Here is a 111,412-nt window from a genome sequence, read left to right on the forward strand (position 1 = left end):
GCCATTTAGTCAGCAGCAGCAGAAGTCCTGTGCCTGGACGCTCCAACAGGGGCCAGACACAAGCAGAAGCAGAAGCAGCAGAAGCAGCAGCAGCACCACCTTTTGTTTTTTGGCTGCAGCAGCAGCAAGGCCCACAGGGCTGGCTAGCTGGCTAGCCAGCAAGCAGGTAGCAATGAAAGTAGGAATCTTTCTTTTTAACCCTGTAAGGGGGTGGTGCACTGTACCCGAAGATACTGCCATATCGGGTCAATGCATAGGGCGACGGAAGCAAGCTTCGAAATCGGCCCCCGTTCTCAAAAATCCATTTAATATATGGTCCCCAGATAGGGGACGTATCAGATATTAAACTGATAAGAACAGATACTACACTTGATCTTAGCCAAAAGGCCGAGAAGCGATAACCGTGAAAGGGGCGGGCCCAACAAGGTCCCCTTCATGGGCACTATCACTGCTTGCTGTCAGGGAGGCTGCCAGACAATTTTCCATGCACACTCTGGGCTGGGGGGCAGTCAACCACCAGTACACACAGCAGAACCTAAACCCATACCATTATTGCTAAGCAGCAAGACAGGGGCCCATTGCACTCCCACGGGGCCTTTTTAAATGCAATCCATAACCCGGATTTGCCAGGAACCCTTCTTACTCCTCCTACTTGCATGTGACACTGGGCTTAGGATCTGCATAGGAAACACACACACAAGCACACACCTACCTTTGTTGCCTGCAGATGCCTCCTTGGCTGTCCCCAAACGGTATCAAACCAACACCCACGGGAAGCTGTAAGCATAGAGGACATGCCTGCACCCCATTGGACTTACCTGTGTGGGTTAAATCCGGGTTATTTGACAACCTATGGCGGTGATGGTTCTGCTCAGGCAGAGCAGTGCTGATGCTCCTCATAAAGCTGTCGCTGCTGTGAAGGTTCTAGGTGACATCACAAATCCCTTTGGTTACATACACAACAAAGCTGGGTTGTTGTTGTTTACACTCTGCAAGGCCTGTGGAAGTGAGTGACATCATAGCACTGTAGTTCTGAGGGTTCAAGATGGATGCAACAATCTCCTGTTGCTTCTATGAAGGCCGTAATAGACGACATCACCAAACAGCTCCATAGTCACATACACAGCAAAGGAGAGATGTTGTTTACACCTAGTGATGTCAGTGGTATTGAGTGACATCACAGCACAGTGCTAAGGCTCCTGGGCCTGGACACAGCAGCGGCTGCAATATCTCAACGGAGAATACGTTTATATCTATGTGTGTGTGTGCGCATATATATATATATATATATATATATATATATATATATATATATTTCTCCGCCGAAATCACTTTTAAACCCATTTCCACCTTTTTTTCCCTTCTCTTCCTCTTACTTTTTTTTCACGTTTTTTTACGTTTTTCTCCTTTTCGCCTCTTTTCTGGGCGTATTATTCTTCTTTTTCTTCTTTTTTTTCGTCTAATGCATACCCCATCAGTGCAGCAATGCTTATTCAATACCGCCAGCAGATGGAGACACTGGGGGATAATTTTCTAAGGATTTATACTGATTTTTCCTGTCTGAATTTGTCGCACAGAAAGTTGCAGGCCAAATATGTGTGACATTTCTGCGACTTTAGCTTCTAGAGCATTTTTACAACATTATACATAGGTGCTGAATACATAAAAAGCGACTGTTCAGCGACAGACAAGTCGCATCGGCTGAAAGTAGGCCAGAATGTCAGTCCATGTTGGAGCAGGTTTAGATACAGTCTAAAGCATAGATCTCAAAGTCTGTGCACAGAATTTAGCAAGGGCCTCGCACCTTCTGATGCATCAGGTAGGTGCACAATAGCATAGCCTAACCCTCTGTACTTTGGTCTATATTGATGCGGGACATAGACAGCCAGCTGATGACCAATCCATTAGTGCAATGGATGGCTGGAAGCATTTGTCTTTGCCTTTGCAATACCACAGAAGCAATGCATGGTCAATGTACAGCAATGACACACCTGTGTGAACAGCCAGGAGACCCCCCCCCCCCCCCCCATGTTATGTTACATAGTTACATAGTTAGTACGGTCGAAAAAAGACATATGTCCATCACGTTCAACCAGGGAATTAAGGGGTAGGGGTGTGGCGCGATATTGGGGAAGGGATGAGATTTTATATTTCTTCATAAGCATTAATCTTATTTTGTCAATTAGGAACATTCAGCACCCACCCGCTATCAAGGCAGCTGCCTATCATGTCATGCCCTACCTGCACAGGTGTGCTGGCTACTCAAATGATCCAATTAAGGAGGCCATTTAGTCAGCAGCAGCAGAAGTCCTGTGCCTGGACGCTCCAACAGGGGCCAGACACAAGCAGAAGCAGAAGCAGCAGAAGCAGCAGCAGCACCACCTTTTGTTTTTTGGCTGCAGCAGCAGCAAGGCCCACAGGGCTGGCTAGCTGGCTAGCCAGCAAGCAGGTAGCAATGAAAGTAGGAATCTTTCTTTTTAACCCTGTAAGGGGGTGGTGCACTGTACCCGAAGATACTGCCATATCGGGTCAATGCATAGGGCGACGGAAGCAAGCTTCGAAATCGGCCCCCGTTCTCAAAAATCCATTTAATATATGGTCCCCAGATAGGGGACGTATCAGATATTAAACTGATAAGAACAGATACTACACTTGATCTTAGCCAAAAGGCCGAGAAGCGATAACCGTGAAAGGGGCGGGCCCAACAAGGTCCCCTTCATGGGCACTATCACTGCTTGCTGTCAGGGAGGCTGCCAGACAATTTTCCATGCACACTCTGGGCTGGGGGGCAGTCAACCACCAGTACACACAGCAGAACCTAAACCCATACCATTATTGCTAAGCAGCAAGACAGGGGCCCATTGCACTCCCACGGGGCCTTTTTAAATGCAATCCATAACCCGGATTTGCCAGGAACCCTTCTTACTCCTCCTACTTGCATGTGACACTGGGCTTAGGATCTGCATAGGAAACACACACACAAGCACACACCTACCTTTGTTGCCTGCAGATGCCTCCTTGGCTGTCCCCAAACGGTATCAAACCAACACCCACGGGAAGCTGTAAGCATAGAGGACATGCCTGCACCCCATTGGACTTACCTGTGTGGGTTAAATCCGGGTTATTTGACAACCTATGGCGGTGATGGTTCTGCTCAGGCAGAGCAGTGCTGATGCTCCTCATAAAGCTGTCGCTGCTGTGAAGGTTCTAGGTGACATCACAAATCCCTTTGGTTACATACACAACAAAGCTGGGTTGTTGTTGTTTACACTCTGCAAGGCCTGTGGAAGTGAGTGACATCATAGCACTGTAGTTCTGAGGGTTCAAGATGGATGCAACAATCTCCTGTTGCTTCTATGAAGGCCGTAATAGACGACATCACCAAACAGCTCCATAGTCACATACACAGCAAAGGAGAGATGTTGTTTACACCTAGTGATGTCAGTGGTATTGAGTGACATCACAGCACAGTGCTAAGGCTCCTGGGCCTGGACACAGCAGCGGCTGCAATATCTCAACGGAGAATACGTTTATATCTATGTGTGTGTGTGCGCATATATATATATATATATATATATATATATATATATATATATATATTTCTCCGCCGAAATCACTTTTAAACCCATTTCCACCTTTTTTTCCCTTCTCTTCCTCTTACTTTTTTTTCACGTTTTTTTACGTTTTTCTCCTTTTCGCCTCTTTTCTGGGCGTATTATTCTTCTTTTTCTTCTTTTTTTTCGTCTAATGCATACCCCATCAGTGCAGCAATGCTTATTCAATACCGCCAGCAGATGGAGACACTGGGGGATAATTTTCTAAGGATTTATACTGATTTTTCCTGTCTGAATTTGTCGCACAGAAAGTTGCAGGCCAAATATGTGTGACATTTCTGCGACTTTAGCTTCTAGAGCATTTTTACAACATTATACATAGGTGCTGAATACATAAAAAGCGACTGTTCAGCGACAGACAAGTCGCATCGGCTGAAAGTAGGCCAGAATGTCAGTCCATGTTGGAGCAGGTTTAGATACAGTCTAAAGCATAGATCTCAAAGTCTGTGCACAGAATTTAGCAAGGGCCTCGCACCTTCTGATGCATCAGGTAGGTGCACAATAGCATAGCCTAACCCTCTGTACTTTGGTCTATATTGATGCGGGACATAGACAGCCAGCTGATGACCAATCCATTAGTGCAATGGATGGCTGGAAGCATTTGTCTTTGCCTTTGCAATACCACAGAAGCAATGCATGGTCAATGTACAGCAATGACACACCTGTGTGAACAGCCAGGAGACCCCCCCCCCCCCCCCCATGTTATGTTACATAGTTACATAGTTAGTACGGTCGAAAAAAGACATATGTCCATCACGTTCAACCAGGGAATTAAGGGGTAGGGGTGTGGCGCGATATTGGGGAAGGGATGAGATTTTATATTTCTTCATAAGCATTAATCTTATTTTGTCAATTAGGAACATTCAGCACCCACCCGCTATCAAGGCAGCTGCCTATCATGTCATGCCCTACCTGCACAGGTGTGCTGGCTACTCAAATGATCCAATTAAGGAGGCCATTTAGTCAGCAGCAGCAGAAGTCCTGTGCCTGGACGCTCCAACAGGGGCCAGACACAAGCAGAAGCAGAAGCAGCAGAAGCAGCAGCAGCACCACCTTTTGTTTTTTGGCTGCAGCAGCAGCAAGGCCCACAGGGCTGGCTAGCTGGCTAGCCAGCAAGCAGGTAGCAATGAAAGTAGGAATCTTTCTTTTTAACCCTGTAAGGGGGTGGTGCACTGTACCCGAAGATACTGCCATATCGGGTCAATGCATAGGGCGACGGAAGCAAGCTTCGAAATCGGCCCCCGTTCTCAAAAATCCATTTAATATATGGTCCCCAGATAGGGGACGTATCAGATATTAAACTGATAAGAACAGATACTACACTTGATCTTAGCCAAAAGGCCGAGAAGCGATAACCGTGAAAGGGGCGGGCCCAACAAGGTCCCCTTCATGGGCACTATCACTGCTTGCTGTCAGGGAGGCTGCCAGACAATTTTCCATGCACACTCTGGGCTGGGGGGCAGTCAACCACCAGTACACACAGCAGAACCTAAACCCATACCATTATTGCTAAGCAGCAAGACAGGGGCCCATTGCACTCCCACGGGGCCTTTTTAAATGCAATCCATAACCCGGATTTGCCAGGAACCCTTCTTACTCCTCCTACTTGCATGTGACACTGGGCTTAGGATCTGCATAGGAAACACACACACAAGCACACACCTACCTTTGTTGCCTGCAGATGCCTCCTTGGCTGTCCCCAAACGGTATCAAACCAACACCCACGGGAAGCTGTAAGCATAGAGGACATGCCTGCACCCCATTGGACTTACCTGTGTGGGTTAAATCCGGGTTATTTGACAACCTATGGCGGTGATGGTTCTGCTCAGGCAGAGCAGTGCTGATGCTCCTCATAAAGCTGTCGCTGCTGTGAAGGTTCTAGGTGACATCACAAATCCCTTTGGTTACATACACAACAAAGCTGGGTTGTTGTTGTTTACACTCTGCAAGGCCTGTGGAAGTGAGTGACATCATAGCACTGTAGTTCTGAGGGTTCAAGATGGATGCAACAATCTCCTGTTGCTTCTATGAAGGCCGTAATAGACGACATCACCAAACAGCTCCATAGTCACATACACAGCAAAGGAGAGATGTTGTTTACACCTAGTGATGTCAGTGGTATTGAGTGACATCACAGCACAGTGCTAAGGCTCCTGGGCCTGGACACAGCAGCGGCTGCAATATCTCAACGGAGAATACGTTTATATCTATGTGTGTGTGTGCGCATATATATATATATATATATATATATATATATATATATATATATATTTCTCCGCCGAAATCACTTTTAAACCCATTTCCACCTTTTTTTCCCTTCTCTTCCTCTTACTTTTTTTTCACGTTTTTTTACGTTTTTCTCCTTTTCGCCTCTTTTCTGGGCGTATTATTCTTCTTTTTCTTCTTTTTTTTCGTCTAATGCATACCCCATCAGTGCAGCAATGCTTATTCAATACCGCCAGCAGATGGAGACACTGGGGGATAATTTTCTAAGGATTTATACTGATTTTTCCTGTCTGAATTTGTCGCACAGAAAGTTGCAGGCCAAATATGTGTGACATTTCTGCGACTTTAGCTTCTAGAGCATTTTTACAACATTATACATAGGTGCTGAATACATAAAAAGCGACTGTTCAGCGACAGACAAGTCGCATCGGCTGAAAGTAGGCCAGAATGTCAGTCCATGTTGGAGCAGGTTTAGATACAGTCTAAAGCATAGATCTCAAAGTCTGTGCACAGAATTTAGCAAGGGCCTCGCACCTTCTGATGCATCAGGTAGGTGCACAATAGCATAGCCTAACCCTCTGTACTTTGGTCTATATTGATGCGGGACATAGACAGCCAGCTGATGACCAATCCATTAGTGCAATGGATGGCTGGAAGCATTTGTCTTTGCCTTTGCAATACCACAGAAGCAATGCATGGTCAATGTACAGCAATGACACACCTGTGTGAACAGCCAGGAGACCCCCCCCCCCCCCCCCATGTTATGTTACATAGTTACATAGTTAGTACGGTCGAAAAAAGACATATGTCCATCACGTTCAACCAGGGAATTAAGGGGTAGGGGTGTGGCGCGATATTGGGGAAGGGATGAGATTTTATATTTCTTCATAAGCATTAATCTTATTTTGTCAATTAGGAACATTCAGCACCCACCCGCTATCAAGGCAGCTGCCTATCATGTCATGCCCTACCTGCACAGGTGTGCTGGCTACTCAAATGATCCAATTAAGGAGGCCATTTAGTCAGCAGCAGCAGAAGTCCTGTGCCTGGACGCTCCAACAGGGGCCAGACACAAGCAGAAGCAGAAGCAGCAGAAGCAGCAGCAGCACCACCTTTTGTTTTTTGGCTGCAGCAGCAGCAAGGCCCACAGGGCTGGCTAGCTGGCTAGCCAGCAAGCAGGTAGCAATGAAAGTAGGAATCTTTCTTTTTAACCCTGTAAGGGGGTGGTGCACTGTACCCGAAGATACTGCCATATCGGGTCAATGCATAGGGCGACGGAAGCAAGCTTCGAAATCGGCCCCCGTTCTCAAAAATCCATTTAATATATGGTCCCCAGATAGGGGACGTATCAGATATTAAACTGATAAGAACAGATACTACACTTGATCTTAGCCAAAAGGCCGAGAAGCGATAACCGTGAAAGGGGCGGGCCCAACAAGGTCCCCTTCATGGGCACTATCACTGCTTGCTGTCAGGGAGGCTGCCAGACAATTTTCCATGCACACTCTGGGCTGGGGGGCAGTCAACCACCAGTACACACAGCAGAACCTAAACCCATACCATTATTGCTAAGCAGCAAGACAGGGGCCCATTGCACTCCCACGGGGCCTTTTTAAATGCAATCCATAACCCGGATTTGCCAGGAACCCTTCTTACTCCTCCTACTTGCATGTGACACTGGGCTTAGGATCTGCATAGGAAACACACACACAAGCACACACCTACCTTTGTTGCCTGCAGATGCCTCCTTGGCTGTCCCCAAACGGTATCAAACCAACACCCACGGGAAGCTGTAAGCATAGAGGACATGCCTGCACCCCATTGGACTTACCTGTGTGGGTTAAATCCGGGTTATTTGACAACCTATGGCGGTGATGGTTCTGCTCAGGCAGAGCAGTGCTGATGCTCCTCATAAAGCTGTCGCTGCTGTGAAGGTTCTAGGTGACATCACAAATCCCTTTGGTTACATACACAACAAAGCTGGGTTGTTGTTGTTTACACTCTGCAAGGCCTGTGGAAGTGAGTGACATCATAGCACTGTAGTTCTGAGGGTTCAAGATGGATGCAACAATCTCCTGTTGCTTCTATGAAGGCCGTAATAGACGACATCACCAAACAGCTCCATAGTCACATACACAGCAAAGGAGAGATGTTGTTTACACCTAGTGATGTCAGTGGTATTGAGTGACATCACAGCACAGTGCTAAGGCTCCTGGGCCTGGACACAGCAGCGGCTGCAATATCTCAACGGAGAATACGTTTATATCTATGTGTGTGTGTGCGCATATATATATATATATATATATATATATATATATATATATATATTTCTCCGCCGAAATCACTTTTAAACCCATTTCCACCTTTTTTTCCCTTCTCTTCCTCTTACTTTTTTTTCACGTTTTTTTACGTTTTTCTCCTTTTCGCCTCTTTTCTGGGCGTATTATTCTTCTTTTTCTTCTTTTTTTTCGTCTAATGCATACCCCATCAGTGCAGCAATGCTTATTCAATACCGCCAGCAGATGGAGACACTGGGGGATAATTTTCTAAGGATTTATACTGATTTTTCCTGTCTGAATTTGTCGCACAGAAAGTTGCAGGCCAAATATGTGTGACATTTCTGCGACTTTAGCTTCTAGAGCATTTTTACAACATTATACATAGGTGCTGAATACATAAAAAGCGACTGTTCAGCGACAGACAAGTCGCATCGGCTGAAAGTAGGCCAGAATGTCAGTCCATGTTGGAGCAGGTTTAGATACAGTCTAAAGCATAGATCTCAAAGTCTGTGCACAGAATTTAGCAAGGGCCTCGCACCTTCTGATGCATCAGGTAGGTGCACAATAGCATAGCCTAACCCTCTGTACTTTGGTCTATATTGATGCGGGACATAGACAGCCAGCTGATGACCAATCCATTAGTGCAATGGATGGCTGGAAGCATTTGTCTTTGCCTTTGCAATACCACAGAAGCAATGCATGGTCAATGTACAGCAATGACACACCTGTGTGAACAGCCAGGAGACCCCCCCCCCCCCCCATGTTATGTTACATAGTTACATAGTTAGTACGGTCGAAAAAAGACATATGTCCATCACGTTCAACCAGGGAATTAAGGGGTAGGGGTGTGGCGCGATATTGGGGAAGGGATGAGATTTTATATTTCTTCATAAGCATTAATCTTATTTTGTCAATTAGGAACATTCAGCACCCACCCGCTATCAAGGCAGCTGCCTATCATGTCATGCCCTACCTGCACAGGTGTGCTGGCTACTCAAATGATCCAATTAAGGAGGCCATTTAGTCAGCAGCAGCAGAAGTCCTGTGCCTGGACGCTCCAACAGGGGCCAGACACAAGCAGAAGCAGAAGCAGCAGAAGCAGCACCACCTTTTGTTTTTTGGCTGCAGCAGCAGCAAGGCCCACAGGGCTGGCTAGCTGGCTAGCCAGCAAGCAGGTAGCAATGAAAGTAGGAATCTTTCTTTTTAACCCTGTAAGGGGGTGGTGCACTGTACCCGAAGATACTGCCATATCGGGTCAATGCATAGGGCGACGGAAGCAAGCTTCGAAATCGGCCCCCGTTCTCAAAAATCCATTTAATATATGGTCCCCAGATAGGGGACGTATCAGATATTAAACTGATAAGAACAGATACTACACTTGATCTTAGCCAAAAGGCCGAGAAGCGATAACCGTGAAAGGGGCGGGCCCAACAAGGTCCCCTTCATGGGCACTATCACTGCTTGCTGTCAGGGAGGCTGCCAGACAATTTTCCATGCACACTCTGGGCTGGGGGGCAGTCAACCACCAGTACACACAGCAGAACCTAAACCCATACCATTATTGCTAAGCAGCAAGACAGGGGCCCATTGCACTCCCACGGGGCCTTTTTAAATGCAATCCATAACCCGGATTTGCCAGGAACCCTTCTTACTCCTCCTACTTGCATGTGACACTGGGCTTAGGATCTGCATAGGAAACACACACACAAGCACACACCTACCTTTGTTGCCTGCAGATGCCTCCTTGGCTGTCCCCAAACGGTATCAAACCAACACCCACGGGAAGCTGTAAGCATAGAGGACATGCCTGCACCCCATTGGACTTACCTGTGTGGGTTAAATCCGGGTTATTTGACAACCTATGGCGGTGATGGTTCTGCTCAGGCAGAGCAGTGCTGATGCTCCTCATAAAGCTGTCGCTGCTGTGAAGGTTCTAGGTGACATCACAAATCCCTTTGGTTACATACACAACAAAGCTGGGTTGTTGTTGTTTACACTCTGCAAGGCCTGTGGAAGTGAGTGACATCATAGCACTGTAGTTCTGAGGGTTCAAGATGGATGCAACAATCTCCTGTTGCTTCTATGAAGGCCGTAATAGACGACATCACCAAACAGCTCCATAGTCACATACACAGCAAAGGAGAGATGTTGTTTACACCTAGTGATGTCAGTGGTATTGAGTGACATCACAGCACAGTGCTAAGGCTCCTGGGCCTGGACACAGCAGCGGCTGCAATATCTCAACGGAGAATACGTTTATATCTATGTGTGTGTGTGCGCATATATATATATATATATATATATATATATATATATATATATATATTTCTCCGCCGAAATCACTTTTAAACCCATTTCCACCTTTTTTTCCCTTCTCTTCCTCTTACTTTTTTTTCACGTTTTTTTACGTTTTTCTCCTTTTCGCCTCTTTTCTGGGCGTATTATTCTTCTTTTTCTTCTTTTTTTTCGTCTAATGCATACCCCATCAGTGCAGCAATGCTTATTCAATACCGCCAGCAGATGGAGACACTGGGGGATAATTTTCTAAGGATTTATACTGATTTTTCCTGTCTGAATTTGTCGCACAGAAAGTTGCAGGCCAAATATGTGTGACATTTCTGCGACTTTAGCTTCTAGAGCATTTTTACAACATTATACATAGGTGCTGAATACATAAAAAGCGACTGTTCAGCGACAGACAAGTCGCATCGGCTGAAAGTAGGCCAGAATGTCAGTCCATGTTGGAGCAGGTTTAGATACAGTCTAAAGCATAGATCTCAAAGTCTGTGCACAGAATTTAGCAAGGGCCTCGCACCTTCTGATGCATCAGGTAGGTGCACAATAGCATAGCCTAACCCTCTGTACTTTGGTCTATATTGATGCGGGACATAGACAGCCAGCTGATGACCAATCCATTAGTGCAATGGATGGCTGGAAGCATTTGTCTTTGCCTTTGCAATACCACAGAAGCAATGCATGGTCAATGTACAGCAATGACACACCTGTGTGAACAGCCAGGAGACCCCCCCCCCCCCCCCCCATGTTATGTTACATAGTTACATAGTTAGTACGGTCGAAAAAAGACATATGTCCATCACGTTCAACCAGGGAATTAAGGGGTAGGGGTGTGGCGCGATATTGGGGAAGGGATGAGATTTTATATTTCTTCATAAGCATTAATCTTATTTTGTCAATTAGGAACATTCAGCACCCACCCGCTATCAAGGCAGCTGCCTATCATGTCATGCCCTACCTGCACAGGTGTGCTGGCTACTCAAATGATCCAATTAAGGAGGCCATTTAGTCAGCAGCAGCAGAAGTCCTGTGCCTGGACGCTCCAACAGGGGCCAGACACAAGCAGAAGCAGAAGCAGCAGAAGCAGCAGCAGCACCACCTTTTGTTTTTTGGCTGCAGCAGCAGCAAGGCCCACAGGGCTGGCTAGCTGGCTAGCCAGCAAGCAGGTAGCAATGAAAGTAGGAATCTTTCTTTTTAACCCTGTAAGGGGGTGGTGCACTGTACCCGAAGATACTGCCATATCGGGTCAATGCATAGGGCGACGGAAGCAAGCTTCGAAATCGGCCCCCGTTCTCAAAAATCCATTTAATATATGGTCCCCAGATAGGGGACGTATCAGATATTAAACTGATAAGAACAGATACTACACTTGATCTTAGCCAAAAGGCCGAGAAGCGATAACCGTGAAAGGGGCGGGCCCAACAAGGTCCCCTTCATGGGCACTATCACTGCTTGCTGTCAGGGAGGCTGCCAGACAATTTTCCATGCACACTCTGGGCTGGGGGGCAGTCAACCACCAGTACACACAGCAGAACCTAAACCCATACCATTATTGCTAAGCAGCAAGACAGGGGCCCATTGCACTCCCACGGGGCCTTTTTAAATGCAATCCATAACCCGGATTTGCCAGGAACCCTTCTTACTCCTCCTACTTGCATGTGACACTGGGCTTAGGATCTGCATAGGAAACACACACACAAGCACACACCTACCTTTGTTGCCTGCAGATGCCTCCTTGGCTGTCCCCAAACGGTATCAAACCAACACCCACGGGAAGCTGTAAGCATAGAGGACATGCCTGCACCCCATTGGACTTACCTGTGTGGGTTAAATCCGGGTTATTTGACAACCTATGGCGGTGATGGTTCTGCTCAGGCAGAGCAGTGCTGATGCTCCTCATAAAGCTGTCGCTGCTGTGAAGGTTCTAGGTGACATCACAAATCCCTTTGGTTACATACACAACAAAGCTGGGTTGTTGTTGTTTACACTCTGCAAGGCCTGTGGAAGTGAGTGACATCATAGCACTGTAGTTCTGAGGGTTCAAGATGGATGCAACAATCTCCTGTTGCTTCTATGAAGGCCGTAATAGACGACATCACCAAACAGCTCCATAGTCACATACACAGCAAAGGAGAGATGTTGTTTACACCTAGTGATGTCAGTGGTATTGAGTGACATCACAGCACAGTGCTAAGGCTCCTGGGCCTGGACACAGCAGCGGCTGCAATATCTCAACGGAGAATACGTTTATATCTATGTGTGTGTGTGCGCATATATATATATATATATATATATATATATATTTCTCCGCCGAAATCACTTTTAAACCCATTTCCACCTTTTTTTCCCTTCTCTTCCTCTTACTTTTTTTTCACGTTTTTTTACGTTTTTCTCCTTTTCGCCTCTTTTCTGGGCGTATTATTCTTCTTTTTCTTCTTTTTTTTCGTCTAATGCATACCCCATCAGTGCAGCAATGCTTATTCAATACCGCCAGCAGATGGAGACACTGGGGGATAATTTTCTAAGGATTTATACTGATTTTTCCTGTCTGAATTTGTCGCACAGAAAGTTGCAGGCCAAATATGTGTGACATTTCTGCGACTTTAGCTTCTAGAGCATTTTTACAACATTATACATAGGTGCTGAATACATAAAAAGCGACTGTTCAGCGACAGACAAGTCGCATCGGCTGAAAGTAGGCCAGAATGTCAGTCCATGTTGGAGCAGGTTTAGATACAGTCTAAAGCATAGATCTCAAAGTCTGTGCACAGAATTTAGCAAGGGCCTCGCACCTTCTGATGCATCAGGTAGGTGCACAATAGCATAGCCTAACCCTCTGTACTTTGGTCTATATTGATGCGGGACATAGACAGCCAGCTGATGACCAATCCATTAGTGCAATGGATGGCTGGAAGCATTTGTCTTTGCCTTTGCAATACCACAGAAGCAATGCATGGTCAATGTACAGCAATGACACACCTGTGTGAACAGCCAGGAGACCCCCCCCCCATGTTATGTTACATAGTTACATAGTTAGTACGGTCGAAAAAAGACATATGTCCATCACGTTCAACCAGGGAATTAAGGGGTAGGGGTGTGGCGCGATATTGGGGAAGGGATGAGATTTTATATTTCTTCATAAGCATTAATCTTATTTTGTCAATTAGGAACATTCAGCACCCACCCGCTATCAAGGCAGCTGCCTATCATGTCATGCCCTACCTGCACAGGTGTGCTGGCTACTCAAATGATCCAATTAAGGAGGCCATTTAGTCAGCAGCAGCAGAAGTCCTGTGCCTGGACGCTCCAACAGGGGCCAGACACAAGCAGAAGCAGAAGCAGCAGAAGCAGCAGCAGCACCACCTTTTGTTTTTTGGCTGCAGCAGCAGCAAGGCCCACAGGGCTGGCTAGCTGGCTAGCCAGCAAGCAGGTAGCAATGAAAGTAGGAATCTTTCTTTTTAACCCTGTAAGGGGGTGGTGCACTGTACCCGAAGATACTGCCATATCGGGTCAATGCATAGGGCGACGGAAGCAAGCTTCGAAATCGGCCCCCGTTCTCAAAAATCCATTTAATATATGGTCCCCAGATAGGGGACGTATCAGATATTAAACTGATAAGAACAGATACTACACTTGATCTTAGCCAAAAGGCCGAGAAGCGATAACCGTGAAAGGGGCGGGCCCAACAAGGTCCCCTTCATGGGCACTATCACTGCTTGCTGTCAGGGAGGCTGCCAGACAATTTTCCATGCACACTCTGGGCTGGGGGGCAGTCAACCACCAGTACACACAGCAGAACCTAAACCCATACCATTATTGCTAAGCAGCAAGACAGGGGCCCATTGCACTCCCACGGGGCCTTTTTAAATGCAATCCATAACCCGGATTTGCCAGGAACCCTTCTTACTCCTCCTACTTGCATGTGACACTGGGCTTAGGATCTGCATAGGAAACACACACACAAGCACACACCTACCTTTGTTGCCTGCAGATGCCTCCTTGGCTGTCCCCAAACGGTATCAAACCAACACCCACGGGAAGCTGTAAGCATAGAGGACATGCCTGCACCCCATTGGACTTACCTGTGTGGGTTAAATCCGGGTTATTTGACAACCTATGGCGGTGATGGTTCTGCTCAGGCAGAGCAGTGCTGATGCTCCTCATAAAGCTGTCGCTGCTGTGAAGGTTCTAGGTGACATCACAAATCCCTTTGGTTACATACACAACAAAGCTGGGTTGTTGTTGTTTACACTCTGCAAGGCCTGTGGAAGTGAGTGACATCATAGCACTGTAGTTCTGAGGGTTCAAGATGGATGCAACAATCTCCTGTTGCTTCTATGAAGGCCGTAATAGACGACATCACCAAACAGCTCCATAGTCACATACACAGCAAAGGAGAGATGTTGTTTACACCTAGTGATGTCAGTGGTATTGAGTGACATCACAGCACAGTGCTAAGGCTCCTGGGCCTGGACACAGCAGCGGCTGCAATATCTCAACGGAGAATACGTTTATATCTATGTGTGTGTGTGCGCATATATATATATATATATATATATATATATATATATATATATATTTCTCCGCCGAAATCACTTTTAAACCCATTTCCACCTTTTTTTCCCTTCTCTTCCTCTTACTTTTTTTTCACGTTTTTTTACGTTTTTCTCCTTTTCGCCTCTTTTCTGGGCGTATTATTCTTCTTTTTCTTCTTTTTTTTCGTCTAATGCATACCCCATCAGTGCAGCAATGCTTATTCAATACCGCCAGCAGATGGAGACACTGGGGGATAATTTTCTAAGGATTTATACTGATTTTTCCTGTCTGAATTTGTCGCACAGAAAGTTGCAGGCCAAATATGTGTGACATTTCTGCGACTTTAGCTTCTAGAGCATTTTTACAACATTATACATAGGTGCTGAATACATAAAAAGCGACTGTTCAGCGACAGACAAGTCGCATCGGCTGAAAGTAGGCCAGAATGTCAGTCCATGTTGGAGCAGGTTTAGATACAGTCTAAAGCATAGATCTCAAAGTCTGTGCACAGAATTTAGCAAGGGCCTCGCACCTTCTGATGCATCAGGTAGGTGCACAATAGCATAGCCTAACCCTCTGTACTTTGGTCTATATTGATGCGGGACATAGACAGCCAGCTGATGACTAATCCATTAGTGCAATGGATGGCTGGAAGCATTTGTCTTTGCCTTTGCAATACCACAGAAGCAATGCATGGTCAATGTACAGCAATGACACACCTGTGTGAACAGCCAGGAGACCTCCCCCATGTTATGTTACATAGTTACATAGTTAGTACGGTCGAAAAAAGACATATGTCCATCACGTTCAACCAGGGAATTAAGGGGTAGGGGTGTGGCGCGATATTGGGGAAGGGATGAGATTTTATATTTCTTCATAAGCATTAATCTTATTTTGTCAATTAGGAACATTCAGCACCCACCCGCTATCAAGGCAGCTGCCTATCATGTCATGCCCTACCTGCACAGGTGTGCTGGCTACTCAAATGATCCAATTAAGGAGGCCATTTAGTCAGCAGCAGCAGAAGTCCTGTGCCTGGACGCTCCAACAGGGGCCAGACACAAGCAGAAGCAGAAGCAGCAGAAGCAGCAGCAGCACCACCTTTTGTTTTTTGGCTGCAGCAGCAGCAAGGCCCACAGGGCTGGCTAGCTGGCTAGCCAGCAAGCAGGTAGCAATGAAAGTAGGAATCTTTCTTTTTAACCCTGTAAGGGGGTGGTGCACTGTACCCGAAGATACTGCCATATCGGGTCAATGCATAGGGCGACGGAAGCAAGCTTCGAAATCGGCCCCCGTTCTCAAAAATCCATTTAATATATGGTCCCCAGATAGGGGACGTATCAGATATTAAACTGATAAGAACAGATACTACACTTGATCTTAGCCAAAAGGCCGAGAAGCGATAACCGTGAAAGGGGCGGGCCCAACAAGGTCCCCTTCATGGGCACTATCACTGCTTGCTGTCAGGGAGGCTGCCAGACAATTTTCCATGCACACTCTGGGCTGGGGGGCAGTCAACCACCAGTACACACAGCAGAACCTAAACCCATACCATTATTGCTAAGCAGCAAGACAGGGGCCCATTGCACTCCCACGGGGCCTTTTTAAATGCAATCCATAACCCGGATTTGCCAGGAACCCTTCTTACTCCTCCTACTTGCATGTGACACTGGGCTTAGGATCTGCATAGGAAACACACACACAAGCACACACCTACCTTTGTTGCCTGCAGATGCCTCCTTGGCTGTCCCCAAACGGTATCAAACCAACACCCATGGGAAGCTGTAAGCATAGAGGACATGCCTGCACCCCATTGGACTTACCTGTGTGGGTTAAATCCGGGTTATTTGACAACCTATGGCGGTGATGGTTCTGCTCAGGCAGAGCAGTGCTGATGCTCCTCATAAAGCTGTCGCTGCTGTGAAGGTTCTAGGTGACATCACAAATCCCTTTGGTTACATACACAACAAAGCTGGGTTGTTGTTGTTTACACTCTGCAAGGCCTGTGGAAGTGAGTGACATCATAGCACTGTAGTTCTGAGGGTTCAAGATGGATGCAACAATCTCCTGTTGCTTCTATGAAGGCCGTAATAGACGACATCACCAAACAGCTCCATAGTCACATACACAGCAAAGGAGAGATGTTGTTTACACCTAGTGATGTCAGTGGTATTGAGTGACATCACAGCACAGTGCTAAGGCTCCTGGGCCTGGACACAGCAGCGGCTGCAATATCTCAACGGAGAATACGTTTATATCTATGTGTGTGTGTGCGCATATATATATATATATATATATATATATATATATATATATTTCTCCGCCGAAATCACTTTTAAACCCATTTCCACCTTTTTTTCCCTTCTCTTCCTCTTACTTTTTTTTCACGTTTTTTTACGTTTTTCTCCTTTTCGCCTCTTTTCTGGGCGTATTATTCTTCTTTTTCTTCTTTTTTTTCGTCTAATGCATACCCCATCAGTGCAGCAATGCTTATTCAATACCGCCAGCAGATGGAGACACTGGGGGATAATTTTCTAAGGATTTATACTGATTTTTCCTGTCTGAATTTGTCGCACAGAAAGTTGCAGGCCAAATATGTGTGACATTTCTGCGACTTTAGCTTCTAGAGCATTTTTACAACATTATACATAGGTGCTGAATACATAAAAAGCGACTGTTCAGCGACAGACAAGTCGCATCGGCTGAAAGTAGGCCAGAATGTCAGTCCATGTTGGAGCAGGTTTAGATACAGTCTAAAGCATAGATCTCAAAGTCTGTGCACAGAATTTAGCAAGGGCCTCGCACCTTCTGATGCATCAGGTAGGTGCACAATAGCATAGCCTAACCCTCTGTACTTTGGTCTATATTGATGCGGGACATAGACAGCCAGCTGATGACCAATCCATTAGTGCAATGGATGGCTGGAAGCATTTGTCTTTGCCTTTGCAATACCACAGAAGCAATGCATGGTCAATGTACAGCAATGACACACCTGTGTGAACAGCCAGGAGACCCCCCCCCCCCCCCCCCCCATGTTATGTTACATAGTTACATAGTTAGTACGGTCGAAAAAAGACATATGTCCATCACGTTCAACCAGGGAATTAAGGGGTAGGGGTGTGGCGCGATATTGGGGAAGGGATGAGATTTTATATTTCTTCATAAGCATTAATCTTATTTTGTCAATTAGGAACATTCAGCACCCACCCGCTATCAAGGCAGCTGCCTATCATGTCATGCCCTACCTGCACAGGTGTGCTGGCTACTCAAATGATCCAATTAAGGAGGCCATTTAGTCAGCAGCAGCAGAAGTCCTGTGCCTGGACGCTCCAACAGGGGCCAGGCACAAGCAGAAGCAGAAGCAGCAGAAGCAGCAGCAGCACCACCTTTTGTTTTTTGGCTGCAGCAGCAGCAAGGCCCACAGGGCTGGCTAGCTGGCTAGCCAGCAAGCAGGTAGCAATGAAAGTAGGAATCTTTCTTTTTAACCCTGTAAGGGGGTGGTGCACTGTACCCGAAGATACTGCCATATCGGGTCAATGCATAGGGCGACGGAAGCAAGCTTCGAAATCGGCCCCCGTTCTCAAAAATCCATTTAATATATGGTCCCCAGATAGGGGACGTATCAGATATTAAACTGATAAGAACAGATACTACACTTGATCTTAGCCAAAAGGCCGAGAAGCGATAACCGTGAAAGGGGCGGGCCCAACAAGGTCCCCTTCATGGGCACTATCACTGCTTGCTGTCAGGGAGGCTGCCAGACAATTTTCCATGCACACTCTGGGCTGGGGGGCAGTCAACCACCAGTACACACAGCAGAACCTAAACCCATACCATTATTGCTAAGCAGCAAGACAGGGGCCCATTGCACTCCCACGGGGCCTTTTTAAATGCAATCCATAACCCGGATTTGCCAGGAACCCTTCTTACTCCTCCTACTTGCATGTGACACTGGGCTTAGGATCTGCATAGGAAACACACACACAAGCACACACCTACCTTTGTTGCCTGCAGATGCCTCCTTGGCTGTCCCCAAACGGTATCAAACCAACACCCACGGGAAGCTGTAAGCATAGAGGACATGCCTGCACCCCATTGGACTTACCTGTGTGGGTTAAATCCGGGTTATTTGACAACCTATGGCGGTGATGGTTCTGCTCAGGCAGAGCAGTGCTGATGCTCCTCATAAAGCTGTCGCTGCTGTGAAGGTTCTAGGTGACATCACAAATCCCTTTGGTTACATACACAACAAAGCTGGGTTGTTGTTGTTTACACTCTGCAAGGCCTGTGGAAGTGAGTGACATCATAGCACTGTAGTTCTGAGGGTTCAAGATGGATGCAACAATCTCCTGTTGCTTCTATGAAGGCCGTAATAGACAACATCACCAAACAGCTCCATAGTCACATACACAGCAAAGGAGAGATGTTGTTTACACCTAGTGATGTCAGTGGTATTGAGTGACATCACAGCACAGTGCTAAGGCTCCTGGGCCTGGACACAGCAGCGGCTGCAATATCTCAACGGAGAATACGTTTATATCTATGTGTGTGTGTGCGCATATATATATATATATATATATATATATATATATATATATATATATATATATATATATTTCTCCGCCGAAATCACTTTTAAACCCATTTCCACCTTTTTTTCCCTTCTCTTCCTCTTACTTTTTTTTCACGTTTTTTTACGTTTTTCTCCTTTTCGCCTCTTTTCTGGGCGTATTATTCTTCTTTTTCTTCTTTTTTTTCGTCTAATGCATACCCCATCAGTGCAGCAATGCTTATTCAATACCGCCAGCAGATGGAGACACTGGGGGATAATTTTCTAAGGATTTATACTGATTTTTCCTGTCTGAATTTGTCGCACAGAAAGTTGCAGGCCAAATATGTGTGACATTTCTGCGACTTTAGCTTCTAGAGCATTTTTACAACATTATACATAGGTGCTGAATACATAAAAAGCGACTGTTCAGCGACAGACAAGTCGCATCGGCTGAAAGTAGGCCAGAATGTCAGTCCATGTTGGAGCAGGTTTAGATACAGTCTAAAGCATAGATCTCAAAGTCTGTGCACAGAATTTAGCAAGGGCCTCGCACCTTCTGATGCATCAGGTAGGTGCACAATAGCATAGCCTAACCCTCTGTACTTTGGTCTATATTGATGCGGGACATAGACAGCCAGCTGATGACCAATCCATTAGTGCAATGGATGGCTGGAAGCATTTGTCTTTGCCTTTGCAATACCACAGAAGCAATGCATGGTCAATGTACAGCAATGACACACCTGTGTGAACAGCCAGGAGACCCCCCCCCCCCCCCATGTTATGTTACATAGTTACATAGTTAGTACGGTCGAAAAAAGACATATGTCCATCACGTTCAACCAGGGAATTAAGGGGTAGGGGTGTGGCGCGATATTGGGGAAGGGATGAGATTTTATATTTCTTCATAAGCATTAATCTTATTTTGTCAATTAGGAACATTCAGCACCCACCCGCTATCAAGGCAGCTGCCTATCATGTCATGCCCTACCTGCACAGGTGTGCTGGCTACTCAAATGATCCAATTAAGGAGGCCATTTAGTCAGCAGCAGCAGAAGTCCTGTGCCTGGACGCTCCAACAGGGGCCAGACACAAGCAGAAGCAGAAGCAGCAGAAGCAGCAGCAGCACCACCTTTTGTTTTTTGGCTGCAGCAGCAGCAAGGCCCACAGGGCTGGCTAGCTGGCTAGCCAGCAAGCAGGTAGCAATGAAAGTAGGAATCTTTCTTTTTAACCCTGTAAGGGGGTGGTGCACTGTACCCGAAGATACTGCCATATCGGGTCAATGCATAGGGCGACGGAAGCAAGCTTCGAAATCGGCCCCCGTTCTCAAAAATCCATTTAATATATGGTCCCCAGATAGGGGACGTATCAGATATTAAACTGATAAGAACAGATACTACACTTGATCTTAGCCAAAAGGCCGAGAAGCGATAACCGTGAAAGGGGCGGGCCCAACAAGGTCCCCTTCATGGGCACTATCACTGCTTGCTGTCAGGGAGGCTGCCAGACAATTTTCCATGCACACTCTGGGCTGGGGGGCAGTCAACCACCAGTACACACAGCAGAACCTAAACCCATACCATTATTGCTAAGCAGCAAGACAGGGGCCCATTGCACTCCCACGGGGCCTTTTTAAATGCAATCCATAACCCGGATTTGCCAGGAACCCTTCTTACTCCTCCTACTTGCATGTGACACTGGGCTTAGGATCTGCATAGGAAACACACACACAAGCACACACCTACCTTTGTTGCCTGCAGATGCCTCCTTGGCTGTCCCCAAACGGTATCAAACCAACACCCACGGGAAGCTGTAAGCATAGAGGACATGCCTGCACCCCATTGGACTTACCTGTGTGGGTTAAATCCGGGTTATTTGACAACCTATGGCGGTGATGGTTCTGCTCAGGCAGAGCAGTGCTGATGCTCCTCATAAAGCTGTCGCTGCTGTGAAGGTTCTAGGTGACATCACAAATCCCTTTGGTTACATACACAACAAAGCTGGGTTGTTGTTGTTTACACTCTGCAAGGCCTGTGGAAGTGAGTGACATCATAGCACTGTAGTTCTGAGGGTTCAAGATGGATGCAACAATCTCCTGTTGCTTCTATGAAGGCCGTAATAGACGACATCACCAAACAGCTCCATAGTCACATACACAGCAAAGGAGAGATGTTGTTTACACCTAGTGATGTCAGTGGTATTGAGTGACATCACAGCACAGTGCTAAGGCTCCTGGGCCTGGACACAGCAGCGGCTGCAATATCTCAACGGAGAATACGTTTATATCTATGTGTGTGTGTGCGCATATATATATATATATATATATATATATATATATATATATATATATATTTCTCCGCCGAAATCACTTTTAAACCCATTTCCACCTTTTTTTCCCTTCTCTTCCTCTTACTTTTTTTTCACGTTTTTTTACGTTTTTCTCCTTTTCGCCTCTTTTCTGGGCGTATTATTCTTCTTTTTCTTCTTTTTTTTCGTCTAATGCATACCCCATCAGTGCAGCAATGCTTATTCAATACCGCCAGCAGATGGAGACACTGGGGGATAATTTTCTAAGGATTTATACTGATTTTTCCTGTCTGAATTTGTCGCACAGAAAGTTGCAGGCCAAATATGTGTGACATTTCTGCGACTTTAGCTTCTAGAGCATTTTTACAACATTATACATAGGTGCTGAATACATAAAAAGCGACTGTTCAGCGACAGACAAGTCGCATCGGCTGAAAGTAGGCCAGAATGTCAGTCCATGTTGGAGCAGGTTTAGATACAGTCTAAAGCATAGATCTCAAAGTCTGTGCACAGAATTTAGCAAGGGCCTCGCACCTTCTGATGCATCAGGTAGGTGCACAATAGCATAGCCTAACCCTCTGTACTTTGGTCTATATTGATGCGGGACATAGACAGCCAGCTGATGACCAATCCATTAGTGCAATGGATGGCTGGAAGCATTTGTCTTTGCCTTTGCAATACCACAGAAGCAATGCATGGTCAATGTACAGCAATGACACACCTGTGTGAACAGCCAGGAGACCCCCCCCCCCCCCCCCCATGTTATGTTACATAGTTACATAGTTAGTACGGTCGAAAAAAGACATATGTCCATCACGTTCAACCAGGGAATTAAGGGGTAGGGGTGTGGCGCGATATTGGGGAAGGGATGAGATTTTATATTTCTTCATAAGCATTAATCTTATTTTGTCAATTAGGAACATTCAGCACCCACCCGCTATCAAGGCAGCTGCCTATCATGTCATGCCCTACCTGCACAGGTGTGCTGGCTACTCAAATGATCCAATTAAGGAGGCCATTTAGTCAGCAGCAGCAGAAGTCCTGTGCCTGGACGCTCCAACAGGGGCCAGACACAAGCAGAAGCAGAAGCAGCAGAAGCAGCAGCAGCACCACCTTTTGTTTTTTGGCTGCAGCAGCAGCAAGGCCCACAGGGCTGGCTAGCTGGCTAGCCAGCAAGCAGGTAGCAATGAAAGTAGGAATCTTTCTTTTTAACCCTGTAAGGGGGTGGTGCACTGTACCCGAAGATACTGCCATATCGGGTCAATGCATAGGGCGACGGAAGCAAGCTTCGAAATCGGCCCCCGTTCTCAAAAATCCATTTAATATATGGTCCCCAGATAGGGGACGTATCAGATATTAAACTGATAAGAACAGATACTACACTTGATCTTAGCCAAAAGGCCGAGAAGCGATAACCGTGAAAGGGGCGGGCCCAACAAGGTCCCCTTCATGGGCACTATCACTGCTTGCTGTCAGGGAGGCTGCCAGACAATTTTCCATGCACACTCTGGGCTGGGGGGCAGTCAACCACCAGTACACACAGCAGAACCTAAACCCATACCATTATTGCTAAGCAGCAAGACAGGGGCCCATTGCACTCCCACGGGGCCTTTTTAAATGCAATCCATAACCCGGATTTGCCAGGAACCCTTCTTACTCCTCCTACTTGCATGTGACACTGGGCTTAGGATCTGCATAGGAAACACACACACAAGCACACACCTACCTTTGTTGCCTGCAGATGCCTCCTTGGCTGTCCCCAAACGGTATCAAACCAACACCCACGGGAAGCTGTAAGCATAGAGGACATGCCTGCACCCCATTGGACTTACCTGTGTGGGTTAAATCCGGGTTATTTGACAACCTATGGCGGTGATGGTTCTGCTCAGGCAGAGCAGTGCTGATGCTCCTCATAAAGCTGTCGCTGCTGTGAAGGTTCTAGGTGACATCACAAATCCCTTTGGTTACATACACAACAAAGCTGGGTTGTTGTTGTTTACACTCTGCAAGGCCTGTGGAAGTGAGTGACATCATAGCACTGTAGTTCTGAGGGTTCAAGATGGATGCAACAATCTCCTGTTGCTTCTATGAAGGCCGTAATAGACGACATCACCAAACAGCTCCATAGTCACATACACAGCAAAGGAGAGATGTTGTTTACACCTAGTGATGTCAGTGGTATTGAGTGACATCACAGCACAGTGCTAAGGCTCCTGGGCCTGGACACAGCAGCGGCTGCAATATCTCAACGGAGAATACGTTTATATCTATGTGTGTGTGTGCGCATATATATATATATATATATATATATATATATATATATATATATATATATATTTCTCCGCCGAAATCACTTTTAAACCCATTTCCACCTTTTTTTCCCTTCTCTTCCTCTTACTTTTTTTTCACGTTTTTTTACGTTTTTCTCCTTTTCGCCTCTTTTCTGGGCGTATTATTCTTCTTTTTCTTCTTTTTTTCGTCTAATGCATACCCCATCAGTGCAGCAATGCTTATTCAATACCGCCAGCAGATGGAGACACTGGGGGATAATTTTCTAAGGATTTATACTGATTTTTCCTGTCTGAATTTGTCGCACAGAAAGTTGCAGGCCAAATATGTGTGACATTTCTGCGACTTTAGCTTCTAGAGCATTTTTACAACATTATACATAGGTGCTGAATACATAAAAAGCGACTGTTCAGCGACAGACAAGTCGCATCGGCTGAAAGTAGGCCAGAATGTCAGTCCATGTTGGAGCAGGTTTAGATACAGTCTAAAGCATAGATCTCAAAGTCTGTGCACAGAATTTAGCAAGGGCCTCGCACCTTCTGATGCATCAGGTAGGTGCACAATAGCATAGCCTAACCCTCTGTACTTTGGTCTATATTGATGCGGGACATAGACAGCCAGCTGATGACCAATCCATTAGTGCAATGGATGGCTGGAAGCATTTGTCTTTGCCTTTGCAATACCACAGAAGCAATGCATGGTCAATGTACAGCAATGACACACCTGTGTGAACAGCCAGGAGACCCCCCCCCCCCCCCCCCATGTTATGTTACATAGTTACATAGTTAGTACGGTCGAAAAAAGACATATGTCCATCACGTTCAACCAGGGAATTAAGGGGTAGGGGTGTGGCGCGATATTGGGGAAGGGATGAGATTTTATATTTCTTCATAAGCATTAATCTTATTTTGTCAATTAGGAACATTCAGCACCCACCCGCTATCAAGGCAGCTGCCTATCATGTCATGCCCTACCTGCACAGGTGTGCTGGCTACTCAAATGATCCAATTAAGGAGGCCATTTAGTCAGCAGCAGCAGAAGTCCTGTGCCTGGACGCTCCAACAGGGGCCAGACACAAGCAGAAGCAGAAGCAGCAGCAGCACCACCTTTTGTTTTTTGGCTGCAGCAGCAGCAAGGCCCACAGGGCTGGCTAGCTGGCTAGCCAGCAAGCAGGTAGCAATGAAAGTAGGAATCTTTCTTTTTAACCCTGTAAGGGGGTGGTGCACTGTACCCGAAGATACTGCCATATCGGGTCAATGCATAGGGCGACGGAAGCAAGCTTCGAAATCGGCCCCCGTTCTCAAAAATCCATTTAATATATGGTCCCCAGATAGGGGACGTATCAGATATTAAACTGATAAGAACAGATTTTTTTTTTTTTTTCTATCTAAAGCCGAGGAACGTGCTTTCGATTCACCCAAAGTGCAAGAAAAAGTGCAAACGTGTTACACTAAAAAAACGTGCACAAAGGATGCGGTCTATCGCAAGCCCTTCTCCGATAGGAGAGAGGCCCCCCAACAAACCTTACCCTTCGCCTCCGGACCAAAAGGTACCTGCGAGGTTCCAGGTTCGATGTCCCTTTTCGCCGAAGCTACTAGGAGACCACAAATGCTCCCGGCATCCCCCTTGGCGTTAGCCAAGGTATCTGCCCGCAGAGCCGATTACGGTAGGTACCCTGCGAAGCAGGAGTACCCGGGGTGTTTGCAGGGAGGTGCGGAACCTAATGGCCACACACACCTCCCCTAGACCGCCAGGAGGGACACCCAGAAGGGCTACCGCATCCTGACAAATCCTGTGAACACACAACACGCAAAAAGTGACACAGTGAGACAAAAAATAAATAAATAAGTGAATGTGTGCAGATATACTGCCCGGACATCCGGCCGGATCTATAAAAATTTCTCTGATCCTAGCCAGAAGGCCGGGAATCAAGAGGTGAGTGCCACAAGGTGAAGAGATTATGGTGCCCGTGCTTCAACTCAGTGAGCCTATTCTCCCAGTGAGTTTCGGCACCTCGGGGTCACCACTCCCCGAGGCACAAAAGTACCTCGGCTCTAGACCCTCTCAGCCTCATGGCGAGACCCGGAGGGAACAGGTCACATCGGGGCAGCCGTCGAGCTGATTCCTCAGAACCAGCCCCGGAAAGCCCTGGTACACCTGCATCCTCCATGCAGCACCCATCCCCACCAGCATGAAAACTGATAAGAACAGATACTACACTTGATCTTAGCCAAAAGGCCGAGAAGCGATAACCGTGAAAGGGGCGGGCCCAACAAGGTCCCCTTCATGGGCACTATCACTGCTTGCTGTCAGGGAGGCTGCCAGACAATTTTCCATGCACACTCTGGGCTGGGGGGCAGTCAACCACCAGTACACACAGCAGAACCTAAACCCATACCATTATTGCTAAGCAGCAAGACAGGGGCCCATTGCACTCCCACGGGGCCTTTTTAAATGCAATCCATAACCCGGATTTGCCAGGAACCCTTCTTACTCCTCCTACTTGCATGTGACACTGGGCTTAGGATCTGCATAGGAAACACACACACAAGCACACACCTACCTTTGTTGCCTGCAGATGCCTCCTTGGCTGTCCCCAAACGGTATCAAACCAACACCCACGGGAAGCTGTAAGCATAGAGGACATGCCTGCACCCCATTGGACTTACCTGTGTGGGTTAAATCCGGGTTATTTGACAACCTATGGCGGTGATGGTTCTGCTCAGGCAGAGCAGTGCTGATGCTCCTCATAAAGCTGTCGCTGCTGTGAAGGTTCTAGGTGACATCACAAATCCCTTTGGTTACATACACAACAAAGCTGGGTTGTTGTTGTTTACACTCTGCAAGGCCTGTGGAAGTGAGTGACATCATAGCACTGTAGTTCTGAGGGTTCAAGATGGATGCAACAATCTCCTGTTGCTTCTATGAAGGCCGTAATAGACGACATCACCAAACAGCTCCATAGTCACATACACAGCAAAGGAGAGATGTTGTTTACACCTAGTGATGTCAGTGGTATTGAGTGACATCACAGCACAGTGCTAAGGCTCCTGGGCCTGGACACAGCAGCGGCTGCAATATCTCAACGGAGAATACGTTTATATCTATGTGTGTGTGTGCGCATATATATATATATATATATATATATATATATATATATATATATATATATATATTTCTCCGCCGAAATCACTTTTAAACCCATTTCCACCTTTTTTTCCCTTCTCTTCCTCTTACTTTTTTTTCACGTTTTTTTACGTTTTTCTCCTTTTCGCCTCTTTTCTGGGCGTATTATTCTTCTTTTTCTTCTTTTTTTTCGTCTAATGCATACCCCATCAGTGCAGCAATGCTTATTCAATACCGCCAGCAGATGGAGACACTGGGGGATAATTTTCTAAGGATTTATACTGATTTTTCCTGTCTGAATTTGTCGCACAGAAAGTTGCAGGCCAAATATGTGTGACATTTCTGCGACTTTAGCTTCTAGAGCATTTTTACAACATTATACATAGGTGCTGAATACATAAAAAGCGACTGTTCAGCGACAGACAAGTCGCATCGGCTGAAAGTAGGCCAGAATGTCAGTCCATGTTGGAGCAGGTTTAGATACAGTCTAAAGCATAGATCTCAAAGTCTGTGCACAGAATTTAGCAAGGGCCTCGCACCTTCTGATGCATCAGGTAGGTGCACAATAGCATAGCCTAACCCTCTGTACTTTGGTCTATATTGATGCGGGACATAGACAGCCAGCTGATGACCAATCCATTAGTGCAATGGATGGCTGGAAGCATTTGTCTTTGCCTTTGCAATACCACAGAAGCAATGCATGGTCAATGTACAGCAATGACACACCTGTGTGAACAGCCAGGAGACCCCCCCCCCCCCCCCCCCCCATGTTATGTTACATAGTTACATAGTTAGTACGGTCGAAAAAAGACATATGTCCATCACGTTCAACCAGGGAATTAAGGGGTAGGGGTGTGGCGCGATATTGGGGAAGGGATGAGATTTTATATTTCTTCATAAGCATTAATCTTATTTTGTCAATTAGGAACATTCAGCACCCACCCGCTATCAAGGCAGCTGCCTATCATGTCATGCCCTACCTGCACAGGTGTGCTGGCTACTCAAATGATCCAATTAAGGAGGCCATTTAGTCAGCAGCAGCAGAAGTCCTGTGCCTGGACGCTCCAACAGGGGCCAGACACAAGCAGAAGCAGAAGCAGCAGAAGCAGCAGCAGCACCACCTTTTGTTTTTTGGCTGCAGCAGCAGCAAGGCCCACAGGGCTGGCTAGCTGGCTAGCCAGCAAGCAGGTAGCAATGAAAGTAGGAATCTTTCTTTTTAACCCTGTAAGGGGGTGGTGCACTGTACCCGAAGATACTGCCATATCGGGTCAATGCATAGGGCGACGGAAGCAAGCTTCGAAATCGGCCCCCGTTCTCAAAAATCCATTTAATATATGGTCCCCAGATAGGGGACGTATCAGATATTAAACTGATAAGAACAGATACTACACTTGATCTTAGCCAAAAGGCCGAGAAGCGATAACCGTGAAAGGGGCGGGCCCAACAAGGTCCCCTTCATGGGCACTATCACTGCTTGCTGTCAGGGAGGCTGCCAGACAATTTTCCATGCACACTCTGGGCTGGGGGGCAGTCAACCACCAGTACACACAGCAGAACCTAAACCCATACCATTATTGCTAAGCAGCAAGACAGGGGCCCATTGCACTCCCACGGGGCCTTTTTAAATGCAATCCATAACCCGGATTTGCCAGGAACCCTTCTTACTCCTCCTACTTGCATGTGACACTGGGCTTAGGATCTGCATAGGAAACACACACACAAGCACACACCTACCTTTGTTGCCTGCAGATGCCTCCTTGGCTGTCCCCAAACGGTATCAAACCAACACCCACGGGAAGCTGTAAGCATAGAGGACATGCCTGCACCCCATTGGACTTACCTGTGTGGGTTAAATCCGGGTTATTTGACAACCTATGGCGGTGATGGTTCTGCTCAGGCAGAGCAGTGCTGATGCTCCTCATAAAGCTGTCGCTGCTGTGAAGGTTCTAGGTGACATCACAAATCCCTTTGGTTACATACACAACAAAGCTGGGTTGTTGTTGTTTACACTCTGCAAGGCCTGTGGAAGTGAGTGACATCATAGCACTGTAGTTCTGAGGGTTCAAGATGGATGCAACAATCTCCTGTTGCTTCTATGAAGGCCGTAATAGACGACATCACCAAACAGCTCCATAGTCACATACACAGCAAAGGAGAGATGTTGTTTACACCTAGTGATGTCAGTGGTATTGAGTGACATCACAGCACAGTGCTAAGGCTCCTGGGCCTGGACACAGCAGCGGCTGCAATATCTCAACGGAGAATACGTTTATATCTATGTGTGTGTGTGCGCATATATATATATATATATATATATATATATATATATATATATATATATTTCTCCGACGAAACCACTTTTAAACCCATTTCCACCTTTTTTTCCCTTCTCTTCCTCTTACTTTTTTTTCACGTTTTTTTACGTTTTTCTCCTTTTCGCCTCTTTTCTGGGCGTATTATTCTTCTTTTTCTTCTTTTTTTTCGTCTAATGCATACCCCATCAGTGCAGCAATGCTTATTCAATACCGCCAGCAGATGGAGACACTGGGGGATAATTTTCTAAGGATTTATACTGATTTTTCCTGTCTGAATTTGTCGCACAGAAAGTTGCAGGCCAAATATGTGTGACATTTCTGCGACTTTAGCTTCTAGAGCATTTTTACAACATTATACATAGGTGCTGAATACATAAAAAGCGACTGTTCAGCGACAGACAAGTCGCATCGGCTGAAAGTAGGCCAGAATGTCAGTCCATGTTGGAGCAGGTTTAGATACAGTCTAAAGCATAGATCTCAAAGTCTGTGCACAGAATTTAGCAAGGGCCTCGCACCTTCTGATGCATCAGGTAGGTGCACAATAGCATAGCCTAACCCTCTGTACTTTGGTCTATATTGATGCGGGACATAGACAGCCAGCTGATGACCAATCCATTAGTGCAATGGATGGCTGGAAGCATTTGTCTTTGCCTTTGCAATACCACAGAAGCAATGCATGGTCAATGTACAGCAATGACACACCTGTGTGAACAGCCAGGAGACCCCCCCCCCCCCCCCCCCATGTTATGTTACATAGTTACATAGTTAGTACGGTCGAAAAAAGACATATGTCCATCACGTTCAACCAGGGAATTAAGGGGTAGGGGTGTGGCGCGATATTGGGGAAGGGATGAGATTTTATATTTCTTCATAAGCATTAATCTTATTTTGTCAATTAGGAACATTCAGCACCCACCCGCTATCAAGGCAGCTGCCTATCATGTCATGCCCTACCTGCACAGGTGTGCTGGCTACTCAAATGATCCAATTAAGGAGGCCATTTAGTCAGCAGCAGCAGAAGTCCTGTGCCTGGACGCTCCAACAGGGGCCAGACACAAGCAGAAGCAGAAGCAGCAGAAGCAGCAGCAGCAGCACCACCTTTTGTTTTTTGGCTGCAGCAGCAGCAAGGCCCACAGGGCTGGCTAGCTGGCTAGCCAGCAAGCAGGTAGCAATGAAAGTAGGAATCTTTCTTTTTAACCCTGTAAGGGGGTGGTGCACTGTACCCGAAGATACTGCCATATCGGGTCAATGCATAGGGCGACGGAAGCAAGCTTCGAAATCGGCCCCCGTTCTCAAAAATCCATTTAATATATGGTCCCCAGATAGGGGACGTATCAGATATTAAACTGATAAGAACAGATACTACACTTGATCTTAGCCAAAAGGCCGAGAAGCGATAACCGTGAAAGGGGCGGGCCCAACAAGGTCCCCTTCATGGGCACTATCACTGCTTGCTGTCAGGGAGGCTGCCAGACAATTTTCCATGCACACTCTGGGCTGGGGGGCAGTCAACCACCAGTACACACAGCAGAACCTAAACCCATACCATTATTGCTAAGCAGCAAGACAGGGGCCCATTGCACTCCCACGGGGCCTTTTTAAATGCAATCCATAACCCGGATTTGCCAGGAACCCTTCTTACTCCTCCTACTTGCATGTGACACTGGGCTTAGGATCTGCATAGGAAACACACACACAAGCACACACCTACCTTTGTTGCCTGCAGATGCCTCCTTGGCTGTCCCCAAACGGTATCAAACCAACACCCACGGGAAGCTGTAAGCATAGAGGACATGCCTGCACCCCATTGGACTTACCTGTGTGGGTTAAATCCGGGTTATTTGACAACCTATGGCGGTGATGGTTCTGCTCAGGCAGAGCAGTGCTGATGCTCCTCATAAAGCTGTCGCTGCTGTGAAGGTTCTAGGTGACATCACAAATCCCTTTGGTTACATACACAACAAAGCTGGGTTGTTGTTGTTTACACTCTGCAAGGCCTGTGGAAGTGAGTGACATCATAGCACTGTAGTTCTGAGGGTTCAAGATGGATGCAACAATCTCCTGTTGCTTCTATGAAGGCCGTAATAGACGACATCACCAAACAGCTCCATAGTCACATACACAGCAAAGGAGAGATGTTGTTTACACCTAGTGATGTCAGTGGTATTGAGTGACATCACAGCACAGTGCTAAGGCTCCTGGGCCTGGACACAGCAGCGGCTGCAATATCTCAACGGAGAATACGTTTATATCTATGTGTGTGTGTGCGCATATATATATATATATATATATATATATATATATATATATATTTCTCCGCCGAAATCACTTTTAAACCCATTTCCACCTTTTTTTCCCTTCTCTTCCTCTTACTTTTTTTTCACGTTTTTTTACGTTTTTCTCCTTTTCGCCTCTTTTCTGGGCGTATTATTCTTCTTTTTCTTCTTTTTTTTCGTCTAATGCATACCCCATCAGTGCAGCAATGCTTATTCAATACCGCCAGCAGATGGAGACACTGGGGGATAATTTTCTAAGGATTTATACTGATTTTTCCTGTCTGAATTTGTCGCACAGAAAGTTGCAGGCCAAATATGTGTGACATTTCTGCGACTTTAGCTTCTAGAGCATTTTTACAACATTATACATAGGTGCTGAATACATAAAAAGCGACTGTTCAGCGACAGACAAGTCGCATCGGCTGAAAGTAGGCCAGAATGTCAGTCCATGTTGGAGCAGGTTTAGATACAGTCTAAAGCATAGATCTCAAAGTCTGTGCACAGAATTTAGCAAGGGCCTCGCACCTTCTGATGCATCAGGTAGGTGCACAATAGCATAGCCTAACCCTCTGTACTTTGGTCTATATTGATGCGGGACATAGACAGCCAGCTGATGACCAATCCATTAGTGCAATGGATGGCTGGAAGCATTTGTCTTTGCCTTTGCAATACCACAGAAGCAATGCATGGTCAATGTACAGCAATGACACACCTGTGTGAACAGCCAGGAGACCCCCCCCCCCCCCCCCCCATGTTATGTTACATAGTTACATAGTTAGTACGGTCGAAAAAAGACATATGTCCATCACTTTCAACCAGGGAATTAAGGGGTAGGGGTGTGGCGCGATATTGGGGAAGGGATGAGATTTTATATTTCTTCATAAGCATTAATCTTATTTTGTCAATTAGGAACATTCAGCACCCACCCGCTATCAAGGCAGCTGCCTATCATGTCATGCCCTACCTGCACAGGTGTGCTGGCTACTCAAATGATCCAATTAAGGAGGCCATTTAGTCAGCAGCAGCAGAAGTCCTGTGCCTGGACGCTCCAACAGGGGCCAGACACAAGCAGAAGCAGAAGCAGCAGAAGCAGCAGCAGCACCACCTTTTGTTTTTTGGCTGCAGCAGCAGCAAGGCCCACAGGGCTGGCTAGCTGGCTAGCCAGCAAGCAGGTAGCAATGAAAGTAGGAATCTTTCTTTTTAACCCTGTAAGGGGGTGGTGCACTGTACCCGAAGATACTGCCATATCGGGTCAATGCATAGGGCGACGGAAGCAAGCTTCGAAATCGGCCCCCGTTCTCAAAAATCCATTTAATATATGGTCCCCAGATAGGGGACGTATCAGATATTAAACTGATAAGAACAGATACTACACTTGATCTTAGCCAAAAGGCCGAGAAGCGATAACCGTGAAAGGGGCGGGCCCAACAAGGTCCCCTTCATGGGCACTATCACTGCTTGCTGTCAGGGAGGCTGCCAGACAATTTTCCATGCACACTCTGGGCTGGGGGGCAGTCAACCACCAGTACACACAGCAGAACCTAAACCCATACCATTATTGCTAAGCAGCAAGACAGGGGCCCATTGCACTCCCACGGGGCCTTTTTAAATGCAATCCATAACCCGGATTTGCCAGGAACCCTTCTTACTCCTCCTACTTGCATGTGACACTGGGCTTAGGATCTGCATAGGAAACACACACACAAGCACACACCTACCTTTGTTGCCTGCAGATGCCTCCTTGGCTGTCCCCAAACGGTATCAAACCAACACCCACGGGAAGCTGTAAGCATAGAGGACATGCCTGCACCCCATTGGACTTACCTGTGTGGGTTAAATCCGGGTTATTTGACAACCTATGGCGGTGATGGTTCTGCTCAGGCAGAGCAGTGCTGATGCTCCTCATAAAGCTGTCGCTGCTGTGAAGGTTCTAGGTGACATCACAAATCCCTTTGGTTACATACACAACAAAGCTGGGTTGTTGTTGTTTACACTCTGCAAGGCCTGTGGAAGTGAGTGACATCATAGCACTGTAGTTCTGAGGGTTCAAGATGGATGCAACAATCTCCTGTTGCTTCTATGAAGGCCGTAATAGACGACATCACCAAACAGCTCCATAGTCACATACACAGCAAAGGAGAGATGTTGTTTACACCTAGTGATGTCAGTGGTATTGAGTGACATCACAGCACAGTGCTAAGGCTCCTGGGCCTGGACACAGCAGCGGCTGCAATATCTCAACGGAGAATACGTTTATATCTATGTGTGTGTGTGCGCATATATATATATATATATATATATATATATATATATATTTCTCCGCCGAAATCACTTTTAAACCCATTTCCACCTTTTTTTCCCTTCTCTTCCTCTTACTTTTTTTTCACGTTTTTTTACGTTTTTCTCCTTTTCGCCTCTTTTCTGGGCGTATTATTCTTCTTTTTCTTCTTTTTTTTCGTCTAATGCATACCCCATCAGTGCAGCAATGCTTATTCAATACCGCCAGCAGATGGAGACACTGGGGGATAATTTTCTAAGGATTTATACTGATTTTTCCTGTCTGAATTTGTCGCACAGAAAGTTGCAGGCCAAATATGTGTGACATTTCTGCGACTTTAGCTTCTAGAGCATTTTTACAACATTATACATAGGTGCTGAATACATAAAAAGCGACTGTTCAGCGACAGACAAGTCGCATCGGCTGAAAGTAGGCCAGAATGTCAGTCCATGTTGGAGCAGGTTTAGATACAGTCTAAAGCATAGATCTCAAAGTCTGTGCACAGAATTTAGCAAGGGCCTCGCACCTTCTGATGCATCAGGTAGGTGCACAATAGCATAGCCTAACCCTCTGTACTTTGGTCTATATTGATGCGGGACATAGACAGCCAGCTGATGACCAATCCATTAGTGCAATGGATGGCTGGAAGCATTTGTCTTTGCCTTTGCAATACCACAGAAGCAATGCATGGTCAATGTACAGCAATGACACACCTGTGTGAACAGCCAGGAGACCCCCCCCCCCCCCCCCCCCATGTTATGTTACATAGTTACATAGTTAGTACGGTCGAAAAAAGACATATGTCCATCACGTTCAACCAGGGAATTAAGGGGTAGGGGTGTGGCGCGATATTGGGGAAGGGATGAGATTTTATATTTCTTCATAAGCATTAATCTTATTTTGTCAATTAGGAACATTCAGCACCCACCCGCTATCAAGGCAGCTGCCTATCATGTCATGCCCTACCTGCACAGGTGTGCTGGCTACTCAAATGATCCAATTAAGGAGGCCATTTAGTCAGCAGCAGCAGAAGTCCTGTGCCTGGACGCTCCAACAGGGGCCAGACACAAGCAGAAGCAGAAGCAGCAGAAGCAGCAGCAGCACCACCTTTTGTTTTTTGGCTGCAGCAGCAGCAAGGCCCACAGGGCTGGCTAGCTGGCTAGCCAGCAAGCAGGTAGCAATGAAAGTAGGAATCTTTCTTTTTAACCCTGTAAGGGGGTGGTGCACTGTACCCGAAGATACTGCCATATCGGGTCAATGCATAGGGCGACGGAAGCAAGCTTCGAAATCGGCCCCCGTTCTCAAAAATCCATTTAATATATGGTCCCCAGATAGGGGACGTATCAGATATTAAACTGATAAGAACAGATACTACACTTGATCTTAGCCAAAAGGCCGAGAAGCGATAACCGTGAAAGGGGCGGGCCCAACAAGGTCCCCTTCATGGGCACTATCACTGCTTGCTGTCAGGGAGGCTGCCAGACAATTTTCCATGCACACTCTGGGCTGGGGGGCAGTCAACCACCAGTACACACAGCAGAACCTAAACCCATACCATTATTGCTAAGCAGCAAGACAGGGGCCCATTGCACTCCCACGGGGCCTTTTTAAATGCAATCCATAACCCGGATTTGCCAGGAACCCTTCTTACTCCTCCTACTTGCATGTGACACTGGGCTTAGGATCTGCATAGGAAACACACACACAAGCACACACCTACCTTTGTTGCCTGCAGATGCCTCCTTGGCTGTCCCCAAACGGTATCAAACCAACACCCACGGGAAGCTGTAAGCATAGAGGACATGCCTGCACCCCATTGGACTTACCTGTGTGGGTTAAATCCGGGTTATTTGACAACCTATGGCGGTGATGGTTCTGCTCAGGCAGAGCAGTGCTGATGCTCCTCATAAAGCTGTCGCTGCTGTGAAGGTTCTAGGTGACATCACAAATCCCTTTGGTTACATACACAACAAAGCTGGGTTGTTGTTGTTTACACTCTGCAAGGCCTGTGGAAGTGAGTGACATCATAGCACTGTAGTTCTGAGGGTTCAAGATGGATGCAACAATCTCCTGTTGCTTCTATGAAGGCCGTAATAGACGACATCACCAAACAGCTCCATAGTCACATACACAGCAAAGGAGAGATGTTGTTTACACCTAGTGATGTCAGTGGTATTGAGTGACATCACAGCACAGTGCTAAGGCTCCTGGGCCTGGACACAGCAGCGGCTGCAATATCTCAACGGAGAATACGTTTATATCTATGTGTGTGTGTGCGCATATATATATATATATATATATATATATATATATATATATATATTTCTCCGCCGAAATCACTTTTAAACCCATTTCCACCTTTTTTTCCCTTCTCTTCCTCTTACTTTTTTTTCACGTTTTTTTACGTTTTTCTCCTTTTCGCCTCTTTTCTGGGCGTATTATTCTTCTTTTTCTTCTTTTTTTTCGTCTAATGCATACCCCATCAGTGCAGCAATGCTTATTCAATACCGCCAGCAGATGGAGACACTGGGGGATAATTTTCTAAGGATTTATACTGATTTTTCCTGTCTGAATTTGTCGCACAGAAAGTTGCAGGCCAAATATGTGTGACATTTCTGCGACTTTAGCTTCTAGAGCATTTTTACAACATTATACATAGGTGCTGAATACATAAAAACCGACTGTTCAGCGACAGACAAGTCGCATCGGCTGAAAGTAGGCCAGAATGTCAGTCCATGTTGGAGCAGGTTTAGATACAGTCTAAAGCATAGATCTCAAAGTCTGTGCACAGAATTTAGCAAGGGCCTCGCACCTTCTGATGCATCAGGTAGGTGCACAATAGCATAGCCTAACCCTCTGTACTTTGGTCTATATTGATGCGGGACATAGACAGCCAGCTGATGACCAATCCATTAGTGCAATGGATGGCTGGAAGCATTTGTCTTTGCCTTTGCAATACCACAGAAGCAATGCATGGTCAATGTACAGCAATGACACACCTGTGTGAACAGCCAGGAGACCCCCCCCCCCCCCATGTTATGTTACATAGTTACATAGTTAGTACGGTCGAAAAAAGACATATGTCCATCACGTTCAACCAGGGAATTAAGGGGTAGGGGTGTGGCACGATATTGGGGAAGGGATGAGATTTTATATTTCTTCATAAGCATTAATCTTATTTTGTCAATTAGGAACATTCAGCACCCACCCGCTATCAAGGCAGCTGCCTATCATGTCATGCCCTACCTGCACAGGTGTGCTGGCTACTCAAATGATCCAATTAAGGAGGCCATTTAGTCAGCAGCAGCAGAAGTCCTGTGCCTGGACGCTCCAACAGGGGCCAGACACAAGCAGAAGCAGAAGCAGCAGAAGCAGCAGCAGCACCACCTTTTGTTTTTTGGCTGCAGCAGCAGCAAGGCCCACAGGGCTGGCTAGCTGGCTAGCCAGCAAGCAGGTAGCAATGAAAGTAGGAATCTTTCTTTTTAACCCTGTAAGGGGGTGGTGCACTGTACCCGAAGATACTGCCATATCGGGTCAATGCATAGGGCGACGGAAGCAAGCTTCGAAATCGGCCCCCGTTCTCAAAAATCCATTTAATATATGGTCCCCAGATAGGGGACGTATCAGATATTAAACTGATAAGAACAGATAAGGTTTCAACAAAATTTTATTGAATAAATAAGAAACCATACAAAATTTAAAATGCAAAATAATAAAAGGTTCACAAAAGTTTTAAAATACAAATAATAAAACCAGTAATAAAAGGAGAAAAAATAAAAATGGCAGGATAAAACATTATACAAATGTCATAAAAACTGATTATACTGTTATTTCGTTCCATAGAGGCAGACACCACATGGATGCTGCCTCGCTGGCCCCCAACTGTTTCTTGTCTCTTAGGTAATAGATGTACATCTCACTCAGGGCCAGCTTTATACAGTTTTTAACATCAATAAAATCATGTTTAAAAAGTAAGATGTTCCTAACTTTCCAGATGGCATTTTTAAAACAATTAATAATCATCCAGCAGATCATCTGCTGTTTAAAATTGGGGCAGTTAAAAAGACCGTAAAAGACACATTCGTGATTAAAATCTTTTAGGCCGCAGGCCCACTTCAAAAGTGGGCCTACCTTCCTCCAAAGCTCCCGTGCAAAAGGGCAGTTCCAAAATATGTGCAGCACCGTTTCGTCCACTCCGCAGCCATCTCTCGGGCACTTGGCTCTCGCCACCAGTCCTCGCCTGTGCTGAAACTCACGAGTAGGGAGGCACTGGTGGACGATTGCCCAGGCAAGATCCCTGTGTACATTTGCCAGAAACTTCCCGTACACGTTCCGCCATACCTTTTTGGATCTTGCCTGTGTGAAATTGGACACTGCCAGGGTAACCTCACTCCGCCTGAGGACCTTTGATACCTTTCTCTGGTCCCCCAGTATGTCAGGCTCCAAATCTTGGAGACCTAGGAGCCTGACTGTCTTTTCCAACACCACATAATGTTTTGGGGGACACAGAAGCACCGGAGCGTTCAGAGGGATGCGCAACCATCTTTTAAAAACCATGCCCGCAGCGTACCTTAAAAAGCAGCTAAAAATGCCATCGGATTTAATAATTTTAAAACAGAAACAGAAATACTTTATGTAAAAGAAAGTAAAAAGGTTAGGAACATCTTTCCCGCCATTATCTTTACTTTTGTACATAAAATCACGCTTTAATTTCTCCATTTTTGAACCCCATAAAAAAGTAAAAACAATTCTAGTTACTTTTTTAATGTATAAAATAGATGGAGGAAATACCATGGCAATGTATAGCATAATAGGGAGTAAAACCATCTTTATTATTAAAATCTTCCCCTCCATGGTAAGGTTTCTAAGATTCCACATTAAAATCTTCTTCTCCATCTTAGCTATAGCTGAATCCCAGTTAGGGCTCCCATCATTGACCTGGTTAAAAACAATACCTAAAACTTTAATTTGATCCTGTTGCATTGTGACTCCTGGGGTGATGGATGAATCCCAGGAGCCAATATAAAAACAGTCACATTTATCTGTGTTTAGCTTAAAACCAGAGACCTCGCAGAAATAGCTGGTGTTCCTCAATGCCCCCCTCATGGATGGAGAGTCCGGGCACAGTATGGTGACATCATCCATGTACCCCAACACCTTTAGATGGGTCCCTCCTCCACCAGGTATCGGTACGCCTCTTACTACCCGGTCTTTTCTGAGGAGGGCCATCAGTGGTTCGATTGCGCAAATAAAAAGGAGTGGGGACAGGGGGCAGCCCTGTTTGACACCTGATAAAAGAGGAACACCGCTGGTTAAAAAGCCATTAACAGAGACTTGACTAAAACAGGATCGGTATAAAAGCATGATTCGGCTTAAAATCGTTTCAGGCACTGCCATCTTTTTAAGAACTAAAAACAGGTATTCATGGGAGACCCTATCAAAGGCTTTTTCAAAGTCTAAGGATAAAATTGCTACAGTTTGATTTCTATCCTTAAAATACCATAAAACATCTCTTAAAATATTTAGGGATTCAGCTATAGACCTTCCAGGTACCCCACAAACCTGATTTGGGTGAATTAATTTATGAATAAAAGGTTTAAAACGGACAGCTAATAACTTGGCTAAAACTTTATAATCAACATTTAAAAGTGTGATGGGGCGCCAATTTTTTAGCATATCCTTTTCACCCTTTTTAAAAAGTAATGATACAATCCCCCTCCTCCAGGAAGGGGGAAGTTCATTAACAATAAAAGTTTCTTTATACAATAAAACCATATCATCCTTTAAAATATCCCAAAAAGCTAAATAAAATTCGATGGGTAAACCATCTTCCCCAGGGGCCTTCCCACTAGAAAAACTTTTAAAAACAAATAAAAGTTCATCTAAGTTAAGATCACGGGATAAAACCTCCTGGTCTAAAACATCTAGCTTAAAATCAAGGGAATTAAGAACATGTTCTAAAAAGGATGGATTAAGATCTTTCTTATTAAAAAGAAGCTGGTAGAAGTTAAAAACTGCATCTAACATGCCTTTTGGAGTGGATTCACCCTCAAGGTTTTGGATGATATCCCTCCTATTCATCACTTTTTTAAAAAAGAAACGGGAACATTTCTCGCCCTCCTCCAGGTGCTGCACATGTGAGTTAAAAATGATTTGTTTCCCTTTCTTTTCTATGGCATGTTTTATTTCAGTTTTAAGGTTTAAAATATCATTTTCTACATCCATACCAGCTTCTTTCAATTTAAAAAGTACATTTAAACGCATGTTAAGAACATAAAACCACTGTTTTTCCATTTTTGCCTTCTTCTTACCTGCTTTGATAAAAAAAAATCTGATTTTAGATTTGGTGCCCTCCCACCAGTGCAGCATAGGCTCGTGGGGTTTTCTTTGTGATTGCCAGCATTGGTAGGTCCGCACAAACTCCTCTTTTATCTCAGGGTCCTCTAGGAGTGTGGTGTTTAATCTCCAGAGGCCACTTTTTGCTTTTTGCTCCCCCTCTAGCTCCAGGCCCACCAAGAGGAGCTTATGATCAGAGAAGATATTCTGCTCGAGCGTGCATTTCAGGGGTTTAAAAGCTCTAGAGGAAAAAATAAAATCGATTCTGGAGCTCACTCTTCCATTGGACCATGTGGCGCCTGGGTCCTCCGGCAAGAGATCCTTCCAGCAATCTTTCAAATTAAAATCATCAATAAAATTTTTAAGCAGGTAAGAAGTGCGGTCTTTACGATTAATATCCCCACCCTGCCGGTGTTCCCCATCACGTATGCAGTTAAAATCACCTCCCACCAGCAGGGGGGAAGACCCAACACAAAACAGTGGTAAAATTTCAAATAGTTCTGCCCGCTCCTGTTTATCAGGAGGGGCATACACATTTAAAACACGAATTAAAAGTCCATTAAAATATAGATGAATTAAAAGAGCTCTGCCAGGCACAATCTCAGTTACTGTATGAATAGAAAAGGACTGGCCTCGGCAGAGCAGCCCAACACCCACAGAACGACAGTCATTTGCACCGGACCATATGGATGGGCCCAGCTTCCAGTCTTCTTTTAAGTCTTTATAGTCCATTTTACTAGGGATTCCACATTCTTGTAGCAGGCAAAGGTCAAAGTCACATGTCTCTAGATAAGAAAATAAAGCAGCCCTGCGATCAGGGCTCTTTAAGGACCTCACATTGAGTGAGGCAATTTTTACAGGGATAGGCATAGTTTATGGAGAGTCCGTGCTTGGAGAATCAAAGTCAATAATAAGCTGCGTACCGTCATCCCCCGCCTGCGGGGTCATCAGCTCCTTGATGTTCTGAGGGTCGGAGCTTGAGATCGATGATGCCCCGACCCTGAGCTCGCTCTCGTCCGAACTACGGCACGCCGCTTTCCTTTGAATGTCTTCCTCTTCTTCTTCTCTTTGTCTTTTAAATGTCACACTGCTGTCCATATCCTCTGTGTTGCTCTCACTCGATGTAATCTCTGGCCCCCGGCTGATGGATCTGCGTCTTCTTTCATCATTTGACGACTGGAACTGCTGCACAGGGGCCTGTGAGGCCTCTTTTCCGGAACCTTTGCCGCTACCTTGGGAAGTTTTCATCGCTTGTTCCCCAGCAAGCGTTGCTGAGGACTGTTGCTCCAACTTCCCCATCGATCGACGATGGCCAGTTTTACCCACCGGGTCCACTGCTGGCGGGGCAGCAAACCCTGGTTTGGCGCCACTTGTCTTCTTGGCCCTGTCCTGTATAGGCGGAGTAACAGGACCGGGCTCAGACCTGGCCACCTGGCTCCCCTTCCGGCGGGCTTTCACCGGGGCCTCTTCGTCCGGAGCAGGGCGACCCTGGGCCAAGCCAGTACCTGGCTTATGCTGCAATTTTGGGTCCACTTTTGCCCCCACCGAGGCCCGTCGGCTGCCACCCGCCACAGGTGAGCCCCCTTCAGAAGTTTCGGCGGGCTCTTGAGCCAGGTAGGAAGTCGATCGACGTCTTTCAATTTCCCGGGCAGTAAACTCGATCACCCGCCCGGGCTTCGTGGAATCCCCATGGCCTCCCCCTAGCACTACCACCGGTGGGCCCCCCGATGGAGCACCAGAGGTCTTGGGCCTGGACCCATCAGAACCTGCCATCTGGGGTTTGGGCATCTTAAAAAAGGACGTCTTTTGTCCTGTCCCCTCTTTGGGTGGGCCCAGCCTTGACCCACCCATCGTAGTTTTTGCTTTATGGGGACAGGAATTAAAATCGTGATTTTCCTCTCCGCAGAGGTTGCACCTTATCGTATGGCTACATCTTGAGGCTATGTGACCTTCTTGGCCACACCTATTGCAGCGAATCACACGCTCCGCGCCGCAGGTCTCCTGGGTGTGGCCAAACCTCAAGCAATTTCGGCAATACATAGGCATTTGAGGATAGAACAGGAAGCCCCGAACTCTCCCGATGGCAAAATTTGGGGGCGGATGGCAAAGACCCCCAATACCACCGGGATCCTTACGGAGCTTGACCCAGAACTTCCTCTTGCCGTTCCAGAACCGCACGGAGTTCAAGATTTTGTTTGCGAATCGCACCTCTTCGCAGTATCGCCGAAGAAAAGTGGCTATATCCTCCGTGGTCACATGAGGGCTGTGCATAGCCACCACCAACGGTATATGTTCCTCACCATAGAGGAACTGGAACGAAAGACCGTCGAGTCGATCGTCCCTCTGGTCCGCACCAGACAAGGTTGCATAGATGTTATCGCAACACGCCGTGGCCGTGAAGGTGACGGTATACAGGCCACGGCTTTCCTGGTCATTTAGACACAGGATGTCCTCCCTATTGAGGCGGAAGTAGTCAAGAAGAATCACCTCCGCAATGAAGCGGAGGTTCTTCAACTGACGATGGCTCTCCGACACCTCTATGCGGATGGTATTTCGCATCGACATTTCCCCAGAGGGGAAAGCCCAGGAGAACGGCATCTTCCACACCCAGGGACTAAGCCCCTTCCCCAATAGCAGCAGGGGCTCGGAATCCCGCTATAAAAGCGGAACCCTTACCCAAGGCAGAGGTCGGGGGTACCCTAGGTGCTTCCGAAGCTACAGGTAACGCTCAACGTACCGAAAATGCCTTCTGAGACACAAGGTCCCAGAGACAGGGGGATCGCAACCCGTTGTCCGTGGACTAAGCCCGCTCCCCAATAGCAGCAAGGGGGGTGAAGTCCCTCCGTAAGGAGAGACAATCCCCCAAGGCCGAGAAGCGGGGTACCACAGACACCTTCCGACCAGACCAAATGCAGATACTACACTTGATCTTAGCCAAAAGGCCGAGAAGCGATAACCGTGAAAGGGGCGGGCCCAACAAGGTCCCCTTCATGGGCACTATCACTGCTTGCTGTCAGGGAGGCTGCCAGACAATTTTCCATGCACACTCTGGGCTGGGGGGCAGTCAACCACCAGTACACACAGCAGAACCTAAACCCATACCATTATTGCTAAGCAGCAAGACAGGGGCCCATTGCACTCCCACGGGGCCTTTTTAAATGCAATCCATAACCCGGATTTGCCAGGAACCCTTCTTACTCCTCCTACTTGCATGTGACACTGGGCTTAGGATCTGCATAGGAAACACACACACAAGCACACACCTACCTTTGTTGCCTGCAGATGCCTCCTTGGCTGTCCCCAAACGGTATCAAACCAACACCCACGGGAAGCTGTAAGCATAGAGGACATGCCTGCACCCCATTGGACTTACCTGTGTGGGTTAAATCCGGGTTATTTGACAACCTATGGCGGTGATGGTTCTGCTCAGGCAGAGCAGTGCTGATGCTCCTCATAAAGCTGTCGCTGCTGTGAAGGTTCTAGGTGACATCACAAATCCCTTTGGTTACATACACAACAAAGCTGGGTTGTTGTTGTTTACACTCTGCAAGGCCTGTGGAAGTGAGTGACATCATAGCACTGTAGTTCTGAGGGTTCAAGATGGATGCAACAATCTCCTGTTGCTTCTATGAAGGCCGTAATAGACGACATCACCAAACAGCTCCATAGTCACATACACAGCAAAGGAGAGATGTTGTTTACACCTAGTGATGTCAGTGGTATTGAGTGACATCACAGCACAGTGCTAAGGCTCCTGGGCCTGGACACAGCAGCGGCTGCAATATCTCAACGGAGAATACGTTTATATCTATGTGTGTGTGTGCGCATATATATATATATATATATATATATATATATATATATATATATATTTCTCCGCCGAAATCACTTTTAAACCCATTTCCACCTTTTTTTCCCTTCTCTTCCTCTTACTTTTTTTTCACGTTTTTTTAAGTTTTTCTCCTTTTCGCCTCTTTTCTGGGCGTATTATTCTTCTTTTTCTTCTTTTTTTTCGTCTAATGCATACCCCATCAGTGCAGCAATGCTTATTCAATACCGCCAGCAGATGGAGACACTGGGGGATAATTTTCTAAGGATTTATACTGATTTTTCCTGTCTGAATTTGTCGCACAGAAAGTTGCAGGCCAAATATGTGTGACATTTCTGCGACTTTAGCTTCTAGAGCATTTTTACAACATTATACATAGGTGCTGAATACATAAAAAGCGACTGTTCAGCGACAGACAAGTCGCATCGGCTGAAAGTAGGCCAGAATGTCAGTCCATGTTGGAGCAGGTTTAGATACAGTCTAAAGCATAGATCTCAAAGTCTGTGCACAGAATTTAGCAAGGGCCTCGCACCTTCTGATGCATCAGGTAGGTGCACAATAGCATAGCCTAACCCTCTGTACTTTGGTCTATATTGATGCGGGACATAGACAGCCAGCTGATGACCAATCCATTAGTGCAATGGATGGCTGGAAGCATTTGTCTTTGCCTTTGCAATACCACAGAAGCAATGCATGGTCAATGTACAGCAATGACACACCTGTGTGAACAGCCAGGAGACCCCCCCCCCCCCCCCCCCATGTTATGTTACATAGTTACATAGTTAGTACGGTCGAAAAAAGACATATGTCCATCACGTTCAACCAGGGAATTAAGGGGTAGGGGTGTGGCGCGATATTGGGGAAGGGATGAGATTTTATATTTCTTCATAAGCATTAATCTTATTTTGTCAATTAGGAACATTCAGCACCCACCCACTATCAAGGCAGCTGCCTATCATGTCATGCCCTACCTGCACAGGTGTGCTGGCTAGTCAAATGATCCAATTAAGGAGGCCATTTAGTCAGCAGCAGCAGAAGTCCTGTGCCTGGACGCTCCAACAGGGGCCAGACACAAGCAGAAGCAGAAGCAGCAGAAGCAGCAGCAGCACCACCTTTTGTTTTTTGGCTGCAGCAGCAGCAAGGCCCACAGGGCTGGCTAGCTGGCTAGCCAGCAAGCAGGTAGCAATGAAAGTAGGAATCTTTCTTTTTAACCCTGTAAGGGGGTGGTGCACTGTACCCGAAGATACTGCCATATCGGGTCAATGCATAGGGCGACGGAAGCAAGCTTCGAAATCGGCCCCCGTTCTCAAAAATCCATTTAATATATGGTCCCCAGATAGGGGACGTATCAGATATTAAACTGATAAGAACAGATACTACACTTGATCTTAGCCAAAAGGCCGAGAAGCGATAACCGTGAAAGGGGCGGGCCCAACAAGGTCCCCTTCATGGGCACTATCACTGCTTGCTGTCAGGGAGGCTGCCAGACAATTTTCCATGCACACTCTGGGCTGGGGGGCAGTCAACCACCAGTACACACAGCAGAACCTAAACCCATACCATTATTGCTAAGCAGCAAGACAGGGGCCCATTGCACTCCCACGGGGCCTTTTTAAATGCAATCCATAACCCGGATTTGCCAGGAACCCTTCTTACTCCTCCTACTTGCATGTGACACTGGGCTTAGGATCTGCATAGGAAACACACACACAAGCACACACCTACCTTTGTTGCCTGCAGATGCCTCCTTGGCTGTCCCCAAACGGTATCAAACCAACACCCACGGGAAGCTGTAAGCATAGAGGACATGCCTGCACCCCATTGGACTTACCTGTGTGGGTTAAATCCGGGTTATTTGACAACCTATGGCGGTGATGGTTCTGCTCAGGCAGAGCAGTGCTGATGCTCCTCATAAAGCTGTCGCTGCTGTGAAGGTTCTAGGTGACATCACAAATCCCTTTGGTTACATACACAACAAAGCTGGGTTGTTGTTGTTTACACTCTGCAAGGCCTGTGGAAGTGAGTGACATCATAGCACTGTAGTTCTGAGGGTTCAAGATGGATGCAACAATCTCCTGTTGCTTCTATGAAGGCCGTAATAGACGACATCACCAAACAGCTCCATAGTCACATACACAGCAAAGGAGAGATGTTGTTTACACCTAGTGATGTCAGTGGTATTGAGTGACATCACAGCACAGTGCTAAGGCTCCTGGGCCTGGACACAGCAGCGGCTGCAATATCTCAACGGAGAATACGTTTATATCTATGTGTGTGTGTGCGCATATATATATATATATATATATATATATATATATATATTTCTCCGCCGAAATCACTTTTAAACCCATTTCCACCTTTTTTTCCCTTCTCTTCCTCTTACTTTTTTTTCACGTTTTTTTACGTTTTTCTCCTTTTCGCCTCTTTTCTGGGCGTATTATTCTTCTTTTTCTTCTTTTTTTTCGTCTAATGCATACCCCATCAGTGCAGCAATGCTTATTCAATACCGCCAGCAGATGGAGACACTGGGGGATAATTTTCTAAGGATTTATACTGATTTTTCCTGTCTGAATTTGTCGCACAGAAAGTTGCAGGCCAAATATGTGTGACATTTCTGCGACTTTAGCTTCTAGAGCATTTTTACAACATTATACATAGGTGCTGAATACATAAAAAGCGACTGTTCAGCGACAGACAAGTCGCATCGGCTGAAAGTAGGCCAGAATGTCAGTCCATGTTGGAGCAGGTTTAGATACAGTCTAAAGCATAGATCTCAAAGTCTGTGCACAGAATTTAGCAAGGGCCTCGCACCTTCTGATGCATCAGGTAGGTGCACAATAGCATAGCCTAACCCTCTGTACTTTGGTCTATATTGATGCGGGACATAGACAGCCAGCTGATGACCAATCCATTAGTGCAATGGATGGCTGGAAGCATTTGTCTTTGCCTTTGCAATACCACAGAAGCAATGCATGGTCAATGTACAGCAATGACACACCTGTGTGAACAGCCAGGAGACCCCCCCCCCCCCCCCATGTTATGTTACATAGTTACATAGTTAGTACGGTCGAAAAAAGACATATGTCCATCACGTTCAACCAGGGAATTAAGGGGTAGGGGTGTGGCGCGATATTGGGGAAGGGATGAGATTTTATATTTCTTCATAAGCATTAATCTTATTTTGTCAATTAGGAACATTCAGCACCCACCCGCTATCAAGGCAGCTGCCTATCATGTCATGCCCTACCTGCACAGGTGTGCTGGCTACTCAAATGATCCAATTAAGGAGGCCATTTAGTCAGCAGCAGCAGAAGTCCTGTGCCTGGACGCTCCAACAGGGGCCAGACACAAGCAGAAGCAGAAGCAGCAGAAGCAGCAGCAGCACCACCTTTTGTTTTTTGGCTGCAGCAGCAGCAAGGCCCACAGGGCTGGCTAGCTGGCTAGCCAGCAAGCAGGTAGCAATGAAAGTAGGAATCTTTCTTTTTAACCCTGTAAGGGGGTGGTGCACTGTACCCGAAGATACTGCCATATCGGGTCAATGCATAGGGCGACGGAAGCAAGCTTCGAAATCGGCCCCCGTTCTCAAAAATCCATTTAATATATGGTCCCCAGATAGGGGACGTATCAGATATTAAACTGATAAGAACAGATACTACACTTGATCTTAGCCAAAAGGCCGAGAAGCGATAACCGTGAAAGGGGCGGGCCCAACAAGGTCCCCTTCATGGGCACTATCACTGCTTGCTGTCAGGGAGGCTGCCAGACAATTTTCCATGCACACTCTGGGCTGGGGGGCAGTCAACCACCAGTACACACAGCAGAACCTAAACCCATACCATTATTGCTAAGCAGCAAGACAGGGGCCCATTGCACTCCCACGGGGCCTTTTTAAATGCAATCCATAACCCGGATTTGCCAGGAACCCTTCTTACTCCTCCTACTTGCATGTGACACTGGGCTTAGGATCTGCATAGGAAACACACACACAAGCACACACCTACCTTTGTTGCCTGCAGATGCCTCCTTGGCTGTCCCCAAACGGTATCAAACCAACACCCACGGGAAGCTGTAAGCATAGAGGACATGCCTGCACCCCATTGGACTTACCTGTGTGGGTTAAATCCGGGTTATTTGACAACCTATGGCGGTGATGGTTCTGCTCAGGCAGAGCAGTGCTGATGCTCCTCATAAAGCTGTCGCTGCTGTGAAGGTTCTAGGTGACATCACAAATCCCTTTGGTTACATACACAACAAAGCTGGGTTGTTGTTGTTTACACTCTGCAAGGCCTGTGGAAGTGAGTGACATCATAGCACTGTAGTTCTGAGGGTTCAAGATGGATGCAACAATCTCCTGTTGCTTCTATGAAGGCCGTAATAGACGACATCACCAAACAGCTCCATAGTCACATACACAGCAAAGGAGAGATGTTGTTTACACCTAGTGATGTCAGTGGTATTGAGTGACATCACAGCACAGTGCTAAGGCTCCTGGGCCTGGACACAGCAGCGGCTGCAATATCTCAACGGAGAATACGTTTATATCTATGTGTGTGTGTGCGCATATATATATATATATATATATATATATATATATATATATATATTTCTCCGCCGAAATCACTTTTAAACCCATTTCCACCTTTTTTTCCCTTCTCTTCCTCTTACTTTTTTTTCACGTTTTTTTACGTTTTTCTCCTTTTCGCCTCTTTTCTGGGCGTATTATTCTTCTTTTTCTTCTTTTTTTTCGTCTAATGCATACCCCATCAGTGCAGCAATGCTTATTCAATACCGCCAGCAGATGGAGACACTGGGGGATAATTTTCTAAGGATTTATACTGATTTTTCCTGTCTGAATTTGTCGCACAGAAAGTTGCAGGCCAAATATGTGTGACATTTCTGCGACTTTAGCTTCTAGAGCATTTTTACAACATTATACATAGGTGCTGAATACATAAAAAGCGACTGTTCAGCGACAGACAAGTCGCATCGGCTGAAAGTAGGCCAGAATGTCAGTCCATGTTGGAGCAGGTTTAGATACAGTCTAAAGCATAGATCTCAAAGTCTGTGCACAGAATTTAGCAAGGGCCTCGCACCTTCTGATGCATCAGGTAGGTGCACAATAGCATAGCCTAACCCTCTGTACTTTGGTCTATATTGATGCGGGACATAGACAGCCAGCTGATGACCAATCCATTAGTGCAATGGATGGCTGGAAGCATTTGTCTTTGCCTTTGCAATACCACAGAAGCAATGCATGGTCAATGTACAGCAATGACACACCTGTGTGAACAGCCAGGAGACCCCCCCCCCCCCCCCCCCATGTTATGTTACATAGTTACATAGTTAGTACGGTCGAAAAAAGACATATGTCCATCACGTTCAACCAGGGAATTAAGGGGTAGGGGTGTGGCGCGATATTGGGGAAGGGATGAGATTTTATATTTCTTCATAAGCATTAATCTTATTTTGTCAATTAGGAACATTCAGCACCCACCCGCTATCAAGGCAGCTGCCTATCATGTCATGCCCTACCTGCACAGGTGTGCTGGCTACTCAAATGATCCAATTAAGGAGGCCATTTAGTCAGCAGCAGCAGAAGTCCTGTGCCTGGACGCTCCAACAGGGGCCAGACACAAGCAGAAGCAGAAGCAGCAGAAGCAGCAGCAGCACCACCTTTTGTTTTTTGGCTGCAGCAGCAGCAAGGCCCACAGGGCTGGCTAGCTGGCTAGCCAGCAAGCAGGTAGCAATGAAAGTAGGAATCTTTCTTTTTAACCCTGTAAGGGGGTGGTGCACTGTACCCGAAGATACTGCCATATCGGGTCAATGCATAGGGCGACGGAAGCAAGCTTCGAAATCGGCCCCCGTTCTCAAAAATCCATTTAATATATGGTCCCCAGATAGGGGACGTATCAGATATTAAACTGATAAGAACAGATTTTTTTTTTTTTTTTAGTTAACCCTCAGAACTCCATCAGAGCTCTAAGATCTTATTTGAGCTTGATTTTTTGTTCATCATCAGGAAAACCCATTTTTCTTTATTTCTTTATCTCTTTTTTTTTTTTTTAAACAATAAAAGAAACCATATTTAAAACATAAAAAAATTATCAAACCAAAACTAACCATACTATAATTCTATAATTTCTTAAAGAAAAATTACCCAAATGTCATTCCTCTTCTCCATGCAAAGACCATCAAGAAGTCTAAGAAACCACAAGTTATAGATCCACTCAGCATCTCACTTTTGGCTGGAATCGCCAGCCACGCTGGAACCTTGTATGTTTCCACAAATCTATCTATATCTGCGTGAAAGGAACAATAGACTTTATCCCTTGCTTCATTGACTTTGATTCCCAATCTTTCTTTCAGATTTCCCAAATCCTCGTCAAAGGCTTTTTTCTCTTTTTTTGACACACTCTTGAAGACAACATCAAGAGAGCCTCCATACTCTACCGGTACATATTCTTCTTCATTTTCTTTCCTTTTCTTCTCCTCCATCACTTTCCTGGTTGGAGTTTCCTCCTCTTCAGGTTCTTCCCTCACATCAGTTTCCTCCTCCCTACTTCGTTTCATAACCTCCTTTTTCTTCTTCTTCTTCTTAGGACACATTACTGCCAGGTGTCCCTCATCACCACATAGATGACACTTTTTCTTCACCTTACATGCTTCTGGCTCATGGCCTTCTTCTTGGCATTTATAGCACCAAACAATATCACAAAAATCTTTCCTATGGCCATACCTTTTACACTTTCGACAAAAGTCGTCCATGCCTGAAAAGAACAGGTCCCCATTTACTGGGCCAATCTTAAAACGCCCTGGGGGATAAATTAGCTTTCCATCAGGTGTTTTCTGAAACTTCACTTGAAATTTCCACTTTGTCGTCCAAAGTCCATATTGATTATAGATCTTGCCTTTTGGCTTCACCTCCTCACAGAATCTAGAAAGGAACAGAACAATCTCTTCTTCTGTGATATACGGACTGTACATCCTCACAGTTATAAGTCTTTCCCGAGTCGGGAAATGGGGAGTAATCTCTACCCCTCCCAACTTAGGGTGCGACTTCCACAGCAATGCTTTATTGCAGAACACACCATAGTCCTCCTCCGAAACCAGAACCACATCATAGACTCCACTTCTTGGAAATTCCAGCATCGATAATATCTGGTCCTTCCTCAGCTCAAAAAGCTGGAACAAAATCTCCTCCACCACGAAGAATAAACCTCTCTCCTTCTTTCCAGCATCCAAAAGAGTAATTCGGACTCCATTTCGTAGTCTGGCGTAGCTAGGTACACCTCCAGCAGGCTCTTCTTTCTTGCCAGCCTCCTCCATCGCAGAAAAAACACCTCCCCTACTGCAGGCAGGTAGGTAGGTGGTGATCGCTCCTCGTTGCCCGGGGACTAAGCCGCCACCCTGATGTCAGCAAGGGGGTTTAGTCCCACCATATAGATGGGACGATCCCCCAGGGAAAAGGAGCGGGTACCCCGGGCACCTTCCAGCCAGATCAAGCAAGCAGATACTACACTTGATCTTAGCCAAAAGGCCGAGAAGCGATAACCGTGAAAGGGGCGGGCCCAACAAGGTCCCCTTCATGGGCACTATCACTGCTTGCTGTCAGGGAGGCTGCCAGACAATTTTCCATGCACACTCTGGGCTGGGGGGCAGTCAACCACCAGTACACACAGCAGAACCTAAACCCATACCATTATTGCTAAGCAGCAAGACAGGGGCCCATTGCACTCCCACGGGGCCTTTTTAAATGCAATCCATAACCCGGATTTGCCAGGAACCCTTCTTACTCCTCCTACTTGCATGTGACACTGGGCTTAGGATCTGCATAGGAAACACACACACAAGCACACACCTACCTTTGTTGCCTGCAGATGCCTCCTTGGCTGTCCCCAAACGGTATCAAACCAACACCCACGGGAAGCTGTAAGCATAGAGGACATGCCTGCACCCCATTGGACTTACCTGTGTGGGTTAAATCCGGGTTATTTGACAACCTATGGCGGTGATGGTTCTGCTCAGGCAGAGCAGTGCTGATGCTCCTCATAAAGCTGTCGCTGCTGTGAAGGTTCTAGGTGACATCACAAATCCCTTTGGTTACATACACAACAAAGCTGGGTTGTTGTTGTTTACACTCTGCAAGGCCTGTGGAAGTGAGTGACATCATAGCACTGTAGTTCTGAGGGTTCAAGATGGATGCAACAATCTCCTGTTGCTTCTATGAAGGCCGTAATAGACGACATCACCAAACAGCTCCATAGTCACATACACAGCAAAGGAGAGATGTTGTTTACACCTAGTGATGTCAGTGGTATTGAGTGACATCACAGCACAGTGCTAAGGCTCCTGGGCCTGGACACAGCAGCGGCTGCAATATCTCAACGGAGAATACGTTTATATCTATGTGTGTGTGTGCGCATATATATATATATATATATATATATATATATATATATATATTTCTCCGCCGAAATCACTTTTAAACCCATTTCCACCTTTTTTTCCCTTCTCTTCCTCTTACTTTTTTTTCACGTTTTTTTACGTTTTTCTCCTTTTCGCCTCTTTTCTGGGCGTATTATTCTTCTTTTTCTTCTTTTTTTTCGTCTAATGCATACCCCATCAGTGCAGCAATGCTTATTCAATACCGCCAGCAGATGGAGACACTGGGGGATAATTTTCTAAGGATTTATACTGATTTTTCCTGTCTGAATTTGTCGCACAGAAAGTTGCAGGCCAAATATGTGTGACATTTCTGCGACTTTAGCTTCTAGAGCATTTTTACAACATTATACATAGGTGCTGAATACATAAAAAGCGACTGTTCAGCGACAGACAAGTCGCATCGGCTGAAAGTAGGCCAGAATGTCAGTCCATGTTGGAGCAGGTTTAGATACAGTCTAAAGCATAGATCTCAAAGTCTGTGCACAGAATTTAGCAAGGGCCTCGCACCTTCTGATGCATCAGGTAGGTGCACAATAGCATAGCCTAACCCTCTGTACTTTGGTCTATATTGATGCGGGACATAGACAGCCAGCTGATGACCAATCCATTAGTGCAATGGATGGCTGGAAGCATTTGTCTTTGCCTTTGCAATACCACAGAAGCAATGCATGGTCAATGTACAGCAATGACACACCTGTGTGAACAGCCAGGAGACCCCCCCCCCCCCCCCCCATGTTATGTTACATAGTTACATAGTTAGTACGGTCGAAAAAAGACATATGTCCATCACGTTCAACCAGGGAATTAAGGGGTAGGGGTGTGGCGCGATATTGGGGAAGGGATGAGATTTTATATTTCTTCATAAGCATTAATCTTATTTTGTCAATTAGGAACATTCAGCACCCACCCGCTATCAAGGCAGCTGCCTATCATGTCATGCCCTACCTGCACAGGTGTGCTGGCTACTCAAATGATCCAATTAAGGAGGCCATTTAGTCAGCAGCAGCAGAAGTCCTGTGCCTGGACGCTCCAACAGGGGCCAGACACAAGCAGAAGCAGAAGCAGCAGAAGCAGCAGCAGCACCACCTTTTGTTTTTTGGCTGCAGCAGCAGCAAGGCCCACAGGGCTGGCTAGCTGGCTAGCCAGCAAGCAGGTAGCAATGAAAGTAGGAATCTTTCTTTTTAACCCTGTAAGGGGGTGGTGCACTGTACCCGAAGATACTGCCATATCGGGTCAATGCATAGGGCGACGGAAGCAAGCTTCGAAATCGGCCCCCGTTCTCAAAAATCCATTTAATATATGGTCCCCAGATAGGGGACGTATCAGATATTAAACTGATAAGAACAGATTTTTTTTTTCTATCTAAAGCCGAGGAACGTGCTTTCGATTCACCCAAAGTGCAAGAAAAAGTGCAAACGTGTTACACTAAAAAAACGTGCACAAAGGATGCGGTCTATCGCTCTCCGATAGGAGAGAGGCCCCCCAACAAACCTTACCCTTCGCCTCCGGACCAAAAGGTACCTGCGAGGTTCCAGGTTCGATGTCCCTTTTCGCCGAAGCTACTAGGAGACCACAAATGCTCCCGGCATCCCCCTTGGCGTTAGCCAAGGTATCTGCCCGCAGAGCCGATTACGGTAGGTACCCTGCTAAGCAGGAGTACCCGGGGTGTTTGCAGGGAGGTGCGGAACCTAATGGCCACACACACCTCCCCTAGACCGCCAGGAGGGACACCCAGAAGGGCTACCGCATCCTGACAAATCCTGTGAACACACAACACGCAAAAAGTGACACAGTGAGACAAAAAATAAATAAATAAGTGAATGTGTGCAGATATACTGCCCGGACATCCGGCCGGATCTATAAAAATTTCTCTGATCCTAGCCAGAAGGCCGGGAATCAAGAGGTGAGTGCCACAAGGTGAAGAGATTATGGTGCCCGTGCTTCAACTCAGTGAGCCTATTCTCCCAGTGAGTTTCGGCACCTCGGGGTCACCACTCCCCGAGGCACAAAAGTACCTCGGCTCTAGACCCTCTCAGCCTCATGGCGAGACCCGGAGGGAACAGGTCACATCGGGGCAGCCGTCGAGCTGATTCCTCAGAACCAGCCCCGGAAAGCCCTGGTACACCTGCATCCTCCATGCAGCACCCATCCCCACCAGCATGAAAACTGATAAGAACAGATACTACACTTGATCTTAGCCAAAAGGCCGAGAAGCGATAACCGTGAAAGGGGCGGGCCCAACAAGGTCCCCTTCATGGGCACTATCACTGCTTGCTGTCAGGGAGGCTGCCAGACAATTTTCCATGCACACTCTGGGCTGGGGGGCAGTCAACCACCAGTACACACAGCAGAACCTAAACCCATACCATTATTGCTAAGCAGCAAGACAGGGGCCCATTGCACTCCCACGGGGCCTTTTTAAATGCAATCCATAACCCGGATTTGCCAGGAACCCTTCTTACTCCTCCTACTTGCATGTGACACTGGGCTTAGGATCTGCATAGGAAACACACACACAAGCACACACCTACCTTTGTTGCCTGCAGATGCCTCCTTGGCTGTCCCCAAACGGTATCAAACCAACACCCACGGGAAGCTGTAAGCATAGAGGACATGCCTGCACCCCATTGGACTTACCTGTGTGGGTTAAATCCGGGTTATTTGACAACCTATGGCGGTGATGGTTCTGCTCAGGCAGAGCAGTGCTGATGCTCCTCATAAAGCTGTCGCTGCTGTGAAGGTTCTAGGTGACATCACAAATCCCTTTGGTTACATACACAACAAAGCTGGGTTGTTGTTGTTTACACTCTGCAAGGCCTGTGGAAGTGAGTGACATCATAGCACTGTAGTTCTGAGGGTTCAAGATGGATGCAACAATCTCCTGTTGCTTCTATGAAGGCCGTAATAGACGACATCACCAAACAGCTCCATAGTCACATACACAGCAAAGGAGAGATGTTGTTTACACCTAGTGATGTCAGTGGTATTGAGTGACATCACAGCACAGTGCTAAGGCTCCTGGGCCTGGACACAGCAGCGGCTGCAATATCTCAACGGAGAATACGTTTATATCTATGTGTGTGTGTGCGCATATATATATATATATATATATATATATATATATATATATATATTTCTCCGCCGAAATCACTTTTAAACCCATTTCCACCTTTTTTTCCCTTCTCTTCCTCTTACTTTTTTTTCACGTTTTTTTACGTTTTTCTCCTTTTCGCCTCTTTTCTGGGCGTATTATTCTTCTTTTTCTTCTTTTTTTTCGTCTAATGCATACCCCATCAGTGCAGCAATGCTTATTCAATACCGCCAGCAGATGGAGACACTGGGGGATAATTTTCTAAGGATTTATACTGATTTTTCCTGTCTGAATTTGTCGCACAGAAAGTTGCAGGCCAAATATGTGTGACATTTCTGCGACTTTAGCTTCTAGAGCATTTTTACAACATTATACATAGGTGCTGAATACATAAAAAGCGACTGTTCAGCGACAGACAAGTCGCATCGGCTGAAAGTAGGCCAGAATGTCAGTCCATGTTGGAGCAGGTTTAGATACAGTCTAAAGCATAGATCTCAAAGTCTGTGCACAGAATTTAGCAAGGGCCTCGCACCTTCTGATGCATCAGGTAGGTGCACAATAGCATAGCCTAACCCTCTGTACTTTGGTCTATATTGATGCGGGACATAGACAGCCAGCTGATGACCAATCCATTAGTGCAATGGATGGCTGGAAGCATTTGTCTTTGCCTTTGCAATACCACAGAAGCAATGCATGGTCAATGTACAGCAATGACACACCTGTGTGAACAGCCAGGAGACCCCCCCCCCCCATGTTATGTTACATAGTTACATAGTTAGTACGGTCGAAAAAAGACATATGTCCATCACGTTCAACCAGGGAATTAAGGGGTAGGGGTGTGGCGCGATATTGGGGAAGGGATGAGATTTTATATTTCTTCATAAGCATTAATCTTATTTTGTCAATTAGGAACATTCAGCACCCACCCGCTATCAAGGCAGCTGCCTATCATGTCATGCCCTACCTGCACAGGTGTGCTGGCTACTCAAATGATCCAATTAAGGAGGCCATTTAGTCAGCAGCAGCAGAAGTCCTGTGCCTGGACGCTCCAACAGGGGCCAGACACAAGCAGAAGCAGAAGCAGCAGAAGCAGCAGCAGCACCACCTTTTGTTTTTTGGCTGCAGCAGCAGCAAGGCCCACAGGGCTGGCTAGCTGGCTAGCCAGCAAGCAGGTAGCAATGAAAGTAGGAATCTTTCTTTTTAACCCTGTAAGGGGGTGGTGCACTGTACCCGAAGATACTGCCATATCGGGTCAATGCATAGGGCGACGGAAGCAAGCTTCGAAATCGGCCCCCGTTCTCAAAAATCCATTTAATATATGGTCCCCAGATAGGGGACGTATCAGATATTAAACTGATAAGAACAGATACTACACTTGATCTTAGCCAAAAGGCCGAGAAGCGATAACCGTGAAAGGGGCGGGCCCAACAAGGTCCCCTTCATGGGCACTATCACTGCTTGCTGTCAGGGAGGCTGCCAGACAATTTTCCATGCACACTCTGGGCTGGGGGGCAGTCAACCACCAGTACACACAGCAGAACCTAAACCCATACCATTATTGCTAAGCAGCAAGACAGGGGCCCATTGCACTCCCACGGGGCCTTTTTAAATGCAATCCATAACCCGGATTTGCCAGGAACCCTTCTTACTCCTCCTACTTGCATGTGACACTGGGCTTAGGATCTGCATAGGAAACACACACACAAGCACACACCTACCTTTGTTGCCTGCAGATGCCTCCTTGGCTGTCCCCAAACGGTATCAAACCAACACCCACGGGAAGCTGTAAGCATAGAGGACATGCCTGCACCCCATTGGACTTACCTGTGTGGGTTAAATCCGGGTTATTTGACAACCTATGGCGGTGATGGTTCTGCTCAGGCAGAGCAGTGCTGATGCTCCTCATAAAGCTGTCGCTGCTGTGAAGGTTCTAGGTGACATCACAAATCCCTTTGGTTACATACACAACAAAGCTGGGTTGTTGTTGTTTACACTCTGCAAGGCCTGTGGAAGTGAGTGACATCATAGCACTGTAGTTCTGAGGGTTCAAGATGGATGCAACAATCTCCTGTTGCTTCTATGAAGGCCGTAATAGACGACATCACCAAACAGCTCCATAGTCACATACACAGCAAAGGAGAGATGTTGTTTACACCTAGTGATGTCAGTGGTATTGAGTGACATCACAGCACAGTGCTAAGGCTCCTGGGCCTGGACACAGCAGCGGCTGCAATATCTCAACGGAGAATACGTTTATATCTATGTGTGTGTGTGCGCATATATATATATATATATATATATATATATATATATATATATATATTTCTCCGCCGAAATCACTTTTAAACCCATTTCCACCTTTTTTTCCCTTCTCTTCCTCTTACTTTTTTTTCACGTTTTTTTACGTTTTTCTCCTTTTCGCCTCTTTTCTGGGCGTATTATTCTTCTTTTTCTTCTTTTTTTTCGTCTAATGCATACCCCATCAGTGCAGCAATGCTTATTCAATACCGCCAGCAGATGGAGACACTGGGGGATAATTTTCTAAGGATTTATACTGATTTTTCCTGTCTGAATTTGTCGCACAGAAAGTTGCAGGCCAAATATGTGTGACATTTCTGCGACTTTAGCTTCTAGAGCATTTTTACAACATTATACATAGGTGCTGAATACATAAAAAGCGACTGTTCAGCGACAGACAAGTCGCATCGGCTGAAAGTAGGCCAGAATGTCAGTCCATGTTGGAGCAGGTTTAGATACAGTCTAAAGCATAGATCTCAAAGTCTGTGCACAGAATTTAGCAAGGGCCTCGCACCTTCTGATGCATCAGGTAGGTGCACAATAGCATAGCCTAACCCTCTGTACTTTGGTCTATATTGATGCGGGACATAGACAGCCAGCTGATGACCAATCCATTAGTGCAATGGATGGCTGGAAGCATTTGTCTTTGCCTTTGCAATACCACAGAAGCAATGCATGGTCAATGTACAGCAATGACACACCTGTGTGAACAGCCAGGAGACCCCCCCCCCCCATGTTATGTTACATAGTTACATAGTTAGTACGGTCGAAAAAAGACATATGTCCATCACGTTCAACCAGGGAATTAAGGGGTAGGGGTGTGGCGCGATATTGGGGAAGGGATGAGATTTTATATTTCTTCATAAGCATTAATCTTATTTTGTCAATTAGGAACATTCAGCACCCACCCGCTATCAAGGCAGCTGCCTATCATGTCATGCCCTACCTGCACAGGTGTGCTGGCTACTCAAATGATCCAATTAAGGAGGCCATTTAGTCAGCAGCAGCAGAAGTCCTGTGCCTGGACGCTCCAACAGGGGCCAGACACAAGCAGAAGCAGAAGCAGCAGAAGCAGCAGCAGCACCACCTTTTGTTTTTTGGCTGCAGCAGCAGCAAGGCCCACAGGGCTGGCTAGCTGGCTAGCCAGCAAGCAGGTAGCAATGAAAGTAGGAATCTTTCTTTTTAACCCTGTAAGGGGGTGGTGCACTGTACCCGAAGATACTGCCATATCGGGTCAATGCATAGGGCGACGGAAGCAAGCTTCGAAATCGGCCCCCGTTCTCAAAAATCCATTTAATATATGGTCCCCAGATAGGGGACGTATCAGATATTAAACTGATAAGAACAGATACTACACTTGATCTTAGCCAAAAGGCCGAGAAGCGATAACCGTGAAAGGGGCGGGCCCAACAAGGTCCCCTTCATGGGCACTATCACTGCTTGCTGTCAGGGAGGCTGCCAGACAATTTTCCATGCACACTCTGGGCTGGGGGGCAGTCAACCACCAGTACACACAGCAGAACCTAAACCCATACCATTATTGCTAAGCAGCAAGACAGGGGCCCATTGCACTCCCACGGGGCCTTTTTAAATGCAATCCATAACCCGGATTTGCCAGGAACCCTTCTTACTCCTCCTACTTGCATGTGACACTGGGCTTAGGATCTGCATAGGAAACACACACACAAGCACACACCTACCTTTGTTGCCTGCAGATGCCTCCTTGGCTGTCCCCAAACGGTATCAAACCAACACCCACGGGAAGCTGTAAGCATAGAGGACATGCCTGCACCCCATTGGACTTACCTGTGTGGGTTAAATCCGGGTTATTTGACAACCTATGGCGGTGATGGTTCTGCTCAGGCAGAGCAGTGCTGATGCTCCTCATAAAGCTGTCGCTGCTGTGAAGGTTCTAGGTGACATCACAAATCCCTTTGGTTACATACACAACAAAGCTGGGTTGTTGTTGTTTACACTCTGCAAGGCCTGTGGAAGTGAGTGACATCATAGCACTGTAGTTCTGAGGGTTCAAGATGGATGCAACAATCTCCTGTTGCTTCTATGAAGGCCGTAATAGACGACATCACCAAACAGCTCCATAGTCACATACACAGCAAAGGAGAGATGTTGTTTACACCTAGTGATGTCAGTGGTATTGAGTGACATCACAGCACAGTGCTAAGGCTCCTGGGCCTGGACACAGCAGCGGCTGCAATATCTCAACGGAGAATACGTTTATATCTATGTGTGTGTGTGCGCATATATATATATATATATATATATATATATATATATATATATATTTCTCCGCCGAAATCACTTTTAAACCCATTTCCACCTTTTTTTCCCTTCTCTTCCTCTTACTTTTTTTTTCACGTTTTTTTACGTTTTTCTCCTTTTCGCCTCTTTTCTGGGCGTATTATTCTTCTTTTTCTTCTTTTTTTTCGTCTAATGCATACCCCATCAGTGCAGCAATGCTTATTCAATACCGCCAGCAGATGGAGACACTGGGGGATAATTTTCTAAGGATTTATACTGATTTTTCCTGTCTGAATTTGTCGCACAGAAAGTTGCAGGCCAAATATGTGTGACATTTCTGCGACTTTAGCTTCTAGAGCATTTTTACAACATTATACATAGGTGCTGAATACATAAAAAGCGACTGTTCAGCGACAGACAAGTCGCATCGGCTGAAAGTAGGCCAGAATGTCAGTCCATGTTGGAGCAGGTTTAGATACAGTCTAAAGCATAGATCTCAAAGTCTGTGCACAGAATTTAGCAAGGGCCTCGCACCTTCTGATGCATCAGGTAGGTGCACAATAGCATAGCCTAACCCTCTGTACTTTGGTCTATATTGATGCGGGACATAGACAGCCAGCTGATGACCAATCCATTAGTGCAATGGATGGCTGGAAGCATTTGTCTTTGCCTTTGCAATACCACAGAAGCAATGCATGGTCAATGTACAGCAATGACACACCTGTGTGAACAGCCAGGAGACCCCCCCCCCCATGTTATGTTACATAGTTACATAGTTAGTACGGTCGAAAAAAGACATATGTCCATCACGTTCAACCAGGGAATTAAGGGGTAGGGGTGTGGCGCGATATTGGGGAAGGGATGAGATTTTATATTTCTTCATAAGCATTAATCTTATTTTGTCAATTAGGAACATTCAGCACCCACCCGCTATCAAGGCAGCTGCCTATCATGTCATGCCCTACCTGCACAGGTGTGCTGGCTACTCAAATGATCCAATTAAGGAGGCCATTTAGTCAGCAGCAGCAGAAGTCCTGTGCCTGGACGCTCCAACAGGGGCCAGACACAAGCAGAAGCAGAAGCAGCAGAAGCAGCAGCAGCACCACCTTTTGTTTTTTGGCTGCAGCAGCAGCAAGGCCCACAGGGCTGGCTAGCTGGCTAGCCAGCAAGCAGGTAGCAATGAAAGTAGGAATCTTTCTTTTTAACCCTGTAAGGGGGTGGTGCACTGTACCCGAAGATACTGCCATATCGGGTCAATGCATAGGGCGACGGAAGCAAGCTTCGAAATCGGCCCCCGTTCTCAAAAATCCATTTAATATATGGTCCCCAGATAGGGGACGTATCAGATATTAAACTGATAAGAACAGATACTACACTTGATCTTAGCCAAAAGGCCGAGAAGCGATAACCGTGAAAGGGGCGGGCCCAACAAGGTCCCCTTCATGGGCACTATCACTGCTTGCTGTCAGGGAGGCTGCCAGACAATTTTCCATGCACACTCTGGGCTGGGGGGCAGTCAACCACCAGTACACACAGCAGAACCTAAACCCATACCATTATTGCTAAGCAGCAAGACAGGGGCCCATTGCACTCCCACGGGCCCTTTTTAAATGCAATCCATAACCCGGATTTGCCAGGAACCCTTCTTACTCCTCCTACTTGCATGTGACACTGGGCTTAGGATCTGCATAGGAAACACACACACAAGCACACACCTACCTTTGTTGCCTGCAGATGCCTCCTTGGCTGTCCCCAAACGGTATCAAACCAACACCCACGGGAAGCTGTAAGCATAGAGGACATGCCTGCACCCCATTGGACTTACCTGTGTGGGTTAAATCCGGGTTATTTGACAACCTATGGCGGTGATGGTTCTGCTCAGGCAGAGCAGTGCTGATGCTCCTCATAAAGCTGTCGCTGCTGTGAAGGTTCTAGGTGACATCACAAATCCCTTTGGTTACATACACAACAAAGCTGGGTTGTTGTTGTTTACACTCTGCAAGGCCTGTGGAAGTGAGTGACATCATAGCACTGTAGTTCTGAGGGTTCAAGATGGATGCAACAATCTCCTGTTGCTTCTATGAAGGCCGTAATAGACGACATCACCAAACAGCTCCATAGTCACATACACAGCAAAGGAGAGATGTTGTTTACACCTAGTGATGTCAGTGGTATTGAGTGACATCACAGCACAGTGCTAAGGCTCCTGGGCCTGGACACAGCAGCGGCTGCAATATCTCAACGGAGAATACGTTTATATCTATGTGTGTGTGTGCGCATATATATATATATATATATATATATATATATATATATATATATATATTTCTCCGCCGAAATCACTTTTAAACCCATTTCCACCTTTTTTTCCCTTCTCTTCCTCTTACTTTTTTTTCACGTTTTTTTACGTTTTTCTCCTTTTCGCCTCTTTTCTGGGCGTATTATTCTTCTTTTTCTTCTTTTTTTTCGTCTAATGCATACCCCATCAGTGCAGCAATGCTTATTCAATACCGCCAGCAGATGGAGACACTGGGGGATAATTTTCTAAGGATTTATACTGATTTTTCCTGTCTGAATTTGTCGCACAGAAAGTTGCAGGCCAAATATGTGTGACATTTCTGCGACTTTAGCTTCTAGAGCATTTTTACAACATTATACATAGGTGCTGAATACATAAAAAGCGACTGTTCAGCGACAGACAAGTCGCATCGGCTGAAAGTAGGCCAGAATGTCAGTCCATGTTGGAGCAGGTTTAGATACAGTCTAAAGCATAGATCTCAAAGTCTGTGCACAGAATTTAGCAAGGGCCTCGCACCTTCTGATGCATCAGGTAGGTGCACAATAGCATAGCCTAACCCTCTGTACTTTGGTCTATATTGATGCGGGACATAGACAGCCAGCTGATGACCAATCCATTAGTGCAATGGATGGCTGGAAGCATTTGTCTTTGCCTTTGCAATACCACAGAAGCAATGCATGGTCAATGTACAGCAATGACACACCTGTGTGAACAGCCAGGAGACCCCCCCCCCCATGTTATGTTACATAGTTACATAGTTAGTACGGTCGAAAAAAGACATATGTCCATCACGTTCAACCAGGGAATTAAGGGGTAGGGGTGTGGCGCGATATTGGGGAAGGGATGAGATTTTATATTTCTTCATAAGCATTAATCTTATTTTGTCAATTAGGAACATTCAGCACCCACCCGCTATCAAGGCAGCTGCCTATCATGTCATGCCCTACCTGCACAGGTGTGCTGGCTACTCAAATGATCCAATTAAGGAGGCCATTTAGTCAGCAGCAGCAGAAGTCCTGTGCCTGGACGCTCCAACAGGGGCCAGACACAAGCAGAAGCAGAAGCAGCAGCAGCACCACCTTTTGTTTTTTGGCTGCAGCAGCAGCAAGGCCCACAGGGCTGGCTAGCTGGCTAGCCAGCAAGCAGGTAGCAATGAAAGTAGGAATCTTTCTTTTTAACCCTGTAAGGGGGTGGTGCACTGTACCCGAAGATACTGCCATATCGGGTCAATGCATAGGGCGACGGAAGCAAGCTTCGAAATCGGCCCCCGTTCTCAAAAATCCATTTAATATATGGTCCCCAGATAGGGGACGTATCAGATATTAAACTGATAAGAACAGATAAGGTTTCAACAAAATTTTATTGAATAAATAAGAAACCATACAAAATTTAAAATGCAAAATAATAAAAGGTTCACAAAAGTTTTAAAATACAAATAATAAAACCAGTAATAAAAGGAGAAAAAATAAAAATGGCAGGATAAAACATTATACAAATGTCATAAAAACTGATTATACTGTTATTTCGTTCCATAGAGGCAGACACCACATGGATGCTGCCTCGCTGGCCCCCAACTGTTTCTTGTCTCTTAGGTAATAGATGTACATCTCACTCAGGGCCAGCTTTATACAGTTTTTAACATCAATAAAATCATGTTTAAAAAGTAAGATGTTCCTAACTTTCCAGATGGCATTTTTAAAACAATTAATAATCATCCAGCAGATCATCTGCTGTTTAAAATTGGGGCAGTTAAAAAGACCGTAAAAGACACATTCGTGATTAAAATCTTTTAGGCCGCAGGCCCACTTCAAAAGTGGGCCTACCTTCCTCCAAAGCTCCCGTGCAAAAGGGCAGTTCCAAAATATGTGCAGCACCGTTTCGTCCACTCCGCAGCCATCTCTCGGGCACTTGGCTCTCGCCACCAGTCCTCGCCTGTGCTGAAACTCACGAGTAGGGAGGCACTGGTGGACGATTGCCCAGGCAAGATCCCTGTGTACATTCGCCAGAAACTTCCCGTACACGTTCCGCCATACCTTTTTGGATCTTGCCTGTGTGAAATTGGACACTGCCAGGGTAACCTCACTCCGCCTGAGGACCTTTGATACCTTTCTCTGGTCCCCCAGTATGTCAGGCTCCAAATCTTGGAGACCTAGGAGCCTGACTGTCTTTTCCAACACCACATAATGTTTTGGGGGACACAGAAGCACCGGAGCGTTCAGAGGGATGCGCAACCATCTTTTAAAAACCATGCCCGCAGCGTACCTTAAAAAGCAGCTAAAAATGCCATCGGATTTAATAATTTTAAAACAGAAACAGAAATACTTTATGTAAAAGAAAGTAAAAAGGTTAGGAACATCTTTCCCGCCATTATCTTTACTTTTGTACATAAAATCACGCTTTAATTTCTCCATTTTTGAACCCCATAAAAAAGTAAAAACAATTCTAGTTACTTTTTTAATGTATAAAATAGATGGAGGAAATACCATGGCAATGTATAGCATAATAGGGAGTAAAACCATCTTTATTATTAAAATCTTCCCCTCCATGGTAAGGTTTCTAAGATTCCACATTAAAATCTTCTTCTCCATCTTAGCTATAGCTGAATCCCAGTTAGGGCTCCCATCATTGACCTGGTTAAAAACAATACCTAAAACTTTAATTTGATCCTGTTGCATTGTGACTCCTGGGGTGATGGATGAATCCCAGGAGCCAATATAAAAACAGTCACATTTATCTGTGTTTAGCTTAAAACCAGAGACCTCGCAGAAATAGCTGGTGTTCCTCAATGCCCCCCTCATGGATGGAGAGTCCGGGCACAGTATGGTGACATCATCCATGTACCCCAACACCTTTAGATGGGTCCCTCCTCCACCAGGTATCGGTACGCCTCTTACTACCCGGTCTTTTCTGAGGAGGGCCATCAGTGGTTCGATTGCGCAAATAAAAAGGAGTGGGGACAGGGGGCAGCCCTGTTTGACACCTGATAAAAGAGGAACACCGCTGGTTAAAAAGCCATTAACAGAGACTTGACTAAAACAGGATCGGTATAAAAGCATGATTCGGCTTAAAATCGTTTCAGGCACTGCCATCTTTTTAAGAACTAAAAACAGGTATTCATGGGAGACCCTATCAAAGGCTTTTTCAAAGTCTAAGGATAAAATTGCTACAGTTTGATTTCTATCCTTAAAATACCATAAAACATCTCTTAAAATATTTAGGGATTCAGCTATAGACCTTCCAGGTACCCCACAAACCTGATTTGGGTGAATTAATTTATGAATAAAAGGTTTAAAACGGACAGCTAATAACTTGGCTAAAACTTTATAATCAACATTTAAAAGTGTGATGGGGCGCCAATTTTTTAGCATATCCTTTTCACCCTTTTTAAAAAGTAATGATACAATCCCCCTCCTCCAGGAAGGGGGAAGTTCATTAACAATAAAAGTTTCTTTATACAATAAAACCATATCATCCTTTAAAATATCCCAAAAAGCTAAATAAAATTCGATGGGTAAACCATCTTCCCCAGGGGCCTTCCCACTAGAAAAACTTTTAAAAACAAATAAAAGTTCATCTAAGTTAAGATCACGGGATAAAACCTCCTGGTCTAAAACATCTAGCTTAAAATCAAGGGAATTAAGAACATGTTCTAAAAAGGATGGATTAAGATCTTTCTTATTAAAAAGGAGCTGGTAGAAGTTAAAAACTGCATCTAACATGCCTTTTGGAGTGGATTCACCCTCAAGGTTTTGGATGATATCCCTCCTATTCATCACTTTTTTAAAAAAGAAACGGGAACATTTCTCGCCCTCCTCCAGGTGCTGCACATGTGAGTTAAAAATGATTTGTTTCCCTTTCTTTTCTATGGCATGTTTTATTCCAGTTTTAAGGTTTAAAATATCATTTTCTACATCCATACCAGCTTCTTTCAATTTAAAAAGTACATTTAAACGCATGTTAAGAACATAAAACCACTGTTTTTCCATTTTTGCCTTCTTCTTACCTGCTTTGATAAAAAAAAATCTGATTTTAGATTTGGTGCCCTCCCACCAGTGCAGCATAGGCTCGTGGGGTTTTCTTTGTGATTGCCAGCATTGGTAGGTCCGCACAAACTCCTCTTTTATCTCAGGGTCCTCTAGGAGTGTGGTGTTTAATCTCCAGAGGCCCCTTTTTGCTTTTTGCTCCCCCTCTAGCTCCAGGCCCACCAAGAGGAGCTTATGATCAGAGAAGATATTCTGCTCGAGCGTGCATTTCAGGGGTTTAAAAGCTCTAGAGGAAAAAATAAAATCGATTCTGGAGCTCACTCTTCCATTGGACCATGTGGCGCCTGGGTCCTCCGGCAAGAGATCCTTCCAGCAATCTTTCAAATTAAAATCATCAATAAAATTTTTAAGCAGGTAAGAAGTGCGGTCTTTACGATTAATATCCCCACCCTGCCGGTGTTCCCCATCACGTATGCAGTTAAAATCACCTCCCACCAGCAGGGGGGAAGACCCAACACAAAACAGTGGTAAAATTTCAAATAGTTCTGCCCGCTCCTGTTTATCAGGAGGGGCATACACATTTAAAACACGAATTAAAAGTCCATTAAAATATAGATGAATTAAAAGAGCTCTGCCAGGCACAATCTCAGTTACTGTATGAATAGAAAAGGACTGGCCTCGGCAGAGCAGCCCAACACCCACAGAACGACAGTCATTTGCACCGGACCATATGGATGGGCCCAGCTTCCAGTCTTCTTTTAAGTCTTTATAGTCCATTTTACTAGGGATTCCACATTCTTGTAGCAGGCAAAGGTCAAAGTCACATGTCTCTAGATAAGAAAATAAAGCAGCCCTGCGATCAGGGCTCTTTAAGGACCTCACATTGAGTGAGGCAATTTTTACAGGGATAGGCATAGTTTATGGAGAGTCCGTGCTTGGAGAATCAAAGTCAATAATAAGCTGCGTACCGTCATCCCCCGCCTGCGGGGTCATCAGCTCCTTGATGTTCTGAGGGTCGGAGCTTGAGATCGATGATGCCCCGACCCTGAGCTCGCTCTCGTCCGAACTACGGCACGCCGCTTTCCTTTGAATGTCTTCCTCTTCTTCTTCTCTTTGTCTTTTAAATGTCACACTGCTGTCCATATCCTCTGTGTTGCTCTCACTCGATGTAATCTCTGGCCCCCGGCTGATGGATCTGCGTCTTCTTTCATCATTTGACGACTGGAACTGCTGCACAGGGGCCTGTGAGGCCTCTTTTCCGGAACCTTTGCCGCTACCTTGGGAAGTTTTCATCGCTTGTTCCCCAGCAAGCGTTGCTGAGGACTGTTGCTCCAACTTCCCCATCGATCGACGATGGCCAGTTTTACCCACCGGGTCCACTGCTGGCGGGGCAGCAAACCCTGGTTTGGCGCCACTTGTCTTCTTGGCCCTGTCCTGTATAGGCGGAGTAACAGGACCGGGCTCAGACCTGGCCACCTGGCTCCCCTTCCGGCGGGCTTTCACCGGGGCCTCTTCGTCCGGAGCAGGGCGACCCTGGGCCAAGCCAGTACCTGGCTTATGCTGCAATTTTGGGTCCACTTTTGCCCCCACCGAGGCCCGTCGGCTGCCACCCGCCACAGGTGAGCCCCCTTCAGAAGTTTCGGCGGGCTCTTGAGCCAGGTAGGAAGTCGATCGACGTCTTTCAATTTCCCGGGCAGTAAACTCGATCACCCGCCCGGGCTTCGTGGAATCCCCATGGCCTCCCCCTAGCACTACCACCGGTGGGCCCCCCGATGGAGCACCAGAGGTCTTGGGCCTGGACCCATCAGTACCTGCCATCTGGGGTTTGGGCATCTTAAAAAAGGACGTCTTTTGTCCTGTCCCCTCTTTGGGTGGGCCCAGCCTTGACCCACCCATCGTAGTTTTTGCTTTATGGGGACAGGAATTAAAATCGTGATTTTCCTCTCCGCAGAGGTTGCACCTTATCGTATGGCTACATCTTGAGGCTATGTGACTGTCACGATGCCGGCTGGCAGGAGGTGGATCCTCTGTGCCAGAGAGGGATAGCGAGGACCGTGCTAGTGGACCGGTTCTAAGACACTACAGGTTTTCACCAGAGCCCGCCGCAAAGCGGGATGGTCTTGCTGCGGCGGTAGTGACCAGGTCGTATCCACTAGCAACGGCTCACCTCTCTGGCTGCTGAAGATAGGCGAGGTACAAGGGAGTAGGCAGAAGCAAAGTCGGACGTAGCAGAAGGTCGGGGGCAGGCGGCAAGGTTCGTAGTCAGGGGAGATAGCAAAGTTCTGGTACACAGGGTATAACACACAAAAACGCTTTCACTAGGCTCTAGGGCAACAAGATCCGGCAAGGAAGTGCAAGGGAGGAGACTAGATATAGCCAGGAAACAGATGGGAACCAATTAAGCTAATTGGGCCAGGCACCAATCATTGGTGCACTGGCCCTTTAAGTCTCAGGGAGCTGGCGCGCGCGCGCCCTAGAGAGCGGAGCCGCGCGCGCCAGCACATGACCGCAGGAGACGGGAACGGGTAAGTGACCTGGGATGCGATTCGCGAGCGGGCGCGTCCCGCTGTGCGAATCGCATCCCCAACGGCCATGACAGGGCAGCGCTCCCGGTCAGCGCTGACCGGGGAGCTGCAGGGAGAAAGGCGCCGTGAGCGCTCCGGGGAGGAGCGGGGACCCGGAGCGCTAGGCGTAACAGTACCCCCCCCCTTAGGTCTCCCCTTCTCTTTATCGGGTAACTGCCTCCCCTGGGATGAGGACACCGGGAAAGGGAGGAGGGATTCCTCAACGGCAGGCAGAACCGCAGGAGTAGGAATGGGGAGAGAGGGCAGAGGGCGAGACCTGGCACGGGGCAGTGTGACACCAGGACGGGGGCCATGGGGTGGCACAGAGGCTTGCCTGACGGGACTGGGAGGGGGGGAGGGGCATTTCCTGTGGCAGGCAGAGTCCTTAATGACCTTAGGGGGACCGGAAACAGGAGGAACCACAGGGTCACGGCAGGGAGTACTGGGAACCGGTTTTAGACAGTTCTTGGAACAAGAGGACCCCCAACTCCTGATCTCCCCAGTGGACCAATCCAGGGTAGGGGAATGAAGTTGAAGCCAGGGAAGTCCAAGGAGAATTTCCGAGGTGCAATTGGGGAGGACCAAAAGTTCAATCCTCTCATGATGAGATCCGATGCTCATAAGAAGGGGCTCCGTGCGGAAACGTATGGTGCAATCCAACTTGGCTCCGTTGACCGCGGAAACGTGGAGTGGCTTGACAAGACGGGTCACCGGAATGCGAAATTTATTCACTAGGGACTCTCGAATAAAATTTCCAGAAGCTCCAGAGTCCAGGCAGGCCACGGCTGAGAGAGAAGAGCTGGCTGAAGCAGAAATCCGCACGGGTACCGTGAGACGTGGAGGAGCAGACTTGGAACCAAGAGACGCCACACCCACGTGAGCTGGGTGCGTGCGTGCGTTTCCCAGGCGTGGAGGACGGATAGGGCAATCCACCAAGAAATGCTCGGTACTGGCACAGTACAGACAAAGATTCTCTTCCTTACGGCGATTCCTCTCTTCCTGGGTCAGGCGAGACTTATCCACTTGCATGGCCTCCTCGGCGGGAGGCCCAGGCGTAGATTGCAACGGATACTGTGGGAGAGGTGCCCAGAGATCTAAGTCTTTTTCCTGGCGGAGCTCTTGGTGTCGCTCAGAAAAACGCATGTCAATGCGGGTAGCTAGATGGATGAGTTCTTGCAGATTGGCAGGAATCTCTCGTGCGGCCAGCACATCCTTGATGCGACTGGATAGGCCTTTTTTGAAGGTCGCGCAGAGTGCCTCATTATTCCAGGATAATTCTGAAGCAAGGGTACGGAACTGTACGGCATACTCGCCAACGGAAGAATTACCCTGGACCAGGTTCAACAGGGCAGTCTCAGCAGAAGAGGCTCGGGCAGGTTCCTCAAAGACACTTCGGATTTCCGAGAAGAAGGAGTGTACGGAGGCAGTGACGGGGTCATTGCGGTCCCAGAGCGGTGTGGCCCAAGACAGAGCTTTTCCAGACAGAAGGCTGACTACGAAAGCCACCTTAGACCTTTCAGTGGGAAACAGGTCCGACATCATCTCCAGGTGCAATGAACATTGCGAAAGAAAGCCACGGCAAAACTTAGAGTCCCCATTAAATTTGTCCGGCAAGGACAGGTGGAGGCTAGGAGTGGCCACTCGCAGCGGAGGAGGTGCAGGAGCTGGCGAAGGAGATGATTGCTGAAGAAGTTGCGAATGTTGGCGCACAATGGTGGACACTTCCGACAGCTGGTGGGTTAGATGGGCGATCTGTCGGGCGATATCAGAGACAACTGGCAGGGGAACCTCAGCGGGATCCATGGCCGGATCTACTGTCACGATGCCGGCTGGCAGGAGGTGGATCCTCTGTGCCAGAGAGGGATAGCGAGGACCGTGCTAGTGGACCGGTTCTAAGACACTACAGGTTTTCACCAGAGCCCGCCGCAAAGCGGGATGGTCTTGCTGCGGCGGTAGTGACCAGGTCGTATCCACTAGCAACGGCTCACCTCTCTGGCTGCTGAAGATAGGCGAGGTACAAGGGAGTAGGCAGAAGCAAAGTCGGACGTAGCAGAAGGTCGGGGGCAGGCGGCAAGGTTCGTAGTCAGGGGAGATAGCAAAGTTCTGGTACACAGGGTATAACACACAAAAACGCTTTCACTAGGCTCTAGGGCAACAAGATCCGGCAAGGAAGTGCAAGGGAGGAGACTAGATATAGCCAGGAAACAGATGGGAACCAATTAAGCTAATTGGGCCAGGCACCAATCATTGGTGCACTGGCCCTTTAAGTCTCAGGGAGCTGGCGCGCGCGCGCCCTAGAGAGCGGAGCCGCGCGCGCCAGCACATGACCGCAGGAGACGGGAACGGGTAAGTGACCTGGGATGCGATTCGCGAGCGGGCGCGTCCCGCTGTGCGAATCGCATCCCCAACGGCCATGACAGGGCAGCGCTCCCGGTCAGCGCTGACCGGGGAGCTGCAGGGAGAAAGGCGCCGTGAGCGCTCCGGGGAGGAGCGGGGACCCGGAGCGCTAGGCGTAACAGTGACCTTCTTGGCCACACCTATTGCAGCGAATCACACGCTCCGCGCCGCAGGTCTCCTGGGTGTGGCCAAACCTCAAGCAATTTCGGCAATACATAGGCATTTGAGGATAGAACAGGAAGCCCCGAACTCTCCCGATGGCAAAATTTGGGGGCGGATGGCAAAGACCCCCAATACCACCGGGATCCTTACGGAGCTTGACCCAGAACTTCCTCTTGCCGTTCCAGAACCGCACGGAGTTCAAGATTTTGTTTGCGAATCGCACCTCTTCGCAGTATCGCCGAAGAAAAGTGGCTATATCCTCCGTGGTCACATGAGGGCTGTGCATAGCCACCACCAACGGTATATGTTCCTCACCATAGAGGAACTGGAACGAAAGACCGTCGAGTCGATCGTCCCTCTGGTCCGCACCAGACAAGGTTGCATAGATGTTATCGCAACACGCCGTGGCCGTGAAGGTGACGGTATACAGGCCACGGCTTTCCTGGTCATTTAGACACAGGATGTCCTCCCTATTGAGGCGGAAGTAGTCAAGAAGAATCACCTCCGCAATGAAGCGGAGGTTCTTCAACTGACGATGGCTCTCCGACACCTCTATGCGGATGGTATTTCGCATCGACATTTCCCCAGAGGGGAAAGCCCAGGAGAACGGCATCTTCCACACCCAGGGACTAAGCCCCTTCCCCAATAGCAGCAGGGGCTCGGAATCCCGCTATAAAAGCGGAACCCTTACCCAAGGCAGAGGTCGGGGGTACCCTAGGTGCTTCCGAAGCTACAGGTAACGCTCAACGTACCGAAAATGCCTTCTGAGACACAAGGTCCCAGAGACAGGGGGATCGCAACCCGATGTCCGTGGACTAAGCCCGCTCCCCAATAGCAGCAAGGGGGTGAAGTCCCTCCGTAAGGAGAGACAATCCCCCAAGGCCGAGAAGCGGGGTACCACAGACACCTTCCGACCAGACCAAATGCAGATACTACACTTGATCTTAGCCAAAAGGCCGAGAAGCGATAACCGTGAAAGGGGCGGGCCCAACAAGGTCCCCTTCATGGGCACTATCACTGCTTGCTGTCAGGGAGGCTGCCAGACAATTTTCCATGCACACTCTGGGCTGGGGGGCAGTCAACCACCAGTACACACAGCAGAACCTAAACCCATACCATTATTGCTAAGCAGCAAGACAGGGGCCCATTGCACTCCCACGGGGCCTTTTTAAATGCAATCCATAACCCGGATTTGCCAGGAACCCTTCTTACTCCTCCTACTTGCATGTGACACTGGGCTTAGGATCTGCATAGGAAACACACACACAAGCACACACCTACCTTTGTTGCCTGCAGATGCCTCCTTGGCTGTCCCCAAACGGTATCAAACCAACACCCACGGGAAGCTGTAAGCATAGAGGACATGCCTGCACCCCATTGGACTTACCTGTGTGGGTTAAATCCGGGTTATTTGACAACCTATGGCGGTGATGGTTCTGCTCAGGCAGAGCAGTGCTGATGCTCCTCATAAAGCTGTCGCTGCTGTGAAGGTTCTAGGTGACATCACAAATCCCTTTGGTTACATACACAACAAAGCTGGGTTGTTGTTGTTTACACTCTGCAAGGCCTGTGGAAGTGAGTGACATCATAGCACTGTAGTTCTGAGGGTTCAAGATGGATGCAACAATCTCCTGTTGCTTCTATGAAGGCCGTAATAGACGACATCACCAAACAGCTCCATAGTCACATACACAGCAAAGGAGAGATGTTGTTTACACCTAGTGATGTCAGTGGTATTGAGTGACATCACAGCACAGTGCTAAGGCTCCTGGGCCTGGACACAGCAGCGGCTGCAATATCTCAACGGAGAATACGTTTATATCTATGTGTGTGTGTGCGCATATATATATATATATATATATATATATATATATATATATATATATATATTTCTCCGCCGAAATCACTTTTAAACCCATTTCCACCTTTTTTTCCCTTCTCTTCCTCTTACTTTTTTTTCACGTTTTTTTACGTTTTTCTCCTTTTCGCCTCTTTTCTGGGCGTATTATTCTTCTTTTTCTTCTTTTTTTCCGTCTAATGCATACCCCATCAGTGCAGCAATGCTTATTCAATACCGCCAGCAGATGGAGACACTGGGGGATAATTTTCTAAGGATTTATACTGATTTTTCCTGTCTGAATTTGTCGCACAGAAAGTTGCAGGCCAAATATGTGTGACATTTCTGCGACTTTAGCTTCTAGAGCATTTTTACAACATTATACATAGGTGCTGAATACATAAAAAGCGACTGTTCAGCGACAGACAAGTCGCATCGGCTGAAAGTAGGCCAGAATGTCAGTCCATGTTGGAGCAGGTTTAGATACAGTCTAAAGCATAGATCTCAAAGTCTGTGCACAGAATTTAGCAAGGGCCTCGCACCTTCTGATGCATCAGGTAGGTGCACAATAGCATAGCCTAACCCTCTGTACTTTGGTCTATATTGATGCGGGACATAGACAGCCAGCTGATGACCAATCCATTAGTGCAATGGATGGCTGGAAGCATTTGTCTTTGCCTTTGCAATACCACAGAAGCAATGCATGGTCAATGTACAGCAATGACACACCTGTGTGAACAGCCAGGAGACCCCCCCCCCATGTTATGTTACATAGTTACATAGTTAGTACGGTCGAAAAAAGACATATGTCCATCACGTTCAACCAGGGAATTAAGGGGTAGGGGTGTGGCGCGATATTGGGGAAGGGATGAGATTTTATATTTCTTCATAAGCATTAATCTTATTTTGTCAATTAGGAACATTCAGCACCCACCCGCTATCAAGGCAGCTGCCTATCATGTCATGCCCTACCTGCACAGGTGTGCTGGCTACTCAAATGATCCAATTAAGGAGGCCATTTAGTCAGCAGCAGCAGAAGTCCTGTGCCTGGATGCTCCAACAGGGGCCAGACACAAGCAGAAGCAGAAGCAGCAGAAGCAGCAGCAGCACCACCTTTTGTTTTTTGGCTGCAGCAGCAGCAAGGCCCACAGGGCTGGCTAGCTGGCTAGCCAGCAAGCAGGTAGCAATGAAAGTAGGAATCTTTCTTTTTAACCCTGTAAGGGGGTGGTGCACTGTACCCGAAGATACTGCCATATCGGGTCAATGCATAGGGCGACGGAAGCAAGCTTCGAAATCGGCCCCCGTTCTCAAAAATCCATTTAATATATGGTCCCCAGATAGGGGACGTATCAGATATTAAACTGATAAGAACAGATACTACACTTGATCTTAGCCAAAAGGCCGAGAAGCGATAACCGTGAAAGGGGCGGGCCCAACAAGGTCCCCTTCATGGGCACTATCACTGCTTGCTGTCAGGGAGGCTGCCAGACAATTTTCCATGCACACTCTGGGCTGGGGGGCAGTCAACCACCAGTACACACAGCAGAACCTAAACCCATACCATTATTGCTAAGCAGCAAGACAGGGGCCCATTGCACTCCCACGGGGCCTTTTTAAATGCAATCCATAACCCGGATTTGCCAGGAACCCTTCTTACTCCTCCTACTTGCATGTGACACTGGGCTTAGGATCTGCATAGGAAACACACACACAAGCACACACCTACCTTTGTTGCCTGCAGATGCCTCCTTGGCTGTCCCCAAACGGTATCAAACCAACACCCACGGGAAGCTGTAAGCATAGAGGACATGCCTGCACCCCATTGGACTTACCTGTGTGGGTTAAATCCGGGTTATTTGACAACCTATGGCGGTGATGGTTCTGCTCAGGCAGAGCAGTGCTGATGCTCCTCATAAAGCTGTCGCTGCTGTGAAGGTTCTAGGTGACATCACAAATCCCTTTGGTTACATACACAACAAAGCTGGGTTGTTGTTGTTTACACTCTGCAAGGCCTGTGGAAGTGAGTGACATCATAGCACTGTAGTTCTGAGGGTTCAAGATGGATGCAACAATCTCCTGTTGCTTCTATGAAGGCCGTAATAGACGACATCACCAAACAGCTCCATAGTCACATACACAGCAAAGGAGAGATGTTGTTTACACCTAGTGATGTCAGTGGTATTGAGTGACATCACAGCACAGTGCTAAGGCTCCTGGGCCTGGACACAGCAGCGGCTGCAATATCTCAACGGAGAATACGTTTATATCTATGTGTGTGTGTGCGCATATATATATATATATATATATATATATATATATATATATATATTTCTCCGCCGAAATCACTTTTAAACCCATTTCCACCTTTTTTTCCCTTCTCTTCCTCTTACTTTTTTTTTCACGTTTTTTTACGTTTTTCTCCTTTTCGCCTCTTTTCTGGGCGTATTATTCTTCTTTTTCTTCTTTTTTTTCGTCTAATGCATACCCCATCAGTGCAGCAATGCTTATTCAATACCGCCAGCAGATGGAGACACTGGGGGATAATTTTCTAAGGATTTATACTGATTTTTCCTGTCTGAATTTGTCGCACAGAAAGTTGCAGGCCAAATATGTGTGACATTTCTGCGACTTTAGCTTCTAGAGCATTTTTACAACATTATACATAGGTGCTGAATACATAAAAAGCGACTGTTCAGCGACAGACAAGTCGCATCGGCTGAAAGTAGGCCAGAATGTCAGTCCATGTTGGAGCAGGTTTAGATACAGTCTAAAGCATAGATCTCAAAGTCTGTGCACAGAATTTAGCAAGGGCCTCGCACCTTCTGATGCATCAGGTAGGTGCACAATAGCATAGCCTAACCCTCTGTACTTTGGTCTATATTGATGCGGGACATAGACAGCCAGCTGATGACCAATCCATTAGTGCAATGGATGGCTGGAAGCATTTGTCTTTGCCTTTGCAATACCACAGAAGCAATGCATGGTCAATGTACAGCAATGACACACCTGTGTGAACAGCCAGGAGACCCCCCCCCCATGTTATGTTACATAGTTACATAGTTAGTACGGTCGAAAAAAGACATATGTCCATCACGTTCAACCAGGGAATTAAGGGGTAGGGGTGTGGCGCGATATTGGGGAAGGGATGAGATTTTATATTTCTTCATAAGCATTAATCTTATTTTGTCAATTAGGAACATTCAGCACCCACCCGCTATCAAGGCAGCTGCCTATCATGTCATGCCCTACCTGCACAGGTGTGCTGGCTACTCAAATGATCCAATTAAGGAGGCCATTTAGTCAGCAGCAGCAGAAGTCCTGTGCCTGGACGCTCCAACAGGGGCCAGACACAAGCAGAAGCAGAAGCAGCAGAAGCAGCAGCAGCACCACCTTTTGTTTTTTGGCTGCAGCAGCAGCAAGGCCCACAGGGCTGGCTAGCTGGCTAGCCAGCAAGCAGGTAGCAATGAAAGTAGGAATCTTTCTTTTTAACCCTGTAAGGGGGTGGTGCACTGTACCCGAAGATACTGCCATATCGGGTCAATGCATAGGGCGACGGAAGCAAGCTTCGAAATCGGCCCCCGTTCTCAAAAATCCATTTAATATATGGTCCCCAGATAGGGGACGTATCAGATATTAAACTGATAAGAACAGATACTACACTTGATCTTAGCCAAAAGGCCGAGAAGCGATAACCGTGAAAGGGGCGGGCCCAACAAGGTCCCCTTCATGGGCACTATCACTGCTTGCTGTCAGGGAGGCTGCCAGACAATTTTCCATGCACACTCTGGGCTGGGGGGCAGTCAACCACCAGTACACACAGCAGAACCTAAACCCATACCATTATTGCTAAGCAGCAAGACAGGGGCCCATTGCACTCCCACGGGGCCTTTTTAAATGCAATCCATAACCCGGATTTGCCAGGAACCCTTCTTACTCCTCCTACTTGCATGTGACACTGGGCTTAGGATCTGCATAGGAAACACACACACAAGCACACACCTACCTTTGTTGCCTGCAGATGCCTCCTTGGCTGTCCCCAAACGGTATCAAACCAACACCCACGGGAAGCTGTAAGCATAGAGGACATGCCTGCACCCCATTGGACTTACCTGTGTGGGTTAAATCCGGGTTATTTGACAACCTATGGCGGTGATGGTTCTGCTCAGGCAGAGCAGTGCTGATGCTCCTCATAAAGCTGTCGCTGCTGTGAAGGTTCTAGGTGACATCACAAATCCCTTTGGTTACATACACAACAAAGCTGGGTTGTTGTTGTTTACACTCTGCAAGGCCTGTGGAAGTGAGTGACATCATAGCACTGTAGTTCTGAGGGTTCAAGATGGATGCAACAATCTCCTGTTGCTTCTATGAAGGCCGTAATAGACGACATCACCAAACAGCTCCATAGTCACATACACAGCAAAGGAGAGATGTTGTTTACACCTAGTGATGTCAGTGGTATTGAGTGACATCACAGCACAGTGCTAAGGCTCCTGGGCCTGGACACAGCAGCGGCTGCAATATCTCAACGGAGAATACGTTTATATCTATGTGTGTGTGTGCGCATATATATATATATATATATATATATATATATATATATATATATTTCTCCGCCGAAATCACTTTTAAACCCATTTCCACCTTTTTTTCCCTTCTCTTCCTCTTACTTTTTTTTCACGTTTTTTTACGTTTTTCTCCTTTTCGCCTCTTTTCTGGGCGTATTATTCTTCTTTTTCTTCTTTTTTTTCGTCTAATGCATACCCCATCAGTGCAGCAATGCTTATTCAATACCGCCAGCAGATGGAGACACTGGGGGATAATTTTCTAAGGATTTATACTGATTTTTCCTGTCTGAATTTGTCGCACAGAAAGTTGCAGGCCAAATATGTGTGACATTTCTGCGACTTTAGCTTCTAGAGCATTTTTACAACATTATACATAGGTGCTGAATACATAAAAAGCGACTGTTCAGCGACAGACAAGTCGCATCGGCTGAAAGTAGGCCAGAATGTCAGTCCATGTTGGAGCAGGTTTAGATACAGTCTAAAGCATAGATCTCAAAGTCTGTGCACAGAATTTAGCAAGGGCCTCGCACCTTCTGATGCATCAGGTAGGTGCACAATAGCATAGCCTAACCCTCTGTACTTTGGTCTATATTGATGCGGGACATAGACAGCCAGCTGATGACCAATCCATTAGTGCAATGGATGGCTGGAAGCATTTGTCTTTGCCTTTGCAATACCACAGAAGCAATGCATGGTCAATGTACAGCAATGACACACCTGTGTGAACAGCCAGGAGACCCCCCCCCCATGTTATGTTACATAGTTACATAGTTAGTACGGTCGAAAAAAGACATATGTCCATCACGTTCAACCAGGGAATTAAGGGGTAGGGGTGTGGCGCGATATTGGGGAAGGGATGAGATTTTATATTTCTTCATAAGCATTAATCTTATTTTGTCAATTAGGAACATTCAGCACCCACCCGCTATCAAGGCAGCTGCCTATCATGTCATGCCCTACCTGCACAGGTGTGCTGGCTACTCAAATGATCCAATTAAGGAGGCCATTTAGTCAGCAGCAGCAGAAGTCCTGTGCCTGGACGCTCCAACAGGGGCCAGACACAAGCAGAAGCAGAAGCAGCAGAAGCAGCAGCAGCACCACCTTTTGTTTTTTGGCTGCAGCAGCAGCAAGGCCCACAGGGCTGGCTAGCTGGCTAGCCAGCAAGCAGGTAGCAATGAAAGTAGGAATCTTTCTTTTTAACCCTGTAAGGGGGTGGTGCACTGTACCCGAAGATACTGCCATATCGGGTCAATGCATAGGGCGACGGAAGCAAGCTTCGAAATCGGCCCCCGTTCTCAAAAATCCATTTAATATATGGTCCCCAGATAGGGGACGTATCAGATATTAAACTGATAAGAACAGATACTACACTTGATCTTAGCCAAAAGGCCGAGAAGCGATAACCGTGAAAGGGGCGGGCCCAACAAGGTCCCCTTCATGGGCACTATCACTGCTTGCTGTCAGGGAGGCTGCCAGACAATTTTCCATGCACACTCTGGGCTGGGGGGCAGTCAACCACCAGTACACACAGCAGAACCTAAACCCATACCATTATTGCTAAGCAGCAAGACAGGGGCCCATTGCACTCCCACGGGGCCTTTTTAAATGCAATCCATAACCCGGATTTGCCAGGAACCCTTCTTACTCCTCCTACTTGCATGTGACACTGGGCTTAGGATCTGCATAGGAAACACACACACAAGCACACACCTACCTTTGTTGCCTGCAGATGCCTCCTTGGCTGTCCCCAAACGGTATCAAACCAACACCCACGGGAAGCTGTAAGCATAGAGGACATGCCTGCACCCCATTGGACTTACCTGTGTGGGTTAAATCCGGGTTATTTGACAACCTATGGCGGTGATGGTTCTGCTCAGGCAGAGCAGTGCTGATGCTCCTCATAAAGCTGTCGCTGCTGTGAAGGTTCTAGGTGACATCACAAATCCCTTTGGTTACATACACAACAAAGCTGGGTTGTTGTTGTTTACACTCTGCAAGGCCTGTGGAAGTGAGTGACATCATAGCACTGTAGTTCTGAGGGTTCAAGATGGATGCAACAATCTCCTGTTGCTTCTATGAAGGCCGTAATAGACGACATCACCAAACAGCTCCATAGTCACATACACAGCAAAGGAGAGATGTTGTTTACACCTAGTGATGTCAGTGGTATTGAGTGACATCACAGCACAGTGCTAAGGCTCCTGGGCCTGGACACAGCAGCGGCTGCAATATCTCAACGGAGAATACGTTTATATCTATGTGTGTGTGTGCGCATATATATATATATATATATATATATATATATATATATATATATATATATTTCTCCGCCGAAATCACTTTTAAACCCATTTCCACCTTTTTTTCCCTTCTCTTCCTCTTACTTTTTTTTCACGTTTTTTTACGTTTTTCTCCTTTTCGCCTCTTTTCTGGGCGTATTATTCTTCTTTTTCTTCTTTTTTTTCGTCTAATGCATACCCCATCAGTGCAGCAATGCTTATTCAATACCGCCAGCAGATGGAGACACTGGGGGATAATTTTCTAAGGATTTATACTGATTTTTCCTGTCTGAATTTGTCGCACAGAAAGTTGCAGGCCAAATATGTGTGACATTTCTGCGACTTTAGCTTCTAGAGCATTTTTACAACATTATACATAGGTGCTGAATACATAAAAAGCGACTGTTCAGCGACAGACAAGTCGCATCGGCTGAAAGTAGGCCAGAATGTCAGTCCATGTTGGAGCAGGTTTAGATACAGTCTAAAGCATAGATCTCAAAGTCTGTGCACAGAATTTAGCAAGGGCCTCGCACCTTCTGATGCATCAGGTAGGTGCACAATAGCATAGCCTAACCCTCTGTACTTTGGTCTATATTGATGCGGGACATAGACAGCCAGCTGATGACCAATCCATTAGTGCAATGGATGGCTGGAAGCATTTGTCTTTGCCTTTGCAATACCACAGAAGCAATGCATGGTCAATGTACAGCAATGACACACCTGTGTGAACAGCCAGGAGACCCCCCCCCCCCCCATGTTATGTTACATAGTTACATAGTTAGTACGGTCGAAAAAAGACATATGTCCATCACGTTCAACCAGGGAATTAAGGGGTAGGGGTGTGGCGCGATATTGGGGAAGGGATGAGATTTTATATTTCTTCATAAGCATTAATCTTATTTTGTCAATTAGGAACATTCAGCACCCACCCGCTATCAAGGCAGCTGCCTATCATGTCATGCCCTACCTGCACAGGTGTGCTGGCTACTCAAATGATCCAATTAAGGAGGCCATTTAGTCAGCAGCAGCAGAAGTCCTGTGCCTGGACGCTCCAACAGGGGCCAGACACAAGCAGAAGCAGAAGCAGCAGCAGCACCACCTTTTGTTTTTTGGCTGCAGCAGCAGCAAGGCCCACAGGGCTGGCTAGCTGGCTAGCCAGCAAGCAGGTAGCAATGAAAGTAGGAATCTTTCTTTTTAACCCTGTAAGGGGGTGGTGCACTGTACCCGAAGATACTGCCATATCGGGTCAATGCATAGGGCAACGGAAGCAAGCTTCGAAATCGGCCCCCGTTCTCAAAAATCCATTTAATATATGGTCCCCAGATAGGGGACGTATCAGATATTAAACTGATAAGAACAGATACTACACTTGATCTTAGCCAAAAGGCCGAGAAGCGATAACCGTGAAAGGGGCGGGCCCAACAAGGTCCCCTTCATGGGCACTATCACTGCTTGCTGTCAGGGAGGCTGCCAGACAATTTTCCATGCACACTCTGGGCTGGGGGGCAGTCAACCACCAGTACACACAGCAGAACCTAAACCCATACCATTATTGCTAAGCAGCAAGACAGGGGCCCATTGCACTCCCACGGGGCCTTTTTAAATGCAATCCATAACCCGGATTTGCCAGGAACCCTTCTTACTCCTCCTACTTGCATGTGACACTGGGCTTAGGATCTGCATAGGAAACACACACACAAGCACACACCTACCTTTGTTGCCTGCAGATGCCTCCTTGGCTGTCCCCAAACGGTATCAAACCAACACCCACGGGAAGCTGTAAGCATAGAGGACATGCCTGCACCCCATTGGACTTACCTGTGTGGGTTAAATCCGGGTTATTTGACAACCTATGGCGGTAATGGTTCTGCTCAGGCAGAGCAGTGCTGATGCTCCTCATAAAGCTGTCGCTGCTGTGAAGGTTCTAGGTGACATCACAAATCCCTTTGGTTACATACACAACAAAGCTGGGTTGTTGTTGTTTACACTCTGCAAGGCCTGTGGAAGTGAGTGACATCATAGCACTGTAGTTCTGAGGGTTCAAGATGGATGCAACAATCTCCTGTTGCTTCTATGAAGGCCGTAATAGACGACATCACCAAACAGCTCCATAGTCACATACACAGCAAAGGAGAGATGTTGTTTACACCTAGTGATGTCAGTGGTATTGAGTGACATCACAGCACAGTGCTAAGGCTCCTGGGCCTGGACACAGCAGCGGCTGCAATATCTCAACGGAGAATACGTTTATATCTATGTGTGTGTGTGCGCATATATATATATATATATATATATATATATATATATATATATATTCTCCGCCGAAATCACTTTTAAACCCATTTCCACCTTTTTTTCCCTTCTCTTCCTCTTACTTTTTTTTCACGTTTTTTTACGTTTTTCTCCTTTTCGCCTCTTTTCTGGGCGTATTATTCTTCTTTTTCTTCTTTTTTTTCGTCTAATGCATACCCCATCAGTGCAGCAATGCTTATTCAATACCGCCAGCAGATGGAGACACTGGGGGATAATTTTCTAAGGATTTATACTGATTTTTCCTGTCTGAATTTGTCGCACAGAAAGTTGCAGGCCAAATATGTGTGACATTTCTGCGACTTTAGCTTCTAGAGCATTTTTACAACATTATACATAGGTGCTGAATACATAAAAAGCGACTGTTCAGCGACAGACAAGTCGCATCGGCTGAAAGTAGGCCAGAATGTCAGTCCATGTTGGAGCAGGTTTAGATACAGTCTAAAGCATAGATCTCAAAGTCTGTGCACAGAATTTAGCAAGGGCCTCGCACCTTCTGATGCATCAGGTAGGTGCACAATAGCATAGCCTAACCCTCTGTACTTTGGTCTATATTGATGCGGGACATAGACAGCCAGCTGATGACCAATCCATTAGTGCAATGGATGGCTGGAAGCATTTGTCTTTGCCTTTGCAATACCACAGAAGCAATGCATGGTCAATGTACAGCAATGACACACCTGTGTGAACAGCCAGGAGACCCCCCCCCCCCATGTTATGTTACATAGTTACATAGTTAGTACGGTCGAAAAAAGACATATGTCCATCACGTTCAACCAGGGAATTAAGGGGTAGGGGTGTGGCGCGATATTGGGGAAGGGATGAGATTTTATATTTCTTCATAAGCATTAATCTTATTTTGTCAATTAGGAACATTCAGCACCCACCCGCTATCAAGGCAGCTGCCTATCATGTCATGCCCTACCTGCACAGGTGTGCTGGCTACTCAAATGATCCAATTAAGGAGGCCATTTAGTCAGCAGCAGCAGAAGTCCTGTGCCTGGACGCTCCAACAGGGGCCAGACACAAGCAGAAGCAGAAGCAGCAGAAGCAGCAGCAGCACCACCTTTTGTTTTTTGGCTGCAGCAGCAGCAAGGCCCACAGGGCTGGCTAGCTGGCTAGCCAGCAAGCAGGTAGCAATGAAAGTAGGAATCTTTCTTTTTAACCCTGTAAGGGGGTGGTGCACTGTACCCGAAGATACTGCCATATCGGGTCAATGCATAGGGCGACGGAAGCAAGCTTCGAAATCGGCCCCCGTTCTCAAAAATCCATTTAATATATGGTCCCCAGATAGGGGACGTATCAGATATTAAACTGATAAGAACAGATACTACACTTGATCTTAGCCAAAAGGCCGAGAAGCGATAACCGTGAAAGGGGCGGGCCCAACAAGGTCCCCTTCATGGGCACTATCACTGCTTGCTGTCAGGGAGGCTGCCAGACAATTTTCCATGCACACTCTGGGCTGGGGGGCAGTCAACCACCAGTACACACAGCAGAACCTAAACCCATACCATTATTGCTAAGCAGCAAGACAGGGGCCCATTGCACTCCCACGGGGCCTTTTTAAATGCAATCCATAACCCGGATTTGCCAGGAACCCTTCTTACTCCTCCTACTTGCATGTGACACTGGGCTTAGGATCTGCATAGGAAACACACACACAAGCACACACCTACCTTTGTTGCCTGCAGATGCCTCCTTGGCTGTCCCCAAACGGTATCAAACCAACACCCACGGGAAGCTGTAAGCATAGAGGACATGCCTGCACCCCATTGGACTTACCTGTGTGGGTTAAATCCGGGTTATTTGACAACCTATGGCGGTGATGGTTCTGCTCAGGCAGAGCAGTGCTGATGCTCCTCATAAAGCTGTCGCTGCTGTGAAGGTTCTAGGTGACATCACAAATCCCTTTGGTTACATACACAACAAAGCTGGGTTGTTGTTGTTTACACTCTGCAAGGCCTGTGGAAGTGAGTGACATCATAGCACTGTAGTTCTGAGGGTTCAAGATGGATGCAACAATCTCCTGTTGCTTCTATGAAGGCCGTAATAGACGACATCACCAAACAGCTCCATAGTCACATACACAGCAAAGGAGAGATGTTGTTTACACCTAGTGATGTCAGTGGTATTGAGTGACATCACAGCACAGTGCTAAGGCTCCTGGGCCTGGACACAGCAGCGGCTGCAATATCTCAACGGAGAATACGTTTATATCTATGTGTGTGTGTGCGCATATATATATATATATATATATATATATATATATATATATATATTTCTCCGCCGAAATCACTTTTAAACCCATTTCCACCTTTTTTTCCCTTCTCTTCCTCTTACTTTTTTTTCACGTTTTTTTACGTTTTTCTCCTTTTCGCCTCTTTTCTGGGCGTATTATTCTTCTTTTTCTTCTTTTTTTTCGTCTAATGCATACCCCATCAGTGCAGCAATGCTTATTCAATACCGCCAGCAGATGGAGACACTGGGGGATAATTTTCTAAGGATTTATACTGATTTTTCCTGTCTGAATTTGTCGCACAGAAAGTTGCAGGCCAAATATGTGTGACATTTCTGCGACTTTAGCTTCTAGAGCATTTTTACAACATTATACATAGGTGCTGAATACATAAAAAGCGACTGTTCAGCGACAGACAAGTCGCATCGGCTGAAAGTAGGCCAGAATGTCAGTCCATGTTGGAGCAGGTTTAGATACAGTCTAAAGCATAGATCTCAAAGTCTGTGCACAGAATTTAGCAAGGGCCTCGCACCTTCTGATGCATCAGGTAGGTGCACAATAGCATAGCCTAACCCTCTGTACTTTGGTCTATATTGATGCGGGACATAGACAGCCAGCTGATGACCAATCCATTAGTGCAATGGATGGCTGGAAGCATTTGTCTTTGCCTTTGCAATACCACAGAAGCAATGCATGGTCAATGTACAGCAATGACACACCTGTGTGAACAGCCAGGAGACCCCCCCCCCCCATGTTATGTTACATAGTTACATAGTTAGTACGGTCGAAAAAAGACATATGTCCATCACGTTCAACCAGGGAATTAAGGGGTAGGGGTGTGGCGCGATATTGGGGAAGGGATGAGATTTTATATTTCTTCATAAGCATTAATCTTATTTTGTCAATTAGGAACATTCAGCACCCACCCGCTATCAAGGCAGCTGCCTATCATGTCATGCCCTACCTGCACAGGTGTGCTGGCTACTCAAATGATCCAATTAAGGAGGCCATTTAGTCAGCAGCAGCAGAAGTCCTGTGCCTGGACGCTCCAACAGGGGCCAGACACAAGCAGAAGCAGAAGCAGCAGCAGCACCACCTTTTGTTTTTTGGCTGCAGCAGCAGCAAGGCCCACAGGGCTGGCTAGCTGGCTAGCCAGCAAGCAGGTAGCAATGAAAGTAGGAATCTTTCTTTTTAACCCTGTAAGGGGGTGGTGCACTGTACCCGAAGATAGTGCCATATCGGGTCAATGCATAGGGCAACGGAAGCAAGCTTCGAAATCGGCCCCCGTTCTCAAAAATCCATTTAATATATGGTCCCCAGATAGGGGACGTATCAGATATTAAACTGATAAGAACAGATACTACACTTGATCTTAGCCAAAAGGCCGAGAAGCGATAACCGTGAAAGGGGCGGGCCCAACAAGGTCCCCTTCATGGGCACTATCACTGCTTGCTGTCAGGGAGGCTGCCAGACAATTTTCCATGCACACTCTGGGCTGGGGGGCAGTCAACCACCAGTACACACAGCAGAACCTAAACCCATACCATTATTGCTAAGCAGCAAGACAGGGGCCCATTGCACTCCCACGGGGCCTTTTTAAATGCAATCCATAACCCGGATTTGCCAGGAACCCTTCTTACTCCTCCTACTTGCATGTGACACTGGGCTTAGGATCTGCATAGGAAACACACACACAAGCACACACCTACCTTTGTTGCCTGCAGATGCCTCCTTGGCTGTCCCCAAACGGTATCAAACCAACACCCACGGGAAGCTGTAAGCATAGAGGACATGCCTGCACCCCATTGGACTTACCTGTGTGGGTTAAATCCGGGTTATTTGACAACCTATGGCGGTAATGGTTCTGCTCAGGCAGAGCAGTGCTGATGCTCCTCATAAAGCTGTCGCTGCTGTGAAGGTTCTAGGTGACATCACAAATCCCTTTGGTTACATACACAACAAAGCTGGGTTGTTGTTGTTTACACTCTGCAAGGCCTGTGGAAGTGAGTGACATCATAGCACTGTAGTTCTGAGGGTTCAAGATGGATGCAACAATCTCCTGTTGCTTCTATGAAGGCCGTAATAGACGACATCACCAAACAGCTCCATAGTCACATACACAGCAAAGGAGAGATGTTGTTTACACCTAGTGATGTCAGTGGTATTGAGTGACATCACAGCACAGTGCTAAGGCTCCTGGGCCTGGACACAGCAGCGGCTGCAATATCTCAACGGAGAATACGTTTATATCTATGTGTGTGTGTGCGCATATATATATATATATATATATATATATATATATATATATATATATTTCTCCGCCGAAATCACTTTTAAACCCATTTCCACCTTTTTTTCCCTTCTCTTCCTCTTACTTTTTTTTCACGTTTTTTTACGTTTTTCTCCTTTTCGCCTCTTTTCTGGGCGTATTATTCTTCTTTTTCTTCTTTTTTTTCGTCTAATGCATACCCCATCAGTGCAGCAATGCTTATTCAATACCGCCAGCAGATGGAGACACTGGGGGATAATTTTCTAAGGATTTATACTGATTTTTCCTGTCTGAATTTGTCGCACAGAAAGTTGCAGGCCAAATATGTGTGACATTTCTGCGACTTTAGCTTCTAGAGCATTTTTACAACATTATACATAGGTGCTGAATACATAAAAAGCGACTGTTCAGCGACAGACAAGTCGCATCGGCTGAAAGTAGGCCAGAATGTCAGTCCATGTTGGAGCAGGTTTAGATACAGTCTAAAGCATAGATCTCAAAGTCTGTGCACAGAATTTAGCAAGGGCCTCGCACCTTCTGATGCATCAGGTAGGTGCACAATAGCATAGCCTAACCCTCTGTACTTTGGTCTATATTGATGCGGGACATAGACAGCCAGCTGATGACCAATCCATTAGTGCAATGGATGGCTGGAAGCATTTGTCTTTGCCTTTGCAATACCACAGAAGCAATGCATGGTCAATGTACAGCAATGACACACCTGTGTGAACAGCCAGGAGACCCCCCCCCCCCATGTTATGTTACATAGTTACATAGTTAGTACGGTCGAAAAAAGACATATGTCCATCACGTTCAACCAGGGAATTAAGGGGTAGGGGTGTGGCGCGATATTGGGGAAGGGATGAGATTTTATATTTCTTCATAAGCATTAATCTTATTTTGTCAATTAGGAACATTCAGCACCCACCCGCTATCAAGGCAGCTGCCTATCATGTCATGCCCTACCTGCACAGGTGTGCTGGCTACTCAAATGATCCAATTAAGGAGGCCATTTAGTCAGCAGCAGCAGAAGTCCTGTGCCTGGACGCTCCAACAGGGGCCAGACACAAGCAGAAGCAGAAGCAGCAGAAGCAGCAGCAGCACCACCTTTTGTTTTTTGGCTGCAGCAGCAGCAAGGCCCACAGGGCTGGCTAGCTGGCTAGCCAGCAAGCAGGTAGCAATGAAAGTAGGAATCTTTCTTTTTAACCCTGTAAGGGGGTGGTGCACTGTACCCGAAGATACTGCCATATCGGGTCAATGCATAGGGCGACGGAAGCAAGCTTCGAAATCGGCCCCCGTTCTCAAAAATCCATTTAATATATGGTCCCCAGATAGGGGACGTATCAGATATTAAACTGATAAGAACAGATACTACACTTGATCTTAGCCAAAAGGCCGAGAAGCGATAACCGTGAAAGGGGCGGGCCCAACAAGGTCCCCTTCATGGGCACTATCACTGCTTGCTGTCAGGGAGGCTGCCAGACAATTTTCCATGCACACTCTGGGCTGGGGGGCAGTCAACCACCAGTACACACAGCAGAACCTAAACCCATTCCATTATTGCTAAGCAGCAAGACAGGGGCCCATTGCACTCCCACGGGGCCTTTTTAAATGCAATCCATAACCCGGATTTGCCAGGAACCCTTCTTACTCCTCCTACTTGCATGTGACACTGGGCTTAGGATCTGCATAGGAAACACACACACAAGCACACACCTACCTTTGTTGCCTGCAGATGCCTCCTTGGCTGTCCCCAAACGGTATCAAACCAACACCCACGGGAAGCTGTAAGCATAGAGGACATGCCTGCACCCCATTGGACTTACCTGTGTGGGTTAAATCCGGGTTATTTGACAACCTATGGCGGTGATGGTTCTGCTCAGGCAGAGCAGTGCTGATGCTCCTCATAAAGCTGTCGCTGCTGTGAAGGTTCTAGGTGACATCACAAATCCCTTTGGTTACATACACAACAAAGCTGGGTTGTTGTTGTTTACACTCTGCAAGGCCTGTGGAAGTGAGTGACATCATAGCACTGTAGTTCTGAGGGTTCAAGATGGATGCAACAATCTCCTGTTGCTTCTATGAAGGCCGTAATAGACGACATCACCAAACAGCTCCATAGTCACATACACAGCAAAGGAGAGATGTTGTTTACACCTAGTGATGTCAGTGGTATTGAGTGACATCACAGCACAGTGCTAAGGCTCCTGGGCCTGGACACAGCAGCGGCTGCAATATCTCAACGGAGAATACGTTTATATCTATGTGTGTGTGTGCGCATATATATATATATATATATATATATATATATATATATATATATATATTTCTCCGCCGAAATCACTTTTAAACCCATTTCCACCTTTTTTTCCCTTCTCTTCCTCTTACTTTTTTTTCACGTTTTTTTACGTTTTTCTCCTTTTCGCCTCTTTTCTGGGCGTATTATTCTTCTTTTTCTTCTTTTTTTTTCGTCTAATGCATACCCCATCAGTGCAGCAATGCTTATTCAATACCGCCAGCAGATGGAGACACTGGGGGATAATTTTCTAAGGATTTATACTGATTTTTCCTGTCTGAATTTGTCGCACAGAAAGTTGCAGGCCAAATATGTGTGACATTTCTGCGACTTTAGCTTCTAGAGCATTTTTACAACATTATACATAGGTGCTGAATACATAAAAAGCGACTGTTCAGCGACAGACAAGTCGCATCGGCTGAAAGTAGGCCAGAATGTCAGTCCATGTTGGAGCAGGTTTAGATACAGTCTAAAGCATAGATCTCAAAGTCTGTGCACAGAATTTAGCAAGGGCCTCGCACCTTCTGATGCATCAGGTAGGTGCACAATAGCATAGCCTAACCCTCTGTACTTTGGTCTATATTGATGCGGGACATAGACAGCCAGCTGATGACCAATCCATTAGTGCAATGGATGGCTGGAAGCATTTGTCTTTGCCTTTGCAATACCACAGAAGCAATGCATGGTCAATGTACAGCAATGACACACCTGTGTGAACAGCCAGGAGACCCCCCCCCCCCATGTTATGTTACATAGTTACATAGTTAGTACGGTCGAAAAAAGACATATGTCCATCACGTTCAACCAGGGAATTAAGGGGTAGGGGTGTGGCGCGATATTGGGGAAGGGATGAGATTTTATATTTCTTCATAAGCATTAATCTTATTTTGTCAATTAGGAACATTCAGCACCCACCCGCTATCAAGGCAGCTGCCTATCATGTCATGCCCTACCTGCACAGGTGTGCTAGCTACTCAAATGATCCAATTAAGGAGGCCATTTAGTCAGCAGCAGCAGAAGTCCTGTGCCTGGACGCTCCAACAGGGGCCAGACACAAGCAGAAGCAGAAGCAGCAGCACCACCTTTTGTTTTTTGGCTGCAGCAGCAGCAAGGCCCACAGGGCTGGCTAGCTGGCTAGCCAGCAAGCAGGTAGCAATGAAAGTAGGAATCTTTCTTTTTAACCCTGTAAGGGGGTGGTGCACTGTACCCGAAGATACTGCCATATCGGGTCAATGCATAGGGCGACGGAAGCAAGCTTCGAAATCGGCCCCCGTTCTCAAAAATCCATTTAATATATGGTCCCCAGATAGGGGACGTATCAGATATTAAACTGATAAGAACAGATACTACACTTGATCTTAGCCAAAAGGCCGAGAAGCGATAACCGTGAAAGGGGCGGGCCCAACAAGGTCCCCTTCATGGGCACTATCACTGCTTGCTGTCAGGGAGGCTGCCAGACAATTTTCCATGCACACTCTGGGCTGGGGGGCAGTCAACCACCAGTACACACAGCAGAACCTAAACCCATACCATTATTGCTAAGCAGCAAGACAGGGGCCCATTGCACTCCCACGGGGCCTTTTTAAATGCAATCCATAACCCGGATTTGCCAGGAACCCTTCTTACTCCTCCTACTTGCATGTGACACTGGGCTTAGGATCTGCATAGGAAACACACACACAAGCACACACCTACCTTTGTTGCCTGCAGATGCCTCCTTGGCTGTCCCCAAACGGTATCAAACCAACACCCACGGGAAGCTGTAAGCATAGAGGACATGCCTGCACCCCATTGGACTTACCTGTGTGGGTTAAATCCGGGTTATTTGACAACCTATGGCGGTGATGGTTCTGCTCAGGCAGAGCAGTGCTGATGCTCCTCATAAAGCTGTCGCTGCTGTGAAGGTTCTAGGTGACATCACAAATCCCTTTGGTTACATACACAACAAAGCTGGGTTGTTGTTGTTTACACTCTGCAAGGCCTGTGGAAGTGAGTGACATCATAGCACTGTAGTTCCGAGGGTTCAAGATGGATGCAACAATCTCCTGTTGCTTCTATGAAGGCCGTAATAGACGACATCACCAAACAGCTCCATAGTCACATACACAGCAAAGGAGAGATGTTGTTTACACCTAGTGATGTCAGTGGTATTGAGTGACATCACAGCACAGTGCTAAGGCTCCTGGGCCTGGACACAGCAGCGGCTGCAATATCTCAACGGAGAATACGTTTATATCTATGTGTGTGTGTGCGCATATATATATATATATATATATATATATATATATATATATATTTCTCCGCCGAAATCACTTTTAAACCCATTTCCACCTTTTTTTCCCTTCTCTTCCTCTTACTTTTTTTTCACGTTTTTTTACGTTTTTCTCCTTTTCGCCTCTTTTCTGGGCGTATTATTCTTCTTTTTCTTCTTTTTTTTCGTCTAATGCATACCCCATCAGTGCAGCAATGCTTATTCAATACCGCCAGCAGATGGAGACACTGGGGGATAATTTTCTAAGGATTTATACTGATTTTTCCTGTCTGAATTTGTCGCACAGAAAGTTGCAGGTCAAATATGTGTGACATTTCTGCGACTTTAGCTTCTAGAGCATTTTTACAACATTATACATAGGTGCTGAATACATAAAAAGCGACTGTTCAGCGACAGACAAGTCGCATCGGCTGAAAGTAGGCCAGAATGTCAGTCCATGTTGGAGCAGGTTTAGATACAGTCTAAAGCATAGATCTCAAAGTCTGTGCACAGAATTTAGCAAGGGCCTCGCACCTTCTGATGCATCAGGTAGGTGCACAATAGCATAGCCTAACCCTCTGTACTTTGGTCTATATTGATGCGGGACATAGACAGCCAGCTGATGACCAATCCATTAGTGCAATGGATGGCTGGAAGCATTTGTCTTTGCCTTTGCAATACCACAGAAGCAATGCATGGTCAATGTACAGCAATGACACACCTGTGTGAACAGCCAGGAGACCCCCCCCCCCCCATGTTATGTTACATAGTTACATAGTTAGTACGGTCGAAAAAAGACATATGTCCATCACGTTCAACCAGGGAATTAAGGGGTAGGGGTGTGGCGCGATATTGGGGAAGGGATGAGATTTTATATTTCTTCATAAGCATTAATCTTATTTTGTCAATTAGGAACATTCAGCACCCACCCGCTATCAAGGCAGCTGCCTATCATGTCATGCCCTACCTGCACAGGTGTGCTGGCTACTCAAATGATCCAATTAAGGAGGCCATTTAGTCAGCAGCAGCAGAAGTCCTGTGCCTGGACGCTCCAACAGGGGCCAGACACAAGCAGAAGCAGAAGCAGCAGAAGCAGCAGCAGCACCACCTTTTGTTTTTTGGCTGCAGCAGCAGCAAGGCCCACAGGGCTGGCTAGCTGGCTAGCCAGCAAGCAGGTAGCAATGAAAGTAGGAATCTTTCTTTTTAACCCTGTAAGGGGGTGGTGCACTGTACCCGAAGATACTGCCATATCGGGTCAATGCATAGGGCGACGGAAGCAAGCTTCGAAATCGGCCCCCGTTCTCAAAAATCCATTTAATATATGGTCCCCAGATAGGGGACGTATCAGATATTAAACTGATAAGAACAGATTTTTTTTTTACATTTTTATTGAAAAAAACTCAAAAAACTTAAATACATCACAAAAAATGTTTACAATACATCAAATACTGTTTTCCATAAATGTAAATTCCACATAGCTAATGCTTTTTTCTGCCCATATCTCTTTTTATCAATTAAATAGTACAAGTAAACTTCACTGTATATCATCTTCAAACATTCTTTTTCACAAATAAAATCTCTTTTGAAGACAAGGATATTACGAACTTTCCATAATACATTTTTTGTACAGTTGATAAAAATCCACAAAATTCTCTCTTTTTCTTTCGTAACTCCATCACTTTTGCCATATAAAACAACTTCATGATTTAAAACTTTTAGACCTGTTAGGAATTTCAATAAAGAACCAATTAGTCTAAAAACCTTTTGTGCAAAATAACAATTCCAGAAAAGGTGCAAAACAGTTTCATCTATATTGCAATTATCCCGGGGACAGACACATACAGCATTTAGACCTCTTCTATATTGGAAAAATCTTACCGGAAGACACTCATGGATAATCATCCATGCTAAATCCTTGTGCTCATTAAAAAGATATGGCTCGTTTACCTTTTTCCATATTTGTACACACCTATTATAAGAAAAATTAGAGACCATACATATTTCTTCTTGCAAATTTAACTGTACTTCTATCTTGCGAGCATCCCTCAAGGTTAACAAGTCAAAGTCTTTAAGGTTATACATACGTATAATTTTTTCTAAGATGGCATAATGTTTAGGCGGAGTTAAAAGTACAGGAGAAGATAATGATAAAAACACCCATTCTCTTTTTCTAAAAATATGTCCCGCAGAGTACTTTAAAAAACAGGACCATACACTTTTCATAAAAAGTCCCCTAAAACACCAACTAAAAAACCTTAAGTATAAAAATTTTCTAATACAGGGAACCTGTTTTCCTCCATTTTTTTGTGACTTATACATAGTATCTCTTTTTAATTTTTCTGCTTTAGAACTCCATAGAAACTCAAAGAGAATCCTCTGAAGTTGCCTAGACATAAGTTCATTAGGAGGATAAATCATATTTAAATAGAGCATAATGGGTATTAGCATAGCCTTAATCACCAAAATTTTACCTTCTAAGGATAATTTCCTAAGGGACCAAAAGTCTACCTTTTTCTTTACCTTTTCTTTTACCATTAGCCAACTTTCCTCACCATTGTTATTTTTATCAAAGATGACTCCAAGGATTTTTATTTTTTCTGACTGTAATTTTAGGTTTGGTATTTGCACGTTTTCCCATTTACCTATATAAAAACAGTCACATTTAGATAAATTAAGTTTAAAAGCAGAAGCTTTACAAAAGAAATCAGTAACATCAACAACTCTTTGTAAAGAGAAGGCACTTTCACAAAAAACATTAATATCATCCATATAGCCACACACTTTAAGGGTGGCACTATTACCTCCAGGAACTGGCACTCCTTTTATTATTTTATCATTCCTTATTAAGTTTAACAGAGGTTCTATTGCACATATAAACAGTATAGGAGACAGAGGGCAGCCTTGCTTTACCCCTGATGATAAATTAATAAAATCTGTAAGGAAACCATTTATTAAAATCCTGCTAAAAGAACCTTTATATAAGAGAGCAATTTGCTTAATAAATATGTTAGGAAAACCCATGCGTTGTAAAACCATCCATAAAAAACAATGTGATACTCTATCGAACGCTTTATGAAAATCTAGAGATAGAATGGCTAGATTTTGATTCCGCTCTTGCTGATACCATATGACGTCCCTAATAGCATTTAAAGGTTCAGCTACACTCCTTCCTGGGACACCACATACCTGATCCACATGGATGACCTTGTACAAAAACGGCTTCATTCTGTTAACAAAAATTTTGGACATAATCTTATAATCAACATTAAGAAGCGTAATTGGTCTCCAATTTTCTAAGCTGTTCCTATCCCCCTTTTTGGGGATCAGAGACACTATACCACTCCTCCAAGATAAAGGTAGAACATCAGAATTAAAAGCCTCCTTAAAAATATTAAGCAAATCATCTTTAAAAATCTCCCAAAAGGTTTTATAAAACTCTACAGGAAGTCCATCAGAACCTGGTGTTTTACCTGTGGATAAACTTTTAGCAGCAATTTCTAATTCTTGGCATCTTACTTCTGTGCAAAGTGCATCTTGGTCCTCCTTACTTAAACCACAATCTAAAGTGCTTAGGAGAAAATTAGCAGCAGATATATCAATGGGCTTCTCATTAAATAGATCTTGATAAAAAGATTTAGCTTTGGATAATATTCCTACATTAGTAGTTTCATCCTCAATGTTAATCATTAACTTTTTTGTTTCCATTACCTTTTTAAAAAAGAATCTTGTACACTTTTCATCCTTCTCTTTACATTCAACTTTGGAGTTAAAAATTATTTCTTTCCCTTTGTTAGTTATAGCCTTCTGAATATCACTTTTAACACTTAAAATCAGATCGTCTACATATACACCCAGCTCTTTGAGTTGATAATAGGTTTGTAGTTTTGTGTTAAGATCTCTATACCATTTCAATTTCTCTTTTGTTTTTTTAACACCCATCTTAATAAAATACTCTTTAAATTTTACCTTGCAGAATTCCCACCATGCTAAAAGAGAATTAAAATTAGTCCTTGAGTTCTGCAATTTTTTAAAAAGATAGATAAAATTACATTTAATTTCTTCATCTTCAAGCAAAGAGACATTCAGACGCCAGACTCCTTTGGCTCTGCAAACCCCATCAAACTTACATGTAGCAGATAAAATCTTATGATCTGAAAAAAAGGTAGAAGTCAATTGCATATTCCCATAAAATGCAAATCCAGAAGCAAAAATATAATCAATCCTTGACATATAAAGGCTATTCCCCCAGGTATACCCAGGGTCATTAGGGAAAGAGGTTCTCCACAAATCTTTTAAATTAAAATCAACTATAAAATCCTTTAGTTGTTTTTCAGTCTTATCTTTCCTTTGTTCAGATCCTCCAGCCCGCTCCTCTCCTGCCATTATACAATTAAAATCACCAGCGATGATAAGCGGGGATGAACCCGGTAAATAAAACTGAATTTTCTCTAATAAATCAGATCTTTCATCCTTATCTGGAGAGGCATATACATTTAAAAGTCTCATATTCATGTCATTATAAATAATATGAACGAGCAGGGCTCTACCGGGTACAATGTCTGTGAAGGAGGTAACTTTATACTCACTGCTCTTGAACAGTATGCCAACACCAGTCACTTTCCTCTCATTATCCCCTGACCACACAGACGGGCCAAGAGTCCATTCAGATCTCAAAGATGAATAATTGATATCATAATCAATGGCACATTCCTGTAAAAATAAAATGTCTGTAGGCAAAGAAGACAAGAAAGAAAATAAAGCAGCCCTCCTCTCTGGGCTCTTCAAACTCCTCACATTGAAGGAGGAGATATTAACACTTGGTAGCTCCTGGGTCATTCATTATCCTCAGACAAAGAACCCCAATCTGTAGGTGGTGACACAAATTCCTCAATATTAACAGGGTCGGATGCTGTTATAACCTTTTGGCAGACAATCTCCACGTTCCCCTCGTCCGCACTAACTCGACCACTCCTTTTGATGTTAAGGCCCTTTTCCTCTTTCCGGTCTCTGCTTTTCCTCTTTCGCCGTTCTTCTACATCCATCTCCTCTGTATCCCTTCTGGGCGGTCCAGGACCCTCAACTTCCATGAGAGGAGAACCCCTCACTTCTGTCTCAGGTCCCACGACCTTCCCCGGGGACACAATGCTTTTGGAGACATGAGCCACAGCAGGTATCACAGGAATTCCGGTAGCAGAAGACTCAGGCATCACTTTCAGGGTGTGGGTCTTAGGCACAGGCACAGCATCCATGGAGCTCTTCCTCATCGAGGGACCAGCCGACGTAGCCACAATATTGGCCCAGGAGCGTTGAGGACAATCCTTAAAAGCGTGTCCTTTCTGCTTACACACATTACACAGAATCTCATTTTGACAGTCAAAAGTGGTGTGGCCTTTTTGGCCACATCTTTTGCAAATAACCACTTCCTCTTTGCAAGATTCTTGTGTATGACCATATTCATGGCATTTCCTGCAATAATACGGCATCCCAGGGTAGAATAAATAGCCACGTTTACGCCCAATTAAAAAATTTGCAGGTGGGCGACACAGACCTCCAATTCCTCTCACATCTTCTCTGAACTTAACAGCAAACTTATGCTTTCCAGTCCAAAAGTCCATTGCATTCATTATTTTATGAGAGTATTTGACTTCCGCACAATATTGGTTTAAAAATAAGACAATGTCTCTTATATCCACGTATGGATCGTGCATAGTAACCACCAGTGGAACATCGCCATTAGAATATAGAGCAATGAAAACAAGTCCTTTCATATCCTCCTCATTGGCAAGCTCCCGAACTTTCTCAAACATATGGTCACATGCAGATGCGGAAGTCAAGGTAAGAATGAAAAGTCCTTTACCTGGGTCTTTTAGGCAAAACACATCTTCTCTCTGAATGTGCAATAAATCCAGCATAATTCTCTTGACAAAAAATTCCAAAGTCATCTTCTCCTTTTTCTCCTCATCCACTTCAATACGGAAGGTGTTCTTAATCCGAGTTTCAGTATGCGCAGCAAACCTAAGGGTCGCCATGGGGGATCGCCTTCCCGTTCTTTGTAAGTCCTCCTCCTATAGCAGCATGAGGCTTAAGACGGCTAAAAAACCGCCGATGCCTCAAGGCCGAAGGTTCGACGAACTCAGAGCCCCTTGACAAGATACAAGATCTTAGCCAAAAGGCCGAGAAGCGATAACCGTGAAAGGGGCGGGCCCAACAAGGTCCCCTTCATGGGCACTATCACTGCTTGCTGTCAGGGAGGCTGCCAGACAATTTTCCATGCACACTCTGGGCTGGGGGGCAGTCAACCACCAGTACACACAGCAGAACCTAAACCCATACCATTATTGCTAAGCAGCAAGACAGGGGCCCATTGCACTCCCACGGGGCCTTTTTAAATGCAATCCATAACCCGGATTTGCCAGGAACCCTTCTTACTCCTCCTACTTGCATGTGACACTGGGCTTAGGATCTGCATAGGAAACACACACACAAGCACACACCTACCTTTGTTGCCTGCAGATGCCTCCTTGGCTGTCCCCAAACGGTATCAAACCAACACCCACGGGAAGCTGTAAGCATAGAGGACATGCCTGCACCCCATTGGACTTACCTGTGTGGGTTAAATCCGGGTTATTTGACAACCTATGGCGGTGATGGTTCTGCTCAGGCAGAGCAGTGCTGATGCTCCTCATAAAGCTGTCGCTGCTGTGAAGGTTCTAGGTGACATCACAAATCCCTTTGGTTACATACACAACAAAGCTGGGTTGTTGTTGTTTACACTCTGCAAGGCCTGTGGAAGTGAGTGACATCATAGCACTGTAGTTCTGAGGGTTCAAGATGGATGCAACAATCTCCTGTTGCTTCTATGAAGGCCGTAATAGACGACATCACCAAACAGCTCCATAGTCACATACACAGCAAAGGAGAGATGTTGTTTACACCTAGTGATGTCAGTGGTATTGAGTGACATCACAGCACAGTGCTAAGGCTCCTGGGCCTGGACACAGCAACGGCTGCAATATCTCAACGGAGAATACGTTTATATCTATGTGTGTGTGTGCGCATATATATATATATATATATATATATATATATATATATATATATATTTCTCCGCCGAAATCACTTTTAAACCCATTTCCACCTTTTTTTCCCTTCTCTTCCTCTTACTTTTTTTTCACGTTTTTTTACGTTTTTCTCCTTTTCGCCTCTTTTCTGGGCGTATTATTCTTCTTTTTCTTCTTTTTTTTCGTCTAATGCATACCCCATCAGTGCAGCAATGCTTATTCAATACCGCCAGCAGATGGAGACACTGGGGGATAATTTTCTAAGGATTTATACTGATTTTTCCTGTCTGAATTTGTCGCACAGAAAGTTGCAGGCCAAATATGTGTGACATTTCTGCGACTTTAGCTTCTAGAGCATTTTTACAACATTATACATAGGTGCTGAATACATAAAAAGCGACTGTTCAGCGACAGACAAGTCGCATCGGCTGAAAGTAGGCCAGAATGTCAGTCCATGTTGGAGCAGGTTTAGATACAGTCTAAAGCATAGATCTCAAAGTCTGTGCACAGAATTTAGCAAGGGCCTCGCACCTTCTGATGCATCAGGTAGGTGCACAATAGCATAGCCTAACCCTCTGTACTTTGGTCTATATTGATGCGGGACATAGACAGCCAGCTGATGACCAATCCATTAGTGCAATGGATGGCTGGAAGCATTTGTCTTTGCCTTTGCAATACCACAGAAGCAATGCATGGTCAATGTACAGCAATGACACACCTGTGTGAACAGCCAGGAGACCCCCCCCCCCCATGTTATGTTACATAGTTACATAGTTAGTACGGTCGAAAAAAGACATATGTCCATCACGTTCAACCAGGGAATTAAGGGGTAGGGGTGTGGCGCGATATTGGGGAAGGGATGAGATTTTATATTTCTTCATAAGCATTAATCTTATTTTGTCAATTAGGAACATTCAGCACCCACCCGCTATCAAGGCAGCTGCCTATCATGTCATGCCCTACCTGCACAGGTGTGCTGGCTACTCAAATGATCCAATTAAGGAGGCCATTTAGTCAGCAGCAGCAGAAGTCCTGTGCCTGGACGCTCCAACAGGGGCCAGACACAAGCAGAAGCAGAAGCAGCAGAAGCAGCAGCAGCACCACCTTTTGTTTTTTGGCTGCAGCAGCAGCAAGGCCCACAGGGCTGGCTAGCTGGCTAGCCAGCAAGCAGGTAGCAATGAAAGTAGGAATCTTTCTTTTTAACCCTGTAAGGGGGTGGTGCACTGTACCCGAAGATACTGCCATATCGGGTCAATGCATAGGGCGACGGAAGCAAGCTTCGAAATCGGCCCCCGTTCTCAAAAATCCATTTAATATATGGTCCCCAGATAGGGGACGTATCAGATATTAAACTGATAAGAACAGATACTACACTTGATCTTAGCCAAAAGGCCGAGAAGCGATAACCGTGAAAGGGGCGGGCCCAACAAGGTCCCCTTCATGGGCACTATCACTGCTTGCTGTCAGGGAGGCTGCCAGACAATTTTCCATGCACACTCTGGGCTGGGGGGCAGTCAACCACCAGTACACACAGCAGAACCTAAACCCATACCATTATTGCTAAGCAGCAAGACAGGGGCCCATTGCACTCCCACGGGGCCTTTTTAAATGCAATCCATAACCCGGATTTGCCAGGAACCCTTCTTACTCCTCCTACTTGCATGTGACACTGGGCTTAGGATCTGCATAGGAAACACACACACAAGCACACACCTACCTTTGTTGCCTGCAGATGCCTCCTTGGCTGTCCCCAAACGGTATCAAACCAACACCCACGGGAAGCTGTAAGCATAGAGGACATGCCTGCACCCCATTGGACTTACCTGTGTGGGTTAAATCCGGGTTATTTGACAACCTATGGCGGTGATGGTTCTGCTCAGGCAGAGCAGTGCTGATGCTCCTCATAAAGCTGTCGCTGCTGTGAAGGTTCTAGGTGACATCACAAATCCCTTTGGTTACATACACAACAAAGCTGGGTTGTTGTTGTTTACACTCTGCAAGGCCTGTGGAAGTGAGTGACATCATAGCACTGTAGTTCTGAGGGTTCAAGATGGATGCAACAATCTCCTGTTGCTTCTATGAAGGCCGTAATAGACGACATCACCAAACAGCTCCATAGTCACATACACAGCAAAGGAGAGATGTTGTTTACACCTAGTGATGTCAGTGGTATTGAGTGACATCACAGCACAGTGCTAAGGCTCCTGGGCCTGGACACAGCAGCGGCTGCAATATCTCAACGGAGAATACGTTTATATCTATGTGTGTGTGTGCGCATATATATATATATATATATATATATATATATATATATATATATATATCTCCGCCGAAATCACTTTTAAACCCATTTCCACCTTTTTTTCCCTTCTCTTCCTCTTACTTTTTTTTCACGTTTTTTTACGTTTTTCTCCTTTTCGCCTCTTTTCTGGGCGTATTATTCTTCTTTTTCTTCTTTTTTTTCGTCTAATGCATACCCCATCAGTGCAGCAATGCTTATTCAATACCGCCAGCAGATGGAGACACTGGGGGATAATTTTCTAAGGATTTATACTGATTTTTCCTGTCTGAATTTGTCGCACAGAAAGTTGCAGGCCAAATATGTGTGACATTTCTGCGACTTTAGCTTCTAGAGCATTTTTACAACATTATACATAGGTGCTGAATACATAAAAAGCGACTGTTCAGCGACAGACAAGTCGCATCGGCTGAAAGTAGGCCAGAATGTCAGTCCATGTTGGAGCAGGTTTAGATACAGTCTAAAGCATAGATCTCAAAGTCTGTGCACAGAATTTAGCAAGGGCCTCGCACCTTCTGATGCATCAGGTAGGTGCACAATAGCATAGCCTAACCCTCTGTACTTTGGTCTATATTGATGCGGGACATAGACAGCCAGCTGATGACCAATCCATTAGTGCAATGGATGGCTGGAAGCATTTGTCTTTGCCTTTGCAATACCACAGAAGCAATGCATGGTCAATGTACAGCAATGACACACCTGTGTGAACAGCCAGGAGACCCCCCCCCCCATGTTATGTTACATAGTTACATAGTTAGTACGGTCGAAAAAAGACATATGTCCATCACGTTCAACCAGGGAATTAAGGGGTAGGGGTGTGGCGCGATATTGGGGAAGGGATGAGATTTTATATTTCTTCATAAGCATTAATCTTATTTTGTCAATTAGGAACATTCAGCACCCACCCGCTATCAAGGCAGCTGCCTATCATGTCATGCCCTACCTGCACAGGTGTGCTGGCTACTCAAATGATCCAATTAAGGAGGCCATTTAGTCAGCAGCAGCAGAAGTCCTGTGCCTGGACGCTCCAACAGGGGCCAGACACAAGCAGAAGCAGAAGCAGCAGAAGCAGCAGAAGCAGCAGCAGCACCACCTTTTGTTTTTTGGCTGCAGCAGCAGCAAGGCCCACAGGGCTGGCTAGCTGGCTAGCCAGCAAGCAGGTAGCAATGAAAGTAGGAATCTTTCTTTTTAACCCTGTAAGGGGGTGGTGCACTGTACCCGAAGATACTGCCATAACGGGTCAATGCATAGGGCGACGGAAGCAAGCTTCGAAATCGGCCCCCGTTCTCAAAAATCCATTTAATATATGGTCCCCAGATAGGGGACGTATCAGATATTAAACTGATGAGAACAGATACTACACTTGATCTTAGCCAAAAGGCCGAGAAGCGATAACCGTGAAAGGGGCGGGCCCAACAAGGTCCCCTTCATGGGCACTATCACTGCTTGCTGTCAGGGAGGCTGCCAGACAATTTTCCATGCACACTCTGGGCTGGGGGGCAGTCAACCACCAGTACACACAGCAGAACCTAAACCCATACCATTATTGCTAAGCAGCAAGACAGGGGCCCATTGCACTCCCACGGGGCCTTTTTAAATGCAATCCATAACCCGGATTTGCCAGGAACCCTTCTTACTCCTCCTACTTGCATGTGACACTGGGCTTAGGATCTGCATAGGAAACACACACACAAGCACACACCTACCTTTGTTGCCTGCAGATGCCTCCTTGGCTGTCCCCAAACGGTATCAAACCAACACCCACGGGAAGCTGTAAGCATAGAGGACATGCCTGCACCCCATTGGACTTACCTGTGTGGGTTAAATCCGGGTTATTTGACAACCTATGGCGGTGATGGTTCTGCTCAGGCAGAGCAGTGCTGATGCTCCTCATAAAGCTGTCGCTGCTGTGAAGGTTCTAGGTGACATCACAAATCCCTTTGGTTACATACACAACAAAGCTGGGTTGTTGTTGTTTACACTCTGCAAGGCCTGTGGAAGTGAGTGACATCATAGCACTGTAGTTCTGAGGGTTCAAGATGGATGCAACAATCTCCTGTTGCTTCTATGAAGGCCGTAATAGACGACATCACCAAACAGCTCCATAGTCACATACACAGCAAAGGAGAGATGTTGTTTACACCTAGTGATGTCAGTGGTATTGAGTGACATCACAGCACAGTGCTAAGGCTCCTGGGCCTGGACACAGCAGCGGCTGCAATATCTCAACGGAGAATACGTTTATATCTATGTGTGTGTGTGCGCATATATATATATATATATATATATATATATATATATATATATATATATATATATATCTCCGCCGAAATCACTTTTAAACCCATTTCCACCTTTTTTTCCCTTCTCTTCCTCTTACTTTTTTTTCACGTTTTTTTACGTTTTTCTCCTTTTCGCCTCTTTTCTGGGCGTATTATTCTTCTTTTTCTTCTTTTTTTTCGTCTAATGCATACCCCATCAGTGCAGCAATGCTTATTCAATACCGCCAGCAGATGGAGACACTGGGGGATAATTTTCTAAGGATTTATACTGATTTTTCCTGTCTGAATTTGTCGCACAGAAAGTTGCAGGCCAAATATGTGTGACATTTCTGCGACTTTAGCTTCTAGAGCATTTTTACAACATTATACATAGGTGCTGAATACATAAAAAGCGACTGTTCAGCGACAGACAAGTCGCATCGGCTGAAAGTAGGCCAGAATGTCAGTCCATGTTGGAGCAGGTTTAGATACAGTCTAAAGCATAGATCTCAAAGTCTGTGCACAGAATTTAGCAAGGGCCTCGCACCTTCTGATGCATCAGGTAGGTGCACAATAGCATAGCCTAACCCTCTGTACTTTGGTCTATATTGATGCGGGACATAGACAGCCAGCTGATGACCAATCCATTAGTGCAATGGATGGCTGGAAGCATTTGTCTTTGCCTTTGCAATACCACAGAAGCAATGCATGGTCAATGTACAGCAATGACACACCTGTGTGAACAGCCAGGAGACCCCCCCCCCCATGTTATGTTACATAGTTACATAGTTAGTACGGTCGAAAAAAGACATATGTCCATCACGTTCAACCAGGGAATTAAGGGGTAGGGGTGTGGCGCGATATTGGGGAAGGGATGAGATTTTATATTTCTTCATAAGCATTAATCTTATTTTGTCAATTAGGAACATTCAGCACCCACCCGCTATCAAGGCAGCTGCCTATCATGTCATGCCCTACCTGCACAGGTGTGCTGGCTACTCAAATGATCCAATTAAGGAGGCCATTTAGTCAGCAGCAGCAGAAGTCCTGTGCCTGGACGCTCCAACAGGGGCCAGACACAAGCAGAAGCAGAAGCAGCAGAAGCAGCAGAAGCAGCAGCAGCACCACCTTTTGTTTTTTGGCTGCAGCAGCAGCAAGGCCCACAGGGCTGGCTAGCTGGCTAGCCAGCAAGCAGGTAGCAATGAAAGTAGGAATCTTTCTTTTTAACCCTGTAAGGGGGTGGTGCACTGTACCCGAAGATACTGCCATAACGGGTCAATGCATAGGGCGACGGAAGCAAGCTTCGAAATCGGCCCCCGTTCTCAAAAATCCATTTAATATATGGTCCCCAGATAGGGGACGTATCAGATATTAAACTGATGAGAACAGATACTACACTTGATCTTAGCCAAAAGGCCGAGAAGCGATAACCGTGAAAGGGGCGGGCCCAACAAGGTCCCCTTCATGGGCACTATCACTGCTTGCTGTCAGGGAGGCTGCCAGACAATTTTCCATGCACACTCTGGGCTGGGGGGCAGTCAACCACCAGTACACACAGCAGAACCTAAACCCATACCATTATTGCTAAGCAGCAAGACAGGGGCCCATTGCACTCCCACGGGGCCTTTTTAAATGCAATCCATAACCCGGATTTGCCAGGAACCCTTCTTACTCCTCCTACTTGCATGTGACACTGGGCTTAGGATCTGCATAGGAAACACACACACAAGCACACACCTACCTTTGTTGCCTGCAGATGCCTCCTTGGCTGTCCCCAAACGGTATCAAACCAACACCCACGGGAAGCTGTAAGCATAGAGGACATGCCTGCACCCCATTGGACTTACCTGTGTGGGTTAAATCCGGGTTATTTGACAACCTATGGCGGTGATGGTTCTGCTCAGGCAGAGCAGTGCTGATGCTCCTCATAAAGCTGTCGCTGCTGTGAAGGTTCTAGGTGACATCACAAATCCCTTTGGTTACATACACAACAAAGCTGGGTTGTTGTTGTTTACACTCTGCAAGGCCTGTGGAAGTGAGTGACATCATAGCACTGTAGTTCTGAGGGTTCAAGATGGATGCAACAATCTCCTGTTGCTTCTATGAAGGCCGTAATAGACGACATCACCAAACAGCTCCATAGTCACATACACAGCAAAGGAGAGATGTTGTTTACACCTAGTGATGTCAGTGGTATTGAGTGACATCACAGCACAGTGCTAAGGCTCCTGGGCCTGGACACAGCAGCGGCTGCAATATCTCAACGGAGAATACGTTTATATCTATGTGTGTGTGTGCGCATATATATATATATATATATATATATATATATATATATATATATATATTTCTCCGCCGAAATCACTTTTAAACCCATTTCCACCTTTTTTTCCCTTCTCTTCCTCTTACTTTTTTTTCACGTTTTTTTACGTTTTTCTCCTTTTCGCCTCTTTTCTGGGCGTATTATTCTTCTTTTTCTTCTTTTTTTTCGTCTAATGCATACCCCATCAGTGCAGCAATGCTTATTCAATACCGCCAGCAGATGGAGACACTGGGGGATAATTTTCTAAGGATTTATACTGATTTTTCCTGTCTGAATTTGTCGCACAGAAAGTTGCAGGCCAAATATGTGTGACATTTCTGCGACTTTAGCTTCTAGAGCATTTTTACAACATTATACATAGGTGCTGAATACATAAAAAGCGACTGTTCAGCGACAGACAAGTCGCATCGGCTGAAAGTAGGCCAGAATGTCAGTCCATGTTGGAGCAGGTTTAGATACAGTCTAAAGCATAGATCTCAAAGTCTGTGCACAGAATTTAGCAAGGGCCTCGCACCTTCTGATGCATCAGGTAGGTGCACAATAGCATAGCCTAACCCTCTGTACTTTGGTCTATATTGATGCGGGACATAGACAGCCAGCTGATGACCAATCCATTAGTGCAATGGATGGCTGGAAGCATTTGTCTTTGCCTTTGCAATACCACAGAAGCAATGCATGGTCAATGTACAGCAATGACACACCTGTGTGAACAGCCAGGAGACCCCCCCCCCCATGTTATGTTACATAGTTACATAGTTAGTACGGTCGAAAAAAGACATATGTCCATCACGTTCAACCAGGGAATTAAGGGGTAGGGGTGTGGCGCGATATTGGGGAAGGGATGAGATTTTATATTTCTTCATAAGCATTAATCTTATTTTGTCAATTAGGAACATTCAGCACCCACCCGCTATCAAGGCAGCTGCCTATCATGTCATGCCCTACCTGCACAGGTGTGCTGGCTACTCAAATGATCCAATTAAGGAGGCCATTTAGTCAGCAGCAGCAGAAGTCCTGTGCCTGGACGCTCCAACAGGGGCCAGACACAAGCAGAAGCAGAAGCAGCAGAAGCAGCAGCAGCACCACCTTTTGTTTTTTGGCTGCAGCAGCAGCAAGGCCCACAGGGCTGGCTAGCTGGCTAGCCAGCAAGCAGGTAGCAATGAAAGTAGGAATCTTTCTTTTTAACCCTGTAAGGGGGTGGTGCACTGTACCCGAAGATACTGCCATATCGGGTCAATGCATAGGGCGACGGAAGCAAGCTTCGAAATCGGCCCCCGTTCTCAAAAATCCATTTAATATATGGTCCCCAGATAGGGGACGTATCAGATATTAAACTGATAAGAACAGATACTACACTTGATCTTAGCCAAAAGGCCGAGAAGCGATAACCGTGAAAGGGGCGGGCCCAACAAGGTCCCCTTCATGGGCACTATCACTGCTTGCTGTCAGGGAGGCTGCCAGACAATTTTCCATGCACACTCTGGGCTGGGGGGCAGTCAACCACCAGTACACACAGCAGAACCTAAACCCATACCATTATTGCTAAGCAGCAAGACAGGGGCCCATTGCACTCCCACGGGGCCTTTTTAAATGCAATCCATAACCCGGATTTGCCAGGAACCCTTCTTACTCCTCCTACTTGCATGTGACACTGGGCTTAGGATCTGCATAGGAAACACACACACAAGCACACACCTACCTTTGTTGCCTGCAGATGCCTCCTTGGCTGTCCCCAAACGGTATCAAACCAACACCCACGGGAAGCTGTAAGCATAGAGGACATGCCTGCACCCCATTGGACTTACCTGTGTGGGTTAAATCCGGGTTATTTGACAACCTATGGCGGTGATGGTTCTGCTCAGGCAGAGCAGTGCTGATGCTCCTCATAAAGCTGTCGCTGCTGTGAAGGTTCTAGGTGACATCACAAATCCCTTTGGTTACATACACAACAAAGCTGGGTTGTTGTTGTTTACACTCTGCAAGGCCTGTGGAAGTGAGTGACATCATAGCACTGTAGTTCTGAGGGTTCAAGATGGATGCAACAATCTCCTGTTGCTTCTATGAAGGCCGTAATAGACGACATCACCAAACAGCTCCATAGTCACATACACAGCAAAGGAGAGATGTTGTTTACACCTAGTGATGTCAGTGGTATTGAGTGACATCACAGCACAGTGCTAAGGCTCCTGGGCCTGGACACAGCAGCGGCTGCAATATCTCAACGGAGAATACGTTTATATCTATGTGTGTGTGTGCGCATATATATATATATATATATATATATATATATATATATATATATATATATTTCTCCGCCGAAATCACTTTTAAACCCATTTCCACCTTTTTTTCCCTTCTCTTCCTCTTACTTTTTTTTCACGTTTTTTTACGTTTTTCTCCTTTTCGCCTCTTTTCTGGGCGTATTATTCTTCTTTTTCTTCTTTTTTTTCGTCTAATGCATACCCCATCAGTGCAGCAATGCTTATTCAATACCGCCAGCAGATGGAGACACTGGGGGATAATTTTCTAAGGATTTATACTGATTTTTCCTGTCTGAATTTGTCGCACAGAAAGTTGCAGGCCAAATATGTGTGACATTTCTGCGACTTTAGCTTCTAGAGCATTTTTACAACATTATACATAGGTGCTGAATACATAAAAAGCGACTGTTCAGCGACAGACAAGTCGCATCGGCTGAAAGTAGGCCAGAATGTCAGTCCATGTTGGAGCAGGTTTAGATACAGTCTAAAGCATAGATCTCAAAGTCTGTGCACAGAATTTAGCAAGGGCCTCGCACCTTCTGATGCATCAGGTAGGTGCACAATAGCATAGCCTAACCCTCTGTACTTTGGTCTATATTGATGCGGGACATAGACAGCCAGCTGATGACCAATCCATTAGTGCAATGGATGGCTGGAAGCATTTGTCTTTGCCTTTGCAATACCACAGAAGCAATGCATGGTCAATGTACAGCAATGACACACCTGTGTGAACAGCCAGGAGACCCCCCCCCCCCATGTTATGTTACATAGTTACATAGTTAGTACGGTCGAAAAAAGACATATGTCCATCACGTTCAACCAGGGAATTAAGGGGTAGGGGTGTGGCGCGATATTGGGGAAGGGATGAGATTTTATATTTCTTCATAAGCATTAATCTTATTTTGTCAATTAGGAACATTCAGCACCCACCCGCTATCAAGGCAGCTGCCTATCATGTCATGCCCTACCTGCACAGGTGTGCTGGCTACTCAAATGATCCAATTAAGGAGGCCATTTAGTCAGCAGCAGCAGAAGTCCTGTGCCTGGACGCTCCAACAGGGGCCAGACACAAGCAGAAGCAGAAGCAGCAGAAGCAGCAGCAGCACCACCTTTTGTTTTTTGGCTGCAGCAGCAGCAAGGCCCACAGGGCTGGCTAGCTGGCTAGCCAGCAAGCAGGTAGCAATGAAAGTAGGAATCTTTCTTTTTAACCCTGTAAGGGGGTGGTGCACTGTACCCGAAGATACTGCCATATCGGGTCAATGCATAGGGCGACGGAAGCAAGCTTCGAAATCGGCCCCCGTTCTCAAAAATCCATTTAATATATGGTCCCCAGATAGGGGACGTATCAGATATTAAACTGATAAGAACAGATACTACACTTGATCTTAGCCAAAAGGCCGAGAAGCGATAACCGTGAAAGGGGCGGGCCCAACAAGGTCCCCTTCATGGGCACTATCACTGCTTGCTGTCAGGGAGGCTGCCAGACAATTTTCCATGCACACTCTGGGCTGGGGGGCAGTCAACCACCAGTACACACAGCAGAACCTAAACCCATACCATTATTGCTAAGCAGCAAGACAGGGGCCCATTGCACTCCCACGGGGCCTTTTTAAATGCAATCCATAACCCGGATTTGCCAGGAACCCTTCTTACTCCTCCTACTTGCATGTGACACTGGGCTTAGGATCTGCATAGGAAACACACACACAAGCACACACCTACCTTTGTTGCCTGCAGATGCCTCCTTGGCTGTCCCCAAACGGTATCAAACCAACACCCACGGGAAGCTGTAAGCATAGAGGACATGCCTGCACCCCATTGGACTTACCTGTGTGGGTTAAATCCGGGTTATTTGACAACCTATGGCGGTGATGGTTCTGCTCAGGCAGAGCAGTGCTGATGCTCCTCATAAAGCTGTCGCTGCTGTGAAGGTTCTAGGTGACATCACAAATCCCTTTGGTTACATACACAACAAAGCTGGGTTGTTGTTGTTTACACTCTGCAAGGCCTGTGGAAGTGAGTGACATCATAGCACTGTAGTTCTGAGGGTTCAAGATGGATGCAACAATCTCCTGTTGCTTCTATGAAGGCCGTAATAGACGACATCACCAAACAGCTCCATAGTCACATACACAGCAAAGGAGAGATGTTGTTTACACCTAGTGATGTCAGTGGTATTGAGTGACATCACAGCACAGTGCTAAGGCTCCTGGGCCTGGACACAGCAGCGGCTGCAATATCTCAACGGAGAATACGTTTATATCTATGTGTGTGTGTGCGCATATATATATATATATATATATATATATATATATATATATATATTCTCTCCGCCGAAATCACTTTTAAACCCATTTCCACCTTTTTTTCCCTTCTCTTCCTCTTACTTTTTTTTCACGTTTTTTTACGTTTTTCTCCTTTTCGCCTCTTTTCTGGGCGTATTATTCTTCTTTTTCTTCTTTTTTTTCGTCTAATGCATACCCCATCAGTGCAGCAATGCTTATTCAATACCGCCAGCAGATGGAGACACTGGGGGATAATTTTCTAAGGATTTATACTGATTTTTCCTGTCTGAATTTGTCGCACAGAAAGTTGCAGGCCAAATATGTGTGACATTTCTGCGACTTTAGCTTCTAGAGCATTTTTACAACATTATACATAGGTGCTGAATACATAAAAAGCGACTGTTCAGCGACAGACAAGTCGCATCGGCTGAAAGTAGGCCAGAATGTCAGTCCATGTTGGAGCAGGTTTAGATACAGTCTAAAGCATAGATCTCAAAGTCTGTGCACAGAATTTAGCAAGGGCCTCGCACCTTCTGATGCATCAGGTAGGTGCACAATAGCATAGCCTAACCCTCTGTACTTTGGTCTATATTGATGCGGGACATAGACAGCCAGCTGATGACCAATCCATTAGTGCAATGGATGGCTGGAAGCATTTGTCTTTGCCTTTGCAATACCACAGAAGCAATGCATGGTCAATGTACAGCAATGACACACCTGTGTGAACAGCCAGGAGACCCCCCCCCCCCCATGTTATGTTACATAGTTACATAGTTAGTACGGTCGAAAAAAGACATATGTCCATCACGTTCAACCAGGGAATTAAGGGGTAGGGGTGTGGCGCGATATTGGGGAAGGGATGAGATTTTATATTTCTTCATAAGCATTAATCTTATTTTGTCAATTAGGAACATTCAGCACCCACCCGCTATCAAGGCAGCTGCCTATCATGTCATGCCCTACCTGCACAGGTGTGCTGGCTACTCAAATGATCCAATTAAGGAGGCCATTTAGTCAGCAGCAGCAGAAGTCCTGTGCCTGGACGCTCCAACAGGGGCCAGACACAAGCAGAAGCAGAAGCAGCAGAAGCAGCAGCAGCACCACCTTTTGTTTTTTGGCTGCAGCA

At 46.1% G+C, this 111,412-nt stretch overlaps 39 non-coding genes and 5 pseudogenes across 39 annotated transcripts; all 44 read right to left on the reverse strand.

Moving 5' to 3' along the window:
- Nucleotides 1-208: 208 nt before the first annotated feature.
- Nucleotides 209-399, reverse strand: LOC130303332 (U2 spliceosomal RNA). The gene has a single exon (XR_008853425.1). It is a non-coding gene; the product is annotated as a U2 spliceosomal RNA (small nuclear RNA).
- Nucleotides 400-2,491: 2,092 nt separating this feature from the next.
- Nucleotides 2,492-2,682, reverse strand: LOC130303343 (U2 spliceosomal RNA). Its single transcript, XR_008853436.1, has one exon. It is a non-coding gene; the product is annotated as a U2 spliceosomal RNA (small nuclear RNA).
- Nucleotides 2,683-4,776: 2,094 nt separating this feature from the next.
- Nucleotides 4,777-4,967, reverse strand: LOC130303355 (U2 spliceosomal RNA). Its single transcript, XR_008853447.1, has one exon. It is a non-coding gene; the product is annotated as a U2 spliceosomal RNA (small nuclear RNA).
- A 2,094-nt stretch (nt 4,968-7,061) lies between these two features.
- LOC130303365 (U2 spliceosomal RNA) lies at nt 7,062-7,252 on the reverse strand. The gene has a single exon (XR_008853452.1). It is a non-coding gene; the product is annotated as a U2 spliceosomal RNA (small nuclear RNA).
- A 2,084-nt stretch (nt 7,253-9,336) lies between these two features.
- Nucleotides 9,337-9,527, reverse strand: LOC130303321 (U2 spliceosomal RNA). Its single transcript, XR_008853415.1, has one exon. It is a non-coding gene; the product is annotated as a U2 spliceosomal RNA (small nuclear RNA).
- Nucleotides 9,528-11,622: 2,095 nt separating this feature from the next.
- Nucleotides 11,623-11,813, reverse strand: LOC130303322 (U2 spliceosomal RNA). The gene has a single exon (XR_008853416.1). It is a non-coding gene; the product is annotated as a U2 spliceosomal RNA (small nuclear RNA).
- Nucleotides 11,814-13,886: 2,073 nt separating this feature from the next.
- LOC130303323 (U2 spliceosomal RNA) lies at nt 13,887-14,077 on the reverse strand. The gene has a single exon (XR_008853417.1). It is a non-coding gene; the product is annotated as a U2 spliceosomal RNA (small nuclear RNA).
- A 2,083-nt stretch (nt 14,078-16,160) lies between these two features.
- Nucleotides 16,161-16,351, reverse strand: LOC130303325 (U2 spliceosomal RNA). The gene has a single exon (XR_008853418.1). It is a non-coding gene; the product is annotated as a U2 spliceosomal RNA (small nuclear RNA).
- Nucleotides 16,352-18,442: 2,091 nt separating this feature from the next.
- On the reverse strand, nt 18,443-18,633 carry LOC130303326 (U2 spliceosomal RNA). Its single transcript, XR_008853419.1, has one exon. It is a non-coding gene; the product is annotated as a U2 spliceosomal RNA (small nuclear RNA).
- A 2,104-nt stretch (nt 18,634-20,737) lies between these two features.
- On the reverse strand, nt 20,738-20,928 carry LOC130303327 (U2 spliceosomal RNA). The gene has a single exon (XR_008853420.1). It is a non-coding gene; the product is annotated as a U2 spliceosomal RNA (small nuclear RNA).
- Nucleotides 20,929-23,025: 2,097 nt separating this feature from the next.
- On the reverse strand, nt 23,026-23,216 carry LOC130303328 (U2 spliceosomal RNA). The gene has a single exon (XR_008853421.1). It is a non-coding gene; the product is annotated as a U2 spliceosomal RNA (small nuclear RNA).
- A 2,091-nt stretch (nt 23,217-25,307) lies between these two features.
- On the reverse strand, nt 25,308-25,490 carry LOC130303358 (U2 spliceosomal RNA). Its single transcript, XR_008853450.1, has one exon. It is a non-coding gene; the product is annotated as a U2 spliceosomal RNA (small nuclear RNA).
- A 692-nt stretch (nt 25,491-26,182) lies between these two features.
- On the reverse strand, nt 26,183-26,342 carry LOC130303360 (U2 spliceosomal RNA; annotated as a pseudogene).
- A 2,106-nt stretch (nt 26,343-28,448) lies between these two features.
- LOC130303329 (U2 spliceosomal RNA) lies at nt 28,449-28,639 on the reverse strand. Its single transcript, XR_008853422.1, has one exon. It is a non-coding gene; the product is annotated as a U2 spliceosomal RNA (small nuclear RNA).
- A 2,101-nt stretch (nt 28,640-30,740) lies between these two features.
- LOC130303330 (U2 spliceosomal RNA) lies at nt 30,741-30,931 on the reverse strand. The gene has a single exon (XR_008853423.1). It is a non-coding gene; the product is annotated as a U2 spliceosomal RNA (small nuclear RNA).
- Nucleotides 30,932-33,023: 2,092 nt separating this feature from the next.
- On the reverse strand, nt 33,024-33,214 carry LOC130303331 (U2 spliceosomal RNA). Its single transcript, XR_008853424.1, has one exon. It is a non-coding gene; the product is annotated as a U2 spliceosomal RNA (small nuclear RNA).
- A 2,089-nt stretch (nt 33,215-35,303) lies between these two features.
- Nucleotides 35,304-35,494, reverse strand: LOC130303333 (U2 spliceosomal RNA). Its single transcript, XR_008853426.1, has one exon. It is a non-coding gene; the product is annotated as a U2 spliceosomal RNA (small nuclear RNA).
- A 2,089-nt stretch (nt 35,495-37,583) lies between these two features.
- On the reverse strand, nt 37,584-37,769 carry LOC130303353 (U2 spliceosomal RNA). Its single transcript, XR_008853445.1, has one exon. It is a non-coding gene; the product is annotated as a U2 spliceosomal RNA (small nuclear RNA).
- A 5,389-nt stretch (nt 37,770-43,158) lies between these two features.
- LOC130303363 (U2 spliceosomal RNA) lies at nt 43,159-43,377 on the reverse strand (annotated as a pseudogene).
- Nucleotides 43,378-45,473: 2,096 nt separating this feature from the next.
- On the reverse strand, nt 45,474-45,664 carry LOC130303334 (U2 spliceosomal RNA). Its single transcript, XR_008853427.1, has one exon. It is a non-coding gene; the product is annotated as a U2 spliceosomal RNA (small nuclear RNA).
- Nucleotides 45,665-47,749: 2,085 nt separating this feature from the next.
- LOC130303335 (U2 spliceosomal RNA) lies at nt 47,750-47,940 on the reverse strand. Its single transcript, XR_008853428.1, has one exon. It is a non-coding gene; the product is annotated as a U2 spliceosomal RNA (small nuclear RNA).
- Nucleotides 47,941-50,034: 2,094 nt separating this feature from the next.
- LOC130303359 (U2 spliceosomal RNA) lies at nt 50,035-50,224 on the reverse strand. The gene has a single exon (XR_008853451.1). It is a non-coding gene; the product is annotated as a U2 spliceosomal RNA (small nuclear RNA).
- A 1,447-nt stretch (nt 50,225-51,671) lies between these two features.
- Nucleotides 51,672-51,801, reverse strand: LOC130303362 (U2 spliceosomal RNA; annotated as a pseudogene).
- Nucleotides 51,802-53,892: 2,091 nt separating this feature from the next.
- Nucleotides 53,893-54,079, reverse strand: LOC130303357 (U2 spliceosomal RNA). Its single transcript, XR_008853449.1, has one exon. It is a non-coding gene; the product is annotated as a U2 spliceosomal RNA (small nuclear RNA).
- Nucleotides 54,080-54,755: 676 nt separating this feature from the next.
- On the reverse strand, nt 54,756-54,915 carry LOC130303361 (U2 spliceosomal RNA; annotated as a pseudogene).
- Nucleotides 54,916-57,002: 2,087 nt separating this feature from the next.
- On the reverse strand, nt 57,003-57,193 carry LOC130303336 (U2 spliceosomal RNA). The gene has a single exon (XR_008853429.1). It is a non-coding gene; the product is annotated as a U2 spliceosomal RNA (small nuclear RNA).
- Nucleotides 57,194-59,282: 2,089 nt separating this feature from the next.
- On the reverse strand, nt 59,283-59,473 carry LOC130303337 (U2 spliceosomal RNA). Its single transcript, XR_008853430.1, has one exon. It is a non-coding gene; the product is annotated as a U2 spliceosomal RNA (small nuclear RNA).
- A 2,087-nt stretch (nt 59,474-61,560) lies between these two features.
- LOC130303338 (U2 spliceosomal RNA) lies at nt 61,561-61,751 on the reverse strand. Its single transcript, XR_008853431.1, has one exon. It is a non-coding gene; the product is annotated as a U2 spliceosomal RNA (small nuclear RNA).
- A 2,081-nt stretch (nt 61,752-63,832) lies between these two features.
- On the reverse strand, nt 63,833-64,018 carry LOC130303354 (U2 spliceosomal RNA). The gene has a single exon (XR_008853446.1). It is a non-coding gene; the product is annotated as a U2 spliceosomal RNA (small nuclear RNA).
- Nucleotides 64,019-72,500: 8,482 nt separating this feature from the next.
- On the reverse strand, nt 72,501-72,718 carry LOC130303364 (U2 spliceosomal RNA; annotated as a pseudogene).
- Nucleotides 72,719-74,809: 2,091 nt separating this feature from the next.
- LOC130303339 (U2 spliceosomal RNA) lies at nt 74,810-75,000 on the reverse strand. The gene has a single exon (XR_008853432.1). It is a non-coding gene; the product is annotated as a U2 spliceosomal RNA (small nuclear RNA).
- Nucleotides 75,001-77,086: 2,086 nt separating this feature from the next.
- On the reverse strand, nt 77,087-77,277 carry LOC130303340 (U2 spliceosomal RNA). Its single transcript, XR_008853433.1, has one exon. It is a non-coding gene; the product is annotated as a U2 spliceosomal RNA (small nuclear RNA).
- Nucleotides 77,278-79,362: 2,085 nt separating this feature from the next.
- On the reverse strand, nt 79,363-79,553 carry LOC130303341 (U2 spliceosomal RNA). The gene has a single exon (XR_008853434.1). It is a non-coding gene; the product is annotated as a U2 spliceosomal RNA (small nuclear RNA).
- A 2,086-nt stretch (nt 79,554-81,639) lies between these two features.
- LOC130303349 (U2 spliceosomal RNA) lies at nt 81,640-81,830 on the reverse strand. Its single transcript, XR_008853442.1, has one exon. It is a non-coding gene; the product is annotated as a U2 spliceosomal RNA (small nuclear RNA).
- Nucleotides 81,831-83,916: 2,086 nt separating this feature from the next.
- LOC130303342 (U2 spliceosomal RNA) lies at nt 83,917-84,107 on the reverse strand. The gene has a single exon (XR_008853435.1). It is a non-coding gene; the product is annotated as a U2 spliceosomal RNA (small nuclear RNA).
- A 2,078-nt stretch (nt 84,108-86,185) lies between these two features.
- LOC130303320 (U2 spliceosomal RNA) lies at nt 86,186-86,376 on the reverse strand. Its single transcript, XR_008853414.1, has one exon. It is a non-coding gene; the product is annotated as a U2 spliceosomal RNA (small nuclear RNA).
- A 2,089-nt stretch (nt 86,377-88,465) lies between these two features.
- On the reverse strand, nt 88,466-88,656 carry LOC130303344 (U2 spliceosomal RNA). The gene has a single exon (XR_008853437.1). It is a non-coding gene; the product is annotated as a U2 spliceosomal RNA (small nuclear RNA).
- A 2,080-nt stretch (nt 88,657-90,736) lies between these two features.
- LOC130303345 (U2 spliceosomal RNA) lies at nt 90,737-90,927 on the reverse strand. The gene has a single exon (XR_008853438.1). It is a non-coding gene; the product is annotated as a U2 spliceosomal RNA (small nuclear RNA).
- Nucleotides 90,928-93,013: 2,086 nt separating this feature from the next.
- Nucleotides 93,014-93,209, reverse strand: LOC130303356 (U2 spliceosomal RNA). Its single transcript, XR_008853448.1, has one exon. It is a non-coding gene; the product is annotated as a U2 spliceosomal RNA (small nuclear RNA).
- A 6,861-nt stretch (nt 93,210-100,070) lies between these two features.
- On the reverse strand, nt 100,071-100,261 carry LOC130303346 (U2 spliceosomal RNA). Its single transcript, XR_008853439.1, has one exon. It is a non-coding gene; the product is annotated as a U2 spliceosomal RNA (small nuclear RNA).
- A 2,097-nt stretch (nt 100,262-102,358) lies between these two features.
- Nucleotides 102,359-102,549, reverse strand: LOC130303351 (U2 spliceosomal RNA). The gene has a single exon (XR_008853443.1). It is a non-coding gene; the product is annotated as a U2 spliceosomal RNA (small nuclear RNA).
- Nucleotides 102,550-104,654: 2,105 nt separating this feature from the next.
- Nucleotides 104,655-104,845, reverse strand: LOC130303352 (U2 spliceosomal RNA). The gene has a single exon (XR_008853444.1). It is a non-coding gene; the product is annotated as a U2 spliceosomal RNA (small nuclear RNA).
- Nucleotides 104,846-106,935: 2,090 nt separating this feature from the next.
- LOC130303347 (U2 spliceosomal RNA) lies at nt 106,936-107,126 on the reverse strand. Its single transcript, XR_008853440.1, has one exon. It is a non-coding gene; the product is annotated as a U2 spliceosomal RNA (small nuclear RNA).
- Nucleotides 107,127-109,219: 2,093 nt separating this feature from the next.
- On the reverse strand, nt 109,220-109,410 carry LOC130303348 (U2 spliceosomal RNA). Its single transcript, XR_008853441.1, has one exon. It is a non-coding gene; the product is annotated as a U2 spliceosomal RNA (small nuclear RNA).
- Nucleotides 109,411-111,412: the final 2,002 nt, after the last annotated feature.

This window comes from Hyla sarda, unplaced genomic scaffold (genome assembly GCF_029499605.1).
Source record: "Hyla sarda isolate aHylSar1 unplaced genomic scaffold, aHylSar1.hap1 scaffold_1214, whole genome shotgun sequence".
Taxonomy (NCBI): Eukaryota; Metazoa; Chordata; class Amphibia; order Anura; family Hylidae; genus Hyla; species Hyla sarda.